We start from the raw sequence: 124,098 nt of genomic DNA on the forward strand, positions 1-124,098 counted from the left end.
TCAGATAGGGAGGAACAGATATTCCAGCTTGCAGCTATTCAGGAGCTTGGAAAAGCCTCTTTGACTCTTTGTACCAGAGAATAAAAGTATTTTTCTATATTCTGGAAGCACAGACAGACCATTTGTCTCTTTGTCCTAACAGCTATTTAACAGGGTCAACAGTTTGAAACAGCTAACAGATTCCATTTTATAGGCTACTTGCTAACGGTCCCTGCAGCCACTTCTGAGACTGATTTTTCTCAACAGGTATTATAGCAAAAATTTTAAATGGCTGGAGTAACTCTTTAATTTTCATGAAGGCTGTTAGTATCAGACTAACAGTGATGGAATGGAATGGTGTATAAAGCTTATACTGTATTATGTACTGTATTCAGTTCCAAGAATAGTCTTAGGCCGGACAATAGTTCCCATATTTAGGGATGTCAGGAAAAAATTCATTAACACTGTATGAACTGTATGAACACTGAGACTGATTTTTCTCGACAGGTATTAAAGCAAAAATTTAAAATGGCTGGAGTAACTCTTTAATTTTAATGAAGGCTGTTAGTATCAGGTTATAATACAGTCAGGGGCTGTTGTCTCCAAACCAAGTCTTTAAATCTCATATGCTCTATTAATAATGTCATTCTATAAGTGAATGCAAATTTGTCTGTGTGAATTTTTGAGTTCTAGTGACTCACGTTAAAAGCGTACATTAGAAACATAGAAATTATAATCAGTGTTTGAGGCTACATTATATACAGCACTAGTGACTTTCATTATCCCTGTCTAGTGAACATGAAACTTCATTTCCTAAACCTCACGTGACAGCAACTGTGCAGAGTTTGAAGACTTCCTTTTGCTTTTAGTTACCAACTTCACAGAGCTGCACTTCTCTCCTTACAATCAAGTAGCTGCTGACACTGTGCCATGGCTGGAACGACACTGATCGTGAGCTTTATACTTCTCTCAGGTGAGTTTCGCTCCATATCATAACTAACTTATACTATATCTTCTGTGCTAATATTTATTTGGGGACAAATATTGTCACAATCCGTAGCTTCAGTGTCTACAATGCAAATAATTTGTACTGCAAATCTTACAGAGAAGTCCATAACTGAAAACGAATCTCTTTGCATTTATGAAAACCCTATTTGCATATCCAGAGGGAGGTGGTTAAAGTAATACTGGTCATTGGCTATATAGACATATAAACAGGATCGCCGCTCACCACCCTTCTGTACAAATTACATTAGCAGATCACCAACATATTTAGTGCAATAGACAAAAGCCTTGGCTTCACAGCTAACAGCAAAACATTAAGGTGGATCTGGCACTTCTAGTAATAACAGAATCTTTTTTATTGAGAACCTATAGAATTATGCAGTACATAAATAATAATAATATAAAAATATAATCAGCCACCGGCCGTGCACCACTACATGTAGCGATGTGCAGCGGGCCGCTGATGATTTTTAAGCAAGTTTAAATTACAACAATCTTCCGATGATCAGCTCTTCAGCTGATATTTGTCTTTACTACACAAAGCAATAATCTACTGGATCAATAGATTTCAATTTTTTCATCTAAACAGCATATGAAGGTTTGTTTTTTCTGTGGGACTTTTTTGCGCAGGGGTTAATCTTCTCCGTATCATTCCAATTTTAGTATGTGTTGCCGAAGCAAGCACCTGTGGGACTTTTTTTACTGGCACTATTCTTGGTATATATAATGGGGTGAATTTTTAAAACTGTCTGTCTGAGACAAAAAACATCTTATTTGCACAGAGCAACCAACCAGTGCAATGTGGGAAATTAATAATTAGCTGTGATTGGTTGCAATGAGCAAATAAGTTTTGACATATTTCATAGCTCCTCACTTGTTTATATTGGGTATAATTGATATGTTAGTGATATTCTGCAGGTCAGTGTTATAATAGTACTCCTATTAGTGAAATCCTCCTGGCCTACCATGATGCTACTCCTATTACATTCTGCCAGAGTCAGGTTGTAATAGGAGGTTAGTAAAATAACAGTATGCTGCAATACATTAGTGTACAAGCATTTGAAAAACTGGTCGAAACGTAAGAAAAAAAAAGTTTATATGCATTTAAAACTTCAAAACAACCCTCTTTATTACAGAAAAAAAATCCAAACTTAATATATTTTTTAAGGTTATTTTTAAAGCAGTAAGCCACAGCAAAAGCAACATAAATCATACCATCATAACTGTATGTGAATTAAACAAAAAAAGGCAAGACTAAAAATACAAAAACAAAAAAACTGTCAGCATCCTGAGGCTATGATAATATAACGTTCAAAAGACGACTGTTGTTTTAAATGAAAAATTACATTGATGTCTATCGACAACAGTTGGAAATAATTGACAAGAACATTATTTCGCTGCCGTAGCCAAACAACGGGGGTTGATTGCAAATCATTGCATTATGAAAAGAGTGGACGTTGTTTTAACTGAAAACAATGGCTGTTCTTTTCAGAAAAAGTATGTTAAGTGAACATAACATGCTGCGAGTTTGCAGTGAAATCCATTGTGGATCCCTTCACTGTCACTTTCACTGAGATTACTTACTCGCAGTGGAATTGTCATCCCGTTGCGAGTATGTAAAAATCAGCCCCCTTAACCCCCTGCGGCCCGGTACATACATTACTGGTATGCGCTCTGGCTTGCTTCGGGGGTTTACAGTGTCTGGACGTCCCACTGAGTCAATTAGTGGCAGTGGTGGGGCAGCACACTGATTGGCTGAGTGGGACATCCAGACGCCGGGAACCTCTAAGCAAGCCGGAACACGGACCTGGTAATGTATTTACCTGGCCATAGGGGGACTTTTACATACTTGCAGCAGGATATTCCACTGCAAGTATGTAATCTCATTACAAATGACAGTGAAGGGATCCGTAGAAGATTTGGCTGTGAAATCACAGCGTGAAATTCGCTGTGGCTATGTCATGTGTGGACCCACCCTTAAGGGGTTAAATATGTTTGGGGAGCTATTCATTGGATGCATTAGCAGCCTCTAGCTCTAATCAGAAATACCATAATGGATCCTCTTTCAAGAAAACTTTTCTAAGAAATATTCTTAGAAGTTTCTATTCAAAACCACATACATACGAAAAAGAGTAATGCTTGTTGCAACTCTGAGCTTTTACGGGGGATGTATTATGCTCCTTTAGTTTAGGATTAGACCATAAAGCGTAAATAGGAGATTTCCCTTTTAAGAGTCCCCCAATCCAATTGTTTCTAACGTTGCTGGTTTTACATTCAATGGTGGAGATTTACTAAACTGTCTAACTCTTAGGGGTAAATTTATTAAGTTTATCTTTTTTTGTGCCAGGCTTAAATGTCCCCGCAGCGCCAACAGTTCGCAAATTTAAGTTGAGGCGCACTGCCTCTACATAAATCCTTTGCACCCCAGTGTGTGCACGGAGGGAAACCTACGCCAGCTCAGAGCTGGCGCAGGTTTCCTTATCATTTTGCAGAGCGGAAAATTTTGAATTCAGCACACCCAGAGTTTGCGCTCCCCTTCCCACCCCCCTTGCATAACAAGTGTAAAATGGTCAGATGCGAACATTTATTGCCAAAACAGGAATATGCTAATTAATTTATTCGCATCTGACCATTTTACAACACAAAAAAAAACTTTTTAAGTTGATAAATCCCACCCTTATAGCCTATACTTAGATAAGACAGTCTATGAATGCCTTTATCACAGTTTGTGTCTAATAATGCACCACATTTATCCATGTTTGATAAATATGGTGCATTATTAGACACTGTGTACACCACCTAATTGTTGGCTTACTTTTGAGCTAATTGTTTAGGGCACAATGGCTCAGATTTACTAATGTGCCTCCACCGGCATTTTAGACACTTTTCCGTCTGGTATGAAAAAGGGCCGTGAGTTATGATGGCCTCTGGTTCAGTAACACATCACACCCTCCTCTACTCTGAGGTTTTACTGGGTAAAACTTTGATGTAATGTCCTTAAAACAAGTCAAAATGAGGCTCAGCATTGTGTGTGGCCTCCACGTGCCTGTATGACCTCCCTACAACGCCTGGGCATGCTCCTGATGAGGTGGCGGATGGCCTCCTGAGGTATTTCCTCCCAGACCTTGACTATAGCATCCTGGACAGTCTGTGGTGACGTTGGTGGATGGAGTGAGACATGATATCCCAGATGAGCTCAATCAGATTCAGGTCTGGGGAATGGGCGGGCCAGTGCATTGCTTCCATGCCTTCATCTTGCACTAACTGCTGACACACACTAGCCACAAGAGGTCTAGCATTGTCCTGCATTAGGAGAAATCCAGGGCCAACCACACCAGCATATGTTCTCACAAAGGGTCTGAGGATCTCATCTGGGTACCTAATGGCAGTCAGGCTACCTCTGGTGAGCACATGGAGGGCTGTGCGGCTCTTCTAAGAAATGCCACTCCGACTGCCAAACCGGTCATACTGAAAGATGTTGCAGGCAGCAGATCGCTCTACACGGCGTCTCCAGACTCTGTCACGTCTTTTGGTTTCTAACCATTTGTGCAGACACATGCATATTTGTGGCCTGCTGGAGGTCAATTTGCAGGGCCCTGGCAATGCTTCTCCTGTTCCTCCTTGCACAAAGGTGGAGGTAGCGGCCTGCTGCCTCCTCCACATCTCTTCGTGTACTTGCATGTTTCCTGGTAGCGCCTCCAGCCTCTGGACACTAAGCTGACAAAAACAGCAAACCTTCTTCCCACAGCTCGCAAGGGGTTATCCAGAGCTACAAAAACATAGCCACTTTTCCCCCTGCTGTTGTCTCCAGTTCAGGTGCGGTTTGCAATTAACCTCCATTTACTTCAATGGAACTGGAGACAACAGTAGGGGGAAAGTAGCCATGTTTTTGTAGTGCTGGATATCCCCTTTAATGTGCCATCCTGGGTGAGCTGCACTGCCTGAGCCACTTGTATGGGTTGTAGCATCCGTCAAATGCTACCACGAGTGTTAAAGTACCACCAACATTCAAAAGTGACCAAAACATCAGCCCAAAGCATAGGTTCTGAGAAGTGGTCTGCGGTCCCCACCTGCAGAACCACTTCTTTTTTGAGCGTGTCTTGCTAATTGCCAATAATTTACACCTTTCCACCATTTGCACAACAGCGTATGAAGTTGATTGTCAATCAGTGTTGATTCCCTAGGGTCCATTTACACAGAAAGATTATCTGACAGATTATCTGCCAAAGATTAGAAGCCAAAGCCAGGAACAGACTAAGAACAGAGATCAGGTCATTAAGGAAAGCCTGAGATTTCTCCTCTTTTCAAATCCATTCCTGGCTTTGGCTTCAAATCTTTGGCAGATAATCTGTCAGACAATCTTTCTGTGTAAATGGAACCTTAGTGGACAGTTTGATTTCACAGAAGTTTGATTTATTATTTTTTTAGCAGTGTATATCGGGACACCATTACAGAAGTATGAACACCACAGCATACCTGTAGTGTGGCCATTGACTGTAATAGAACAAACATAGCCTACTAGTCACTACGCTAGGTCTATTTCCAGAGAAAAATGATTTTTTTCTTTTTTATAGAACTAAAAACATAGGGGCAGATTTATGAAACTGGTGTAATGTAAAATTGGCTTAGTTGCCCCTAGCAACCAATCAGATTCCACTTTTCATTCCTCACAGATTCTTTGAAAAGTCAAAGATGAAATCTGATTGGTTTTAATCAACGATCAGCCAACATTGTGCAAGGCAGCTCATTGTTGATTTAAAACAAGGCCTATTACATGTTCGGCTGATAATCGCTTCATGTGATAGTACTGAGACATTGTAGCAATGTTTTCAATATACTGTATATTGTACATAGAAACAGAATGTACTGTATAAACACCAGAGAAGACGGTAACTGAATGCTCCTCTTTTTCTCTACCCTGTAATTACAATGGCTGACTATATCACATGTTCAGCAAAATCACATTCTGTCATGCTAGATGAAGAAGATTGTCCTGCCTGTTAAAAGCATTGCACTATATAATGGGCACACTTTCTTATATTTTCACTGAGTTGCTGTAACAGTTTAATAAAACATTCTTGAAGTAGACAATGTAAGAATTTGCTTCCTCATTTCTGTATTTCCTTATTTCGCTTTCATTCTTTATAAATGCGGGGTAACTTGTGACACATTTGCATTTTTTTCACATATGGCCTGAAAAGGAAGTGTAAAAGAGTGTGATCACACACAGAAGACTTTGGGGCCTAGTAGTGAATAATGTGACTTAGAATCTCATACTTAAAAATAAGAGAGAGAAGTGGTAAAGTACTGCATCATTTCCCATCACATTTTCGATTTATTATGCAACATCTGCATTACTTGTAATGTGATCATAATCATATGATTTCCATTTAAAGGGAAACTATCAACAGGTTAGAAGGATCTAATCTGCTGATATGTCCCAATAGCGTTTGGGGTGGTAATGATAAGGGTAGTTTTCTTATCTTCATTCTCTGTGTCGTTATGCTAATAAAGTGCTTTGGAGCACTGGGGATGAGACTACCACCCTCAGTGCATAGATTCGCATTGGCCGACCTGGCCCCTTCTAATGAAAATGTATCCAGTGCTCTGCAGTGATGAGTGCTGGAGTTATGTCACTGCAGAGCAGATTGGTGCACTAAGAGTGGTACACCTGCCCCTAGGGCACCAAACCACCTCATTAGCATATAAATTAAGCTACCAAGTTTCCAATAATGGTGCTGAGGAGATGGGTAGATTGACATCATGCAGTATAGGGTTTGTAAAATATACATGTTTTTAAAGGGGAACTATCAGCAGGTTAGACGAATATAACCTGCTGATACCCCCCTATTGCGCACAGGGCACCGAGAAGGGAGGTATGTCTTTTCTCTTCCTCCTCTGCACCATTCCCTGTTAGGAGCACTGACTCACCCCAAGAGTGCTGATACTTGCCACTCCTAATTATAATCAATGGCAGACGGGCCAGCTTGGCACTATGTGGCTGGGGCACTGCTCCTAACGGCACTCCGGACCAAGAATTACACTGCAAAAAGCACAGGAATGGCATAGGAAGATGGTAAGAGACATAACTTCCTTCTTTGTTTCCCATGCGCAATAGCCGCCTATCAGCAGGATAGATTTGTCTAAATGGCTGATAGTTCCCCTTTAACATAGACATTAGTAACTCTATAAGGATACCATGGAGGAGCAAGTGACATACACTCTACTCTGCCATCTCCATAGCATTACACTGGTGCAGTGATACTGTATGTATGGTTGTAAAGAACAAGCCCACGCTATAAAGCATTATTCTAGTCTTACAAAAAAGTGGCCAACTCCTTTAACTGCAAAGGATTTGCATTCAACTAATAAAATAGATCCCTAAACAAATAATAATGTTATATTTGTAATGATTATAATAGTTTGTTTCAAAGGCACACTGGTGGTGTGTAGAGAGAAAAGATGGAAATTGTCTGAATACTTCTTGACCGAAGCGTAACTACACTACTTCAAATTCCTAAGGCCACGTTCCCTCATTTGTGATTCCCAAATCCACACTCTCCTTTCCTTTCCAGGAGCTGCGGGATGTTGCTGATAAACCTGTAAGCATGGCACAGCTTTTGGTTAAAGAATGGGGGTGTAGTTTTGTTCCTGTTTAGAAATCACATATAGGGGAATGTGGACGATAGAAGTTGCTTGGAGTTGCAGGACCCGGTCTTTACTTGGTTTTCACTTAATTTTTCAGCACAGTACAAAACAAAAGTTGCTAAAGGGGAACTGTCACCAAGCAGACTAGCTGCTAGTAGCATCCAGTCTTCACCCTCTATAAAGCCCCCGGACCTTCTGGCGTACCAGTCCATAATGGGTCCTTAAGGGGTTAACGGGAAATCCTGTTAAGAAAAACTTAACTCTGTTAAAATCCCCACCCATAATCTAAGCTTGTTTGTAATAGGTTTATATTGCATGAATCAGTTAGTTTGCCTGCAGCACAGTCTAAAGCTGCTGAAAATCCTCTCCACTCCTCTGTCCTCCCCCTCCCCTCTGAGACAGAGGTGACACAATCTCTGTCTCAGGCAAGCTATAACACCTCATCTGTAACCCCACCCAACACTGACATCACACAGTGATCACCTGGCGAAGGGCGAGGAAACAATAGCCTCTCCTTAGTAGTATAGGGTAAAAGAGAAACTGTTGTTTTATTTCTCTCTTATCTATTTATGTAAATGTATAGATAGATGATCGGTGGTGGGCGGATAGCACTAGACACTGGTGGGTACCCAGCAGTTGACTCTCAGGTGCAAAGCCTGCTGGGAGATGTACGGTAGTTTTCCAGCTGGGTGCCATGATGTAAAATTGGAATAATTTGTAAAAGTTTGAATCTACTAGGAGCAGCATAGACAATTGGGAAAGATGTCAAATAGGGATGGTCCGAACCTGCCAAGGTTCGGGTTCGTACAAACCTGAACTCTCTGCAATGATTCCCGCTGTCTGCCCGCTCCGTGGAGAGGGTGGATACAGCCGGAGGACCGCCTGGAAAACTGGGATACAGCCATAGCCATAGGCTGTATCCCAGTTTTCCAGGCGGTCCTCGGGCTGTATATACCCTCTCCACAGAGCGGGCAGACAGCGGGAATCATTGCCGAGAGTTCAGGTTCGTACGAACCCGAACCTCGGAGGGTCTGGACCATCCCTAGTGTCAAACAATCAGCGGGGGAACAGTAAGTGCACCTATATAACCTGGAACAAACTTCCAGCAGAGGTGGTTGGTAAATCTACAATAACAGAATTTAAACACGCCTGGGATAGACATATATCTATCCTAAGATAATAAGGAAGAAAATACTAAAAGGGCGGACTAGATGGACCCAGTGGTCTTTTTCTGCCGACAATCTTCTATGTTTCTATGTTTCTATATGCTTTTGTGCATTTTTTATGGGATCACTGCAGTTTCCCTTTAAACCTGCTATAATGCTGGGGCTGAAAATAAAATAAAAATCATTGTATTCCTCACCAGGCCCCCTCCTCTCCGGGTCCTCCTGTCAGATCTTTTTGTCCCCCTGCTGAACACTCCTGCCACCACTTCGAGACAGACTCATCTCAGCAGTAACAGTCTGCTTAGCCAATCACTGATCAAAGTGGGAATGCTCAGCAGGGGACCCAAATCTTTATTTGGCTGGAATACCACTTTAATAGAACCATTGTCTTTTCATGAACCATTACTTGCTTATAGTTACATTTGGTCTGCAGCGTTAGATTTGGCACTTTTTTATTTTTTATGCAACATTTTCATACATTTATGGGTGTGTGACAGGAATGGTTCGCTGTGGTAAAGTAGCTTAGGAAAATGCTTCAAATCATTTATGCTGCTAGATTCATAGAAAATCAAATGACTAGTGATGGACTGTTCAATATTGAACAGACCATAAACAATGTACACAGCCAAGGCAGATATTATCTGTACTATATTTTCATGAGAATTATAACTGCAGCTTGGATTACGCACAAGTTTTCTTTTCAGTCTGTAACCACTCCAACACTTAGGTCTGTATAGGAGCTGTATATACAAAACGGTAGAATATTTTGGATCCAGACAAATTATTATTTTTTTTTAATTCTAGATGCTTTAGAACAATAAAAATAGGTTGCAAGAAAGCACACAGCCTGTAACTCTTTTACTATATGGAATACATTGTGACTTTATGCTTGCGGTATTGTAGTATTAAAGGTGGAATACAATTAACGGTTGACCCTTTCCTATATCATTAGGATATAAAGGCAGAAAAATAATGTCTGTTTCAGTGGTGTAGGGTGTGGGCTTTGTATACAGCACTATACAGCAGTATACAGCACTTCAGCAGTCAATGGCAACAGCAACAGTTCAGTCACACGAACCCATTTTCTTTCTTTCTTTCTTTCTTTCTTTCTTTTTTTTTTTTAAGTACAGACACTTTCTAAACAGTTTTGTTCATAATAATATGGACATATAACATGTGTTTTAATGTAGCTATTTTATCTTTTAGGCACATTCTTGGTTAATACGTCTGCCCAGACACCATCTACTATTATGCAAAATATGTTGTATGACACTTCGACGTCTGCAAAACCAAGCAACACAACAAAGGCTCCATCCAGCTCTACCACCCATACACCATCCAACACAACCAGCCATGCACCATCCAACACCACCACCCACGCACCATCCAACACCACCACCCACGCACCATCCAACACCACCACCCACGCACCATCCAACACCACCACCCACGCACCATCCAACACCACCACCCACGCACCTTCTAACACCACTACACATGCTCCATTTAACACCACTACTCCAACAATCCATACTACTACAACCTTACCACCAAGGCCCTCACCACCAGAAATTGGCAACTACACAGTTAAGAATGGCAAAGGAGTCTGTATAATTGCAGATATGGGCCTAGAGATTCAAATACAAAATTCATCAAAGGGAAAACCAGTAAGTATATGGAAATTTATTTGCATATTGTACTGTGCACAAGCAAATATCTGCAAAAAAATAGACAGCTAAACCAGAAAACATGGAGTTCATTACAAAAATACCCAAATTAACTTGTAGCATGCTCAAGAGGTATTTATGTTTTCTTATTCTACTAATCTGCATTGCCATTGCCTGGGCCCCTGGGAACAGAGACACAGGACAAGTGGGCCCTATAGCTAACACCCCCCACGCTGTCCCTACCTACTTGCCACAATCCGCCCTAAGATGGTGGCGAGCAACTGGGCGGCGATCCCTGCACTGAAATAGGTGCAAAACACAGACAAGTCGCAGTACAGGAACAAGGTACACTAACAGTAGACAAAGCAAAGTCACACAGAAGGACAGGACCAATAAGGCAGCAAGGAACAGGGGACCAAACCAATGGAGGACAAAAGCCAGAGATGCAACAAGGTAACAGTGGAGCCAAAGCCAGAGATGCAACAAGGTAATGTAGAGCCAAAGCCAGAGATGCAACAAGGTAACGGTGGAGCCACAGCCAGAGATACAACAAGGTAACAGTGGAGCCAAAGCCAGAGATACAACAAAGTAACAGTGGAGCCAAAGCCAGAGAGTGTAGCAAGATGAACTGGGCACAGCGCAAGGAACACTGAGGACAAGTGAGGCACACTGAGGACTAAACAACACACAGAACCAAAAGACAAAGAATGGCAAGAAACAGGCAAAGGGATCAGGAAACCAAGAACACAGGCAGTATAGCAAAGGCTGGATCTAGCAGTACAAACTAGCTGGACAAAGCTATCAAGAGGCCAGACTGAAGTGAGGGAGAAGCTTATAAGGGAGCAGAAAGCCCGAACTCAAAGCAGATCATTATGTTCAAGCACATAAATTCCTTGCAGTCTCAATTTCCGAGAAACAAAAACTGATGCAGATAGTGTATACATTTCTTTACGCATAGAACTACATTTATTTGCTTTACCAATACCTGTCCGGGCAGACTTTTTACACCACTTATAGTACTCTTACACCAGTATACCATAGGCTGAATTCTGCTATTACTATTCTGTATTTATTTGTTACATCATATATTAAGCTCAATTAACATTCACTGTATAAAAAACAAATCTACTATAAAAAATTTGTATTGGGTGAAATTAAAGCGTAACTGTCATTTCAGGGTCATTTTTCTGAAAACAATAAATATCTATAGTACAAGCAATTTTAAGAAACTCTGTCTTTTATTTACCAAAATAGTTTCCTTCTGTACTGAAAAAGCTGATTTCCTAGCTGCCCCCTCACTTCAGAAGAAGCAGGATTTCTGTGTCCATTATGTGGCTATGGAAAGGAAAGGGGTTAAGAGGAGTGAGTGAGCACTGAGGAGAGAATTAGCAGTCCTGCACAGCACAACACCCTTCAATATTCTCTCAGCAAGTTCCTAGATAAGCACTGACCTTTCTGACCTCTGAATCCAGCGTTTTAGGTGCCCAGACAGTCTACAAACACCTGACCTTCATGTCTCCTCATCCAGCTTACTTATCTCCCTCGGCCCCTCCCTCCTCCATAGGATATAATGGACACAGCAGAACCAGTCTTCATTGGCTTCTCTGTAATGAAGAAGGATTTGCATGATAATGAACAGATAACAAGTGAGGGGGGAGGCTGGGAAACTGCTCCTTGAGTACAGAAAGAGGCTTTTTTGCCTAATAAAGAATTTCTTAAAATCGCTTATACTTCTGATTTCTGCAACAAAAAAAAAATGACAGTTACACTTTAAGCACCTACATTATACATAGCTATGATCAAGGGAAGCTAACATCTGAAGAAGAAAAAAGTTATAGCCATGTCGTCACTGGCCCACATAGTTCAGCATTTTGATCACATATATTGTAAAAATCTATATGTTGCTTTTTGCAGGACAAAATATATTTCAACATTGAGCCAAAACAGACAAAAGCAAATGGAGAATGTGGTGATTCCAAATCAAATCTTCTTTTGCAATTTCCAGAAGGTTCTATTAATTTTGTGTTTGTTAAGGTAAGTAAAAAGTGATCTCCTATCAGCAAGATACTATATAGTAAAAAAATTTTTACAGACCACTATCCAGAGTTTTCTAAAATCTGACCCTTCATATCTAGTGATATATCTTTTAATTAGTGTATATTGTTCCTTATATCTGTGGAAGCCGGAGGCATACTGTATGCACAGCCATCCCCTGTTGTCCCTGTTGGTACACTCTAGTGCACTATTTTATTATAAAGGCATATATCCATAAATTTAACATCAGGTGGAGAAAAGATGTGGATGAAGGGTGTGGGTAGTTTTACAACTTAGGCCTAAATTTATCGTACCTTTGCGACCTTTGTATGATGTAGTGGTATTTATGATTGATTGATTATTCGGCAGATAAATATGTTTTGTCTTTGATTTTTTTTTTATTATTCACGTAACTGAATGTTGAGCAATTTATTTTAGACTGTGCAGTTGTATCAGCCCAATTTATTGTTGCTTAAAATTTTAAAATTGGACAAAATTTGCACAACTACTGTCAGCGATTGCCTGAGAGGGTTATCTTTTGTTTTATTTTTCATGCCCCCCTATTAAAATATACATTTTTTAGTACCTTGATAACCCCTTCATCATCATCACTCTACAAGTCTGTGCAGCCCACTCCAGTTATTGGTGCAGCTGAACCCCCTCAGTGATGTTAGGATGGTCGATAGATTACACCAGAAATATTGTTTTCAGTGTCTATCCCCCTATGTAATTTAAAGGACAAGTGCCATGAAAAACCTTTTCCCAGTAATTGAAGCACATTACAAAGTTATATAACTCTGTAATGTGCTTCAATCACCTATCTGCCTCCCTTCCCTGTCTTTCCCCCCCACCAGGAAGTGTCCTGACTCACACAGACCTGATTACTGTCGTCACCGTCACCAAGCTCTTCTCTCAGCTCCTTCTCCTGTTACACTAGCTTCCCCCCTCCCCTGCCTTGTCAGGTGACAGGCTTACTCAGCTTCCATTGGCTGAACAACTGCAAGCCATCACTTGGACTGGGGAGGGGGGGCTGGTGTAACAGGACCTAGAGCAGCCCTCCTGCTGATGACTCATCCTCACAAGAAGGAGCTGCCTGGTGATGGTGACGACAGTAATCAGGTCTGTGTGAGTCAGGACACTTCCTGGTGGGGGGTGGAGGGGGGGAAAGACAGGGAAGGGAGGCAGATAGGTGATTGAAGCATATTACAGAGTTAGGCCCCGTTCCCACTGAGCAAAGCTAGCGGAATTCCGCGACGGAATTGTCCGCCGCGGAATGCCGTTAGCCTCCCGCTCATAATGGGAGTCTATGGGAGGCGCGCGCTCCTGCCCTGTCCGCGCTGAAGAATGAACATGTTCATTCTTCAGCGCGTATAGAGCAGCAGCGCGCGCCTCCCATAGAGTCCCATTATGAGCGGGAGGCTAACGGCATTCCGCGGCGGACAATTCCGTCGCGGAATTCCGCTAGCTTTGCTCAGTGGGAACGGGGCCTTATATAACTTTGTAATGTGCTTCAATTACTGGGAAAAAGTTTTTCATGGCACTTGTCCTTTAACTCTGAAGATAAAAACATCCTTACAAATGTAACTCACTATTGTCTCTTTCACACTAACATTCATGGCAAAAAGGGTTAACAAAATATTGTACTCTGTTATCAAGGATTGGGGAGGGGCTATTTATTTATAACTTATGTGTATAATATGGGGCCTGTGTAGTTACGATTAAAGATGAGCGGAACTTACGGACTTTTGGTCCGAAAGCCGCTCACTCCAGTGCGATGCCTGCGATCTTGGATGCATAGTTGCGCTCCCTGGAATCTGTATCTTGAATTCCCTGGAAGATCCTGCCCGCAGATTCCCGGGAACGCAACTATGCACCCGGGATCGCAGGCATCGCAGGCATTGTAATTGAGTGCTCTGGTTAGAGAAGCAAAACACTTTCTTATAACCTGAATTGCAATACCAGATACCAGAGTGGAAATTGTGTTGAACTACTATGCTTGGATCATAGCAGTTGTACTGTCTCTTATATTGCAGCTGGTAAACCAAGTATAAATTAGGATATGTAGTAGAACTGTGTTGAAGGTGAAATGGAGTTTGCTGGAAACTTTTTGCTTATAAGAAGACAAAAAACGAGTTTTCAGATCGTGAATGAATCATGAGCCACTTACTGAGCTGGATTTGGTATAAGAGGCATTAAGATCACTTGAGAAGCGTACACACTTTACTTCTTTCTGCAAAAATTGAGCAATGAGCTGGCATTTTAGTTGACTATTTCTCAAGTTTCTTGTTTTGAAATGACTCCATGAGAACTGTGGTAATCATTAATCTGCTGTTTGGGTAAGGGCTCTTATTTCTTCTATTAGGTTACTACTTCACAAGTCACAAGTTCGGGTGCTGTGCTTGTATTTTGAACAGCAGAAATAGTGGTATACAGAGTTACTATTAAGGATTATGTATGAAGGAGACAGATGTATAAAGTGGTGAATTAAAGATAACAGTGAAATAATGTTTGAATCTATGTAAAAAATGTATAGAAATAATAACCATATCTTTATAAATGTGTTAAGAAACACTGACATTTCCAAACCGAACACATCTTGATAAAGAATACAAATGTTTTTGATGTTCAGCAATTTTCTTTTTGTTATTCTGTGAATACTTAAGATATGTTTCATGTATGAATCTTTATACAAGTACAGATGTAAAGAGGCCTCTGTATGTTCATAGTAATATAAGCAGAATAGGAAATGGCCTCTAAACCAGGGGTAGGGAACCTTGGCTCTCCAGCTGTTGCAAAACTACAACTCCCATCATGCCCGTCCAGGCAAGGTTCACTACCCCTGCTCTAAACCATCACAAGGACTGACAATGTTTGCAAACAGAAATAAGTATCCCATTACGATAGAGTTGAAAATGCTTCAGGTGTTTTCTGTCTGTGTAAATTTAAGTATCACAGGATTGCTTGGTGGTTTCTGATATTTGAATTTTATTATTCCTTATTTAGACTTTCTTTAGGCTTGCATCACTCTAGCATCAGGATTTTGCCTAAAATGCAGGCCAGAATGCTGTGCCATGTCTGCCATTGTTGCCATCAAAAGTAATAAAATCCTCAAAGGAACCCTCCATGCAGACTTGTACAGCAAGTGTGAACAAAGACTTACTCTGCAAGCACACTATAAATTGTTACAAAAACATATAGGGGTTCAGGTGTTCCTTTTTTTCAATAAATTGTACTCTTTTCTTTCATTTTCAGGAAGGCAAGATTTATTACATCGAAGAGGTGTCTGTGCAATTTAAACTGGCGTCAGGTAAGACTTGTGTACGATATAAAGAAGCTTATGAATCCCCATTTTCATATCTTCTAAGGCACAATTAGCCTTAAAGGGTTGTCCAGGAGGCAGTGGGTGTTTTGTAGGCTGCTCCTCTGCCATTCCCTGAGCACCGAGTCTCTAGGAAGTGCCAGCTCAGAATAGGCCACATGCTGATCAGGCACATTATCCAACACAGTGAAAAAGAGGATTGTGTCAGAGACTGGCCACCTGGGAAAGCAGCAGTGCTAGGGGATTGGGCCAGGTAAGTATACAGCTTTTTTACTTTCACTTTTACTCTGCTTCAGAATGTTATTAAGAAAATTATAGAAGTCATTTTAATTGTAGAAGCAATTTAAGGGGTTTTAGGAAAACAGCAAACGCCTAATGGCAGTATTAAATCATGGGTTATGGAGCAACACTGTCAGCTGGAGTCTAAATGTAATATAGATGACGCCTCCATGTTCATGTATAAGGGCACAATGAAGCCTGGGGCCTAGATACAAGAGATGGACATCATTGTTTTACTTACAGCTTATCAGTTTTTTTTTGCCTTGCTTTCAGACCGATGGAATAGTACTTCTGGTAAACTGAAGCTGTTGTCTACAGATGTTGGGTACTTTGTGACATGTAAAAGGACACCAACAGTACAGCTAGGAGATAACATGCAGCTTATATTGGCAGAGGTCAAACTCCAGGCTTTTGACATACAGGATGGAAAATTTGGCAAAGGTAAGTAGACATGTGTAATATTAAAACAGTAATCCTAGCCTGCAGACAAGCACAAATATAGCATGATTAAGCACTAAGAATTACAAGACATACTGTATAATAAGAAGACTGTGGGATATAAATCAGTAATACCCAAGTTGTGATATCTACTATGTCAAAGACCTCACTGACTATTGTGCATATGCTGCTTCTTGTTTACCAAGGTGTTATGGTTATGAGAATATCATTATCTAAAGAGGCCAAAATAATACTTCACTCTAAAAAAAACCTGCTTATGCACGATTGCATAATAATGGATTGCTTCACATCCAGCTGCCTTCATTGTGCTGAACATCACACACCTAGTTCTGTCTTTTAGGTCGCTTCCTCATCTAATGATTACCTTACCCACAGAAGCATGTGATTACAATTTCTCTAACTTCCTCTAAAGCTCATTCACTAACAATACATGTGTATGTACAAAATTACAGAAAGCAAAGGTAGCACACGTGGTATCATAACTAATAGACAGATGACAGGCTATTCCATATGTGCAGCCAGCATGATCTCGTGCACGGCTATAAAACTACCCTAGACGTGACGTTTCATCTGCAAATTTCTGCTGTGGCTTTAATTGCAGAAAAAGTCTGTTTTCCAGACAGAAACAATCTGTTAATTCCAGTGGGTGTGGCCTTGGCGATTGTGGGGCTGATCATTATAATCCTACTCGTGTTCCTGCTTACAAGAAGAAGGCGGATTTCTGGATATGAACGAATCTGAATCTCACCCTGACTTCCTCACTGTCATTTTAATACCTTGCACTGTGTCCCTCTGCTTAAATCAGGAAAAGATGCTTTTCCCCATGCTTTTATTTTTTTGTTTTGCAGTATTTATAATCATCATGGACATTTTTTTGTAGTTTTATGGCACTTAGTAATATTTTACAAGGCAAATCAATACAATACTAATTTATATAATTTGAAAGGGAAGGTTACTACCAGGCCATGAACAGCATTGTTTTGTCCCCATCCCAAAGCTGTATCTGATACTGCAGCTCAACCCCTATATATACAGTATGGAATAAAACTGCAATACCAGATACAGCCTGCAGAACAGTGTGGCACTTAAAAAAGATACTACAACTAAACTATCAAAAATAATAACAACACTGTTTTTTGGGTTTTTTTTTTTATCTCAGACAACCCCAATAGTTAAAATAATTTATGGCTATGTGCTGCTTCCAGATTTTGCACTGCATCCTGTAAACCTACAGTCAATGCCCCAGCTGTCTTGTGAAATGCATTTCAGGCTTTTTTCTATAGTTTGTCATAGTGGTAATTCTTATCAGATACTTATCACCTACACTATGGATAGGTAGTACACTTTAGTTTTGTGATAATTTATTTAAGGGAACATGTAATTAGAAAATAACCTATTTAAACTTGTTTAAATCAATTTTTTTTCCTAAGAGTTTTTGGTGATTTTTTACTATCTATATTTTAAAATAATCCTGGAATCTTGCAGTTTTCTTTCTGGCCACTAGGTACAGTAAAAGATTAAGCCAACAGAAAAGACAACAGGAGATTATGACAGCTCAGCCTCCCTGTAAACTGACCTTAGAAAAGGTCACCAAGCATTCCCAGAGACCTTTCCCATTCATGTCAGTGGGACAGCTCCTCTCTATTGTTGCCTATATCCATGGGACTTGCTTTAAAGCAGCTCTCTACATGTTGTTAAATGAAACCAATCAGAATGATTTTACTAATAAAGCTCCTAGCTGTGCTAGATAGATATCCTATTCAGTTTTACTAGCAAATATGCTTTTTCTTCCTCTGTAGCTTCACATCCAGGGAAAATAGCTCTTAATCCAGTCTGCGGGGGTAGGCAGAGTGCCATGAACTAGGCATTGGTCAGAGTCATGGTTCTCTGCCTGCCAGAGCACTCTGCAGGGGTGATTGACAGGCAGACAGACTTGTGTCCATCATTCTGAAGGAGGCAGGGTGGGTGGGGTGGCAGCTGACAGTGTCACAGGCCCACCTCTCACTGTCAGTCTGGGATAAAGCAACATGCCGAAACACTCAGCAGCGCTCAAGGTATGTATGCACTGCTTGTGTGATTGACAATGGAAAACTGGCAGCACGCACATATGCATATCTGCACATGTACCCTTTAAAGAAATTTGTCTCAGGTTACTGCATAAAATACTATTGCCCTTTGTGTGTTATAGGAGGAATGTAATTACTTTGCCATTGTATATGAGATATACAATCTTCCCGTATGTCTGTAGAAAGCAGTGTGACAGTGTGATGACCCAGCTAGATTGCTGCAACACATACTTCCTCTTTAACCTTCACAGCTGGTGATAGTCACAGTGCCACAGTAGCATTTTGTAACAAAGCACACATCATGTGAATACAAGGTGTCACATGTTCTCCTTTCAGTTGTAACAAGGCAGAAATAGTGACACAATGATTTAAATGTACTAGGTAAAATATCACTCTCATTTTAACTGGATCATTAAAGTCTACCAAACACAAGATAAAATTGTATTCACCATTCAAAGTGTTTACTGGAATCTATTACTAAATGTCAAAAGGCTGATAATAGAGGAACTATATGCACTTGGCTGTGGTGTAGGTGTTACTTCAATAAATATATTGTCATATATTAGTGTAGCCCTTTGATGTCTTGTGGAGCTTTATACAGAATATACTAACATTAGTCATGTAGGGGAAAAAATGAATGCAGGGGGACCTTACAGACGTAAATACATCTAGATTCCACTTTCCAAAAGTACAAGCTTCAAAACTTAAAGCGACTCTGTACCCACAGTCTGACCGCCCCCCCCCCCCCCAAACCACTTGTACCTTCGGATGGCTGCTTTTAATCCAAGATCTGTCCTGGGGTCCGTTTGGCAGGTGATGCCGTTATTGTCCTAAAAAACAACTTTTAAACTTGCAGCCCGTGCCAAACGGAAGTATATGTGCTCTAACTTTGCACCCCTCCGTCCCTCCTCCCCGCCCTCTTCATCATTAGGAATGCCACTGGAATATTTTCTCCTTGCTGAACACTGCACAGGTGCTTAACGATCCAGCCCATGTGCCGGGCTGGCACAAGTGGACAATAGGAGACAATCTGCCTGGAGCATTCCTAATGTTAAGAAGAGTGGAGAGGAGGGATGGAGGGGTGGTGCAAAGTTAGGGCACAGATACTCCTGTTTTGCACAGGGCTGAAAGTTTAAAAGTTGTTTTTTAGGACAATAACTGCATCACCTGCCGAACGGACCGCAGGACAGATCTTGGATTAAAAGCAGCTATCCGAAGGTACAAGTGGTTTGGGGGGTCAGATTGTGGGTACAGGGTCGCTTTAAAGGGAATCTGTCAGCACTTGGACTCAGTGTTGAGTAGTTGACGGCACTCTAGTAAATATGGTATGTCTGGTTTAGCTGTTCATGAAGCAGACTCCTCCCTCTTCTATTTGAATAATAATTCCAGCTTGGACACCAGCACATGCCATTTTAAGAACTTGTGCATGCACTGCTGATGTAAAGAGCCATGCATGTGTTGCATCCTAAACACATGCAGATGGTGCAGATGGGGAGAGTGGCACTCATGCACTGAGGGGCTGAAACCAATTTCCTAAGCTGGGAAACTCAATAGGGGAGATTTATCAAACTGGTGTAAAGTAGAATTGTCTCAGTCTTAGGGCCCTATTCCACGGGACGATTATCGTTTGGATAATCGTTAACGATTAACGATCTCAAACGACCGCTATTGCGAAAGACCTGAAAACGTTCACTCATTTCCATGGAACGATAATCGTTACTTATGATCGTAATTGCGATCGTTTCTCTTCGCTATTTATTCGCTATTGCGTTCGTATCTATTGAGAACGACCGAACGATGTCTTATTCAATGTGAACGATTTGCGAACGAGCAACGATAAAAATAGGTCCAGGTCTTATTAAACGATCAACGATTTCTCGTTCGGTCGTTAATCGTTAACTGCATTTCAACCGAACGATTATCGTTCAGATTCGAACGATTTAACGATAATCTGAACGATAATCGTCCCGTGGAATAGGGCCCTTACTTTACACCAGTTTGATGAATCTCCCCCAATGTGTCACTCTTTACAGAGTATAAAAGCATTTCTCTACATTCTGGTAGCCCAGCTGGATATATGAAAGATACCATGTGTCTCCTGGACCTGACAGCTATCTAACAGTGTCAGCAGTTTGGAACATGAATTGCATACTTTTTTCTCTTTTACACATACTTTCCTCTGTAAAAATGTTATGAATTTTAAGTGTTCTTCATTGCAATCGTCAAAAGTCAACATCTCATGCAAAGAAGAAAGTATTCTACCACACAAGTTCATATGTTAAAATAATGACAAACTTCTAGAATGTTTCAAGCAATTTTTGCATACCAATTAAAATGGGGATTATACATGTATATCATTTTTCATCCTTTCATTATACACTAACACTAACCTAAAATGTCATTAATAGACAGATTGGTACAGCATCTGTTTACTCCACATAAATGGCCTGATGGTCCATTGCAAATGGGCACCAACAGATCCCATTGACTCTAATGGGGTACATTGGGTGCTCTCCTGCCCCGTCCAGTACAGAGAGTCACGGCTCAATGTATCTAATTAAATCCAACTAGTATTGAAACAGCACAGGTTAGGCACGAAATAGTCAAAAAATAGGAGGGTGCACGTCTCACCAAACGGGATCCCAACCGTCCGGACAAAATCAAATGAAAGCGTGGAGACAGCACTCAGGTGAAAAAATGTGTGGTTTATTCACATCCCACTTCCCGCTGTATGTATCTGTCAATCAAATGACTGCCTTCTCTGTGAGCGCAGATGACCTGGCAAACACTGGACTTCCTGTGTTTAGACCCCTTGAAAAAAAAAGCGTCAGGACACAGGAATTGCCGTGTTTCCCATGATAATTAGAAAAAAAAAATGAATGTGAATTGCAAACTTGCCTTATTTCACATCTACTGTTGATTTAGATTTTGAAAGTTGAAACGAAAGGTACACTTTAAATCTACTTTATATATTCAAAATAGCTATTGTACCAACCTAATAATTACCTAAATATTTTGTGTATTTACTAAACATTGGAACCAAGTGTCATTTTGTGATCCATATACAGTCCTGTATTTAGGATGTATTTTTATACACCTCACTTTGTTTTATCTTTACAGAGGAGACGTGTTCGTATGATCGCAACACTGTTGCTGTGGCAATTGCTATAGTGGTAGTTGTTATCATAGTTGTAGCAATAGTTCTCTACTTCATTTGGCACAGGAGAAGATCAACTGGATATGAACGACTCTGAGCAGGATGGGATATTACACCGAAGGCTACAAAAGGGTCAACTTCAAAGTATTAGGAAAGACAAACCAGGAAATTCTAGTTCCATGTAAAAATGTTAATTTACAGCTGACAGAAAGCCAAATTCACACACAACTGTTCTATTACAGTCTTACTACAGTGATCAGATAACTTTTTTACTGCTTTGATTTTCTTTTAAATTTGCTTTGGAAATAGAGACTGTATGGTACGTTCATAGAATATATGGAGATGGTACTTAAACAGTGCTAGCCTCAGGGGCGGACACAGACTGCATAGGGCACCTGTGCAAAAAATTTGCCTGGTGCCCCCCATAAGCAAACGATGCCACCACATATCTGGCTGCCCCCCATCCTCACAGACTACCCATCCTGGCTGACCCCCCACCCCATACACAATACCCCACCTGACCCCCAGTGGTCCTCCATGTCATCAGGATCACCAATGTATGACTGCCAGGTGACGTCCTGAAGCAGGAGCATGGCGCCGCTGCGGCTGGCCTTGGCTCACATATCAATAGATAAGTGCGGTAAGCAAGGCGGGCTGCAGCTGCTGGCATCTCGGCACTGGCAGGCCACGGGTGGTTGGACACCTGATCAGGTGCCTGGTACATGGGTGGATGGACAATACATATCACCTATGCGGTGGGGCTCGGGGAAGTGGATGGGCCCGCTAGGCTGAGGCTCAGAGTTCGAGCCTGAAGGGCCCCTCTCTTGGCCTAGGCCCCTGTGCAGCTGAACCGGCTGCACAAGTGATATGTCCGCCACTGGTCTAGTATGATTCTAAAGAGCTATCCTCCTGCCATATACCAAAGTGTATGCTCAGATATTCCATCTAACAGACCATATAATCAGCTATAAATGACAGTATATTTATGGAATATCAGGCAGGAAATAGTGGAGTTCACCAATACGTTCATCAGTCTGTAGCCTGCACTTGATAGCAAACTGTAAACCTAAACCATTGGTAGAGTCTCAACAGGTACTAGGAGCAATTATACTAAATTTTAGTTTCCCTTTGCACTTGAAATGATTTTGATATCAGTATATTAAGGATATTTCAAATGTTTATTTAAAGGGGTATTCTCATCTCAACTAACATAGTTAAACTTGTAAATAATTGTATTTGCAAAAATAATTAACTGGATGTGTCCTACAGATTTAAGTGTATTAGTTGAGAAGGGAATGCTCCTTTAATTTATGGGCATGTTTATCTCCAAATAATATATGCCATTCCAATTATATATATGTTCCCCTAAACAGACATATTAAAACAAGAACTGGGAAGCACAGTGGCCCACTAGAGACTGGGATTGACATAAATGATGTACAATACCACCTAGCGGCCTTCTTTGGTTTTACAGTCAGTGCTAGGAACCTAAAAAAAACGTCACTGGTCACCTGACACTGAAGAACACCTCTGGTGCTGAATCTGGAACACACTACTGTCTCATAAAGAGGGTAATGTGAAAAAAGCTGTGCTTCTACAGATCTTACCTTCATCCACAGCTGGGCACGCTGTGGATGAAGGTAAGAAAATGATCTTCAATCGCAGTGCTGTTTAGAGAAATCTTGAAAATTGCTCTTGCACCTATGCAGGTTAGAAACTTCTAGTTTCCATTTAAGGAATACATAACCATGTAGTACAGGGGTGTCACGCTTGCAGCCCTCCAACTGTTGCCAAAGTAGGGCTGCAAGTCTGCCACCTGTGGTGTAGTACATAAGTGATATAAAGAATACAGATGTTACACTGTTATACATTTTCTAGCTTTTATTTAGGATCATTGTCTAGGTTATTTTTTTTGGTGCTTTACTGTGTTCAGTTTCTTAGGATAAATATTGGCTGTTCATCTCAATAAAACATTTTCCTTTCTTTGTTGTTGTAGTACATGATTTACTTACACAATATCTTAAACATATGTTTTCATCATTTTTTCATGCTGCTGTACCTCCAATAGAAACAAACAAACAAGCAAACAAAAGAATGGATAATTTTGTCTGGTTTGTCCTAAGAAATGTTTCTCTTCTGTCCCTTAATTTGCATAAAATTTGGAACAAAGCAAGAAAACCAACTAGCGGCTGGGTTCACACTGCTTTTTTTCCCCAAACTTTCCACCTTACCCTCATCTGTGCTTATAGCTCAATGATGCGTTAACTTATTCTAGCAATTCTGAGATTATTCTCTATTTACCTTGGGAGATATGGGAATTATATGTATATTTCACTTTATTCATATATATATATATATATATATATATATATATATATATATATATTACTTTATCTTACTGTCTCACCATGGGGTGTTCACTATTTGATTGTCTGATGACAGGCATGTATGGTTGGACCCCCCCCCCCGTTGTCATCTCTTACTTGTCCTCTATCCTGTAAATAGGGGACAAGTTTGTTTCGGGTTAGAATACCCCTTTAGGTGAGGATGCTAATACAGTATAAATATAGTATAAAGTTATAAAATAGTAATCCTTTATTGGGATAAAGAAAAAAAATGTAAGCTTACATCTGGAGCAACGGATTAAAATAAGAGATTTCTCCTGATTCAGGGTAGGAAGCCTTATTGTACAATGTTTATCAGCAAAAAGCTGCTTGGCTCCCACAGGGCATGGCACACCAGACTCTTTCCCTGATTGTGAGCCTTTTATGTGAGAATTGGCTTTAAACTGTCACTGTCATTATAACTTTCAAAATCTAAATCAACAAGTTTGCAATTTACATTCATTATTATTTTTTCTTTTTAGTTCTTATGCTATAAAACAAAGCTATACTTTACAGAAATCCAGTTCCAGTCTCCTAATGGCAGCTTTTTAGTTTTGTGCTGGTTAAAAAAAAAAAGAGACTAAATATGTGGGGGCTGCTTTATCAAAGGGTGTAAAATTATAGATTGGTATAAATTGCCCATGGCAACAACAGCTCCTCGCTGAACGCTGAGCTGATTGGTTGCTGTGGGCAGTTTGCACCAGTCTATAGTTTACACTCATTGATAAATCTAGGCCTTGAAGCCCAATCCAGTAAAGCTCAATGAATCTGTCAATTACATGGCTGCCTTCTCTGTGAGCGTAGATGACCTGGGAAACCAGGGAATTCCTGTGTTTAGACTCTATGGAAAGAAAAAATAATAAATGTAAATTGCAAACTTGCTTTATATCACTGTTGATTTAGGTTCTAAAAGTTGTAACAACAGTGACTCTTTAACCCCTTAAGGACCAGGCTAATTTTCCTTTTAGCATTTTTTCCTCCTTGTGTATATAAGGCCATAGCAGTTGCATTCTTACATATACGGACCCACATCAGCCCTTATTTTTTGCGTGACTAATTGTACTTCGCAATGACAGGCTGAATTTTTGCATAAAATATGCTGCGAAACCAGAAAAAAATTATATGCACGGTGAAATTGAAAATAAAAACTCAATTTTTTTTCTTTGGGAGGGCTTCGTTTTTACGCCGTGTGTCCTATGGAAAAACTGACATGTTATATATGTTCCTCAAGTTGGTACGATTAAAACGATATACAACTTGTATAACCTTTATATTAATTGATGGCTCGTAAAAAATTAAAATAAACTTTCCTTAAAATCACTCTATTCCCATGCTTATAGCGCTTTTATCCTTTGGTCTATGGGGCAGTGTGAGGTGTCACTTTTTGCGCCATGATGTGTTCTTTCTATCGGTACCTTGATTGCGCATATACGACTTTTTGATAAACTTTTTATTACAATTTTTCTGGATTTGATGCGACAAAAAATGCGCAATTTTGCACTTTGGATTTTTTTGCACTTACGCCGTTTATCGTGAGGGATCAGGAATTAAATAAATTAATATTTCGGGCAATTACGCACGCAACAATAACAAACATGTTTATTTATTTATATTTATAAAATGGGAAAACGGGGGTGATTTGGACTTTTACTAGGGGAGGGGGTTATTTATTAATAAAAACACTTTATTCTTTTTTTACATACAGTAATTAGAAGCCCCCTGGGGGACTCCTATATACACAGCACTGATCTCCCATTGAGATCAATGCTGTGTATATAACAGAGCACTGATCCATCAGATCGGTGCTCTATTATAATGGTCTGCTGCAGACCATCTACATAGATTGCCGAGATACATTCCAATGCTGAGCCCCGGCCGGCTCATTTGAACGGATCTCCCCTCCGTGATCACATTGGGGGGGGGGGGGGGGGGGGGAGATCCCTCACTAGATACCAGGGACAGGGGGCCACATACAGTATTCAAATGTAGCTGTCAGCTTTGACAGCTGCATTTGAATAGTTAATAAGCCGGCAGTGGCGGCTAATACCCGCGGTCCCTGGTTGCACATAGCAATCGGGGATCACGGGACGCAGAGAGGGCTCACCCTTAACGGCCACATGACGGGTATACCCGTCATGCGTCGTTAAGGGGTTAAGTGGCTCTCACTGGTGTCTTCTATTGGGTCCAATTCCCTCAGGATATAAGTGCAGTAGATAAAGTGGAGGCTCATCCCTCTCTCCACCCACTCAAAAAACTAGGAACAGGTTTGTACCTAACCCAACTAAAGCTTGGTTTACTTGGCGTCAGAGGCTCTGATAAGGGTCTCTATCGCACATTTGATTTAAAACTACATACATGCTGAATTTTACTGTCCCATTACGCTCCTACAAAATGTCAGATAGAAGTGGAAAACATCAATTGAGTCTGTTGGGGTCCACATAAGTCCGCTGGTGTGTTTGTCTTTGTTTGCCATGAGGGCTGCCTCACCTAATGAGGGCTGCGGGGCCGGTCTGTGCTGTGCAGCCACTGAAGCCCCTAAGCCTATGAGGCTTATAGTTAAAAGCAAACTGCTCTGACAGTGTTTAAACTGCAGGCAGTGTTCTTCCTCTGGCCACAAGCCGCTCTCTCCTCCCAGCTGTCTCTCCTGCTTCTGGCTAGAGGGGCCTGAAGACAGAGAAGATGGTGTTCTGCATGGAGGCAGGTAATAACTGTACAGAGGAGACCTACACAAGAGTACATAGAGGATACATGTATATATACACAGGAGGAGACCTACACAGGAGTACATAAAGGATACATATATTCAGGAGGAGACCTACACAGGAGTACATAAAGGATACAGTACATATCTACAGGAGGTCTATATACAGGAGTACATAGAAGGTACATATATACACAGGAGGAGGCATACACAGGAGTACACAAAGGATACATATACAGTATACAGGAGGAGATCTATATATAGGAGTACATAGAAGGTACAGTACATATATACAGGAGGAGATCTATATAAAGGAGTACATAGAAGGTACATATATACAGGAGGAGGCATACACAGGAGACATATATCCAGGAGTACATAGAGGATACATATAAGTATGTGTGTTTGTTGTTTTATTATTATTATTTTCTTACTAATGAGGGGTGCGCACATGAGGGGAGTGTTCTAAAAGGATGAACCATGGGTGAAGGATTGATAAAAACTACGATAAAATATAGAAACTTATGTTTCCAAGCATCTTGTATTGTAGTATGACGGAAGTCAAAAGCTTTCCCAGCATCTTACACTTACAATTGTGCTAATTGGTTCCCTATAAAGCACCACTCCAGCCCTTACCCTCCCCACATTAGTGCAGAGAAGGTAGATGGCAACCTGAACCTGTACTTCTTTCCAGCGGTACTGTTCTGACAGTTCAGATAACATCTCCAGCCCTTCTGGTCATTTGTGACCAGGTAATTCCTGCTGCTCTGTGTGAAGGGGCCAGAAGTTATTTTGTCAATGTAAGTCTATGGGACAGTTCTATGTCAGTGCTAAGCTGTTCCATATACTTATACAGGAAAGTGACTTCTGACTCCTTTACAGGATGCAGTAGGATTTCCCTGGTTACAATGACTGGAGGGGCTGAATGTGTTATCTGAACTGCCAGAACATTGCCGCTGGAGGAAGTACAGGTCCGGGTTGCCATCTACCTTCCTTGCACTGATGTGGGGAGCGTAATAATAGGTAAAAGCCAGAGTGGTCCATAAGGAATGGGGCCGCTATCCTGCTACTCATGGGCCAGTGCTGGGTGCTTGCCCTCCAGACAAAAATTTGTCAGCAAGCCCCTGCTGGTTCCTAATACCTGTCAATGCCATAAGAACTGTTTTGCTCAGCCAATCATTGACCACAGTCATGTCCCACCTTAGTGATTAGTAAAAATTGATCTTCTATCATCTGCAGATCGTGCTAAGTAGGCAGAGCTTCACGGCAACTGTGCCTCTTAGCCCCACCCACAATGCCACCACAGGTCCTGAGCCTCTGGCATCATCGGCACATAGGCCCTGCCCCCTTGACAGCCATTGCTATGGGCCGACCTAGAGGGGGTGGGACCTAGACCTTTAGGCCAGCCTGTTCCAATGGCCAGCGCGGGGGCAGGGCCTATGTTGCAATGATGTCACGGAGGGGTAATATTCGGGGAGGAGTTAGCGTTAGTCATTTTTTTACCAATTAACACTAAGCCCTGACTAATAATGGATCCATCTGTCAGATGGCTTACACTACTAAGCCTGTAAAGTAAATAAGCTGACAAGACACAATTGAAAAAAAAATGTTTTATTTAAAAAAAAAAAAAACACTGCCACACCCCTCGACCATTTTACATAAAAAAAAAAATACAAACAGCTGTCATCAATATAGTCCAACGAATCTGACAATCTTCTGGATACTGATATCTGAAAAACAAAAGGGGAGACAGACACACACAAAAAAGGTTGAGGCAGAAGACCCATCATTTTGACAGTTGTTCTGCTCCATACAGTATGCAGCATCTTGTCGAATGCTGCTTAAAGTCTGGCACACAAGGGGTTAAGTGAGGATGCATTGCATATACACTTAACCCTTTGGGTGGCAGACCAGACAATGTGGCCCCCAGAGGGTTAAGTGAGGATGTATTGCATCCACACTTAACCCCCTGGGGACCAGACTGATCTCACACTGTACCCATACAGCTGGGATGGGTGCAGTGCGGGGAAGGGGAAACATCAATACTCACCTCTGAAGTCTTCTGGCTCAGTAGAGACTTGTGCAATGTCATAAGACCAGTCGAAACGATAAAGGGGTTATCCAGCTCTTCAAAAACATAACCACTTTTCCCCCTTTCTTGTCTCCAGATTGGGTGGGGTTTCAAACTCAGTTCCATTGAAGTAAATGGAGCTTAACTGCAAACCACACCTCAACTGGAGACAAGAGTAGGGGGAAAAGTGGCCATGTTTTTGTAGCGCTGGATAACCCCTTTAAGTTTTTACTGCCAACAGCACATCAGGAAAGCGACCAGACTCCCACACAGAGTAATACATGCCAGTGCAGCGCACGCCAGACTGCAGCTGAAAGCAAACCCTGGAAGCAAACAGTGATCCCTGCAGCGGTCAGTGATGATTGCTGAGGCCCGACATACCCAACACCCCCCCCCCCCCCAGTGTGTGTGTGTGTGTGTGGGGGGGGGGGGGGGGGGGTCTGTATACAGGGGGAGAGGACTGGTGTGTGGGGTCTGTATACAGGGGGAGAGGACTGGTGTGTGGTCTGTATACAGGGCAGAGGACTGGCGTGTGGGGTGTCTGTATACAGGGGGAGAGGACTTGTGTGTGTGTGGGGTGTCTGTATACAGGGGAGAGGACTGGTGTGTGTGGGGTGTCTGTATACAGGGGGAGAGGACTGGTGTGGGGGGGGGTCTGTATACAGGGGGAGAGGGGACCAGTGTGTGTGTGTGTGTGGGGGGGGGGGGTCTGTATACAGGGGGAGAGGGGACCAGTGTGTGTGGGGGGGGTCTGTATACAAGGGGAGAGGGGATCAGTGTGTGGGGGGGGGTCTGTATACAAGGGGAGAGGGGACCAGTGTGTGTGGGGGGGTCTGTATACAAGGGGAGAGGGGATCAGTGTGTGTGGGGGGGTCTGTATACAAGGGGAGAGGGGATCAGTGGGGGGGGGGGTCTGTATACAAGGGGAGAGGGGACCAGTGTGTGTGTGTGGGGGGGGGGGGTCTGTATACAGGGGGAGAGGGGACCAGTGTATGTGTGTGTGTGTGTGTGGGGGGGGGGGTCTGTATACAGGGGGAGAGGGGACCAGTGTGTGTGGGGGGGTCTGTATACAAGGGGAGAGGGGACCAGTGTGTGTGGGGGGGTCTGTATACAAGGGGAGAGGGGACCAGTGTGTGTGTGTGGGAGTCTGTATACAAGGGGAGAGGGGACCAGTGTGTGTGTGTGTGTGTGGGGGGTCTGTATACAGGGGGAGAGGGGACCAGTGTGTGTGTGTGTGGGGGGGGGGGGGTCTGTATACAGGTGGAGAGGGGACCAGTGGGGGGGGGGTCTGTATACAGGGGGAGAGGGGACCAGTGTGGGGGGGGTCTGTATACAGGGGTCCTCTCCCCCTGTATACAGACCCCACACACCAGTCCTCTCCCCCTGTATACAGACCCCACACACCAGTCCTCTCCCCCTGTATACAGACCCCACACACACCAGTCCTCTCCCCCTGTATACAGACCCCACACACACCAGTTCTCTCCCCTATATACAGACCACACACACACCAGTCCTCTCCCCTGTATACAGACTCCACACACACCAGTCCTCTCCCCTGTATACAGACTCCACACACACCAGTCCTCTCCCCCTGTATACAGACCCCACACACCAGTCCTCTCCCCCTGTATACAGACCCCACACACCAGTCCTCTCCCCCAGTATACAGACCCCACACACCAGTCCTCTCCCCCAGTATACAGACCCCACACACCAGTCCTCTCCCCCAGTATACAGACCCCACACACCAGTCCTCTCCCCGTGTATACAGACCCCACACACACACACCAGTCCTCTCCCCGTGTATACAGACCCCACACACACACACCAGTCCTCTCCCCGTGTATACAGACCCCACACACACCAGTCCTCTCCCCCTGTATACAGACCCCACACACACACCAGTCCTCTCCCCTGTATACAGACCCTACACACCAGTCCTCTCCCCTGTATACAGACCCTACACACCAGTCCTCTCCCCTGTATACAGACCCTACACACCAGTCCTCTCCCCTGTATACAGACCCTACACACCAGTCATCTCCCCCTGTATACAGACCACACACACCAGTCCTCTCCCCCTGTATACAGACCCCCCACACACCATTCCTCTCCCCCTGTATACAGACCACACACACACCAGTCCTCTCCCCCTGTATACAGACCCCACACACACACCAGTTCTCTCCCCTGTATACAGACCACACACACCAGTCCTCTCCCCTGTATACAGACTCCACACACACCAGTCCTCTCCCCCTGTATACAGACCCCACACACCAGTCCTCTCCCCTGTATACAGACCCCCCCCACACACCAGTCCTCTCCCCCTGTATACAGACCCCACACACCAGTCCTCTCCCCCTGTATACAGACCCCACACACACCAGTTCTCTCCCCTGTATACAGACCACACACACCAGTCCTCTCCCCCTGTATACAGACCCCACACACACCAGTCCTCTCCCCCTGTATACAGACCACACACACCAGTCCTCTCCCCTGTATACAGACCCCCCACACACCAGTTCTCTCCCCTGTATACAGACCACACACACCAGTCCTCTCCCCTGTATACAGACCCCCCCACACACCAGTCCTCTCCCCCTGTATACAGACCCCCCCCACACCAGTCCTCTCCCCTGTATACAGACCCCCCCCACACACCAGTCCTCTCCCCCTGTATACAGACCCCCCCACACCAGTCCTCTCCCCCTGTATACAGACCCCACACACACCAGTCCTCTCCCCTGTATACAGACTCCACACACACCAGTCCTCTCCCCTGTATACAGACTCCACACACACCAGTCCTCTCCCCCTGTATACAGACCCCACACACCAGTCCTCTCACCTGTATACAGACCCTACACACACCAGTCCTCTCCCCCTGTATACAGACCCCACACACCAGTCCTCTCCCCCAGTATACAGACCCCACACACCAGTCCTCTCCCCCAGTATACAGACCCCACACACCAGTCCTCTCCCCCAGTATACAGACCCCACACACCAGTCCTCTCCCCGTGTATACAGACCCCACACACACACACCAGTCCTCTCCCCGTGTATACAGACCCCACACACACACACCAGTCCTCTCCCCGTGTATACAGACCCCACACACACCAGTCCTCTCCCCCTGTATACAGACCCCACACACACACCAGTCCTCTCCCCTGTATACAGACCCTACACACCAGTCCTCTCCCCTGTATACAGACCCTACACACCAGTCCTCTCCCCTGTATACAGACCCTACACACCAGTCCTCTCCCCTGTATACAGACCCTACACACCAGTCATCTCCCCCTGTATACAGACCACACACACCAGTCCTCTCCCCCTGTATACAGACCCCCCACACACCATTCCTCTCCCCCTGTATACAGACCACACACACACCAGTCCTCTCCCCCTGTATACAGACCCCACACACACACCAGTTCTCTCCCCTGTATACAGACCACACACACCAGTCCTCTCCCCTGTATACAGACTCCACACACACCAGTCCTCTCCCCCTGTATACAGACCCCACACACCAGTCCTCTCCCCTGTATACAGACCCCCCCACACACCAGTCCTCTCCCCTGTATACAGACCCCCCCCACACACCAGTCCTCTCCCCCTGTATACAGACCCCACACACCAGTCCTCTCCCCCTGTATACAGACTCCACACACCAGTCCTCTCCCCCTGTATACAGACCCCACACACCAGTCCTCTCCCCCTGTATACAGACCCCACACACACCAGTTCTCTCCCCTGTATACAGACCACACACACCAGTCCTCTCCCCCTGTATACAGACCCCACACACACCAGTCCTCTCCCCCTGTATACAGACCACACACACCAGTCCTCTCCCCTGTATACAGACCCCCCACACACCAGTTCTCTCCCCTGTATACAGACCACACACACCAGTCCTCTCCCCTGTATACAGACCCCCCCACACACCAGTCCTCTCCCCCTGTATACAGACCCCCCCACACCAGTCCTCTCCCCTGTATACAGACCCCCCCCACACACCAGTCCTCTCCCCCTGTATACAGACCCCCCCCACACCAGTCCTCTCCCCCTGTATACAGACCCCACACACACCAGTCCTCTCCCCTGTATACAGACCCCCCCACACACCAGTCCTCTCCCCCTGTATACAGACCCCCCCCACACCAGTCCTCTCCCCTGTATACAGACCCCCCCCACACACCAGTCCTCTCCCCCTGTATACAGACCCCCCCCACACCAGTCCTCTCCCCCTGTATACAGACCCCACACACACCAGTCCTCTCCCCCTGTATTCCCTCCATGTTACTGTGGATATTGCAGCTTTCCTCCCTCTGTTTCTGCACAGTGAATGGTGCAGCAGCTCACTGCTTCCTACTTCCGGTCGAGGCCCCGCCCCTCCAGGTGACATCACACCTCAAAGGAGAGGATACACTCTAGCATCTACCATAAAGTTTGGGTTGTGAAAAATACATAAAGCCGCTGTTAGTACAGCTGATCACTCCGGCGTCCCGTCTGCCACAAAAACCTCCTTTGTTATCGCGTCAGGTGTCCGCACGGGGCGTGTCAGACGCGTCACTGGGCTGTCAGTCAGACACCAACATGGCGGCCACCTTGGTGTTTCTCAGCAGAAGACGCTGTCCGGTCCTTCCAGCCGTACTACATTCCCGGTGGGTTATTCACTGCTGCGGCGCAACTTCGGTTCCTTACAGCTGTAATCTGATGCACCGCATAGTTATTGCTCGGCTTATGTCTGTATAGACGTACATACACGTCTGCTGTACACTGCCCTCATAGGTGACACCACATCACTGAACCTAATGGACAGAGAACCTGTCATTAGCAGCGGGCCAGGTTACTGACTGACTTCACAATCCTTAGAGAGATGACTGCTGGCACCTGATTGGTTGTCAGGGACGACGCCTTCCCTTCCCCTTTGTATGGTTCCCTCCTGTCAGTGTACAGTCTCGTGTGTTGCCCCCCTAGTTATGATGCGAATATGAAGACTACAGAAAAGACGCCCCATGTGAATACACCCTTATGTGTCCTTCCTTTATGCTCAGTCACTGCAATACACACGCAATCTTCGGTCAGAAAAGCAATAATACATTTATTCAGTTCATCCTCTTAAGGTTTTTTTAAATAGATTTATTGTTGACTAGGCGTTCTCCACACTTGCCTAGTTAGCAGTTTTCACCCCCTTTTTTTAACCCCTTAAAGGAATCCCTGGTTTAGCACCACCTTCCTTGTGCCAAAACAGAGACAAGCTCTGTAAGGGTACAAACACACACACCGTATACGCAGCAAATACGCAGCAGGTTAGATATAAATAACTGAACACAGCATCAAATCTGCTGCGTATTTGCTACGTATCTGCTGCGTATACGGTGTGTGTGTGTTTGTACCCTTAGGGTACAAACCCACTTGCTGGATCCGCAGTGAGTCCCCTTGCTGCGTATTTGCAGCGAGACTCGCTGCGGATCCGGCCCCTATTCTTTCAATGGAAGACAAAATCGCAGCATGGATGTACATCCCTGCTGCGATTTTGTCTGCAGCCCGCCCCATTAACCCCCTGGCCGCCAGACATCAGGGCTCCCGGTGTCTTCACTGCCCGCCCGGCCAATCAGTGCGCTGCGGCGGGTAGCGCACTGATTGGCCGGGTGGGACGTGCCGGGAGCCACCGAAGCAAGCAGGAGCCGGGATCAGGTAATGTATATCCTGCCCGCCCCGATCGCCCACAGCCCCCGGCCGCAAGATCGCCCCCCGGCCCCACGATCGCCCCGCAGGCCCCAGCCGCACGATCGGGCGGTCGGGGGCTGCAGGGGGGCGGGCAGGATATACATTACCTGATCCCAGCTCCTGCTTGCTTCGGCGGCTCCCGGCACGTCCCGCCCGGCCAATCAGTGCGTTGCCCCGCCGCAGCGCACTGATTGGGCGGGCCGTGAAGACACCGGGAGCCCCGAAACAAGCAGGAACGGGGACCTGGTAATGTATAATGTTTGGCGGCCGGGGGGTTAATGGGGCAGGCTGCAGACAAAATCGCAGCAGGAATGTACATCCCTGCTGCGATTTTGTCTTCCATTGAAAGAATAGGGTCCGGATCCGCAGCGAGTCTCGCTGCAAATACGCAGCAAGGGGACTCGCTGCGGATCCGGCAAGTGTGTTTGTAGCCTTAAGGTACAAACACACACACACCGTATACGCAGCAGATCTGCAGCAGATTTGATGCTGTGTTCAGTTATTTAGATCTAATCTGCTGCGTATCGCAGCAGTAAATACGCTGCGTATACGGTGTGTGTTTGTACCCTGAGGGTACAAACACACACGGCATATACGCTGCGTATTTACGCAGATACGCAGCAGATTAGATCTAAATAACTGAACACAGCATCAAATCTGCACCACCAAATCTGCTGCGTATCTGCTGTGTGTGTTTGCACCCTTAGGCTATGTTTACACTATGTATATTTAAGGCTGTATTTGGTCCTCATCTCAGGTCCTCATAGCAACCAAAACCAGGAGTGGATTGAAAACACAGAAAGGCTCTGTCCACACAATGTTGAAATTGAGTGGATGGCGGCCATATAACAGTAAATAACTTCCATTATTTTAATATAACAGCCGTTGTTTTAAAATAACAGCACATATTTGCCATTAAATGACGGCCATCCACTCAATTACAACATTATGTGAACGGAGCCTTTCTGTGTTTTCAATCCACTCCTTGTTTTGGTTGCTATACAGCCTCAAACATACAGCCTCAAATATACGTAGTGTGAACATAGCCTTAGGGTATAAACACACACACCGTATACGCAGCATATTTACTGCTGCGATACGCAACAAATACGCAGCAGATTAGATCTAAATAACTGAACACAGCATCAAATCTGCACCACCAAATCTGCTACAGATCTGCTGCGTATCTGCTGCATATACGGTGTGTGTATTTGTACCCTTAGGGTACAAACACACACCGTATACGCAGCGTATTTACTGCTGCGATACGCAGCAGATTAGATCTAAATAACTGAACACACCATCAAGTCTTCACCATCAAATCTGCTGCAGATCTGCTGCGTATCTGCTGCATATACGGTGTGTGTGTTTGTACCCTTAGGGTACAAACTCACACAGCGTATACACAGCAGATACGCAACAAATACGCAGCAGATTTGTTGGTACAGATTTGATGCTGTGTTCAGTCATTTAGATCTAATCTGCTGCGTATTTGCTGCGTATTTGTTGCGTATTTGCTGCGTATCGCAGCAGTAAATACGCTGCATATACGGTGTGTGTGTTTGTACCCTTAGGGTATAAACACACACACCGTATACGCAGCATATTTACTGCTTGCGATACGCAGCAAATAAGCAACAAATACGCAGCAGATTAGATCTAAATAACTGAACACAGCATCAAATCTGCCCCGTCAAATCTGCCCCATCAAATCTGCTGCGTATTTGCTGCGTATCTGCTGCGTATACGGTGTGTGGGTTTGTACCCTAAGAGTGGACTAGAGGTGGTCCGTGTATTAAGGCCAGTTCACATAGAGGAAAAATTGGCGCAAATCCATCAATTGATGTCAATTCTTTGAGTGGAGAGTGGGAGAAGCAGAGGCCCCGTAGCCGTCCCATTGAAACAGACGGCAGTCGGGATTCCTCGCAGGAGACCTCTGCTGCGGAATTTTGCTGATTTTACTCTGTGTGAACTGGCCCTTAGAAGTAGGGATGAGGGAATTTACAGTAATAATGAAGCAAAATGCTCATTATCTCTGCAATCCGCTCATCAGCCTTTTAACTGACTGCCGCTGCATGCCGCTCCTCCCTGGGTGCTGGGAAAAGCTGCATCCAGTCCTGGGAACCTTCCTTCATATTAGGGCCTGGTCGCACTGAGTAATTCTAGTGGAATTTCAAGTGGAGCTTGCGCCACAGACTCCACTTAAATTCTGCCTGTCCTATTCATCGAATAAGATGCCTCGTCAATTCTTTGAGCGGAGAGCAGAGGCACACAAAATATGACATTGAGACAGTAAGGCAGGCAGAATTTCAAGTGGGTTCCGCACAGAATTTTTACTTATTTTGCTCAGTGTGAATGGGGCCCTTAGTGAGCAATGCACGTGCCGATTCTAGACAGAAGGGCAGATTGGCTTTGGAAGAAAGACGATTTGGCCAGGAGCCTTTGTGGGTCAACCACATTTTTGTATATGCTAAAAAAAAAAGTGGATATATTTCAGTACTTTTTTTTTTTTTTTAATAATGTAAGTCAATAGGATTCTGCAGTATGGCATGCAATAATATTTGTTCTTGCCCTTCTTTTAATTTTATATTTACATATTCACAGATGTAAAGCTGGGTTCACACTGTATTTTTGTTTCCACATAACATGTACGTTATGGTTAAAAAAGGATGACGCTGTATGCTATACTGCTGAATCTGTCTCCCATTGACTTAGTTTGTTTTTTTTTAAGTACACAAAAATACGATTGTCTATTATTTTTTTGTATGTGAAAATTAAACGTACTGAAATGGTGAAACTGCCACAAATGCCCAAATTACCAGTACAACACATTCCGAATGGGGCAATATTCCATCTTATAGACTGACTTGGCTTGTCGTTCAGCTCAGTATCCTGGGCTGCCCCTTTGATAATGCCTTTTTTATTTTTCACAATAAATATATATTTATATACTGACCCTTTAGTACGTGATCTTACTGACTTGTATCTGTTTTCACCTTTTCTAGGACTCGGAAATGTAGCTCTATTTCCCTAAGATATGCATCTGTAGGTACGCTATGCTTCGGTCTTTGATCACTATTTGTAGATGTAAGCATTATTGTATAAACTGATGGTTAGAGATGAGCGAATTAACAGTAAGTGAAGCACTTTGTTATCTCTGCAATCCGCTCATCAGCCTGCTGCCATTTAACTCACTGCTGCTCCTTCTACGTTGCTGGAAAAAAGCTGGATCCAGTCCTGGGAAACTGGGAGAAGTTTCCCAGGACTGGAGCTAGCTTTTTCCAGGGGAGGAGCAGCAGTCAGTTAAATGGATGCAGGCTGGAGAGTGAATTGTAGAGATAACAAAGCATTTGACTTCGTTATTACTGTAAATTCGCTCATCTCTACTGATGGTAGGAGTCAGTAGTCATATAAACATTATATACCTTCAAAATTCACATTCTAATAACAGAGTTGACTTACTATAGTTATAATATTCCAGTACAGAAAAATTACTTTTTAGCATGTTAATTAAGATTTTTTTTTACTCAAAGTGAAGCTAACAGGAGGTCAGAAGTCTCTAACCTGCGGTTATGTTCCCATAGCTCACAGCGCCCTGAGAATAATAGAAGGGAAATCTTGAGTTTTGAGTTTCATATTCAAATGAGGTGGTTTGGTGTACTGGGGGTGGGCCTACCACCTTCAGTGGATTATTCCACCCCTCCTAATAAATATTGAAGTCGCACTCTACAGTGACGTCACTCTGGCATTCATCACTGCAGAGCACCAGATGCATTTTCATTAGGAGGGGTGGGCCCACCAGGACGGATCAGTGCATTGAGAGTGGTAGTCCCACACAGAATGCACCAAACTGCCTAGTTTGCATCTGGGGGAAAAAAAAACCCTCAAGATTTCCTAAAAATGGCACTGAGGATCAAGGTCAGAAAAAGACCTTCATTCCTAGCACCATGTTTACTATGGGAACAGCACGTCGGGTTTGAGACTTTAACCTGCTGTTAGTTTCCTTTTAATTCTATTTTATGAACCGTTACAAAGAAATACTGACGCTCAGCTTAAAGTGAATCATCATCAGGTACATCACTTTTTCAATTTATTTTTTTATTTACCTCAGCCACTCGGCGCCAACACGGGGAACCCAGTGATACGGCCCTTTTTTGAAACGCCACCTGGTTCCTGCACCCCCCCACAGTGTGATTGTATCCTCTCCCCTCTGTGATGTGGCTCCATTGATTCCAATGGAGCATTATCACAAAGGGGAGGAAGTTTTGTCACACTGGGGGGGTGGCAGGCCTGCCCACAGTACTCCAAGCCGAGCTAGTGCTCTGGAAAAGACAGACGTCAAGAGCAGGGACAGTGTGGCATTTAAAAAAAAGAAAAAAAAAAAGGATTGGGCCATTGCTATCCCTGCGTCGGGGCTGAGCAGCTAAGGTAAAAAAAAACCACAAAGTACCTGATGGTTTGCTTTAAGTAGAATTCTCACTGGTCTTGTGATACACTGCAGAGTATTTCACTGCTGATAAAACTGTAACAAATGGGGGTAATTTACCAAGGTTTGGGCCTTTTTTTATGCCAGTTTTCTGGTGTAAGCCTTTACAATTCCCCCACACTTCAGATTACATAACATCTTGCACAGGGGAAACATGTATAGATCATGATATCTGCCAAGCTAAACTCTACCGCTTCATTTACAGCTAGGCAGCCTATCACTATTCACTGTGTTTTGTTTATTAGGAAGAAGTAAGATTGAGAAGGTGCTGATCGCAAACAGAGGAGAGATTGCCTGCAGAGTGATGCGGACGGCTAAGAAGATGGGCGTACAATCTGTAGCTGTTTATAGTGAGGCAGACAGGGATTCCATGCATGTATCATTGGTAATGTATTTTAATGTTAAATGAACACTAGCATTATTCCATCTATCCTGCACTGTTCTTTAGTTAAGATATAGTCTAGTTATTTATCAGCACTGCTATGCTTAGACACACAACATGGGGTCCCAAGCCACTGGTTGCATATATTTAGAGTATATAGACATCTTTAGGCATAGTCATAGATGTCCATGAATATGACACAGTTTCTGCTTTTCCACCTATTTCTTTCTATAAGACTTTGGAGTGTCAGACAGCGTAAAAAATATCAAAAGTAGCACATTTTTGTATGCTATAAAACTGGCATATAGTGATTGTAAATTCTTGCCATAGTTTGTATGGCTTCCTACTACTAAGAAGCACAGATTCTAGATGCTGATACAAAGCTCCATAGGTACACATTTATTTTAGCATTACTTCTTCTTAATGCTAAATTCACACTGGACGTATATGCAGCGGATAACCTCTCCTGTCAGTGTCAATGTGATAACATACTTGCAGAGGGATTGTCATCCCGATGCAAGTATGTACGTCCCGCCTCCATTAACCCCCTGTCGCCGGGAAGATACTTTACCTGCTCCACGATCTGGCCGCATTCGCAGCAGGATGGCAATCCCACTGCGAGTATGTAATCACATTGAGAGGAGAGGTACCCGCAGCTGATTTTGCTGTGAACTTGCAGTGTGAAATTCGCTGCTGATACGTCCAGTGTGAATCTAGCCTATTTCAAGTCTGAGTATAACAGTGTTTTCACCTGTTGCATTTGTATAGCTTCATGAAGCCTGGAATGCCTGGATTTGTCTGCTGTTAGGACCACAAGGAGCTTACAGCAGAATAAACCAAAGGCACATTTCTATGGCGTATACTTCTCTAGAATATCTAACTGAATTATTGATTTCTTTTATGATTTACTTTTTCAGGCGGATGAAGCATATCTTATTGGACCAGCTGCTTCTCAACAAAGTTACCTTGCTATGGACAAAATAATACAAGTAGCTAAAAGTTCGGGTGCTCAGGTAATGCAATGTAAGAGTATACTGTAAGGATGGCTTGCCATGGGCCAGTAGGCACCAGTAACAACAGTATGCCGAAACCACATGCATTTTACAGTTTATTACTTATTTTTTCATGAGATTTTTTTTTGTCCTCAAAGTAATTGGAGGTGAAAAACTTTTTTTTTACACGTATTATCTGTAATACTGTGTGGGCAAAAAGGACACCAACAATGGAGTAATTTGCTGTAAAATGGTGTGTTTGATGTGCAGTTGTGGGAGGGCCACCGATACATACATCTTATTAGAATACACCCTTTTGATTAACATGTAATACTGTACCCAGGTAACCTTATTGTCACTTACTTTATATTACCTTAACTCATTGATTATTACAGCTGTTGGGAAACTACAACAGCCAGCATACCTAGTCTTTGGCTATCAGGGCCTGCTAGGAGTTCGGCTACATTCTTACCTCAAATACACACTACGTATAATTCAGTCAGTATTGTGGTCCTTATATTGCAACCAAAACCAGGAGTAGATTGAAAACACAGAAAGGCTCTGTTCACACAATGTTGAAATTGAGTGGATGGCCGCCATTTAATGGCAAATATTTGCTGTTATTTTAAAACAACGGCTATTATATTGAAATAATGGCAGTTATTTACTGTTATATGGCGGCCATCCACTCAATTTCAACATTGTGTGAACAGAGCTTTTCTGTGTTTTCAATCCACTCCTGGTTTTGGTTGCAAAATGAGGACCACAATACTGACTTAAATATACGTAGTGTGAACCCAGCCTGAGGCTGCATTTCCACGTTCCGTGATCCTAACGGATCACGGACGTGGAATGCATGTACCGGAGTCCCCCCGCGCCCGGACAGCATCTGTAATTAGATGCTGGGAGCGGGGGAGACTGTATTCAACAGCGCGGCACTTATGAATACAGTCTCCCCCGCTCCCAGCATCTAATTACAGATGCTGTCAGGGTGCGGGGGGACTCCGGTACATGCATTCCACGTCCGTGATCCTAACGGATCACGGAACGTGGGAATGCAGCCTTAGGCCAGTTTCACACAGAACGGAATTGCAGCGGATTTCACACTTGCAAGCTCGCAGCTAAATCTGCTGCAATTCCCAACACTGTCAGTTTCAATAGTGTACATACTCGCAGCAGAATTTTGATCCCGCTGCAAGTATGTGAACACCGCCCCGCTTAACCCGCTGCAGCCTGGTGAATACATTACTGGTCCGCGCTCCGTCTTGCTTCTAGGACTCCTGGCATCCTGACGTCCCGCTTAGCCAATCAGTGCGCTGTCCCGCTGCAACCACTGATTGGCTGAGCGGGATGTGGGTGCCATAGAAGCAAGCCGGAGCGTGGACCTGTAATGAATTCAATGGGCTGTTAAGGGGGCGGCGTTTACATACTCTCAGGGAGATGAAAATTCTGCTGCGATTACAAAACTGACAGTTATGGGAATTGCAGCAGATTTCGCTGCAAACTTGCAAGTGTGAAACCCGCTGCAATTCCGTTCTAAGTGAAAAATGACCTTACATTCCGTGCAGGGGCGTAGCTAATGTCTCCTAGGCCCTGGTGCAAGAGGTCAACTTAGCCCCCCCCCTTCCTCGACCAAGCAATGCTATTTGTGTATATACTCAAGACTGATATTACCAATAATACCAGTATATAGGAAATATTGTAATATTGTCACCATACATATTACCGCCATACTGTCACTAACCAAACCCTGAATACTGAGACCAATATTGCCAATAATACCAGTACACAAGGGGGAAATATAACCATTACACCACAACTACTACCATCACCTCCATATTGTTACTGGCCAAATCCAGTATACTAAATCCAATAAAACACAGTACCAGATTACAAGTAACAAATAATACCACCACATACTGACTAACCACCACTGCTACTGAATGATCCAATGTACACAGTTCACTATCAACTCATCCAGTCATATAGAGGTGGATGCAGCTACACACAGGTTCTCTACTCCATATGCATCACAGTGCAGATATATTTAGTGACTCACAGGGGACGTCTTCTCTGATCGGAGTTCTTCCCTTTTCATCTTCATCTGTCCTGGGCCGTCATGAAAACTTCTCCGAGCCAAGAATCCACAGAATCTGCCAGACAGACATATTAGACTCCTCACTCCGGCACCATCCTTATCTCTATACACACTGCACATCTGTATTGGCCCCTTTACACCCTCATTTAGTGGGTAGGCTGACTCTATGTCAGTATATGCCCCCTCTGTGTGGTCCACTATAGTACATGCCCTATTACATACACCCCCGTGTAGTCCCCCTTATAGATGCCCCCCTGTGTTGTCACCCAGATAGATGGCCCACCATGTTATCCCCCTTATAGATGGCCCCCATGTTATCACCCTTATAGATGCCCCCCCCATGTTATCCCCCTTATAGATGTTCCCCATGTATCCCCTTTATAGATAAGTCCCCCTTATAGATGCCCCACCCTGTATCCACCTTATAAATGGTCCCCCCCCTGTATCCCCTTATAGATGGTCCCCCATGTATCCCCCTTATAGATGGTCCCCCCCTGTATCCCCCTTATAGATGGTCTCCCCTTATAGATGGTCCCCCCATGTATCCCCCTTATAGATGTTCCCCTTCCTGTATCCCCCTTATAGATGGTCTCTCCCCCCTGTATCCCCCTTATAGATGCCCCCCCCATGTATCCACCTTATAGATGATGCCCCCCCCACACACTCACCTGACAACACAACACAACTCACCTGACAACTCGCTCCCCCGCTGTGTCTCTCTCTTCCTGTCCTCCGGTCTGGCTGTCATCTGACGCGGCTCTGTCCGCTCTTGTCCCCGGCAGCACATACATCAGTGATCTCTGTGCGCGCCGGGGATGTTACTTCCGGCACGGGGGCGCTTATTATCGACACACCCTGCGCTGGAAGTACTTCCCTCGCGTGCACAGAGATCACTGTATGTGCTGCCGGGGACGGGAGCGGGCAGAGACTGGAGCCGTGCGTCAGCCGGGGGCCCGTCCCAGCCTCCCTCTTGTGATCACAAGCAAAACTGCTTGCGGTCACAAGGGGGAATGGGAGGGGGGGTAGCGGCCCGGTTGCGGCGGCGACTGGGGTCACTACGCCACTGATTCCGTGTATGGTCTGTATATATGGACAGTGTGCTACGGAACGGACTTCATAATTCATTATGATGCCATGAGCTCTGATGCTGTTTAAATCTCCATGCTACTGTACTGATCTAGCTGTGTTAGTACAATAGCGCAGATTTAATTCTTTTGCAGCTCACATCATCACTATGAACAGGGCCGGCCTTAGGGGTGTGCGAGCAGTGCAGCCGCACAGGGCGCTGTGCACTCCCGGCAGGAAGGGGGCGCCACCTGCATCCCCCTGAGGCCATATATCCGTCCCCTGCCTCTGCACAGCAGCCGAGGAAGCTCTTCTCCCCGGACATGTGACTGCAGCCTGGCCCCCATCCCCCGCCCCCCACAGCGTCTCCCAGCTCACAGAGGCCCATAACCCCGCCCCCTCCCCCGACGGAGACACCAGCAGTGTGATCCTCGGCTCTACCTGCTTCTCCTCATGGGCAGAGACATCCTCCACTACTGCAGTGTGACTGTGAGTATATCTATCTCTGTCTGTGTGTGTTAGTGGAGTTTGTGTGTGCTCTGTGTGTGTTAGTGCTCTGTGTGGTAGGACAACATCTCCCAGCATGCCCCTGTGTGGTAGGACAACATCTCCCAGCATGCCCCTGTGTGGTAGGACAACAACTCCCAGCATACTCCTATGTGGCTCTCTGTGGTGAGACAACAACTCCCAGCATACTCCTATGTGGCTCTGTGTGGTAGGACAACAACTCCCAGCATACTCCTGTGTGGCTCTGTGTGGTAGGACAACTCCCAGCATACTCCTATGTGGCTCTGTGTGGTAGGACAACAACTCCCAGTATACTCCTGTGTGGCTCTGTGTGGTAGGACAACAACTCCCAGCATACTCCTATGTGGCTCTGTGTGGTAGGAGAACAACTCCCAGCATACTCCTGTGTGGCTCTGTGTGGTGGGACAACAACTCCCAGCATACTCCTGTGTGGCTCTGTGTGGTGGGACAACAACTCCCAGCATACTCCTGTGTGGCTCTGTGTGGTAGGACAACAACTCCCAGCATACTCTTATGTGGCTCTGTGTGGTAGGACAACAACTCCCAGCATACTCCTATGTGGCTCTGTGTGGTAGGACAACAACTCCCAGCATACTCCTGTGTGGCTCTGTGTGGTAGGACAACAACTCCCAGCATACTCCTATGTGGCTCTGTGTGGTAGGACAACAACTCCCAGCATACTCCTGTGTGGCTCTGAGTGGTAGGACATCTCCCAGCATGCCCCTGTGTGGTAGGACAACAACTCCCAGCATACTCCTATGTGGCTCTGTGTGGTGGGACAACAACTCCCAGCATACTCCTGTGTGGCTCTGTGTGGTGGGACAACAACTCCCAGCATACTCCTATGTGGCTCTGTGGTGGGACAACAACTCCCAGCATACTCCTATGTGGCTCTCTGTGGTGGGACAACAACTCCCAGCATGCCCCTGTGTGGTAGGACAACAACTCCCAGCATGCTCCTGTGTGGCTCTGTGTGGTAGGACAACAACTCCCAGCATGCTCCTGTGTGGCTCTGTGTGGTAGGAGAACAACAACTCCCAGTGGTGGGTATGTGTGGTGTGTATGTGTATATGTGACTGTATGTGTGTCTGTGTTTGCAGGATATATATACTGTGTGTCTGTGTAAGCAGTATATACACTGTGGGAGAGGTTCATCAAACATGGTGTAAAGTGAAACTGGCTCAGTTGTCCCTAGCAACCAAAGAGTCTGTGAGGAATGAGAGGAGGAATCTGATTGGTTGCTAGGGGCAACTGAGCCAGTTTCACTTTACACCATGTCTGCTGAATCTCCCCCGTGTGTCTGTATGTGTATATGTGACTGTATCTGTCTGTGTAAGCAGTATATACAGTGTGTGTCTCCAAGAGATAGGCTTGGGATGGGCTACAATCAGCCAGGGGGGGGGGGGGGGGGCGCCAAAAGAGTATTCTGCACAGGGCGCCATCTACCCTAAGGCCGGCCCTGACTATGAATGATGATGCCAGGAGTTATGAAGTCCATATTCCACCTGAGAATAAGGGCCTCGTTGTAGTTTTACAAAGGCAGATATTTTGCTTTAGTAATGTTTTTTTTTTTATCTCATGTTTAATGATAGGCTGTACATCCAGGTTATGGTTTCCTGTCAGAAAATACAGAATTTGCTGAACTATGTAAGAAAGAGAATATAATATTTATAGGACCTCCATCTTCTGCTATCCGAGATATGGGGATTAAGAGGTAATATTCTGGCTCTGCAAATACTTCTAATAGAAGAGGAACATGAAAAACATCTTTTACATCATCTTTTTCTTTCAGCACATCAAAGTCAATCATGTCAGCTGCTGGTGTACCTATCATAGAAGGCTATCATGGGGAAGACCAGTCTGACCAGCACCTTAAAGAACAAGCTGGAAGGATAGGTTATCCTGTAATGATTAAAGCTGTCCGTGGAGGCGGTGGTAAGGTGAGTTGCTATTTTAGTAGTTTTTCCTATTCCTATTAACAGAATTAAAGGTGGTACTCCGGAGATTTTTGTCTTTTAATACATTGCTTTTAAAAAGTGATATTACTTTGTAATAAAACTTCATTAAAGTGTATCATTTTCTTTATTTATATGTCACTTTACATTAAGTGGCAGCAGTAAGGGGTCATACACATTTTTGTGGCATAATAAGAAATTGCTACACTTCTCTGTCTGTTGTAATCGATGTAAAGCTGTTGAATAATGGAAGAAAATGTCTGTATAAACAATCTAGCAATTGTTCCCTGTGTGCAGTTCTTTGCACCATCTACAAGCGTAGACGCTGCACATTTGATATATACCTGTATAAAACTTGTCTGTGTCTTCTTTCTGCTCTAAAATTAATTAATTTCATTGGTGGCCAGTGTCACCTAGGCAGGGCTTCACAGCAGTTGGGCACTCTACCCAGCTGAGAGATGGGGCCTAACTGCAGCAAAGCCCTGCCTGGGTGACATTGTTAATCGATAAAATGAAGCAGTACCAAGGGGGTGATGGTATCAATTTAAACCCTTCTGCACCAGAGTACACGTGCTGCGGGTGTGGGGGGGGGGGGGGCGCGACCCTGCTCTGAACTGCAGCGCTCCCAGCTGCTGTTAGTAGCCGGGGACCGTGGCTATTAGCAGGCATGGTCTGATCGCTGCACCTGCTAGTTAGCCATTGAAATACAGCTGTCAAAACAGACAGCTGCATATAAATGGCTCTAAATAGCCTTCCCTGTTCTCTAGTGGGGGGATCACCCCCGAAACGCAATCGTGAAGGGGCGATTCCTTTCTCTTACACAGCCGGGCCCCAGCTCGGTAATCTATAGATCTGGGCTGCAACAGCCCAGGGTAATACAGCATTGATCTAATCGATCAGTGCTGTATTAAGTATACTGCACTGATCTGTATGAGAGGTCAGTGCAGTAATAGTAAGTCCCCCAGGGGGACTAAAAGTTGAAGTATAATAAGAAAAAAAAAATGTATTAATAAAAAATCCCCTACCCTAATAAAATTTAAATCACCCCCTTTTCCCATTTTATAAATAGAAATAAAACATATTTGGTATTGCCGTGTGCGTAATCACCCAAACTATTAACCCCTTTAAGACTAAGCCTATTTGGGCCTTAATGACCAGGCTCATTTTTCAAAATCTGACCTGTCTCACTTTATGCGCTCATAGCTCAGTGATGCTTTAACGTATGCTAGCGATTCTGAGATTGTTTTTTCGTCACATATGGCACTTTATATTAGTGGCAAAATTTGGTCACTACTTTGTGTGTTTTTTGTGAAAAACATCAAAATATCATGAAAAATTTTAAAAATTAGCATTTTATGAACTTTGAAATTCTCTGCTTCTAAAAAAAGAAAGTCGTAGCACATAAATTAGTTACTAAGTCACATTACCAATATGTCCTCTTTATTCTGGCTTCATTTCATGAACATATTTTACTTTTTTAGGGTGTTACGGGGCTTAGAAATTTATCAGCAAATTACCACATTTTCGTGAAAGTTTCCAAAACTGATTTTTTTTAGGGACCAGTTCTTTTTTTTAAGTTGATTTAGGAGGCTTGTATACTGGAAACCCCCATAAGTGACCCCATTTTGGAAACTACACACCTTAAAGAATTAATCTAGGGGTATAATGAGCATTTTAACCCTACAGGGGCTGGAGCAAAGTATTCACCATTAGGCCATAAAAAAATGGAAAATTAAAATTTTCCAATAATATATACATTTAGATTAAAGTTTCTCATTTTAAAAAGGAACATGATAGAAAAAGCACCCCAAAATTTGTAACGCAGGTTCTCATGAGTACAACTGTACCCCATATGTGGGCATAAACTACTGCATGGGCACACAGCGGGGCTCAGAAGGAAGGGAGCGCCAATTAGCTTTTTCAATGCAGATTTTGCTGTAGAAGTTTCTGAGCGCCAGGTGCGTTTGCAGAGCCCCTGCAGTGCCAGCGGAGTAAAATCTCCCCATAAGTCACCCCATTTTGGAAAGTGCACCCCTCAGAGAATTTATCTTGGGGTGTAATGACCATTTTGACCCCATAGGTATTAGAGGAAAGTATTCAAAAGTAGACAGTAAAAATAAAAAACACGAATTTTTCCAATAATATGTTCATTTAGTTTGAAATTTCTCAATTTCACGAGAAACGAGAAAAAAATTACCCCAAAATTTATAACGCAGGTTCTCCTGAGTAGAACGGTACATCATATGTGGGTATAAACCACTGTATGGGCACACAGCAGGGCTCAGAAGAGAAGGAGCGCCAATTAGCTTTTTCAATGCAGATTTTGAAGAGGTTTCTGAGAGCCAGGTGCGTTTGCAGAGCCCCTGTAGTGCCAGCGGAGTGAACACCCCCCCCCCATAAGACACCCCATTTTGGAAAGTGCACCCCTCAAAGAATTCATCTTGGGGTAGGATGAGCATTTTTACCCCACAGGTATTGGAGGAAAGTATTCAAAATTGGCCAGTAAAAATGAAAAACTTGAATTTTTCCAATAATATGTTCATTTAGTTTGAAATTTTTAAATTTCACAAGGAACAGGAGAAAAAATGTACCCCGAAATCTGTAACGCAGGTTCTCCTGAGTACAACGGTACCCCATATGTGGGCATAAACCACTGTATGGGCACACAGCGGGGCTCAGAAGGGAAGGAGCGCCAATTTGCTGGAGCAAAACCGCAGCTAGTAATAGTTATTAGAATAGCGCAGTTACTAAAATACAATAAAGAAAATGAGATTACAGGTAAGGTGGGGTGGTTACGGACAGTCTGGGGTGGTTCCGGGTAATCTGGAGGTGGTTACGGGCAACCTGGGGTGGTTCCGGGTAATCTGGAGGTGGTTACGGGCAACCTGGGGTGGTAACGGGTAATCTGGGGTGGATACGGACAACCTGGGGTGGATACGGTGAACATGGGGTGGTTACGGGTAATCTGGGGTGGATACGGACAACCTGGGGTGGTTACGGTGAACATGGGGTGGTCACAGGCAACCTGGGGTGGTTACGGGCAACGTGGCGTGCATACGGACAACCTGCTGTGGTTACAGACAACCTGCTGTGGTTACAGACAATCTGGGGTGGATATGGTCAACATGGGGTGGTCACAGGCAACCTGGGGTGGTTACGGGCAACGTGGGGTGGATACGGACAACCTGCTGTGGTTACAGGCAACCTGGGGTGGTTACAGGCAACCTGACGTGGATACAGGCAACCTGGGGTGGTTACAGGCAACCTGGGGTGGTTACAGGCAACGTGGCGTGGATACGGACAACCTGCTGTGGTTACAGGCAACCTGGGGTGGTTACAGGCAACCTGACGTGGATACAGACAACCTGGGGTGGATACGGACAACCTGGGGTGGTTACAGGCAACCTGACAAGGATACGGACAACCGGCTGTGGTTACAGACAACCTGCTGTGGTTACAGGCAATCTAGGGTGGTTACGGGCAACCTGCTGTGGTTACGGTAAACATAAGGTGGTTACGGGCAACGTGGGGTGGTTACGGACAATCTGGGGTGGTTACGGGCAATCTGGGGTGGTTACGGATAAACTGAAATGCTCATAGGTAATCTGAGGTGGGTATCTGTAATCTGGCGTGGTTACGGGCAATCTGGAGGGGGTCATTGGCAATTTGGGTTGGTCAGAGGCAAGGTGCGGTGGTCAGAGGCAAGGTGCGGTGGTCAGAGGCGACCTGCGGTGGTTGCGTGCAATCTGGGGGGGTTACATGTAATCTGGCATGATTACGACAACCTGCGGTGGTTAGGGCAACCTGGGGGGGGGTTACTGACAATCTAGATTTGTTACGGATAAATTGAAGTGCTTATAGGTAATCTGGGGTGGGTACATGTAATTTGGGGTGATTACGGACAATCTGGAGGGGGTCACGGGCAACGTGCGGTGGTTACGTGTAATCTGGGGGGTTACGTGCAATCTGACGTGATTACGGACAACCTGGGGGGGTTATGGGCAACCTGCGGTAGATACGGGTAATCTGGGGGGGTTAGGGGTAATTTAGGAGTAAACTGCAATTATTACTATAATAAAAAGTGTGTGTTTTTTTTGTATGTTTGTCACTTTTTGTACTTTACACATTCATTTTCACTGTATTACTATGATTACTGTGATTTCTATCACAGTAATCATAATTCAGTGACAGAGACCAAATTGGTCTCTGTCACTTTAAATTTTCAGAGCTGGCTGGTTGTGAAGCGCATGCGCACTTCATAACCAGCCAGGACGTCGAGGAGGAAGGAGCTCCAGGATCAGGTAACGTATAAGGGGTAGGGGGGTGACTGGGGGACAGGGGGGTGACTGGGGGGGTGGGGGGCGACTTGGGGGACGGACCCTGACACTTTTTATCCCCTGTCACCAATCATTGATGGTGACAGGGGATAAAAAGTGCATCCCTGCACTGTGAACAGGCGATCGGCTGTATATAGTAGTATATACCGCCGATCGCCTTTTCCGGGACCCCACAGGGGGGTCCCCGATCACTGCCCCATGCTCTCCGCTACCTCCGGTGGCGGAGAGCATGGGGTTTTAATTCATTTTTACATTTCCATCGCTGTGAACAGATATACTCATGTTCACAGCGATGGCGGCGGCCATCTTGGATCCGATGGCCGCCGGGGGAGGGGGGTTAGTGACTGGCTACTAGGAGGGGGGGGGCTGATCTGGGGTCTGATTCACTTATTTCATCTCCCCCCACCGTGGATTCACGGTGGGGGGAGATGAAAAGCACTGCAGCGCCGGCCCATTAGTGACCGCCGTATCGGCAGTCACTAAGGGGTTAACTGCCGGGATCCGGGCTCTGCGCGGATCTCGGCAGTTGCAGCGGGTGCCCAGCTATCACTGACGGCCGGGCCCCGCCGGGGATGACAGGAGTGCAGCTCCTGCGCCCCTGTCATCCCGTGGACGTACCGGCACGTCCATCTGCAGGAACTGTATGCAGATTTGGACGTGCCGGTACGTCCATAGGCGGCAAGGGGTTAAAGGGGTAGTGCGGCGCTAAAAAGTTATTCACAAAATAACACAAATTGCAAAGTTATACAACTTTGTAATGTATGTTATGTCTGTGAATCGCCCCCTTCCCGTGTCCCACCACCCCCGCCCGTGTACCTGGAAGTGTTGGTGCATTATACATTACCTGATCCGTGTCGCGCATGTCCTCTATCTTATGCCAAACGTCATCTTCGGCCGGCCGAATCACTGCCGCCGTCCCCCCTCTGCCGCGTCATAACTGTGCTCAGCCGCGATTGGCTGAGCACAGTTATGCTCAGCCAATCGCGGCTGAGCAGCTGCTGACGCGGCCGCAGTGGTGCAAACTTGTGCACTAGAAGCGGTACTCAACATCAGTAAATATGTAAAGCACTGTGGTACAAGGTATCAATAAAAGGAGAACAGGCCTCGTTAGTGGAGGTATATAGAAAATCCTGACAAATATGTCATGGATGAAAGGATTGGAAGTAAAGGATATCCCCTGCTCTTAAGAGAAAAAGAACAATAATAATAGTAATACACCAGTTACTAGCACAACGAAATTCTTTCCGCTATTATTGGTAATGTTATATTCAGAGATACAGGAATTCTGTTGCACATTTCTTTACTTAACAACCTAATGACTAAAGTGTTAACTGTGTTATTAAATTCTAGGGTATGAGGATCGCGATGTCCGAGGCAGAGTTCATGGATCAGCTAGAGTCAGCTCGAAGAGAGGCAAGGAAGTCATTTAATGATGATGTCATGTTGATTGAGAAATTTGTGGACAATCCAAGGTAAAGGCATAGTTTCAATAAAAGAATTCCTCCCTTTGTCACTCTTGCAGTTTTCCATGATGAATGTATATGGTCATGATTTCTCATTCCAACGGAGTGTGGATTTGGAAACACATTGATAATTACCCAAGCTTGTCCCCATCTTGCAAAGGATGGTAACATGTGAACAGGTGTCTTACTGACATGTTCAGCCATACAATAAATGCAGTAACTATTACACCCGATGTATTGATGCAGATATTGCTTCTTTTACATGATTATTTAGAAGCATATGCACCAACACTAAGGGTGAAAAGTGTAGCAGACAAGCAGCACACAGATGAACATGAAGAAGGACTATAGTTTTTTTCCAGACTTTTGTTATCATGTATATGATTTCGCTTACTATACCCAAAAAAATATTTTTATTAGAATTAGTTTTATTTTTTTGTATCAGACATGTAGAAGTCCAAGTGTTTGGTGACCAACATGGAAATGCAGTCTATTTATTTGAGCGGGACTGCAGTGTACAAAGAAGACACCAAAAAATCATCGAGGAGGCGCCTGGGGTAAGCCTGCTACTCATCTATTACTGGAGCACTGTATAATTGAGTCATAGATGACGAGTACCATGAACAAATGTCATGCCTTGTTGAAATGAAACCTATTTATGTAAGGTACTTGTGGCACTATAACAAGTTGAAGAACTAATGATCTACAGAGATTTTTGTTCAATAAGCTTTCCAGTGGCATCATGGATTCTACAGTTACAGAATCCATGACATATATGGCAAACTTAGGTTCTGGAATAAAGACAGCACAAGATGCACCAAAGGTCATTAGTGGGTGCGTCTCTTAATAAATTTTATGCATTTTACTACAGTCTACTTAGGTTAAAATGTGCCTCATTGTTCTATCAGGGGACATGAAAACCTGATATAACAGAACCATAACAGCAGTGTAAACTGGATCTCAGAATACTTCCTGCTTTATGCATCGCCAAACACTGGCAGATGAGGAGTTATTGTGCATGGGCATGTAGTATCTGCACAATCCCTGCCATTGACTACAAATCATTAGTATAAATTTACATTTTTCTAGCCTGGAATTAGTCCTGAGGTGAGGAGAAAACTTGGAGAAGCTGCTGTGAGAGCTGCGAAAGCCGTTAACTATGTGGGTGCAGGTATGTGTTTAAGTCTAATGACACTAACATATGTATATTTGATAAAGGAGTTCTGTAATTGTCAACACTAAAGGGAATCTGTGGGTTCTATTTCCTGGCAAAAGCTCCAGACACCATTGGATAGCTGTCAAGGTATAAAAGCAAACTTTTTTATGGTGGTTGTGAAACTTATAATATTGTCTTTTAATTTCTCAGCTAAGTGTCAAGGAGGCAGAGCCAAGCTGCTCAAATGTCACCTACTGGTACACCGCCTCTCTTACCTTCACCACAGTATTACAACAGGGCTTCTTATAACTCATACTTCAGTCCATCACTCCAGGAGACTAATTGTACATTGCCTTAACTTTGCTCAGCAAAAAGCTGATGACAGGTCCACTTTCAAGCCTAAACACACATTGAAGAATATTTTTAGTTCGGGTCAGATGTCCATGCAGTTATAGCAAGATACAGTTCTGTTACATTTTCGTTCACTGTATAGTGCAAAAAAACAAGCTAAATGTACCTTTTATTAATTCTGTTAAAAATAACAGCCGTAATATAGCATATACTCTATCCCACCACCAAAAACACAGGCGCACCCAGGACATTAAGGGGGTGAACAGTATGCCTTCTGTATGCAGCTATCGGATAAGCGTGCTTGACAAAGACCTACAAAGGTCGAAACGTTGCCACTGTGTACCCTGTTATGTGAATATACGCACTCTATTCTTCAATACAGATGCTGGTGGACTTCCCTTCTTACTGCTATTTTGCGCTTGGTCACAATCTTGTACTCCTGTGGACCTGTTGCTTATGTGCATGTAACCCATACCACTATCCATACTGATGTAGCTTTTCCACTAGTGAGCCGGTTCCTTAATATACAGCCACCTGATGAGCCACCCTGTAGTTACAAGCAGGGGGAAACACGTTGAGGCAGTTTTTCTTTGCTTTGACACCACCCCTGTAGGAAAATAATCGGTCCTTCAGTGTTGCTGTGTGTGACTGAGGCATTTTTATGCTGTATATATTTTTTCTTCTAAGTAGTATTTGATCCCCTGGCTATTAAAGTCTTTCATTATCTGTATACAACAATCTGTTTGCTGTAGCCTGGAGATTGATGTCTAGTCAGGAGTATTTTTAGATGAAACTGAACAAGAATCTGGCCTATCTGGTGAGTTGGTTAGGTAGTTAGGGAAGGCCCTAGTGGACCTGGCTAGTTAGTGCTTACCTCTGGTTAGGGTGCATTAGGGCATATCAGACCTCGGCTCAGGAGCGGGGCCACTGCTTTTAGGGTGACCACCCTGCCTAGAATTAGAGTGGCTATCTAAGGTACAACAGGGTTGAGAGTAGGCACCTAGGCCCCCCCATAACTAACTGCCACCCCTTTCCTAGGGTATCCCTTGCCAGGATCCCTGTTTTTTTGTGGTGGGATATGGTAAGAAAGTTTATTTGATATATTATGGCTGTTATTTTTTTTTTTTAACAATTGTAATTTTTATTATTTTTCCAAAAAAGAAAGACATAAAATTGTACAAACTGGGTGAAGCATATGTAAAGGCAGCAGAACATTGTCATAATGCATAACATAAATGTTAATGGGATAACTTAGCCCCTAAGCAGGAGCAGGTAGGAAGTCCAAAATGATAAACCGTAATAGAACAGCAGCTACCAGGTCCCGGTCAGGGTTCAGAAAAAAACAATGTCTGCGTGGGTAGGGTCCGTAGACCGTACTGAGCCAGTAACAAAAACAACACAGAACAATACACAGACGTAGGACGAGAAGGGAGCAGGGAATAATGGGGGGGGGGGGGGAAGGGGGAGGGGGGGAAGACAAGGACAGGGGAAAACGAAGACGGGAACAGACGGACAAGGACGGGAATCTAGGATGAACCAGAGGCAGGTGCCGCTGGGGCGGAATACAAGTCCCAAGGAGCCCAAATAGATTCAAAGGCCTCCAGCCGGTTGTTCAGGGATGCCGTAAGGCGCTCGAGGGAGCGTAGCTCCCTGACTCGAGCCTTAAAATGCGAAATGGAAGGTGAGGACAATTGCTTCCAGCATTTGGCGATTAGGGACTTGGCCGCGGTCAAGAGGACCAAAAGCAATTTAGCTTGTTTTTTCTTGATAGTTTTAGGGAAAAGGTTGAGGAGGCAAAGGCCTGGATCCCTATGTATGTTAACACTGAGGATAGCTGATGATATCTCGCACACCTCCCTCCAGAAGGGTCGGATAAGCTCACATTCCCAGAAGATATGGAACTGGGAGCCTAATACTCTAGCATATCTCCAACATAGTGGGGATATAGAGGCATTGAACTTATGCAGTACCTCCGGCGTGCGGTACCAGAACATCAGGACTTTATAATGGGATTCCTTGTAGGTAGTGCATATGGAGGAGGTGGCAGCTCTGTCCCATATAGTGGCCCAGCACTCTGGAGGCAGAGTCCTCCCTAATAGCGTTTCCCATTTAGTCATATAGGCGTGCTGCACCTGGGTTCCCTCCGCTGGGGAGCCAAGGATGCGATAAATGTCAGAGATAAGGCCCGAGGTTGAGGTCCCCATTCTGACTAGTTGCTCGAAAGCCGAAGGTTTAGAAACTGTGAGGGCTCCCAGACGCGCCATCATAAAATGTCGGAGCTGGAGGTACATAAAGTGCGCCGAGGGAGGGAGAGCATATTTGTCAGTCAATTTATCATATGGAAGGAGTGCACGAGATATGGGATCAACGATGTCGGCAAACTGAAAGAGTGTCTTCGATCCCCAGAGTTTGACAGTATGGGACTGAAGACCAGGAGGGAAATTTGGAAAGAGCAAGAAAGAGTTCAGGGGGGAGGCAGAGGAGGTGAGCCCAAACCTGGCAGAACATGAGGACCATATGTGGAGGGTAAAACGGATAGGTCCCAGGAGCGAGAGATGTGAGAAACTAGGCGGTGAAGAGTGCCACAGGAAAGAGTTAGGATGAAAGGGAGCTAGCCATATTTTCTCAATTTCCGCCCATTTCTTGTATGCCAAATATTTGGACCATGCCGTGATTTGGCGTAGGTGTGCCGCCCAATAATAGTGGAGAAAGTTAGGGACCCCCAGCCCTCCTCGAGATCTGCTACTCATCATAACCGAGTTGGGGATTCGGTGCCCCTTGGACACCCAGATAAACTTGAACACTGCTCTTTGGACACTACGCAGCTCTGAAAGGGGGATACGGACCGGGAGCGTCTCAAAGTAGTATAGAAGTTTAGGTAAAATGGTCATTTTTACAGCCGCCACACGGCCTAGGAGCGAAATATAGTGGGGGGACCATTTAGTCAGGAGGTTCCGTATATCTCGGAAGAGGGCTGGGTAGTTAGCTGAGTATAGGGACGGATAGGAGGGAGTAAGGCGGATACCTAAATATTTAATGGAGGTAGAGGTCCATTTAAATTTGAAATTTGAGCTAAGCTGGGCAATCAAGGGGGCCGTCAGATTTAGGGGCATAGCTTCCGATTTAGAGGTATTGACTTTGTACCCCGATAGACGACCATACGTACCCAAGAGGGAATGTAGGTTCGGAAGGGAAATGAGCGGGTCTGACAGGGTGAGGAGGACATCGTCTGCGAATAACATGATTTTAAACTCCTTACCTCTGACCGACACACCTCTGATGTCCGGGCAGTTTCGAATCGCCGCCGCCAGGGGTTCAATGCAAAGAACAAAAAGTAGGGGTGACAGAGGGCAACCCTGGCGGGTGCCATTCGAAAGGGAAAAGGTCTCAGACAACATATGAGGAAATTTAAGTGCCGCTGTGGGATTGGAGTACAAGGCCCTGACCGCCGTTAGGAAAGGCCCAGAGAAGCCATAGCATTGCAATGCCTCAAACATAAAAGGCCACCCAAGACGGTCAAAGGCCTTTTCAGCATCCAAGCTCAACACAAGGGCACTCTCTTCTTGTTGATTAACAACATCAATGAGGTCGATAGCCCTCCTCGTGTTGTCCCCACCCTGTCTCCCCGGCACAAACCCCACCTGGTCTGCATTAACTAGGGAAGGGAGCCAATACCCCAATCGAGTAGCCAGCAATTTAGTGAATATTTTAAAGTCTGAGTTTAGGAGGGCAATCGGCCGATAATTGGAGCAATCCAGGGGGTCCTTGCCAGGTTTGGGGATAAGAGTGATGAAAAAGTGAGACATGGAAGTAGGGATAGGAGATCCCTGGAGAAAGGAGTTATAGAGAGAAAGTAGTTTAGGGGACAGTTCAGAAGAAAAGGTTTTGTAGTAGAGGTAGGAAAAGCCATCCGGCCCAGGCGCCCGCCCCGATGGAAGGGCCTTAAGAACCTCTGCAAGTTCCTCCACGGTAATCGGTGCATTCAATTCCTCGAGCGCACTAGCGGTCAAAGAAGGCAGATTACACTCGCTAAGGAAATCAGAAAGGCATCGGGTTCGGGCCTCCGGGTCCGATGGTAAGGTTGAGGGGAGGGAGTAAAGTTTAGAATAGAATTGGTGGAGAATAGAGGAGATGTCCTTAGGGTGATAGTGTAGGGTCCCCGTTGCATCCCTGAGAGCCTGCGGAGACTGTGCGGCAGCCCGGTCGTTGAGCATCCTTGCCAGGAGGGTATGAGCCTTATTGCCCTTTTCATAGAAGCGTTGCTTAGAGTAGAGAAGAAGCTTCTCCACCTTTTGCAGCGAAAGGTCTTTGAGTTTTTCACGAGCCGCCACAAGCCTCCGCAGGACACCCAGGGAGGGGCGACGGGCCAGACGCTGTTCTAGGGAAGCTATGGCAGATTTAGCATTCTGAATGGCTATCATGGAGTCTTTTTTCTGGCGGGATCCTAATGCTATGCAATGACCCCGGACAACTGCTTTGTGGGCCTCCCATAGAACCCCTTCAGAGGCAACAGACCCCTCGTTTTCCGAGAAGTAATTAGAGATACCAGTCTTGATAGAGTCTCTGGTAATCTGATTTTTCAAAAGGGTGTCATTCATACGCCAGTGACAGTGTCGCGTAGGGGAGAGAATGGCCTTGAGGTGAACTATCACGGGGCCATGATCAGACCAGGAAATGGGGTCAATGGTCGCACTCTGAAGCAGTCGAACGGTAGGAATGTTGCCAAAGAGGTAGTCTATGCGAGAGTGGAGTTTGTGGGGATGGGAGAAGAAGGTATACCCCCGCTCCGTAGGGTGGTCAAGCCGCCAGAGGTCATAAAGCTTATGAGCACGTATGAGCTTGCGGAATTCTGCTGATAGTCTAGCCTGTTCCGTAGAGGAAGGCCGGCCGTCCACTGAGTGCCTATCCATTATCTCAGAGAACGGCATATTGAAATCCCCTCCAAGGATCCGTGGAGCCGGAGGGTATTTCGCCAATCTATTGAGGACCCTACGGAGGAAGGGTATCTGGGAGCGGTTAGGGGCATAAACGTTGCAGAAAATAAATTGGCGGCCTTGTAGGGTGCCGTCTACAATAACATATCTCCCCCCTGGGTCAGAATATGAGGAGGAAATCTGTATGGGGCACCTGTGAGAGAATAGGATAGCTACTCCCGCCGTCTTATTGCCTCTAGAGGCCGAAGCAACAGTGGGATAAGAATGGCGGGCGAACCTAAAAGATGCCTCCTGATCGAAGTGCGTCTCCTGAAGGAAGGCAACATCTGCATGCAGGTTGCGAAGTTCCCTCAGGAGAAGGCGTCTTTTGGTGTTAGAATTTAGGCCCTTGACATTGAGAGATATGCACTTAGCCATTGGGAAGGGATAAGAGGGCACTAACGAGGATGAGGGTACTCACTCCGTCCCAATGGGTGGAAGGGATCAGTCTCCAGAGCAGCATCGGCCAACGTGGACTCCTAGAGGGTAAAGGAGAAAAAAGGGGGGGGGGGAAACAAGAGGGAGAACACATGGACACACAAACACAACAAAAAACAGAAAAAAGGAACCAGGAAAAGGAAGGGCACATGGCCCAAAAAACAAGCCTAAGTGGCCTGCAACGAGGCAGGAAAAAATGCCAAAACAGCACCATGGCTGTCAACTGGCAGCCCCACGGGGGAAGAGGGCGCCACCTGAGGGGAACAAAGAACATGGGAACACTCCGGAGAGGAGGGCCTAAGAAGACCACACAGCTACATATAGCAAATGAGTAACGGAAAGAAGGGACCCAGAATATCAGCAACAATGTAGATCACTATAACATATCTTGGAGGGGGGGGGGGGGGGAGGGGGCCCCTCCCTCAGCCAGTAGGACCAGGGGGGGAGCGGGAACTCTCAGATCTGGGACGTCGCCTCTTCTGGCTAGCCGAGTGCCAGATGGATGGTGGGGGAGGGGGTGGGGGAGCCACCGTCCAGTCAGAGATTTTGGGGACTGGAAGATCCAAGGCGTCACAAAATGCAGGCAAATCAGCCAGACTTCGGAGAACAGCAGAGCGTCCATCCCGTCTTGCAGTAAGGCCAAACGGAAAATTCCATCTGTAGGAAGCATCATGGTCCTTGAGGGTAGTCAGCAGAGGCCGCAGGAGCCGTCGCTTTTGGAGGGTAATCCAGGAGAGATCCGGGAAAAGCTGTATTTGGGCACCGTAGAAGTCCAGTTCTCGAAGGGAACGGGCCTTGGCCATGATGCTTTCCTTCAAGGTATAGTCATGCAAGCAGCAGATGACATCTCTGGGTGGGCCGGAAGAGTTCCTGGGTCGAAGGGCCCGGTGAGCTCTATCAAATTTAATTTTGTGGGTAGATGGCTCGCCCAGAAGCATATTGAAGAGGCCTTCCAGGGTAGATTCTAGGTCATTGTCCTGTGTCGCCTCTGGGAGACCCCTGACCCTGATGTTATTGCGCCTGCCTCTGTTGTCGAGATCCTCAATGTGGCGCTGCATATCATCCAAGGCAGAAGCTTGTGAGGAAGCAGTGGAGTGCAGGCTAGAAATGTATGCCCGAGTAGAGTCATGATCATCCTCCAAGGTTTCAACCCTTAGTGCAATATGTTGGATGTCCTTCCGGACTGCAGCGATTTCAACCCTGAACGCATCTTTCACTTCAGTGATAAGGGTTAGGAGGTCACTCTTTGTAGGCAATTGTGAAAGCATATCCCGAACGCCCTGGGGGGATGCAGGCCCCAGTAGGGAAGCTTCAGAGTCTGAGTCAGAGTGCCGTCCCCCAGGATTACGTGGGACCTCAGATCGGGCAACAGATTGAGAGGTTCTGGGCAGGGTGGCATCTTGGTTGTTACTGCCAGCCTTAGTTTTGTCCTTTTTTGGCGGTTTTGAGGTCGCCATCATGTATGCTGAAATGCGCTGCTGGCCCTTTAAGAGCCCGTGAGATTTGGCTGTCGGGTCACTGAGAGGTGATGGAGGATGATGGGGGTCTAGGGCACTGGAATGGAGAGCGTTAGAGGTGGGATGAGGTAGGGACAACGTCTGGCTGCTGGCAGGCCGCAGGGAAGGGGTTAACTCACCCACGAGGCCGGAGGCGCGCTCCAGAAAACAAGATGGCGCCGCGGCCTCCTCAGGCTGCACAGAGGGATCTGCAGGGAAGCTCGGTTCCAGGGTCCGGACAGACTGTGCCCGCGGCTGCGATTCAGCGGAGAGGCCGGCGGGCGGGAGCGGATCTACAGGCCCCCGGCACACAGGTGATTCTCGGGCCTCCGGAGCGGCGGGAAAAGATGGCCGCGGTCGCGGCGTGGTAGCAGCGGCGCCCCGTGTGAGGTACGGGGACGCCGACGGAGCCCCGGAATCCGGTCCCGCTGGAGGCGGCCGTTGTCTGGGGGTCCCCCTCTTGCCCCTCCACATATGCTGGGGGTGCTGGGTCGGGTAAGGCAGGTCTGTGTCCCTGTAATGCAGCTGTGTGGCTGAGGAGCTCCCTCACTCCGCGTCCATTCTCCTCAGCGGCTCGCCACGCCCCCTATGGCTGTTATTTTTAACAAAATTAATAAAAGGTATATTATAGCGAGTTTTTTGCACTATACTATTCAGTTGACAGTTTACGGGTACAAACCCACACACCGTATACACAGCAGATACGCAACAAATACGCAGCAAATACGCAGCAGATTTGTTGGTACAGATTTGATGCTGTGTTCAGTTATTTAGATATAATCTGCTGCGTTTTTGCTGCGTGTTTGCTGCGTATTTGCTGCGTATCGTAGCAGTAAATACGCTGCTTATACGGTGTGTGGGTTTATACCCTACAACTGTTTGCTGTGATCCATTTTTATGTTCACTGTGTGCTCATATATGTTTGTCTGTCGCAAGGATATCTTATAGTGCACCACCTTTATGAGAGTCAATCCTGGAGGCCATAAGGAGCTCTTCAACAGGTTCCTTGCTGGAACCAAACCTAGATTTCCAAAAGGATGTTTGGGTGGTCATCTGCCAATCTATGCTAAAATTGCCTTAAATTAAAATTTTTAGGAACAGTGGAATTTATTATGGATGCAGAACACAATTTCTACTTCATGGAGATGAACACACGTCTGCAAGTGGAACACCCAGTCACAGAGATGATCACTGGTACTGACCTTGTAGAGTGGCAACTGCAGGTGAGACCCAAATATTTGGGGAAGAAATACAGTATATTTGTTTATGTATTGTATTGTTCCTTATAGGACTTATTATCTGCTTACAACTGCCCCAGATTAATAGCAAGGTCAAAGATGAGGTTGTGAGCAAGATTAGGCAGAGCTGGCGGACTTCTTCAGCCTTCCTTATGTGGCATTGTGTACTGTGTAAGCTATTGATTTCTAATATCTCTACCAAATATCTGCCAAGCAAGCACTTTGATATCTCCAGCTAGACTGCAAGAATAAACTATATGTAAATGAAAACCAAAAGGTGTATGTGAAAAAAGATCAAGAAAAATGCTTTCTTGCTTGGACAATCCTTTTGCTTTACCCGCTCTGTATTCCTTCACTAATTATTATTTCTGGATGCTTTTTCCTATTCTCAGTTACTTCATATGTAATTGGTTTACACCTTCATGGTAAAAAATGAATTGATTGCACTAATTCATCTACACTATATGGCCTTGTAGCTTACGGGTTAGAATCCTGGAACTCAAACTGGAAGCTATAGAAGTGGTAGGTCACACATTACTGTATTAGATGACTCTAATACTGCTTATTTACCAAGTGGCTTTAACCATAAGGGGGCCATATATTTTCAATGAACATTGGCCAAAAGTTCAGCTGTTATCTCTCCCGGCTTCCCTATTCAGCTGAACCTACTGTGCGGCTGAATGTTAATGTGTTCCGTATGGGTAGGAGTGGAAACATCTGCAGCCAGACAGCCCTGATACAGGCTAATCCCTCCAACAAAACCAAAAATCCAGCACCCTCAACACTTCTCTCCACCATCATTCGCCAGACACCTCAAACTGTCCGCTGAACCTGAAGTCTGCATGTCTTGAGTACATGTGCTACACTCTGCCCTGTGAGAAATAATGAGGTGAGTTTATCATTTGCCTCTTTTGTACAGCAATTCACATTGGTTGTAAGCAACTAAGTAATCAGTCACATACTTTTTAGTGAATTGGTTGTGGTTGTAAGTATATACTTAGCTGGGCAGAGCAACTGCAAGAGCATACATTTGACTGTAAGTGTGTTCCCAGTCGAAGTCACATTGCACAATAATTTGCCACTCTTTAATTATCTTCACTGGGCAAAGAATACGTGTGTGGGGGGCAGTCACTTTATCATTCATTGGGATTTGTAAAGAAACAAAACAAATTTTGAGCAATGAATTGTTTGTGCAAAATGTGTAACAATTTGACAGACATAGCCATTTGTATATGTTCAGTAATTTACCCTAGTGTGTAAGCAATGTATTGGTTACTCCAAAGAAACCTTTTCTAGTGTGTAGTAAGAGGGCAATAATGACAATATATTCACACCTCTTTGGCAGGTTGCTGCTGGAGAAAGGATCCCTGTGACTCAGGATGAAATCACGCTAAATGGTCATGCATTTGAAGCTAGAATATATGCTGAAGATCCTAATAATAACTTCATGCCAGGGGCCGGCCCACTTCTCTATCTCTCTACTCCACCAGCAGCTATTTCTACACGTATTGAGACTGGAGTTAGACAAGGTGATTCAACATTTGAATAGTTTATGGGTATTTTTAAAACATAGAAGTGTACTGTAACACACGTACAAGAGCATCACTGTGTCAGGTATTCTTATTTCTATTGATTGGTGTTCTGAGCCCAAAAGGTAGATATGCAAAAGACGGCCATCATTTTTATATACTGGAACATATTACAGGTTTTAGTAAACCGATACAATGATTTTACTTTACTGCATTAAAAAATGAAATAATATGCATGGCAGGCAACAGTGAAAATTCTGCTGATTGTACAGTTTATGCTCCAAGCCTTTTATCCATTATATTAAACAGCATTGTCCTTTCTTCATAAATGAAAGGTGATGAAGTCTCTGTACACTATGATCCTATGATCGCCAAGTTAGTCGTGTGGGCAAAAGATCGTCAGGCAGCTCTGACAAAGTTAAAGTTTTGCTTGCAGCAGTACAATGTAAGTAACACTTTTTTGCATATTGTAAAGTTTTCAGTGTTTTGTCAGTGTATTGGACTAGCTGACACAGCAACCATATATAACATACACTTACCCTCCTTGTTGTCCCCACTGTTACGGAGCATTGCAGCCCTCCTGGGATTGGGGTCAGCATGTGCAGTTGCCTGCTTAAGCCATCCAGTGGGTTCAGTGTTGTCCCGATTCTGCAACTGATCAGCTGAGCACATGACTGCAGGTGCCAACCATGATCCTGGAAGTGCTGCACAGCGGGATCGGGAGCTCCATGACAGCAGTGGGGAAATAAGGTTAAAGAGTAACTGTCATGTTTTTTTTTATTGCAGAAATCAGTAGTATAAGCTATTTTAAGAAACTCTGTAATAGGTTTCATCAGCCAAAAAGCCTCCTTCTGTACTCAAGAAGCAATCTCCCAGCCTCCCCCCTGACTTCTTATCTGTGCATTATCAGGCAAACACGTCTTCATTACAGAGAAGCCAGTGAAGACGGGCTCTGCTCTCTCCATTGTAAGCCTATGAAGGGGGGAGGGGCCGAGGGAGATGAGGGTGCAGGAAGAGGTGACATGATGGTCAGCTGTTTGTAGACTGTCTGGGCACCTAAACCGCACGATTCAGGTGTCAGAAAGGTCAGTGCTTATCTATGAACTTACTGAGAGAAGATTGCAGGGTGTTGTGCTGTGCAGAAATCCTCCGTGCTCAGTCACTCCTAACAGCCCCTCCCCTCTCCATAGCCACATAAGGGAGACAGAAATCCTGCTTCATTTGATGTGAGGGGGGAGGCTGGGAGATTGCTTTTTCAGTACAGAAGGAAACTCTTTTAGTACATAAAACATATTACAGAGTTTCTTAAAATCGCTTGTACTGTTGATATTTAATGTTTTCAGAAAAATGACCCTGAAATGACAGTTACGCTTTAAGTATATGTTATGTTATTTTTCTATTTTCCACTTGCATGGACATAGTTCCTAACCCCTTTCTGAAAATTCAAGTGCATGTACATTAGTATTTGCTGATGTGTGCAACCCTATGTACATGAGCGTGAAGGAGTTAAATTGTGGCAGAGAGTTTAATGCTGAGTGACGTCATCGAGTGATGACAGGTCATTAAAAAGAATGTATTGAATTTTATTCAGCAACTGAACCATATAACTGTTTTATCCTTGTCTGTGAGTCATTTGTTTTCCTAATTTGTTTACTTTCTTAACAATTACTGCTTGCCTTTGCTTTCTTTTAGATTGTTGGCCTAAGCACCAATATCGATTTTCTTCTCAGTCTGTCTGGACATCCGGCATTCGAAGCAGGGGATGTGCATACTAATTTTATCCCCCAGCATTATAAAGAGCTCTTTCCTCCTAAGAAAGCAACCTCCAATGAGATGCTGTGCCAAGCTGCACTAGGTCTTATACTGAAGGAGCAGCTCTTAACCAACGAGTTTAATCTGCACTGGCAAGGTTTGTATTTTTCTTTCCTTTTAGTGATTTTATATTTCACCCCCCATAAAGATAGGAAACACAGTGTTCAGTAGAATGTCGTACATTACAAACGTACATAAAGTATACCCCCTTCTGGGTTAATACCATTTGGTTGTGACTACTGGATCTGACTTTGGCTCACACAACTGCCATCCTTTAGGAGATATCACTAGATATCTAGATTTCACTAGTCAGATTGTACAGAATATTTAATCACAATATTCTCTTATAGCTGGTTATAGCAATTGTAGGAACGTATGATGGCTCAAGGATGGCGAGTTCTGAATTTTTCATTGAATGATAATTAATAATTTTTTTTTCTTTTGTAGATAGATTCTCTCCCTTTGCATCCAGCAGTGGTAGGAGAATAAATGTTCTTTATACCAGGAACCTTTCCTTGCTAGATGGAGAAAATAGTAAGTGGCATGTATGTACGTTTGCGAATATGTACAGGGTAATCTCTGTAATCCAGCGTAAAGTAAACCAAAAACATTGGTAATCCAGCCAATTTTTATCACAGAAAGTAGTAGTATGTGGAAATCCACAAAACCAGATGCAAAGGAGTTACATAGTTATAGTCAATACGGTTGAAAAAAGACACGTCCATCAAGTTCAACCAAGGAGGGGATGGATACAGGGAAGGGGGAGGGATGATAGGTTCTATACATATGCATTTATATTATTTTGGTCTAAGAACTTGTCTAGGCCGGTTTTGAAGCCCTCTACTGTTGTTGCTGTGACCAGATTCTGTGGTAGACTATTCCACAGATTCACAGTTCTCATTGTAAAGAAGGCTTGTCGCCTCCAAAGGTTGAACCTTTTTTTCTCCAGGCGGAGGCAGTGCCCCCTTGTCCTTTGAGGGGGTTTTACCTGGAACATCTTTTCCCCATATTTTTTGTAGGGGCCATATATATATTTAAATAAGTTAATCATATCTCCACTTCGTCTCTTCTCCAGACTAAACAAATGTAATTCTTTTAATCTCTCCTCATAACTAAGATGCTCCATTCCCCTTATTAGTTTAGTTGCCCGTCTTTGTACCCTCTCCAGCTCTAGAACGTCCTTTTTATGAATCGGGTTCCAAAACTGGACAGCATACTCCAGATGAGGCTGCACCAAGGCTTTATAAAGCGGTAATATTATATCCCTGTCCCGTGAGTCCATGCCTGTTTTAATGCATGACATTATCCTGCTGTCCTTAGAAGCAGCTGACTGACATTGTGTGCTGTTCTGTAGTCTATTATCTACAAGTACACCCAGATCCTTCTCCATCAGCAACTCTCCCAGAGTAACTCACCCCAGGACATATGATGCATGTGGGTTATTAGTACCCAGGTGCATAACTTTACATTTATCCACATTGAACCTCATTTGCCAAGTGGACGCCTAAACACTCAGTGTGTCTAAGTCATCCTGTAACATCTGCACATCTTCCATAGACTGTACTGTACTACAAAGCTTGGTGTCATCTGCAAAGATAGAAACATAGAAAGTTAAAGTAGCACTTCCGAATTTATTCATTTTCCATCCAATATATATAATGCAGCTAGTATTGATTAATTGTTCTTTTCTATTTGAAATCTCCTGGTCTCCTTTCCTTCAAGCTGGCTCATCCTAATGTCACCATCTCGGCAATCAGCGTTACTGTATGATACTGCATGGACTGTTCCACATAAGCTCTCCACTAGGTGAAGACAGAAACTCCTATTAGAGTTACTGATAACAGATAGACAGCTCCTGTCGCACTGTAATATTGCATTTGATAAACATATATATATTAAAGGGAGTCTCTGCGCTGAGACATAGATAAAAACATTTTGGAAGGCAAGTCTCCCTAAACAGCATGGCTTGACTGCTATGTCTCTACATATCCACACATAGGCAGCATGGTGGCTCAGAGGTTAGCACTTGGGTTCACATCCCACCAAGGTCAACACCTGCAAGGAAATTGCATGTTCTCCCCATGTATGAGTGAGTTTCCTCTGAGGACCCCAGTTTCCTCCCACCCTCCAAAAATATACTGTGTGCTCTCCCTGCCCTCCCTGTGGGGGGAGGGAGAGATTTGAGCAGTAGCAAGCTATGTAAAAAGCTGGAGAGTAAGTTGGCAGGGAAACAGAGAAAAACTATTTATAAATTCCTAGAAGTTTTGCATTAAGTTTGAGGCAAAACCTCATCAAGGGTAAGTATAAGATCAAAAAAGTTTGCCAGGAAAAAAAAGTTTTGATAGCCTATCTTTCCTGGAAGATCTCTTCAAGGGAGCAGTTATTGGTTTTCCTTTACATTTTTTTTTTTTTTTAATTTTGGGTATTCATGGTGTTCTTTGGTGGAGTAATGGAGTGAAAGCAGGTCTGAAGCACTGCTGTTCATGTTGACCACCAGAGAGTTCTGGCAGGGGGGGAAACCTTTTTTAGTTCTTCATAGTAAGTGACCCGCGCTGGATAATTGTTAAACAGTTAAAGCGACTCTGTACCCACAATCTGTCCCCCCCCAAACCACTTGTACCTTCAGATAGCTGCTTTTAATCCAAGACCTGTCCTGGGGTCCGTTCGGCAGGTGATGCAGTTATTCTCCTAAAAACAACTTTTAATCCTACAGCGCTGTGTCTAACGGCCAGGGCTTACATTTGTATATGCATTAGGCTGCCACAACCTCTCTTTCCTTCCTCCCCACCCTCCTCAGCATTAGGAATGATCCAGGAACATTTACTGCTGTTTGAGCTTTGCACAGGTTTCTTAATGATCCAGCCCATGTTCATTATGCACACAGAAGGGGAATAGGAAGCAATCTGCCTTGAGCATTCCTAATGATGAGGAGGGTGGGGAGGAAGGACATAGAGGTGGTGCTAGCCTAATGCATATACAAATGTAAGCCCCGGCTGTTAGACACAGCGCTGCAGGATTAAAAGTAAATTTTTTGCACAAAAACTGCATCACCTGCCGAACGGACCTGAGGACAGATCTTGGATTAAAAGCAGCTATCCAAAGGTACAAGTGGTTTGTGGGGGGGTCAGATTGTGGGTACAGAGTCGCTTTAAACCTCAGCATTATTCTCTGTGGTATATTGTCAGCAGATCATGAGTGATTTATTTATTTATATATTATCTTTTACAGAGGTGGACATGAAAATCACTTATAATCATGATGGCTCATATGATATACAGGTAACTGTATAACCTCTTTTTTTAGGTTATTTCTTTCTTACTTTCTGTACGGCTCTTTTTACGCCACCTTATTGGTGTCCGTTTACGGTATGCATCAGGATCAAAAAGTTGCATATATGCAATCAAGGTACCGATAGAAAGTACAGATCATGGCGCAAAAAATGACACCTTACACAGCCCCATAGACCAAACAATAAAAGTATTATAAGCATGGGCAAAGAGCAATTTTAAGGAACGTTTATTTTCTGTAAAAGGTTTTATTTTTTAAAAAAGCCAGCAAATATAAAAGTTATACAACTCACATATTGTTTTAATGGTACCGACTTGAACATGTATAACCTGTCAGTTTTTTCCTAGGACGAACGGTGTAAAAACTAAGCCCTGCCCCCCCCCCCCCCCCCCCCCCCCCCCCCCCCCCAAAATAAAAAAAATATTGTGTTTTTTTTTTTTTTTCTAATATTTCACTCCGTGTATAATTTTTTTTCTGGTTTTGCAGCATATTTTATGCAAAAATTAAGTCTGCCAATGCAAGGTAAAATTAGTGGCGCAAAAAATAAGGGTTCATGTGGGTCTGTAGAGGAAAAAATACAAGTTCTATGGCCTTTTAAACACAAGGAGGAAAAAATGAAAATTGGCTCCGTCATTAAGGGGTTAAGAAATAATATGGAAACAGATAGTAAAAATACTTATCTCTTGATAGAACTTTTTAGATAATATCATAATTTACCATTTTTGTTCTGTTTTGTGTTACAGATTCATGACAAAGTCTTAAAAGTATCTGGAGAACTCATAAATGAGGGAGATGTCACCTATCTGAAATGCTCAGTTGATGGAATATTTTGCAAGTCCAAGCTTTTTATTATTGATAACAACATACATATTTTCTCAATGGTAAAACAGCTACTTTGTAGTCTGCAACAATAATAATATTGTGTTAGAAGTAGAATACCTTTATCTAAAGCAGCTCTCCGGTCATCTGGACTAAAGAATCAATGTGCCCCAATGTCTTCCCCCTCCCAAAGAGCAATTGAAAGGACTTAACTAAAGTATATCTGTGGTATTCACTGTTCAGTTAATGAATTCTCTATTCTTAAAACCAGGTGAACCATATCGATTGGTTCTGTATTTACTATGGTAAAAAAAAATGAAAATGTATTCCTCTAACCAATTTAATAGTTGTCAAATCAGAATAGGTAAAATCAGTTACAAGAATCTATTGTCATTATTCAAATTTCTTTAGTTATCTTCATGGTTTTGTTTTGTGTGCAGAAAATTGACCAAATATTGATGATTGGATATACAGTGGTACCTCAGCTGTTAATCTTAATTGGTTACGGAATGCAGTTTGAGAACCGACCAGTGTCTTCCCATAGGAAACAATGTAATAATTGGTTCCAGCACCCACCAACAATTACCGACAGTACCCACATATTACATTGAAAAGTGCCCAGTTTAATCACTTCAGTACAGGACATTACAGAACAGCACTATATACTGTACAGTACATTTTAAACAAGAAACATTTAACAAAACCAGCAATTATAGTACAGTAGTCACGAGCTCCTCACTCATCCTTTACTGTATAGTGCCCCCCACCCCAGAACTGTAATGGATGGGAGATGGTGGTGACCTGACTATACTACTACTACTACTGTACTCTACAGTATATGCACTCCAGCAGTCTTATACAGTACTGTACCGTATGTGAAGCTTTACCAGTGCTAAACTTGCCATGTATAGCCCACGATCCATGCCCCAAAAATGTTCAGATACAGAGCAAAGTTTGAATTCTAAACGTTACTTCTAGGTAAATTTTTGTTTGAATACCGCGGTATTACTGTACTTCAAAACTGGGTGCCCGAAAAGTGTTTGACAGCCAAAGCAAACTTTCCTTAAAAATACAGTCTGAGTGTCAAGCAGTTTAAGAACCGAGATACTACTGTATACGAAATACATTTTTTTCATCCTGCAGGACGGTAGCGTGCAGCTCGGTATACCTGTTCCAAAATTTCTATCAGAAGTGAGCACGTCAGGTAGCCAAGGAGGGGCTGTTGCTCCAATGACTGGAACTATAGAAAAGGTAACATTCCTTCAACAGAATAGATGGAATCCTACTCAGAGGTGCTTTTTCCAATTTCATGTTGAAAACATAGTAGCACTGGCTACTTGGAGTAAGATTGTAAGAGTGTATTATACAGTCCAGCTAAAAGGAGTGTGAAAAAATAAAAGGAGACAGGGGCGCCTTCTGGTGCAGTATTATTAAAGTGTCACTGTCGTTAAAAGTAATTTTTAACGACAGTGACACTTTAATAATGCTGCACCAGAAGGCGCCCCTGTCTCCTTTTATTTTTTCACACTCCTTTTAGCTGGACTGTATAATACACTCTTACAATCTTACTCCAAGGCTGATAAATAATATTGTGTAAAATAAAGTTCAGGCTTTTGCTGATTCACTGCCCACTGGGATCCATTGGTGAATTAATTCACAGGCTTGTGTTTCCATTTTGACGTAAATATATTGAAAAACTATATGAAGAATATATGAATTAGTTTTCCTATTGTATTCCATGGACCAGTGAATCCTGGCCAGATCTGAGCACAGGGCTTCACTCTGCCATTCAGATGCCATATAAGAATTAGCTGCCCTCTCACGGATAGAGAAAAAGACAGTCACAAGATTTTGATCTTTTTCTGCTAGAATAAAAGTGTGTTATGTGTTAGATTAAATTATAAGATTTTTCTTAAATACACATGTCATTTACGTTTTTTTTAGAGGCGTATTGTGGCTGGTACACGTTTTCACAATGCCAGAGGGAAAGGATAGGTGAAAACCATTACATCCACTTACCTCCCTGGCTCCAGCCCACCCGCATTCTGCTACTTTGGTTCCTTAGTGTGCAACTGCTGCTTTAAGACGTGGTGTTCCAAGCCCGCTTAGCCATTCAGCAGCTATAGCAGTGTCCCACCTCTGCCACTGAATGGCTGAGTGGGCGTGCGTTGCCACAACCAGGAAGCAGCCACACACTTGGGACCAGAGCAGCAGAATGCGAGTAGCAGGGCTGGAGCCAGGGAGGTTAGTGGATATAAATGTTCCCCCCCCTCCCTTCCTAATCATAGCTAGGATACCCCTGTAGTGTACGTTCACATGTACCGAGTTTGCAGTGGATTTAACACTGCAAGTTCGCAACGATACTCTGTTTGCTGCAATACTCTGTACTGTCATTGCCTATGGGTCTGCACTCTCGCAGCGGATTTTTATTCTGCTGCAAAAATGTAGTCCCTCTGCCGAGCAGCTGCTGGGCTTTACAAACCTTATACATTACTTGCCCACACCCCTGCCTGCCATTCCAGCTCCTGGGTGACCAATCAGTGGCTGCGGTGGGACAGTGCACTAATTGGCTGAGCGGGACATTAATGACCTGGGAGCCAGAGAGACAGGCAGGAGCGTGGCCCGGTAGTGTAAAAGCTTGTGTAAAGCCCAGCAACTACTGGATTAATAAGGCTTTGGCTACATTCTCGCATCAGAATGAAAATCCAATGCGAACTTGCCCCTTTGATGGTGCAAGACTTAATCGTCTAATATTTAGCATACTGTTACACTTATTTATGGACCACTAGGTGACAGAGTTGTTGGCATCAAGTAGAGATATTTCCTTTGATGTGTGTGTCTTCCTTGCTGAATGTAGTGTATCTTTTTCCTTCTTGTTCTATTTGAAAAACTGCTAAAATCTTTCTTCAATAAAAATTTATTGAAACAGAAAATCCGCTGCGATGTGCAGACCCATAGGCAATGATGGTACAGAGTATGAAAGTAGATTTTGCTGCAAACTTGCAGCGTGAAATCCGCTGCGAACATGGTACATGTGAACGTACCCCAAATAGTATTTGTTTATATGTGGGTGCAGCAAAGAAATGATGGATGTGTTATATACAGCGGCCTTGGTGCTAATTTTAACAGAACCCAAAACACAGTATTGATATGGAAACTACAGTATGTTGCTTGTTTAGCTCTTTTTTTTTTATGCCATCTACTTATTTGTTTGCAGGTGTTTGTAAAAGCTGGGAATAAAGTAGAAGCTGGAGATCCTCTGATGGTCATGATTGCTATGAAAATGGAGGTAAATTAAGTCTGCCACTTATTGTATTGTGCCGAGGGGGTAGTACTTCAGTAAGTAAAGAAAAAATTCACATGGATCAGAAGTGATGCAAAATCTACCTGAAGATTTGCAGCCACAGCCGCTTACTATGTTGTGGATTTATGATTGATTTCACATCTTTCTGTGTATACATAGTAAATCTGCAACAAAGTCTGTATAAAACTGTGTATTAGTGACAGATCTGCATGAAAAAATGCTCACTCTTGTGGAATCGCCCTAGTAGGGTGTATTCACTCTGATTTCACTCTGAGGGCCTAGGGCAGCACCAGCTGTAAATATGGCCTTAGGGTCCTATTACATGGGCTGATAGTGGCCCGATCAATTCTGTAAACAAGCACCAATCTGCTAGATAGGTGCCCATTTACTACACTGACATGCCCTTGCCTTTAGCGTATAATAATAACAGGCGAGTGATTCGCTAAGCGGCTGGCGGCCTGTCGGTGCAAAGTCTGGAACTGAACGCAAAGCTGCAGACATCTGGGAAGGCCTCCGAGGACACCGGGGAACGTGGTATGGTGAGTTAATAATTTACTGTTCTACACTACAGCCATCAGCCGCACATGGCTTTTACACATAGCGATGCGCGCTTGATGATCTTAGGTCAGATCGTTTCATCAGCTGATCTTTCTATTACACCGAGTGATAATCAGCCGAATATTGCTCCACCGCATTAATGTGACCTGAGAGCACTTCACCTCCCTAAATTTCCTCCCTCGTCTCTGTCTACCATCCTACCTGTGCTTTATGCTCCACTATGGATTTAAGGTGGGTTCACACTGAGGAATCCACACAGAGAAGTTCCCGCGGATTACGTCACTTGCCCGCACACATTTCCACCCCTCCCATAGACTCCGTTTTATGGTCAGGCGAATTCCGCTGTCCGCCGAAATTATTGACTTGTGGATTCTTTCGGTGGACAGCGGAATTCACCTGTGCATAGAATGGAGTCTGTGGCACAGGCGGAGGTGCGAGTGGGGGCAAGTGACTGAATCTGTGGGAACTTTCTCAGTGTGGACCCACCCTAAGGGTATGTGCACACTGAGCAATTCTCGAGGAATTGAAGCAGAAAGTTTTCAGGCAGAATTTAAGCCCCCCATTGACTTCTATAGGATTCCTCTAGCAGATCTACAGCAGAAAATTCTGCTCAGAAATTCTGCAGTGTGAACAACAGAGCAGAAAACCCATTGAACACAATGGGACTTTGCTCTGTACATATTTTACGGGAGGAATTTCAAGCTGAATTTCAAGCTGAATTTCAAGCTAAATTCCTCGCCTTTTCCTCAGTGTGCACATACCCTAACACCTAACATCCTTCATCTGCACCTCTTGCCCAGTTGCAACAGATCTCTCGAATGCATGGTTACCAGAGAATGGGAGCTTCATCAACTTATTTGTTGTGGGTGTACAAAGTGGAGTAACATACTGTATAAGGGTATGTGCATACTGAGGAATAGGTGAGGAATTTGAAGCAGAATCTGCTTTTAATTACCCGTGTGTTCTGCTTGAAATTCTGCCCATAAAATATAAACAGAGCAATGTCCCATTGTGTTCAATATGATTTCCGCTCACATTTGTTCACACAGCTGAATTTTTCCGCTGAATTTTCTAATGCAGATCCACTTTGACATAGTAACATAGTAACATAGTAACATAGTAAATAAGGTTGAAAGAAGACAAGAGTCCATCAGGTTCAACCTAGGAAAATCCTACTGTGTTGATCCAGGAAGGCGAAAAACCCCTATGGGGCAGAAGACAAACGCCCCACCACAGGGAGAAACTCCCCCCCCCCCCCCCCCCTCCCCCGACTGCAATGGCAACCAGAACAATCCCCGGATCAACGTATCACCAGAAATCTAATGCCCATAACTTGTAATATTATATTTTTCAAGAAAAGCATCCAGGCCTCCCTTGAACTTATTTACTGAATCAGCCATGACAACATCATGTGGCAGAGAGTTCCACAGTCTTACCGCTCGTACAGTAAAGAACCCGCGTCGATGCTGATGATGAAATCTTCTTTCCTCTAGACGTAGAGGATGCCCCCTTGTCATTGTTACAGACCTAGGAGTAAAAAGACCACTACAAAAATCTCTGTACTGTCCATTCATATATTTGTACATTGTGATCAGATCGCCCCTAAGACGTCTTTTTTCTAGCGTAAATAACCCCAAGCGTGATAACCTGTCCTGGTACTGTAACCCACCCATTCCCTTAATGACCTTTGTTGCCCTCCTCTGCACCCGCTCTAGGTCAGCTGTGTCCTTCTTATATACCGGTGCCCAAAACTGTACACAGTATTCCAAGTGTGGTCGGACCAGTGATTTATAAAGAGGCAAAACTATGTTCTCATCTTTAGCATCTATACCTCTTTTGATGCATCCCATTATTTTATTAGCCTTGGCAGCTGCTGCCTGGCACTGATCACTAAAGTTGAGTTTACTGTCCACCAATACCCCCAGGTCCTTTTCGGAAGTAGTTTTACCCAGTGTTTTATTATTTAGCACATAACTGTACTTATTATTTCTATGGCCCAAATGCATAACCTTACATTTATCCACATTAAACTTCATTTGCCATTTCTCCGCCCAAGCCTCTAGCTTCTCCAAATCCCTCTGTAATATGATATTATCCTCCTCTGTACTGATTACTTTACCCAGTTTAGTATCATCTGCAAAAATGGAGATTCTGCTCTGTAGCCCCTCTACAAGATCATTAATAAAAATATTAAAAAGAAGTGGACCCAACACTGACCCCTGTGGTACCCCACTAGTAACTAAAACCCAATCTGAATATGTTCCATCAATGACCACCCTCTGTTTTCTATCACACAACCAGTTACTTACCCATTTGCATACGTTTTCCCCGAGTCCCAGCATCCTCATTTTGTAGACCAACCTTTCATGCGGCACAGTATCAAATGCCTTTGAAAAGTCCAGATACACAACATCCACAGCCTCCCCCAGGTCCAGTCTATAACTTACCTCTTCATAGAAGCCGATCAGATTAGTCTGACAGGACCGATCCCTCATAAATCCATGCTGGTGCTGAGTCATAAGATTATTTTCATTAAGATACTCCAGTATAGCATCTCTTACAATCCCCTCAAATACTTTACCTACTATAGATGTTAGACTTACGGGCCTGTAGTTTCCAGGATCACTCCTTGACCCCTTCTTGAATATTGGTACCACATTAGCTATGCGCCAGTCCTGTGGAAGAATCCCTGTCGTAATAGAATCTTTAAATTAATAGGAATAACGGTCTGTCTAACACAGTATTTAATTCTTGCAAAACTCTAGGATGGATACCTTCTGGGCCCGGTGACTTATGGATTTTAATATTTTTAAGGCGTTTCCCCACTTCTTGTTGTGTTAGGCAGGTGAGATTTATGGGAGGATTAACATTATCCCTAGTCATATCGTCTGTTATGGGATTCTCCTCTGTGAATACAGTAGAGAAGAATGTATTTAGTAGATTGGCCTTTTCCTCTTCCCCCTCCACCATTACACCCAGATTATTTTTGAGGGGACCAACATTTTCGGTTTTAAGTCTTTTGTTATTTATATAGGTGAAGAACATTTTGGGATTTGTTTTACTTTCTTTGGCTATCCTTCTTTCTGTTGCTATTTTTGCTTCTTTTATTTGCGTTTTACACATTCTATTCTTCTGTCTATAGTTGCTCAATGCTTCCCCACTACCTTCTTGTTTTAGTTGTCTGAATGCTTGTTTCTTATCATTTATTGCACCCCTTACAGCTGTAGTTAACCACATTGGATTTCTCTTATTTCTACTACGTTTATTCCCATATGGTATGTGTCGTTCACACGATTTACACAGGATGCTCTTAAATATGTCCCATTTCTCTTGTGTACTTTTATTTCTGAAGGCATTGTCCCAGTCTATGTTCCCAAGGTCCTCTCTTAGTTTTTGGAAATTAGCCTTCCTGAAATTTAATGTTTTTGTAGCCCCTCTGCTAATCATTTTATTGAAGAATAATTGAAAACTTACTATGTTATGGTCACTATTACCTAGGTGACCCCCCACCTCTATTTTTGATATTCTGTCGGGCCTATTGGTTAAGATCAGGTCCAGAAGGGCCCCCCCTCTTGTTGGTTCCTCTACTAGTTGGGAAAGGTAATTATCTTTTACTATTTCCAAAAACACGCTTCCCTTCCTGGAGCTGCAGGTTTCTGCTTTCCAGTTGATATTTGGGTAGTTAAAGTCCCCCATAATAATGTCAGTTCTTTTAATGGAGGTGCACGAGAAATCCTATTAAAGCAATGGGACAGGAAGAATTTCAAGCGACGTCTGCCGGTTGGACTCCACTCGAAATTTCCGCCTCTTTTGCTCTGTGTGCACAGGTCTTAAGTCAGCATAATGGCTTATACTGGTACCTGAATCTAGCTATTTCCTATGACGTTAGGGCTGAAAGTAACAGTAAAGGCCTTTTCATTGTGAGAAGTTTAGCTAATATGGTATTAACTCCTTATGACATAAACGTCAAATATGCATCTGGTAACTATGAGTATATTGGAATCCTAGGCGTAAATCTGCTCAAGGGAAAATCAGAGATTAATTTGTACGACTCTCAGATACACATTTTATCTTAACCATTTCTGCTTGTTTCTTGCAGCATACAATAAGAGCACCCAAAGCTGGCACCATCAAAAAGGTTTACTTCAAAGAAGGTGTCCAAGCCAGCAGGCACGCTCCACTTGTTGAGTATGAAGAAGAAGCAGATTCAGATTAATTCCTCTTGTGTTATTACAAGACTTATTGGTTCTATGTGGCAGTTACACTATATATATATATATATATATATATATATATATATATATATATATATATATATATATATATATTTATAGTGTGTATATATGCAAAAATAAATTAACTATTGATTTGTAACACTACATAGTCCTTTGATTTTAAGATTAAAGGAGCACTTCAGAAAATACAGATATACTCTTATACCTACAAAAAAAAAAATTGGTCAGCTCTCCTAGAACACCAGTCACACTAGGCAGGAGCACATTGCTATGGCTAAAAAGGCAATCACACAGATTTTTTTTTGTGTGTCTTTGCAATTTTAGCCATAGCAATGTGCTCCTGCCTAGTGTAAATGGTGTTCTAGGAGAGCTGACCAAATTTGTCCTTTTTTTTCTGTGTTCCACATGGGGAAAGTGGCTGCCCCTACTTGGTTGTGCACTCCACCTATCCCACTCAGATGTTTATTATGTTGCCAGTATTAGCCATCTAATACTGGCAACATAATAAACACCTGGGTGGGATAGGTGGAGTGCACAACATCCTGCATGCCCTGCTTATTACATGCCATAGAGAGGCTAAGGCTGCATCAGCTTTACTGCCCCGAACTGCAGGAACGTCAGTGTCTAGGATAGAGTGTACTGTAAAGGTGGATCCAGACTAGAAGTATGTATAGGTGAATGATCAGTAAACCATCCCACCAACAATGAGGTGGCCTCATGCTCGGGATGGGCCTACACTGTACTTTAGGCTGCATTCCCACGTTCCTTGATCCTGACGGATCACGGACGTGGAATGCATGTACTGGAGCCCCCCCGCGCCTGGACAGCATCTGTAATTAGATGCTGGGAGCGGGGGAGACTGTATTCATAAGCGCCGCGCTGTAATGAATCAGCCGCACGGTGCTGTTACTACAGCGCGGCGCTTATGAATACAGTCTCCCCTGCTCCCAGCATCTAATTACAGATGCTGTCCGGGCGCGGGGGGACTCCGGTACATGCATTCCACATCCGTGATCCGTCAGGATCAAGGAACGTGGGAATGCAGCCTAAAGTACAGTGTAGGCCCATCCCGAGCATGAGGCCACCTCATTGTTGGTGGGATGGTTTACTGATCATTCACCTATACATACTTCTAGTCTGGATCCACCTTTACAGTACACTCTATCCTAGACACTGACGTTCCTGCAGTTCGGGGCAGTAAAGCTGATGCATGCAGTGCTATATGCATTGTTGCTCACCTTGCAGACACCAGCCTTCCGTGCTTCAAAGAGGCACTGTGAACTGTTTTTAACTCTGTGTTGGATTGTCACGGCCCTGTTGGGGTGTGCTACATGCATACAATGTGAGAGCAACAAAAATCTAAGAAAATTCTGTTACCTTCTTGAATAATAACATTTCTAAGAAAAGCTCACCAAGCAGATGTTACAGTAGGATTAAACATAATCTTGACTGACAAAGACTAAAGACAAGCCAGCAAAGGGACAAAACATGAAAGGGGGGGGGGGGTAGATACAATAGCAGTTTAAATACTAAAATAAAATGGTCATTGCCTAAAGGCCCTATTACACTAAACGATTATCAGCCTTTACTAGGCCGATCACCTGCCCTTCAGGACAATAATTGCTTTGTGTAATAGGACATGTTAAAAGGCCACAATTAGCCGATATCGTGCCAGGTAATGCGACCTATAAGAAGGACTTAAAGGGAATGTGTCAGCATTTACACCTCTTGTGTAAATCACGTTTTTACGTTGATTTTTTTTCTAATTTTCTGGTGATTTTTTTTTTTTTTTTTTTTTTTCAAACAAAAGTTGTTTTCTAGAAGGAAGTCTATACAATACAGTTCTTTTATGAAAAGGTTTATAGAAGGGACCAAAAGCTGCACTGGGGTGTTACATGTGACACTTTTGGAATATCTTCCCACTAAAATGGCCAATAACTACCCACAATTGTACATTTTACTGACAGATAGAGCCAGTAGAGGGATGTTCTTTCTCAGCTCTGTACCACATGACAGAGAGAGTTCCATAATGCAAGTCAATGTAGCTCAGTCCCATAAACAGATAATGAGGACTTCAAGTGATGTTTGTTAATATAATGGTGCGTTTACACAGACAGATTTATCTGACAGATTTTTGAAGCCAAAACCAGGAACAGACTATAAACAAAGAACAGGTCATAAAGAAAACACTGAGAGTTCTCCTCTTTTCTAATCCATTCCTGGCTTTGGCTTCAAAAATCTGGTAGATAAATCTGTCTCTGTAAATGCACAATAATGCTTTGCTGTTCTTCCTGATGTATAACATGTCAGGTGGGCAAGTATGAAGCATGCTCAGGAGCCGATTCTGTCTACAGCCAGCTTCAGAGATTACGCTGATATCAGTTGTTTAACTTCTTGGCATTAGCAGCTACGGCAACTAGGCCACATACCGATCAAAATGAAATTACGCAGGCTGTTATAGCAGTGTTTATAAAACAGTACAATGCAATACAATAGTATTGTGTAAAAGGGAATTAAAAAAAAAATATATATAACCCCCTAAATAAAAATATATCTAAAAAATATATATATTTGGTTACTACTTAAATGTTATTCAATCTACACAAGGTAAATGAAGAAAAAAAATTACCTAATTCCAGAACTTTCTGGTCACATTAAATAACATCCTAGAAAACATGAAATAAAAACAATGTTAAAAAAAAGTCCCATCAAGCTGATATGAAAACAGTAAATTTCACAGATCACTGAAGGAAAACTGAGCCCTGAGGGTGGTTTGTAGGTAATAAAAAAAAGTTATAGGGGTTAGAATATGGTGCTGCAAGGCAAATTTTTGAAAGAGTACACGTCACTGCGGTCGCTGTCGGATCAGCTGAGAATGCGACTCTGCACCAGGATGTTTGGGTATCCATATCTTTGAACACACCATGTGGGATCACACACGTTTACAGGCATGTTTGTAGATAAGGACGGGGCTGAAGCATTATTAAACCATGGCAGGCTGAGAAGGCTTTGTTATGCCAGTTATCATCTCACCAGCACTCCATTACTGACCAGTGATTGTGTTGTAGGGCACCAATGGGGAGATAGTGTTAGCTAGCTCCTTCTGTCTAACCACCTAAATGCTATGGTCACTATTGACAACAGCATTTAAAGGGAATGTACCATCAGGCCTGGGCTGAAGCACTGGAGGTGGGCCGACCCACCCCCAATAGGAGGAAACGCCCGCCCCTCTATGACAATGCTTCATTAGAATCAATAGAGCCGTATCCTAACAGGGCAGGGGTTTTCTCCCACTGGGGGTGGGTCAGCCCGCCTCCAGTGCTTCAGCCCAGGCCTCTTGGTACATTCACTTTAAGTAGTAACAGCCAGGTTCGGAGAAATATTGACTGTAGCTCCTGAACTTTTTGCCAGTGGACTGTGCTTCCTGTGCAGTGGAAAAAATAATACTCTGGAATATATATATCTTTTTTCCTTTTAAATGGAATCTGTCAGCTGTAATTCACATTCCAAACTGCTGACACTTAGATCACTGTTATGGGAAGAAGACACATGGTACCTTTCAAATATCCAATCTGTGCTTCCAGGATTTAGAAAAATACTTTTCTTCTCCAGTGAAAAGTGTCAGAAAAGCTTTCCTGAGCTCCAGATCTTCTGAGGGCTGTAAGACCTCCTCCCCTCCTATCCCTGACCAGGCTTGATGGACAGTACAACTGAGCTCTAAGCATGGAAAGGGGTGGAGGGGAGATGTTACATCCCGCAGGAGCTCGGGAAAGCCTGACAATTTTCACAAGGGGAAAAAACATTTTTCTATGTCCTAGAAGCACAGGTGTATATATGAAAGGTACCATGTGTCTCCTTCACCTAACATCTATCTGATGGTGTAAGCAGTTTGGAACCTGAATTACAGCTGACAGATTCACTTCAATGTAGAGATGAGCGAACCTCGAGTCGATCCGAACCCGAACTTTTGGCATTTGATTAGCGGGGGCTGCTGAAGTTGGATAAAGACCTAAGGCTATGTAGAAAACATGGATATAGTCATTGGCTGTATCCATGTTTTCCAGACAACCTTAGAGCTTTATCCAAGTTCAGCAGCCCCAGCTAATCAAATACCGAACGTTCGGGTTTGGATCGTCTCGAACTTGGTTCGCTCATCTCTACTTTAATGGGAACTATAAGCAGGATTCCCCTGCTGCTGTGTACCTGATGTTAGCAGTGACGGTCTTCTTTTTGCATTCGGTCCCTCCATTTTTGAGCAATATGGTTAAGATCAAATATGCTTATCAGCTTCTTAGGAGCCATGGGGGCATTCCTCAATGCCAAGGGGGACACCACTGTCATTCCTTACCAGCTCAGGGTCACCTCCCCTAGCATGCCTGCCCGGTGGGACTTTCTCGGGTGCCCCTGATGAATATGTATAGCAGGTGTCGCACAAACCTGCTGGTAGTTCCCCTTTAACACTGCAGTCATATACACTCACCGGACACTTTATTAGGTACACCATGCTAGTAAGGGGTTGGACCCCCTTTTGCCTTCAGTACTACCTCAATTCTTCGTGGCATAGATTCAACAAGGTGCTGGAAGCATTCCTCAGAGATTTTGGTCCATATTGACATGATGTCTTCACACAGTTGCCGCAGATTTGTCGGCTGCACATCCATGATGCGAATCTCCCGTTTCACCACATCCCAAAGATGCTCTATTGGATTGAGATCTGGTGACTGTGGAGGCCATTTGAGTACAGTGAACTCATTGTTCTGTTCAAGAAACCAGTCTGAGATGATTCTAGCTTTATGACATGGCGCATTATTCTGCTGAAAGTAGCCATCAGATGTTGGGTACATTGTGGTCATAAAGGGATAGACATGGTCAGCAACAATACTCAGGTAGGCTGTGGCGTTGCAACTATGCTCAATTAGTACCAAGGTGCCCAAAGAGTGCCAAGAAAATATTGCCCACACCATGACACCACCACCACCAGCCTGAACCGTTGATACAAGGCAGGATGGATCCATGCTTTCATGTTGTTGACGCCAAATTCTGACCCTACCATCCGAATGTCGCAGCAGAAATCGAGACTCATCAGACCAGGCAATGTTTTTCCAATCTTCTACTGTCCAATTTCGATGAGCTTGTGCAAATTGTAGCCTCAGTTTCCTGTTCTTAGCTGAAAGGAGTGGCACCCGGTGTGGTCTTCTGCTGCTGTAGCCCATCTGCCTCAAAGTTGGACGTACTGTGCGTTCAGAGATGCTCTTCTGCCTACCTTGGTTGTAACGGTTGGCTATTTGAGTCACTGTTGCCTTTCTATCAGCTCGAACCAGTCTGCCCATTCTCCTCTGACCTCTGGCATCAACAAGGCATTTCCGCCCACAGAACTGCCGCTCACTGGATGTTTTTTCTTTTTCGGACCATTCTCTGTAAACCCTAGAGATGGTTGTGCGTGAAAATCCCAGTAGAGCAGCAGTTTCTGAAATACTCAGACCAGCCCTTCTGGCACCAACAACCATGCCACATTCAAAGTCACTCAAATCACCTTTCTTCCCCATACTGATGCTCGGTTTGAACTGCAGGAGATTGTCGTGACCATGTCTACATGCCTAAATGCACTGAGTTGCCGCCATGTGATTGGCTGATTAGAAATTAAGTGGTAACGTGCAGTTGGAAAGGTGTACCTAATAAAGTGGCCGGTGAGTGTATGTCAGAGCCATATGAGTCTGGGAATACACAACATATAACTGGTTTTAACTGTTAAGTGATGCAATCCACAAGATTGTATACTGCTCAAAGGAAAGTCTGGTCAAAACCTATTTTTAATTATGTTATAGCCCAACAAAACTTATACAACGTCTCAATATACAGTCATTATGAGAAATGCAGATATAGTGCTCCCCCCCCCCCCCCCCCCCCCATTTACTAAAGCACGCATTCTTCTTTTCCTAACAAAAATGGTGACATTTATACCCACTGTCTAACATACAGAGGTGCGGGCTGGGCTCAGCTGCCAAGTGTCCTCTGTGTCCTGCTTTCTATCTGCTCTGGCAGTGTACCTGGCTCCACATGGCGCTTCTCCGCAGGGGCTCGCTGCTAATGCTGGTGACTCCCGGGGAGCTGAGGGGGCAGAAGTACCCGGTGTCCACTCACCAGTGTCCTGCACAATGTGGCCGGCTCAGTGCTGCCCCTTATATCCCCTTACCAGATGATGACTGCTCCGGTGCAGGGAGGGGAGACAGACCACTGGGATGGTGATTCACATGTCACATCATCCTGGTGGTCTCTCTCCCATCCCACACTGGAGCTTAGGGCTTATTACACAAACAGATTTATATGACAAGTTTTTTTGAGCCAAAGCCAGGAACAGACTATAAACAGAGAACAGGTCATAAAAGAAAGACTGAGATTTCTCTTCCCAGAGAACCTGCTGATATGTAGCTGATAGTAGCTGTGTCCCTCAGTAGTATATTGCCATTACTATCACCCCTCTCCTCCCCCGCATTTGTGAACTCGCTAAATGCTCTAATGCCAATTACTTGCTTAAGAGCATTTAGGGCGCTGCTCGGGGTCGGAGAGCATCGCCGCGTCCCGCCCACTATGCATATTCATAACTGCATAGTGGGCTTTATACACTGCGGCTGCCCAGGGAATCAGGCTGCTTCCTGCGCATTTGTGAATCCCCTGGGCCACCGCCGATCCTCACCGAGGTTCCTCAAGACGTAAGTATAAAGTATATTTTATACTTACGTCATGAGGAACCTCCATGAGGATAGGTGGTGGCCCAGGGGAATTCACGCATGCGCATGAAGCAGCCTGCTTCCCTGGGCAGCCGCAGTGTATAGAGCCCACTATGCAGTTATTAATATGCATAGTGGGCGGGACGCAGTGATGCTCTCCAGCCCCGAGCAGCGCCCTAAATGCTCTTAAGCAAGTAATTGGCATAAGAGCATTTAGCGATTTTACAAACAATGCGGGGGAGGAGAGGAGTGATAGTAATGGCCATATACTACTGAGGGACACAGCTACTGCGGCATATCAGCAGCTTCTCTGGGAAGAACCTGCTGATAGTGCCTCTTTAAAAAAAATCTGTCAGATAATCTGTTTGTGTAATAGGGCCCATACCCTGCTTCCCGCTCCCGACCCTGCTGTAGTGCAGCCCAGCCCACACCTCTTTGTTAGACAGCAGGGTGTGACATCACCAGTAGGAAATAAAGACTGAGTGTAGTGAAGCACTTCGATTACACTGTAAATTCACTCATCTTAACAGCAGCTGATAAGTATTGCAGGACATACAACAGCTGATAAGTACTGTAGGACATACAGCAGCTGATAGGTACTGCAGGACATATAGCAGCTGATAAGTATTGCAGGACATACAACAGCTGATAAGTATTGCAGGACATACAACAGCTGATAGCTACTGTAGGACATACAGAAGCTAATAATTATTGCGGGACATACAGCTGCTGATGAGTACTGAAGGACTTGCGTTTTTTTAATAGAAGTAAATTACAAGTCTATAACTTTGTAAAGCAGTCCATCAGAAAGAAATCCATGAGTGCTGGAGTGCCCCTATAATGGGGGATATGTCAATGTGACAGCCCCGTACATGGCCGCGCTCCGTGTCCGGCATAGAGAGCTTCTCCGCGTATAATATTATGAGGGAGCTGCAGCCTACAGTCCACAGGCGCAAACACAGAAAATAAAGCGACTACAAGGCGACCCCATTCACCTGAGTGAGACTCCATGACACGAAGCAGAAACCGCTGTATAGCCCTGGTCTTTTTAGGGTATGTTCACACAGGACTGAAAATGCTACAGAATTGACTTTAGTGAAATGGGGAAAACCCGCGACAAAACCGCAGCATTTTAGTCCCGTGTGAACATAACCTTATGGTGGCCGTGCCTCAGTGGGCAGCCTGTTTCCCACCGGTGTATGGGTAGACTGGCATTGTGGGAAATCCTTCTCCTTGTGCCCCAATCCCCTGTCGTGCTGGGATTTCCTCAGCCCTATAACAGTGTGGATGATTGCGGGCACCAGGACTGTCTCTGCCTCGTCCCTGCTCTCTCTTCCCCCCGTGCCTCAGTCTCTCCGCCCCCTGTATCGCAGCGGCCTCCCCGGCTGAGTGTCCCCGGTGCACAGTGCCTGCCGTGCCGGCCTCATCTCTCCGTACGTGCCGCAGGCCGCAGCATCATTGCGCATGAGCGAGATCGCCGAGAGCCCGTGAGAGCGGAGAGCACCACTCACACTCACCGGGAGGCCGAGCACCAACATGGTGAGTGAGAGCGCTGGGCCTGTCGCCGCCGCCGGTGTGGCGTACAGGGGCCTGCGGCCGGCCAGGCCTCCGGTGTGAGGCGGCATGACAGGGCTCCTGGCCGGGGGGGGAGGGCTCTGAGACGGGCACCAGTGATACTGGAGTGCTGGTGGCCGGGCCTACTCCATGGGGAGAGGGCTGTGTGCCCGGTGTGACTGCCCCCAGTCCTGTGCCCCTCCTGTATGTCTCCCCACTTGTCACCTGCCCCAGCTGTCACCAGCTTCCCTGTCATCCTGCTGATATGTGACAGCAGGGCAGGCTCTGGATGTAACTTCTGCATGGGATATACTGTACACCTCTGTATGTATCTACTGCTGGGGGAGCACACATGGGATATACTGTACACCTCTGTATGTATCTACTGCTGGGGGAGCACACATGGGATATACTGTACACCTCTGTATGTATCTACTGCTGGGGGAGCACACATGGCATATACTGTACACCTCTGTATGTATCTACTGCTGGGGGAGCACACATGGGATATACTGTACACCTCTGTATGTATCTACTGCTGGGGGAGCACACATGGGATATACACCTGTGTGTATCTACTGCTGGGGGAGCACACATGGGATATACTGTACACCTCTGTATGTATCTACTGCTGGGGGAGCACACATGGGATATACACCTGTGTGTATCTACTGCTGGGGGAGCACACATGGCATATACTGTACACCTCTGTATGTATCTACTGCTGGGGGAGCACACATGGGATATACTGTACACCTCTGTATGTATCTACTGCTGGGGGAGCACACATGGGATATACACCTGTGTGTATCTACTGCTGGGGGAGCACACATGGGATATACTGTACACCTCTGTATGTATCTACTGCTGGGGGAGCACACATGGGATATACTGTACACCTCTGTATGTATCTACTGCTGGGGGAGCACACATGGGATATACTGTACACCTCTGTATGTATCTACTGCTGGGGGAGCACACATGGGATATACTGTACACCTCTGTATGTATCTACTGCTGGGGGAGCACACATGGGATATACTGTACACCTCTATGTATCTACTGCTGGGGGAGCACACATGGGATATACTGTACACCTCTGTATGTATCTACTGCTGGGGGAGCACACATGGGATATACTGTACACCTCTGTATGTATCTACTGCTGGGGGAGCACACATGGGATATACTGTACACCTCTGCATGTATCTACTGCTGGGGGAGCAGACATGGCATATACTGTACACCTCTGCATGTATCTACTGCTGGGGAAGCAGACATGGGATATACTGTACACCTCTATGTATCTACTGCTGGGGGAGCACACATGGGATATGCTGTACACCTCTGTATGTATCTACTGCTGGGAGGGGGAGCAGACATGGGATATATACCTCTGTATCTACTGGTGGAGGAGAGCAGACATGGAATATACACCTCTGTATGAACTGTTGGATAGGCATGGGATATACACCTCTGTATAGACTGGTGGAGGAGAGGAGACATGACATGGGATATATACAGTACCTCTTTATGGACTAGCGGGGTGAGCAGACATGACATGGGATATACACCTATATACCTCTGTATGGCGTAACATCGGTATCGCTGCCCCCCTGCGATGCGATAGTGGAGGAGAGATCCCTTGTACTGAGCCGGCCGGGGCTCGGTGTCGGAATGTCGCTGATCCCGGCTCGGCAATCAGTGCATCTGGTCTGCTGCAGACCAGAATAATAAAACACTGATCTGATGGATCAGTGCTCTATTATATGCACAGCATTGACCTCAATGGGAGATCAGTGCTGTTTATATAGAAGTCTCCCACGGGACTTCTAATTACTCTATGTGGAAAAAAAAAATGTTAATAAAAAAAATCCCCTCCTCTAATAAAAGTTTTAAGTCACACCCCTTTCCCCGCATGTGTAATCGCCTGAACTATTACATTCACATTCCTGATCTTGCATGGTAAGCGGCGCAAAAACCCGCCAGAGTGCAAAAGTGCACCTTTTTTTTTATTTCACTGCACAAATCATTTTTGTCTGGTTTTGCAGCATATTTTATGGAAAAATGAAGCCTGTAATTGTGGGTCTGTAGGGGAAAATATGTAAGCACTATGGCCTTTTAAACACGAGGAGGGAAAAACAAAAGCGTAACGATGAAAACTAGCTCTGTCATTAAAGGGTTAAGATGAGTTTAAAACAATACTGAGCATGCTCTGTGACCTTTGAGGAGGTCATACCACAGGGAGCTGATATTGTCTCCTCTATCTACTGGTGTCACATGTCCCTGTAATGCTGTACAGATCACTTTACAGAAGCCTCCTCTTATCACCACAGACAGAGCAGAAAGTCTAAGCCTAAGCCCCTATTGCACGGGCCGATGTGGAGAGCAAGCGAGCACGGACTTGTCAGGTTAGCGCTCGCTTGCTCCTTGTTTCCTCCCCCCCCCCCCCTGATGCCGATGCTATTACACGCACCAACAGCAAGGGAGGAGGAGCAGGTTAGAGCCAGGGGGGCTACCCAGGCGATCATTAGTGCATCCGGGCAGCACATAGGAGACAGCGGAGCGATGGCAGCAGATCATTAACAGGCTGATTGTTAGTATTTCTGCCTGTTGAAAGACAATGATCAGCCGACATCATGCATGTCAGCTGATCGTTGTCTTCCATTACACAAAGTGGTTATCGGCCGTAACGGTGAGGGACACATGGTGTAATACAGCCCTTAGTCTTACATTTGAAAGGTTTACATTTGGAGATCAGTTCTTAGGTATTGCATGGCCTGTGTTTTAAGGAGGTGTGTGTGTATTTTTTTTTATTTTTATTTTGAGGGTCCATTAAATAGAAGCCAAAGTAAACATATGCTTCAAAGACTAATGATGAGCAAACCTGGAGCATGCTCGAGTACATCGGAACCCAATCGTTCGGCATTTGATTAGCGGTGGTTGCTGAAGTTGGATAAAGCCCTAAGGCTATGTGGAAATCATAGATATAGTCATTGGCTGTATCCATATTTTCCAGACAACCTTAGAGCTTTATCCAACTGCAGCAGCCCCCGCTAATCAAATGCTGAACGTTCGGGTTCAGATGGACTCGAGCATGCTCAAGGTTCGCTCATCTCTACATAAGGGGGAGGGGGGCTCTATTGTGACAGCAAATGGCAAAGGAGAGAAGGATTGGGCCGTTGCATTTCAACATGCCCAATCTTCTTGCTTCTAATAGGAAAACATGCTTAGGTGAGATAAAATAACAGCCATCATATTATAATGTCCAGTATTTTGTCATAAAATGACAACCATCCCAAAAGATGGCCATCAAAGGTAAAAAAAAAATGACAGTGTGTGAACATAGCCTTATAGTCATTTTTACAAGCTTCCCATGTGTGCTGTGCTGGCTTCCTGAGTGGTAGCCAGTGTAATGCAAGAAGCATAAAGCCAGCCTAAGGCTACGTTCACACAGAGCAAAAGGAGCGGATTACGCAAGGAAATATTTCCGCCTGAAATCAACTGACACTGAATTCCGAGCAGAATATAAGCAGAATGCAAGCAGAATCCCTGCGTATTCTGCTAGGAAAGTGTTCAGCTCGTAATCAGCTCTTGACAAATTCAGCGCGGAATACTCGAGGAATCCGCGCTGAATCCGCATGCATTCAGCGCTGAAATTCAGCGAGTATTTGGTGAGTAAACTAGACTATACCAGAACATATACTAGAATCCTCCTCCCCCCCCTTTTCCCCATTTCCGCGCTGATTCAGCGAGTAATTTCCGCTTGTATTCCGCTTGTATTCCGCGCTGAATCCGCGCTGAATCCGCGCTGAAACAGAAAATCAGAGCCCCATTGATTTGTATAGGCTTCCGCTAGCGGAAGAATGAACATGTTCATTCTTCTGGCGGAAAGCGGATTAGTTCAGTGCGGAAATTCCACTGTGTGAACTGCAGAGCAGAATTTCCATTCAACACAATGGAAATTAGCTCTGCACCTATTTTAACGGCTGAAATTTCAGCGCTGATTCAGCGCAGAAATTCAGCTGCTTTTGCTCAGTGGGAACGAGCCCTAAGGGCTCGTTCCCACTGAGCAAAAGCAGCTGAATTTCTGCGCTGAATCAGCGCTGAAATTTCAGCCGTTAAAATAGGTGCAGAGCTAATTTCCATTGTGTTGAATGGAAATTCTGCTCTGCAGTTCACACAGTGGAATTTCCGCACTGAACTAATCCGCTTTCCGCCAGAAGAATGAACATGTTCATTCTTCCGCTAGCGGAAGCCTATACAAATCAATGGGGCTCTGATTTTCTGTTTCAGCGCGGATTCAGCGCGGATTCAGCGCGGATTCAGCGCGGAATACAAGCGTAATACAAGCGGAAATTACTCGCTGAATCAGCGCGGAAATGGGGAAAAGGGGGGGAGGAGGATTCTAGTATATGTTCTGGTATAGTCTAGTTTACTCACCAAATACTCGCTGAATTTCAGCGCTGAATGCATGCGGATTCAGCGCGGATTCCTCGAGTATTCCGCGCTGAATTTGTCAAGAGCTGATTACGAGCTGAACACTTTCCTAGCAGAATAAGCAGGGATTCTGCTTGCATTCTGCTTATATTCTGCTCGGAATTCAGCGTCAGTTGATTTCAGGCGGAAATATTTCCTTGCGTAATCCGCTCCTTTTGCTCTGTGTGAACGTAGCCTTATATGTCTGCTAGATTCTGGGCAACAGCTACCTCTCTGTCCCCAAATGCTGCTGCCAGACACCTCTGAGATCAATTTACTAAAGGATCCAGCAGGTTGAAATCGAACTGTGGCCGAGCTGAATGAGTGTCTACTCCTGCGGTAAAACCCCCGGGGAGTCCATGGGTGACCAGATACTAAAATAAGGCATTGTTCACATGACACAACATACACCACTGGTGGATTATGGTAACTATATTCAGGTATTCTAGAAATGTTCTGCTATTAAGTAGCCTCCTGTCCTAGTTTAATGTCAGGACCTGTCTGACAGGTTAGGATTGTGCGGATATTGGTGAACAGCTCTGAATAACCTGGTGCACGGCATCACGTGTATGTAATAGATATTATACACTGATGTCTGTGATGTGGCTTCAGTTCACACGCAGAATGGATCCTGTATGGGGTTCCTATAGGGGGCAGCTTTTACCTCATTTACACCTCTATGTCCCATGACAAGGATATCTAGATAGATATCTATGCACTTGAGGGGATAAACAGACGGCCCACATCCTGGCATCTGGGCTTGCGTCCAAACTGAAACAGTCTGTGAAGAGTCTAGAGAATCTTGTGCTTTTGACAAATATCTATAGCTCTTGTGCTAAAGTCCTATCAAATCTCTGAGCACTTGGCTCACCCAGTAGTGTTGGATGAGTTTGTCAGACACGAGGTCATGGCTGATTCTGTCCGCTTGCTTTGTGCAGTAGAAAAGCCTCAAATATATCCATAGTGCTTCTTTCACCCCACAGAGACCTAAAAGAGTGTCATTTTGGCCTTTGTTATGTTGGTGTATGTTGGTATACTCATTTTCAATAGAATAGCACAGTGTGCTGCAGTATTCCATACAAAAGCATCCTGTATTAAGAAAGAAGTAATAATTTGAATCGGACCTCCTGCATATAGCTATATTGGTCTTGTGGACTCCATTGGCGCAGATGGCCCATGGAGTGTGATCAGAGGGCTGCCTTGTACGGGGTATGTACGGGGCCTTAGAGGCCATATGGGTAAACATGCACAGGGGGATAAGAAGTGCTGTGGATTTTGCCTATAGAAGCAGCAGATTACAGTACCAGCCATTGGGATAAAAGCTGAAGAAGTCTCAGCCACATTCTACAGAAAATCACACGTGGTGTAACCAAATCTCTACCAAAGACAGTGAATGGGATTATGTTGTGTTGCTGTAACTTGTGGGTCACACCGTAACCACATTTTCTGTTAGTAGTTGTAATGTAGCAGTTTAACATTGCAATCTTATGTCAGACAGATACAGGTTACTGTATAGCTTTAGCCCATGGTAAGAAAGTTTTGGCTGTCCAGTCATGATAGAGGAATGTAGTTTTGCAAAAGCTGAAGGGTCGCAAGCTGTGCACACGCTTGCCTAAGGCTTGGTTCACACTACGTTTTTGCAATCCGTTTTTTACAAAAACGGATGAAAAAAAAAAGTTGCATTTGTTTGCATCCGTTTTCATCTGTTTTCATTATAAAAAAAAGGATAAAAATGGATCCGTTTTTTTAACGTACACAATAAATGAGGTAGGGTGCCTTCACACGTAACGGATCCGCAGCGGATTTCACGCTGCGAATTCACAGCGAAATCCGCTGCGGATCCAGTGCCATTAATCCCTTTGAGAACACATACTCGCAGCGGGATTGAGTATGTGAGTTAACCCGCTGCTGAGAGCATACATTACCTGCTCGTCGCCACGGATGCATGTGAGGCTCCCGGCTCTAGTCCCGCTCAGCACTTGCACTGATTGGCTGAGCGGGACCGGAACTGGGAGCCTCACATGCAACCGCAGTGCCGAGCAGGTAATGTATACTCCCGCCGGGATGTGTTCTCATAGGGATGAATGGCACTGGATCCGTTACTTGTGAAGGCACCCATAAGCTAAGTTTTTGTGTACGTAAAAAAAAACCCAAACATCTGTTTTGATCCATTTTTTTTTTATGGAAGTCAATGGAAAAACGGATTAAAACGGATGCACACAAATGTATGTTTTTTTTTTAAATCTGTTTTTTTTTTTAAACTGTTTTTGAAAAAAACGGATTGCAAAAGGATCCGCCCGCTGCACAGAGCGGGCAGACAGCGGGAATCATTACCGAGAGTTCGGGTTCGTACGAACCCGAACCGAACTCTGTTTGGACCATCCCTAGCAAAAACGTAGTGTGAACCTAGCCTAAGCCTATACTACAAGATTATTTGGGAGCCTTTTATTATTTAGGGTGGAAGGGGGCAGGAGCGCCCCCTAGAAATGCAAGTGTGGCTAATAATCGCCCTGTGTAAAAGTGATAGCTATCAGCTGAGGATGGGGCAAATACCCGATTATCGGCTGGTCGTCTGATTGGAACCTGCTTTAAAGTTTATCTTTATCGGCCGTACATATTCCTGTGTAAACTCAGGATAAACGTTCAAGAGGGTGCTGTCTGGTAAGAAGTGTAAGGTGATGTTCACATGGTATATTTTTGCACATGTATTTCGCATATATACCCTTGTTCTCTCATGGTGAATTGCAGTGCAAATACATTTTTCACCACAGATTTGAAATCTGTGTCACAGTGAATAAATAGGTGACCATAGTCATACTGAAGCACATTCCTGGCAGGAAATGTATGCGGTAGCCAGGATGTGGTCCCACTGAATGGGGCTAATCTATGGCAATAGAGCATGAAATATGCTGCAGAAATCCAGGTATAGCTCAGATATGTTCAGTGCTGTCATTTTCTGATGGTAAAATGCGCCATGGGAATGCGGCCTTTAGGCTGTGTTCACACACAGCAGTTTTTCAGAGATTGAAACCTGCTGTAATTTTAAAAAATGGGCATGCAGACAATTGTGAAAATCAGCAGCAGGTCCTAAAATCCGGGTTGATTTTCTCCTCTAGATGGAAACCACATTCATTTGTATTGCACTGTAACTGCAGAATCCGTGTTTGTCTGAACATGGCCCAAAAGGGGCCTGTATTGGACTGAGCAGGCATTACAATTAGGCTATGTTCCCATAATGTAAAAATAAGGGCAAAAAACGGCCTTTGTTGCAAAACAACGGCCGTTATGAATGATCTTGATAATTAATAATGGCCGTTATTTGCCTTTATTATTTTGTGGGAACATAGCCTAAGGGAGCCTTCACAAGTACAGGATTGTTCCACAGTGAAATCCGCTGCGATCCTGGGCCTTTTTTGTATGGGCTGATATTTCATTCCGCTGTGAGTATGTAAAGCCCCTCCCCCTAACCCCACCGCTGCCCAGCCGATACCTTACCTGGCTGTACTCCTGCCTGCTTCTCAGGTGCCTGGCTCCCTGCATCCTGCTCAGCCAATCGGTGCGCTGCCCTACCACAGACACTGATTGGTTGAGCGGGACGCCAGGAGCAGAAGAGGCAAGCTGGAGCATGGCCAGGTAACGTATAAGCTGGGAAGCGGTGGAGTTAGGGGGGAGGGGCTTTACATACTTGCAGTGGAATTAAATATCTGCTGCGAGGACATAGAAAATGACAGGACACAGGATCGCAGTGGATTTTGTAGCATGAAATTTACTTTGGATCCTGTACGTGAGAAGGCACCTATACTCTGCATTCTATACTTCGACTTACCATACATATCTATGTGTCAATGTCTTGTCCTCCACAGAACAAGTTGAAATCCTCGCAGAAAGATAAAGTTCGTCAGTTTATGATCTTCACACAATCCAGTGAAAAGACTGCAGTTAGTTGCCTGTCACAGAATGACTGGAAGTTAGATGTCGCCACAGACAACTTTTTTCAGAACCCTGAACTCTATATCCGCGAGAGTGTAAAAGGAGCATTGGACAGAAAGAAATTAGAGCAGCTTTATAACAGATACAAAGGTAAGCACTGCAGAGTCTGCTCATCCACCATAGTCTCCTTGGATCGGATGCTTTAACCCTGTAAAGCAAAGAGTAATTCCCCCTCCCCCCCTCCTATACAGATGCGCTGATCCTTCTCTTACATGGTGGCTTTATTTCCCCAATAGGGTCCTGTTCAAGTCCCATTGCTAGACTACGTGCCTGTCTGAATCCCATAGCAGTGGCTGTGGACCACTAGTTAGTTTCGCTATGCATCCCTATGAGGCTCACATCACATTAAGTATCTCAAACGGAGGCATTTTTGGTGCGGATTTTGCAGCAACGTTTTCTAAAAGGCTATGTTCACATAGGACAAATGTTGCAGTGAACAATCTTACACACTTCTGCACCACTCTGTGTAGACTTGTACTTTGCTTTATTCTGGAGGGCAGTGTGTTAGTGCTGTCATTTATTTTGGTACCCTTTTTGACCACATAGGATCGGCACTCGCTTATTTGGCAAATTGGGCCGTTTAACACTACCTTAACAGTCCCATGATTCTCCTGTACCCACCGAGCGGCTTGTAGGAAAAATGTGTGATCAGATAAACTAGTCCCAATCATCTGTTATCATAAGGTGCTGTAGAGAAAAATTAAAGGGGTTATCCAGCACTACAAAAACATGGCCACTTTTCCCCCTACTGTTGTCTCCAGTTCAGGTGTGGTTTGCAATTAGGGGACAAACACACTTGCCGGATCCGCAGCGAGACCTCTCGCTGCGTATTTGCAGCGAGACTTGCTGCGGATCCCGGCCCTATCGTTTCAATGTTAGACAAAATCATCCCTGTACATCCCTGCTGCGAGTTTGTCCCCAGCCCGCCCCGTTAACCCCCTGGCCTCCAGAGCAGATACTTTACCTGATCCCGGCTCTGGCTTGCTTCGGCGGTTCCTGGAGTCTTCAGCAAGCCGGAGCCGGGATCAGGTACAGTATACGCTCGCTCCAATGCCCGCCCGCAGTCCCAGCCGTCTGAATCCCCCCCCACAGCCCTGATCGCTCCCCGCAGCCCCGGCAGTCTTATCGCAGCCCCGATTTCCCTCCGCAGCCCCGGCAGTCTGATCACCCCCCGCAGCCCCGATCGCCCCCCGCAGGGGTTAACGGGGCGGGCTGGGCACAAACTCGCAGCAGGGATGTACATCCCTGCTGAGATTTTGTCTAACATTGAAACAATAGGGCCGGGATCCGCAGCGAGTCTCGCTGCAAATACGCAGCGATAGGTATCGCTGCGGGTCCGGCAGGTGTGTTTGTCCCCTTAAGCTCCATTTACTTCAATGGAACTGAATTTCAAAACTCCCACCCAAACTGGAGACAACAGTAGGGGAAAATGGCCATATTTTTGTAGCGAAGAATACATTGTAAATTGGTGGGTGATTGTGATGTTAATTGCCTTACTACATATTAAAAGACTTGGCACATTGGCTATGTACATTACCATTACATATTGTTCCTTTTTGCTGTGCAGACCCTCAGGATGAAAATAAAATTGGAATAGATGGCATCCAGCAGTTTTGTGATGATCTGGCACTAGATCCTGCCAGTGTCAGTGTATTAATCATTGCCTGGAAGTTCAGAGCAGCCACACAATGCGAGTTTTCAAAGCAAGAGTTCATGGATGGCATGATCGAATTAGGGTAAGTAGAGGATGCGCGAAATGTTCTAGTTACCTTGCATGCACTTTAAGACAAAGGAAATAGCTAGTTTTGTGCGAGCCATGTCCATATACAGTGATACATAAGCCTCCTTCAGCCCCCACAATCCCCATATAGTGTTATCTGGCTGATCAGTGGGGGGTCTACCCCATGTGTTTTTCACTGATCATGAGTAGCATTGCCCATGCTTGATCACCTCTCCATGCATTCTGTCTGAGATTTATAACTAGCACAGTGCCTGACCATCTCCACAGTCAATGAAGTGGAAGCCTAAGATACAGGCTTCCCCTCCATTCACCTGGGGGATAAGGGACCTTGTGAACAGATCACAGTAAATGGACTTCAACCAATGAGCTTGCAATCTGTTTTCTGGTGGATGGGGTGTAATTTTAAAAAGTCACTGTCGTAAATTTTTTATTTTTTTTGCAGAAATCAATAGACCAGGCGATTTTAAGAAACTTTGTACATTATCTGCATGTAAAAAGCCTTTTCCCAGGTCCCCCCTCCTCCTCTCCTTTCTGTCATCCACTCTTTAAAATCAGGAAAACTCGACTGTTTTTTCATCAGTCGGATCTGTCTGGTCTATGAAGGGGGAGGGGGAAGGGGAAGGAGCAAGACTAGCGGGTAGCTGAGAGCCGAGAACAAAAGGATTGTTCAGCGGGGGAGCTATTCAGAGCCCTAATTAGAGGTCAGAGAGGTCCCTGGTGACTGTCAGAGGAGATAGCCCGCGATGTGAATGTAAATTAACTCTTTGTTCTGTTTTGCTGCTTTTACCTTCTCTCTCCATAGGAAAACCATGAAGACAGGGGGGAGAGCTTCAAACTGCTTTTTCATGATAAAAATCCATTTTTCGGCTAATAAACCCAATTACAAAGTTTCTTAAAATTGCCTGGACTATTGATTTCTGCAATAAAAACGACAGTGACACTTTAAGGCCTTATTAACCTCTTATGGACATATAACGTACCCGTACGTCATATGTCCTCATTAGCGCTTCAAAGCAGGCCCGCGCGGCGACACCGCTTTGAAGCGCCGCGGTCCCAGGTGCCACGTGTAGCCCGGGACCGCCGCTATTAGCGGGCACGGTCTGATCGCTGTGCCCGCTAATTAGCTAATCGGAGGCAGCTGTCAAAATTGACAGCTGCCTCCGATTACCGGAGGCAACCTTTCCCTGGGGCCTAGTGGGGGAGATCGCTCCTCCGGGACGTTGTCCCGGAGGAGCGATCTCCCTGTCTGATGCCGGCCGGGGACTCATCCAAGATGCCGCCCGTCCCCGGCTCGGCACTCGTTTGTTTCCGGCTGCAGCAGCCGAAAGCAAACGAGTGCCTATCTCATTGATCTTTGCTGTATATCTATACAGCAAAGATCTCAATGAGAGATCAAAATATATATTCTATAAGTCCCCTAGGGGGGCTTCTAGTATATGTGTAAAAAAAAAAAAAAAAAGTGTTTATAGTAAAAAGCCCCCTCCCCTAATAAAAGTCTGAATCACCCCCCTTTTCCCAGGTTTTAAATAAAAGTAAATAAATAAACATGTTTGGTATCGCCGCGTGCGTAATTGCCCGAACTATTAATTAATCACATTCCTGATCTTGCACGGTAAACGGCGTCAGCGCAAAAAAATCCCAAAGTGCAAAATTGTGCATTTTTGGTCGCATCAAATCCAGAAAAAATTTAATAAAAAGCGATCAAAAAGTCGTATATGCGCAATCAAGGTACCGATAGAACACATCATGGCGCAAAAAATGACGCCTGACACAGCCCCATAGACCCAAGAATAAAAGCGTTATAAGCCTGGGAATGGAGCGATTTTAAGGAACATATATTTGTTAACAATGGTTTGAATTTTTTATAGGCCATCAGATACAATATAAGTTATACATGTTATATATCGTTTTAATCGTAACAACTTGAGGAACATGCATAACAAGTCAGTTTATGGATCCGCAAATACTGAGTACTTTGTAACCCATTAATTCCTATGGTGCAATTTACACCTTCTATTTTTGTGGATCCTCAATCTGCAACATAAAAAAATAGTGCTGGTTGTAATACAGTCTCCAATTGCAGTACAGACACTCCAATAGAAGTCTATGGGGACCTCTGCATTTTGCAGAGAACACCTAAGCACTTTGCAAAACCATCCGCAATTGTGTTCCGCAGTTCTGTGACCTCGCCATTTTAAGCTCCTCCTGGCTGGTTTGGACGGCTAAGGATATCATTTTATGCCATCCCCATTTTTTTCCAGATCTGCAAAATATGGAGCACAATACGGATGATATTTGCAGATTTTGGAGAAAAAAAATGCTAATCAAAAATTTCATCCTTGAAAATATACTGACTGTAAAGGTGAAAAGGGAGAATCCAGCACTGTGAAGGTCCATAACTTATTCTTTATTAAAGCATACCAAAAACAATAAAACCTGACAATAGCTGACACGTTTCGATCTATGCCAATCTTAATCCTAGCATGAGTGTATACAATGTTCCGATATACTGTATATAGGTCAGTCATGTCAAACTCTGGCCTGCGTGCCAAATCTGGCCCGTGGTGCCATTATTTTTAGCCCACACGGCAATTTAGAGTTTGAATTACATCTAGCCCGCTATCGCATTAGATTATAGTAGGGCCTAGGAATATGTGAGCGATGTCCCGACCCCAGCAGCGCAGTGACATAATCACACACGTCCTGCGCTGGGCGGCTTCCACAGCCCAGCATCCATTTGCTGTAACCACGTTCAGTTAGTCTATCTAAGACCTGTTTTTTCTGTTGTAACCATTCATGTGGGTTGGAACAATTACATTTTGCCCTAGTAAGTTCTACTGGTACTGCCTTTATGGTATGCAATGGTTGGCATACGATTAGTCTTAGTATCGACCCTTTGCTCAGTGGTGTTACTTGTTAAAGTGAAATCCAAAAAGGAAATGCTAGAGCTATTCCACTGTGAGGTGAATTTTAAATTTAGGGGATTAGCATTCAAGTAGTCTAAAAAGGCAGGTATGGCCGCTACATATTCAGACCAAATGAAAATTATGTCATCAATGTATTAGCCATACCATACCATACCACAGAATCAAGGAGAGGAAGATTAGAGTTGTTAAGTTATAGATTGTCCCACCATGCCATAGAAATATTTGCATATGAAGGGGAGAATTTCGCCCCCATACTGGCGCCTGATGTCTGTAAATAATAAGTACCATTAAATAAAAAGAAATTACTGTATGTGTTAGTAAGTATTTCACCACCAATAAAATGGATTCTTGTAAGGTTACTGAATAAGAACTATATTCTCTCAAAAACCAGTGTAGCACTCTTAGACCCAAATCATGTGTTATACATGCATATAATGAAGACACATCACATGCGGCCCAAAAATATCTGGGCTGCCATTTGATGTCATTCACAACATTTAGTATGTGTTTTGAATATTTTATGTAACCAGGAATGTTGGTTGCAACAAGGAATCAACCCAGGAGCCCAGATTCTTATTCAGAGAGCCTATGCGGGCCAAGATTGGTCGTATAGGAGGAGGGAATGTTCCCTTGTGAATTCTAGGAAAATAATGAAAAAACGGGGCCCTGGGATGATCTGGTATCATGTGGGTCATTTGATTCTCAGTAAACACACCCAAATTACTACCATGTAAAGTTAACCTTGATAAAATTATACATGTAGTGGCAGTAGGGTTAGAGGTGAGTAGACAGTATGTGGTAGTGTCAGATAGCATATCCATTTTTAGCCTCTGATATAAACTTACATCTAGAACAACAATGGCAGCTCCCTTATCCGCAGGTCTTATAACCATATAGTGGTCTTGTTCCAAATCACGGACGGTCCGCTGCTGTTCAGGAGAAGGAATAAAAAATCTGAGGATTGTTAACCCTCTGTAGATCAGTAAGATCTCGTTCCATACTTTCCTGGAACACATCGAGAGAAGGTACTGTAGACTGTAACAGGTAGAAATTGGGGCTTGCAGGTGTGGTGAGTTGGATTGTCTCTCACTTTGACATGTGAATGTAGCCTTAATGCCAAGATGAACTCAATAAAGGACTTTCTGACTGCTATACAAAGTCTAAAATATTCACAACTGAACAATTAATCAAAAGCTTTTCGGGATGTTTTTAAGTGACTCTGTACCCACAATCTGCCCACCCCAAACCGCTTGTACCTTCAGATAGCTGCTTTTAATCCAAGATCTGTCCTGGGGTCCGTTCGGCAGGTGATGCAGTTATTGTCCTAAAAAACAACTTTTAAACTTGCAGCCCTGTGTCAAACTGGCGTTGCCTAGAGTGTTTGTGGGTTAAGTTGGCACAACCTCTCTGTCCCTCCTCCCCACCCTCTTCATTAGGAATGCTACTGGCAGATTTTCTACTATTTATCAGCTGTGTGAATACTGCACATGGGCTGGATCGTTAAGGCACCTGTGCAGTGTTCGGACAAGTGAGGAATAGCAGAATACCTGGCTGGAGCATTCCTAATGATGAAGAGGGTGGGGAGGAGGGACAGAGAGGTTGTGCCAGCCTAATGCACAGACACTCTGGGCCACACCAGTTTGACACAGGGCTGCAAGTTTAAAAGTTGTTTTTCAGGACAATAACTGCATCACCTGCCGAACGGACCCCAGGACAGATCATGGATTAAAAGCCACTATAGGAAGGTACAAGCGGTTTGGGGGTGGGGGACAGATTGTGGGTACAGAGTCGCTTTAAAGGGTTTCTCAGACAGGTTATATTTAGATATGGTAGATTTAGTCTGTGTGTGTGGTGTGTTTTTTTTTTTTTTTTTTTTTTTTTTTTTTTTTTTATATTTTGTGGACTGTGCCTTCACTTAAAAATAGAGCTTGTTGTTCTTATAAAATCTGAAATGTGTTTCTCAATACAGGTGTGACAGCATAGAAAAGTTAAAAGCACAGCTACCGAAAATGGAACAAGAACTAAAAGATCCGGGGCGATTTAAGGACTTTTATCAGTTTACATTCAACTTTGCAAAAAATCCAGGGCAAAAGGGTCTAGGTACGTCTAGATTGTGCTGAGCTAGAATGAGATTTGTCTGTTACATCCACATCAGGCACTCAACATAATGTTATCACTTTTCAGACTTAGAAATGGCCATTGCCTATTGGAATTTAGTTCTAAATGGAAGATTTAAATTCCTAGACTTATGGAACAAGTTTTTATTGGTAAGTGTATTTTTTCTTTTTATTTAGAGCAGCTTTCCAGCTCTTTAGGCCTCATTCACACATCCATATATTCTGTCCACAATTGATCAGCAGATTATGGACCCATAGATTTCTGTAGTTAAGGATTAATGATGGGGCCGTGATCCGTGCCACAAATCAATACTGCCGGGCCCTAGAAGTTGTGACACAGATCACCCATTTGACGTCCACAATTGCAGAAAGTATTACAGATGTATGAACATAGCCTTTGTATAGTCTAATAAAGACCTCCTGGTAGAGTATATTCCTGTCTGTGAGCATGAACTGTCCAGAGCAGGAGAGATTTTCCATTGGGATTTGCTACTGCTCTGGACAAGTCCTGTCAAAGACAGAGGTGGCAGCAGGGAGCACTGTGTCTGTCTGGAAAGAATACACCACTTCCTGCAGGACATACAGCAAGTGATAAATACTGGAATACTTGAGTAATGATATAAAAGTAATTTACAAATCTGTATAACCTTATGGCACCAGTTGTTTTAAAAACCTTTTTTTTCTCTCCATAAACATGGCCATAACAAAATAGTGACTGAAATAAATATGATATAGTATGCCATATTTAATTTAATGTATAATTTGTTTAAGCTTACACTCAGCTGTGCAAATATTCATAAATTTTTAGCATGTTTTCCCTGCTTCAGGAAAAAATTATAGAGCATGGCAACAGTCTCCCAGGCTTTGGCCTGTTAATAAACCTAGGGAATCTAATGCCAGCAGGAGTTCACCTAAAACTGGCATGCCAAACACCAGTCTTGGTAAATTGAGTGTGTATTGAAATAAAGGTTTATGGCCTTTTTACAAGAGCGTTTTCAGCTTTAGGGCTCACACCGATATATTATGCATCTTTACAATGTCTTCAGATCTGTAATGCTGCACCCAAAGTTGTAAATTGTGCCATGCTGTTCTACATACACAGGCATACAGAGAGACAACATGCAGCAAAATGCAGCATGCTCAGTTGGATGCTGTGAAGTATTCTCATCATTTCTTCTATAGAAGTATCTCAGTAATGCATGGCTGATATGAGGCAGCACTTTAGGGCTCAATGTACAGGCTCTGTGCACCCAACATTAGGTGCATTTGTGTACAGAGATTTTAATAGCACTTGTATGTAGTTTGTGGAGAGTGTCATCACGTGTCTGTGTAGTCTGTCTGTGAGGTGTATTACTTGGGTGCTATTTGTCTGATTTCTTCATGTGTAGGTCCACTCTGAATACTGGTGTGAACTACATAAAGGTACTTTTATTGCGTATAGACTTTATTTCTGTGACCCTTGTACTTGAAAACCTCTTTCCTCTTGTACCAAGGAACATCATAAAAGGTCAATACCTAAGGATACGTGGAACCTATTACTAGATTTCAGCACAATGATAGCAGATGATATGTCTAACTATGACGAGGAGGGTAAGTACAGAAATAATTTAGTATTAATATACAGTTTCTGACCAGTAGAGATCTGCTATATTGAACAGGAGGGGGACCCAGGACCGCTATTCTGATGATCAATGGGGAGTTACAGTGGTCAGGCTACTGTGGTTCAGACATTTTTTATTTATCCTGGGGATAGGGCATAAGGTTTGATTATGAAAAACTTTTTTTAAAATTTTTAAGATCCCAGTAATAATGTAAGGAACTTAAGACCATTTTTGTTTACTTGGTGGGGTGAAGCCCCATTAATCAAACAATGTTGACCTATCCTAAGCATAGGACCCCAGTGCTGGAGAACCTCTTTTAGCCTTTGCCTATTTGCAGTATTTTTAGAAGTATTTTGTTGAAATTGCTTAATTCCATATTATTCCTCTTCACAGGAGCATGGCCAGTTCTCATTGATGACTTTGTGGAGTTTGCACGTCCTCAGATTGCAGGGACAAAAAGTACAACAGTGTAGCACTAAGGAACCTTGTAGAATGTACATAGTCTGTACAAAGTAATACAACAGTAAATTGCACAGTCAGATTTCTTCTGGCTGGACTAAAGTGAAGATCAACCCTTTCATCACTTTCAGAGGGTTGAAACAGACATTTGGAGACATCTTAAGACCATATCCTATTTCATTTTTTTGGGGGGTGGTTTGGGCCTCTCTACTAGTCCTGGAGCGCAATTTCAACTTCATGTTCCTATACTGTGGATTTCATCACATTTCTGAGGAATATCCTAGTTTGCTAACTGATAATTTTAGATGGATTCTATGGCTTTCCCATTCACATAAAGCACAATGGCGCCTTCATCTGCTAACATCATCATGGCCTTGGTGAAAGTTTTGTTTGCTAGTTTTAAAGCCCATGCAGGTAGTACCCATCAGATCAAGTGCTGTTCTTTAATGGGACACAGAAATGTGCTGTTCTTCATCATCGTCCGTTTTGGATTTCGGCAACAGAGCTAAAACCCCTGCTTGTAAATACCAAAGTATTTGGTGGAATTGGAGAGGACTTCAAATCAACACCATAATTTTTCCATTCATCCATATGTTGCTAAATTGTTAATACCATGTTAGATTTTGAATCATTTTCTGAAAATATTCTGCATTTTTTTTTTTTTTTAAATACAGAACTGCACTTATTTCTTACTCTAGGTGAAAAGGAAGTCAAGGTTTGTATTAGAGTCTGTGGTAGTGGTTGGTGTCAGTACAGTTCTATGATGTTGGTATATAAGGAGATGAACGTTCATTTTCAGTTGAGGAAAGATATACTTGGGTCATCAGAGCACCCTTAAATCCGTCTCTTGTCTTATCAGACACTTCTGTGCTGCTCTTTGTACTATATGCCCGCACTGGGTTTCCACAGAAGAGGAAAGGTAAATGTGTATTCTCATTCTCAGCAAAACCTACAGTACATATCTGCAAAAGAGATGTGGACAATAACAAAACCAGTTACAGGTCACTCTTTGTGGGGGCTGGTGTGTCTTGGGTTACTTTACGAAACCTAGCTCCCTTGTTGTTTTCTTTACTTTTAAAACCTGGAAGTCTCCATAAAATATTTAAAGGATGTGGTTTTGGTGTCGCATTTATTAATACTTTCCTTAATCCAGTTAGCCTTCTGTTTTTGTAATTAACAGATAGAGATGAGCGAATTTACAGTAATAGTAAAGTGCTTTGTTATCGCTGCAATCCGCTCATTAGCTGGCTGCCTTAAAACTCACTGCCGCTCTGTGCTGCTCCTCCCTGGGTGCTGAGAAAAGCTGGATCCAGTCCTGGGAAACTTCTCCCAGTTTCCCGGGACTGGATCCAGCTTTTCCCAGCACTCGGGGAGGAGCCTCAGTGAGTTAAAAGACAGCAAGCTGATGAGCGGATTGCAGCGGTACCAAACGCTGTGCTTTTTTATTACTGTTACATTTGCTCATCTCTACTCCCAACTAATGTGCAAACAAAATATAGAGAAAAAGCCTGTGTTACTAAGGGCACTACAGATAATTTCTAGTTTGTTCAGACTCTGCCTACACGTTGTGGATGTGTTGCATAACTTTCACAGCCGTGTGGAAAATAGTGGCAGAGCCACAACGGTACAGTAGCACATCTGCAATATGTGACCAGTCTGTGTAGTCTTCCTCTCAAGTGGGAATGGACATAATTAATAAAAGCATCCGTTTTCACAAAGTTTGGAGCCTGTGTTGCAGCAGCTGGATGGGAGCAATACCATGCCTCCAATGCAGTTTTACCAGCACAATTATGGGGGCATTGACCACTGCATGTAGGCCTGGTTTTGTCCACATGCTGCTAAATTATATGGTGTTACCAGATCTTTGTGTGGGTTCATATTAAGCAGCTGTCAGCACTCCACGTGCGACCACATTGTAATTCTCTACGGCATTAGGGTGATTATGTACTTTCTAAGCAAGGTTATTAGCAGAAACTTTCACCATAACACAGCATCCAAAGAAGGATGCCACAGTATTTTTCCCATTCTGTCAGGTTCCCTATGAAACTATGAGCGATTCCTCTTTATCACTCCATATAAGAGCAGAACTAATATATATATATATATATATATATATATATATATATATATATATATATATTATAATTATGTATGCGTGTGGTATTGCTTTGCACAACTAAGAGTTTGTTAGTGACTAAAATACTAAGTTTACTTAAGTCTATTTTTGGTAGGAAAAATGTATTAATGAAGGAATTAACTTTTAGTAGCGATTTATGGGCACCTGCACCCTAAGGGTCCATTTACACAGAAAGATTATCTGACCGATTATCTGCCAAAGATTTGAATATGACCTGATCTCTGTTTATAGTCTGTACCTGGCTTTGGCTTCAGATATTTGGCAGATAATCTTTCTGTGTAAATGGGACCCTTATTCTCATTGGTTATTGTTTCATTAGCAAGCTCATTTTTTGTAATGGACCAGGTGTAGTCTATTATCTTTACATATACGCTTATTTTGCAAGACTCAAAAGTGTTGTGTCCTGCAACTGGGCCAAATATAATCTCTAGTTGACTGTTTGGTCCATTACACTTAGTGGGCCCACTGCTAGTAGGTCACACTATACTTCAGCATACGTTTTTGAGAGGATAAGTGTTCTGGTACTGATTAAATGCTCTGTGAATTCAGCCTTTTTTTACAGTATTTTTTTTTTCTCAGTTTTAAAATAACAGCAATTAATTGCCATTAAACGGCGGCCATACACTAAATTTCAACAGTGTGTGAACATAGCCTTTCTGTGTTTTTTTAATCCACTCCTTGTTTTTGTTGAAAACTACTGTGTGGGAACATAACCTTAAAGGGGTTGTCCGGCAATAAAAAATTATTCACAGAATAACACACATTACAAAGTTATACAACTTTGTAATGTATGTTATGTCTGTGAATGGCCCCCTTCCCCGTGTTCCACCACCCCCACCCGTGTACCCGGAAGTGTGGTGCGCTATACATTACCTGTCACGTGCCGACCACGGTCTCCGATCGTCAGCAGTGACGTCTTCTTCGGGAGGCCAGCGGATCTTCCCGAGTGCCGGCCGCCCTCTGCAGCGTCATCCGAAGCTCAGCCGCGATTGGCTGAGCATAACTGTGCTCAGCCAATCGCGGCTGAGCAGCTGATGACGTGGCCGCGTCATCAGCCGCTCAGCCGCGATTGGCTGAGCACAGTTCTGCTCATCCAATCACGGCTGAGCTTCGGATGACGCTGCAGAGGGTGGCCGGCACTCGGGAAGATCCGCCAAGCTCCCGAAGAAGACGTCACTGCTGACGATCGGAGACCGTGGACGACACGAGATGCGGTGAGTATAATGCACCACACTTCCGGGTCTAGCGTGGGTGGGGGGATACACGGAGAAGGGGGCCATTCACAGACATAACATACATTACAAAGTTGTATAACTTTGTAATGTGTGTTATTCTGTGAATAATTTTTTATCGCCGGACAACCCCTTTAAACCTTGAATCATTTCCTTTCCTTCATTGTTGTGTCTCCACCACTAGAGCCTACTTGCATTTACTTTTGGGGGTACCATGGTAGGACTGACAGACTTCTGTACCAAGCCTTTCTGTCTTCTAACCACTTCTCATGAGTAGGCTCTGTTCACGTTTGTGTTGTATTCTTTCTAGTCTGTCATGATGCTCTGTCTGTGACAGGAACTGTCCAAAGCAGGGGAGGCTGCTCTAGACAGTTCTTGACATGGACAGAGGTGGCAGCAGAGAGCACTGTGTCAGACTGGAAAGAATACACCACTTCCTGCAGGATATACAGCAGCTGATAAGTACTGGAAGATTTTTAAAAGAAAACATTATACAGCTTTGTAAATTTCTTCAGTTTTTTCCCCCTCAGGAGTACCATTATTAAGCCTATTTTATTTAGTTGGATGCAGCAGTCTGTGAACATGAGAAAAATAATACAAGGTCTGTATTAATGAACTTCATTATTTTTTATTCAGCCACCCAGTAAAGCCAAATACATTTAAATGGAATCTGTCCGGTCTTTTCTGCTGCTTTATCGGGTGGGGGGTACTGTTGGGGGAAATGCTGTGCTTGGGGATATGTAGTTTTCTATTGTTTAAATCAGTACCTTATATAAAAAGCTGTGGAACTGCTGCCAGGACTGTTGCAAAAGGCCTGCGAGTCTTGCCTCACCCACCCACAGGGATTGACACTTTTATTATTTTGGATACATGGACAGCTGTCAGCGTGTGGGTGGGGAGAGCAGGACTCTCAGGCTTTCTCCAAGAGTCCTTACAGCATTTCCACAACTTTTTACATAAAAATACTAATTGAAATAATAGAAAGTGATACATCTCTGAGCTCTCCTCTTGTTTGTATACTCCAATCAGAAAGCATCTGTGGGTGTGGGGGGAATTTATCAATGCTTTCACCAGAAACTGGTGTTAAAAAAAAAAGGCAAACTGATGTGCAAAACAGGAAAAGTAACAAAAATCTTTGTACAGAGAAGTGATTGCTCAAAGGCATCCATTTTTAATACCAAAATCAACACAAAAAACAATGATAAATTCCCCCATAATGTAAGTAATGCAGGTGTCTATGTTTTACAAAGAAAATAGCAGGCATATGTATTTGATGTTTATTTAGTAGCAATATTCTGAAAGAGGCAAATAGTTCCAGTGGAAAACTTTTAACTGTCTATACTCATAATGCCCAAGGAAAATGTTTGTAGGAGACCTGAACAAAGTGACAACTAGAGAAGAGCGAATTCATAGGAATAACGATGCAAAGCACTTTGGGGGAGATTTATCAAAGGGTGTAAAATTTAGACTGGTGCAAACTGGCCCCTGCAACCAATCACAGCTCACCTTCCTGCTCTGGTTAAAGGAAAGAGGAGCTGTGATTGGTTGCTGGGAGAAGTTTGCACCAGTCTAAATTCTACACCCTTTGATAAATCTCCCCCTTTATCTCTGCAATCCTCTCACCATACTGCTGCCTTTTAAAGTGTCACTGTCGTAAAAAATTTTCTTTTCAGAAATTAATAGTCCTGGCGATTTTAAGAAACTTTGTATTGTATTGTTTAATCATCCATCATCATCATCATGTTGTGGGCTTGGATACAAGGCTGTGCTTGTGGTCCTTTCTCACATCTATTCATTTTTTGCTGTACATGAAACTAGATCACGTTCTACTCCAGTTTGTGGCTAGCTCTGTGTGACATCGCTAGCATTAGTAGATTTAGGGTGCTTTCATATGGGATGCATAATGTCTGTTTTTAACACTTCTTTTCTATTTACATAACCCACATTCAAAATCTGACCTGTGCAGATCTGCATGATTCAGTGTGGATTGCCTTTAGAGAAGATGCTCCTTTTCTGCTGCAGAAAATTCATAGCATTTCCTCCACAAAGCACCTAAGCACTGCTGTCCCTGTATTCTAGCCATCAGTGCGAGTCTCAGACCTGGAGCCCTACCAATTCAAACCTCTGACATGCTTAATGCTGCTGTGCTACACCTATGATATGGGACTGAAGTGTCATGTTTGCTTATAGTAGAAGAAAAGTAATTGATAACTTGTGCAAAGGAAACTTTGGACTTTGTTTCACAAATTTTACTTTATTATGTTTAAAAGGAATTTGTCATCCCTTTCTTCCTGCTTGAACCACAGGCCATCAGAGCAGTCAGTGAGGAGTGCCAGAATGACGTCACTGCATATCACCACTTCAGTATTCAGTGGAGGGTGGTAGTCTCGTCCCCAGTGCACCAAACTGCCGCCTTTACATATCTAATAAACTGCTAAGTTCCCAAAAACATTGCTGATAATCAGTGCTTGCCTCCTCTCAATCCATGTCGTGTTGACACTTTGCAGCTATTGGACATCACTTGCAGGTGTAGGTTCTGGACTTAGGGTCAATTTACACAGAAAAATTATCTGCCAAAGATTTGAAGCCAAAGCCAGGAATGGATTTGAAAAGAGGAGAAATCTCAGGCTTCCCTTATGACCTGATCTCTGTGTATAGTCTGTTTCTGGCTTTGGCTTCAAATCTTTGGCAGATAATCTTTCTGTGTAAATGGACCCTTAGACTTTCCCCCACGTCTCAGAAGTGGGTGGGTGGGCTGGAAAAGTTTCAGCAATGGGGAGCAGAAGACTTCAGCCATCTTCTGCTCACCATACAACTCCTCTACCAGTTGTGTGCATGTCAGTTCTGTCAGTTCCAGACTCTAGTGAAACGCCTCTAGGACAATGAGAAAAATAACACCCAGTTGCTAATTTCTCCATATATATTCAGGAGGAATAGAAAAATGCAGAGTTGTAATAATTCTGCTGCATCTCTTATTACAAGTTTAAACTAAAACAGGCAAGGCAGTAGAGCAAATGGATACTCTTGATGCATTGTTTAATGCACAGACAATGCTTAATCTATAGTCAGACTTTATATTTCATTAATTCCAGTGGAAGGCAAGATAGATTAGTATTTTGAAGATCTAGTCTGTGATGTATTCTGCATATAACATGTATATTTACCTCAGATTGCATTAGATCAGTGCAGGTAAACCATACCAGTAGGGTGTTTTTTCCCACTGTGTTGTCATCATGGTTTTAGCAGTAAATACACAGCTCCCACATCCAGCTGTAACAATCAGCTTGACTCAATTAATTAGAGTTTTACTGACTTTTTAATAAGCAGTTTTCAATGGCTCCTTCAGTATGTAGTACACATAGAGCTTGTGTCTTCAGTGTGGACACACTAGCAGGTTACAGTCTTTATTCACAGCAGTTTCTGAAGGCTTCTTTACATTATTATACAGGGAACGAGGTCATCAAAAAGTGACACTGCTGCCGGCTCATGCAGTAAGCATTGATTTAAGCCAATAATTTACTAATCTCACTGAATCTTCACCAGCTATACCAACCAGTTTAGCACCTCTCTGCTCTATGTGCTGCCAGCAGCCGGAGCAGTGAGCAGTGTGTTGGTCACATCCAGTGCTTACATGGAAGTGTTATTTTATTTTGTTTCTTTTTCCTTGTGTTAGGCTGGGTTTACACTGAAGAATAAGTGAGAAACTGAAGAGAATCCGCTTATTTCAGCTTGAAATTACTCCCAAAAATAAAAAAAGAAAAGGTAGTGGAGCTCTCTATACAGTATTGTATCTGAGGTCAATGGTCAACCCTGTACCTAAGAGTAAAAAACTTATAAAATGAAAAAAATATAGATCTGACCAATCCTCAAAGGTGCATTACAATAAGATGGATATGTATTTTATTTATAATGGATTAGAGGATTAAAATGTATGGAGACGCAAATATATAAAGAATAAAGTATCTGATTGCGTTAAATGAATACTCTAAAATTTGCAAGTATTAAATAGACGATCTAAAAAGATTCTTATAGTGCATATAATGCAATGCAACATATAAGTCTCGTTTGTTAGTAAATAACATGTCCCAAAGAGCTGGTTAGATAGTTGTAACAATGAGGTATAGTAAAGATTGTTGGTGTATGACACCGCTCATCGGTTTGAAGTCTCAGCAATATCAAGCAGACATGTCGTGCAGCCGATCGAGTGGATAATCTGCCACCTGTGGTGCGCCATAAGCCACTCTGTTTCACTGGATTGTGATCTGTAGCTCTTGTTGCACGTAGCGGGCAGAGATGTGTCAAGCCGTGCCGTCGACAGGATAATAGCCGCTGAATGGATGAACCGGGTGAGGCCGCGCTCTAAGCAGAGTTGTTCTTGCTGCTAGCAGCTGTAGGATCGGACTGCACTGAGTTCAGAATGAGGCAATGTTGGACTGGGCTGGCAGGAAGCTTCCGTTCAATCACCGTGCCACAGTGTATGATCTTTACCAGAGTGGCTCTTGGCACACCACAGGTTACAGATTACCCACTCTATCGGCTGCACGACATATCTGCTTGATATTGCTGTGACTTCAGACCGGTGAGCGGTGTCATACACCAGCGATCTTTACTTTACCTCATTGTTAGACTTAATGGAAGGGGATTGTTACAACTATCTAACCAGCTCTTTGGGACATGTTATTTACTAACAAACGAGACTTATATGTTGCGTTGCAATATCTGCATCTTTTTAGATTGTCTATTTAATACTTTTATTAAGTAATATTTATTACGTCTTATACTTAATTTTTTAGAGTGTTCATTTATTTAAAGCAATCAGATACACCATCTGGGCCCAGTGGTTATCATACCATATGTCTTTTTAGCCTTTGAAATTCATCCCGTAAAAAATGTACAGAGCAATGTTCCATTGTGTTCAATGGGATTTCTGCTCTGTTGTTCACGCTGCAGAATTTCCAAGCAGAATTTTCTGCCGCTGATCTCCTTTCTGCCCAAAGAATTGACATATCAATTCTTTAGGTGGATTCTGCTAGAGGAATCCTATAGAAGTCAATGGGGGCTTGAATTCAGCTTGAATTCCGCTTGCATTCTGCTCAAATTCAGCTCCTATTCTGCCAGAGCTGAATAGACAAGGAATCTCAAGCAGAAAACTCGAGAATTTCTCAGTGTGAACCCAGACTTTGGCTGCTATGTGCACACTGAGCAAGGGTATGTGCACACTGAGCAATTCTCGAGGAATTGTAGCTGAAAGTTTTCAGGCAGAATTCAAGCAGAATTTAAGCCCCCCATTGACTTCTATAGGATTCCTCTAGCAGATCTACAGCAGAAAATTCTGCTCGGAAATTCTGCAGTGTGAACAACAGAGCAGAAAACCCATTAAACACAATGGGACTTTGCTCTGTACATTTTTTACGGGAGGACTTTCAAGCTGAATTCCTCGCCTTTTCCTCAGTGTGCACATACCCTCTCAGTGCACACTGAGGAAAAGGCAAGAAATTAGGTGAGGAATTGCTTGAAATTCCTCCCGTAAAATATGTACAGAGCAATGTCCCATTGTGTTCAAAGGGTTTTCTGCTCTTTTGTTCACATTGCAGAATTTTCTGCTGTAGATCTGCTAGAGGAATCCTATAGAAGTCAATGGGGGGCTTAAATTCTGCTTGAATTCTGCCTGAAAACTTTCTGCTTCAATTCCTCGAGATTTGCTCAGTGTGCATATACCCTTCAGGGCTCATGCACACTGAGCAAGGGTATGTGCACACTGAGCAATTCTCGAGGAATTGAAGCAGAAAGTTTTCAGGCAGAATTCAAGCAGAATTTAAGCCCCCCATTGACTTCTATAGGATTCCTCTAGCAGATCTACAGCAGAAAATTCTGCAGTGTGAACAAAAGAGCAGAAAACCCTTTGAACACAATGGGACATTGCTCTGTACATATTTTATGGGAGGAATTTCAAGCTGAATTCCTCGCCTTTTCCTCAGTGTGCACATACCCCAGGGGCCCTTGCACACTGAGCAATTCTCGAGGAATTGTAGCTGAAAGTTTTCAGGCAGAATTCAAGCCCCCCATTGACTTCTATAGGATTCCTCTAGCAGATCTACAGCAGGAAATTCTGCTCGGAAATTCTGCAGTGTGAACAGCAGAGCAGAAAGCCCATTGAACACAATGGGACTTTGCTCTGTACATATTTTACAGGAGGAATTTGAAGCTGAATTCCTCGCCTTTTCCTCAGTGTGCACATACCCCAAAAGGCGAGGAATTGAAGAGGAATCCGCTCTTAAATTCTGTTAGAAATTCCTCCCGTAAAAGAATGAATAGGGCAATGTCTCATTGTGTTCAATGGGATTTCCGCTCTGTTGTTCACACTGCAGAATTTCCAAGCAGAATTTTCTGCTGCAGATCTGCTTTTGGCCTTAGGGTGCGTGCACACTATGGAATTCCGGGGCATTCCGTCGCTCTTCCCCGCACGCGGCAGCGCGCATTTCCGCCCGTGCCATAGACACTATACTGTGCATGGGCGGATTCCGTGTTCCGTCGAAGAATTGACATGTCACTTCTTTCGACGGAATGCGGAATCCGCCCGTGCACAGAATAGTGTCTATGGCACGGGCGGAAATGCGGGCCGCCGCGTGCGGGGACGAGCAACTGAATACGCCGCGGGTTATACGCGGAAATTCCGTAGTGTGCATGCACCCTCAGGGTATGTGCACACTGAGCGATTCTCGAGGAATTGAAGCAGAAAGTTTTCAGGCAGAATTTAAGCCCCCCATTGACTTCTATAGGATTCCTCTAGCAGATCTACAGCAGAAAATTCTGCTCGGAAATTCTGCAGTGTGAACAACAGAACAGAAAACCCATTGAACACAATGGGACTTTGCTCTGTACATATTTTACGGGAGGAATTTCAAGCTGAAATTCCTCTTCAATCCCTTACCTAATTCCTCGCCTTTTCCTCAGTATGCACTTACCCCAACAAAGAAGTAACATCACTTCCTTTGGCAGAATCTGCTTGAGGAATCCTTTAGAAGTCAATGGAGCTTGAATTCTGCTTAAAATTCTGCTTGCATTCCACTTGAGTTCCACTCGAATTCAGCTCCTAGGGTGGGTTCACACTAGGATGGTGTCTATGGAGCCGGCGGAAAGGCGCGTGTCTGTGAGCGCGTACAGCCGGCGGAATTCCGCGGAGTTTATCCGCGAGAATTCCTCAGTGTGAACCTACCCTTATTTTGCTCAGAACAGAAGGAGAAGTTGCAAATTGCAAACAATCAGATTCCACTTATCAGTTTTCAAAGGCATCAGATTGGTTGTAAGGGGTAGGTGCTCAACTTTTCCTTTGCATTAGTTTTGGCATCATTCCCATGTTCTTTTTGTCCTTTAGCATACAGCCACATAATGACTTTATTATTCCTTTTGTGGTTACTACTTAAATGTAAGTACATGGGACTTTCAGAAATTCCATATACTGCTTGCTTTAGTAGCATGGAGTATGGAGCTGATAGGATCCCGCCACCTATCCCAAATAGGATACCATTTAAAATGTGTATGGACCTATGTAGAGAAATTACTGTAGGAAATAAGTGAAGCACTTCATTCCTATCTGCAGGCTTTGAAGTCTGCTTTGCTCTGTGCTGGGAAAAGATGGATCCTGTCCTGGGAAACTGAGGAAGGTTTACCACCACTGGATCCAGCTTTTCTCAGCACCCGGGGAGAAGTGACAAGGAGCGGAGCAGACTTTTAAAGCCCGCAGATAGGAATGAAGCACTTCGCTTTGTTCCTACTGTAAATTTACTCATCTGTAGACTTGTAAAGCCTTACTAGCCATATAAATCAGGAGTCTGTGTGATTTGCCTTTCATTTCATTTTTGAAAATATATTGGCCTAAACTTATCAATCTGCCTTAAACCAACTCTAGTTTTGCCCTTAACCAGTCAGAGCTCTACTTTCATTTTTTCAGCGCTTGTTAAGATAAGAAAGCTAAGCAGTGACTGGTTGCTTTGGGCAAAACCAGCCAGTTTTGGCATCAGGCAGATCAATAAACCTGGGCCAAAGAGGAGTTTATGGAAACAGATTAGGATTTTACCTTGAGGCTCCCCTTCCCATTGTTCACTTGTACAGTACAGCATAATACACATTACAATTACTGTGTAATTACAATAATCCATTATGTGACGTGTGTAGCTAAGAAACCTGTGCTGAAATTATAAACCGGCAAGAACTTGAAACGCAACATTTGAAATACATTTTAAACAATGTTTTCAGTAAATGTTTTGAATTGATAAATGCTTGTTGTTGTTTTTTTTTAACTCGAAGCTCATGTGTGCTGTTTTTTCATTGTTCTATTCATCAAATAATCCCCCCCCCCCCCAAACTAAAGAGAAAGGTACTTTTTTTTTTGCCAAATATCAATAAACATGTAAAAATTGAAAGAAAAAAAAAAAACCTTGTGTCTTAATGGGAATGGAGAAATACAGATGGAATTTTACTTTATTCTATACATTCTTGCTATTAAGGCCAAGATTTAGAGTAAACTGAACATCAAGGCTAAAATAAGACAGGGAAGTATGAAACACCAAAAAACAGTTGTGTTAGTATATTTGTAGTGAAAGAGCTGTAATGCCATACACATTCTGAGGTCAGGTCTGGTGCTATTTGTGAAACAAGGCAGCCATAATTTTCTAATTCTTGGTAGTTTTTCTTTTTGAATGATAGTCGTTAGTTGTGATCATTAATACGATTGTTACCAAGATAGTTTACTCCTTCTGATGCCAGCAAAAGAAGGAACGATGTGTACATACACGAATGATTAGTCAACAAATAACAGTGATTTTATGGTCAACTTAAAAGATTTGATCAATAACATACAAAATGTGTTTCAATCGAAGGATATAACGATTTTTTGCAGGATAATCATCCTGTGTTACAGGTCCCTTAGCTTTGGCTCAAAGACTGCAGGGGAAGTATGACGACTAGAGATGGGTGAATTTTGAGCACAATCTGATTCATCCGAGACCAAGCATGCAGCATTTGATTACTGGTGCCTGCAGAAGTTGGATGCAGCCCTAGGGAGTCTTGGAAAACATAGATTTATCCTAAGGCTATGTTCACACAATGTAGGTTCAGTAGTAATCACGTCCGTTGTTGCAGTTTTATTTTTGTGCTGGAGCCGAGCGAATCCCGGCCGGAGGGTATACACATAGTATACACTTCGGCCGGGATCGCTAGCGGCGCCGCAAAAAACTGATGTGTTAGTTTCCTGCGTCTGCTATTCATTGAATAGTGGCCGCAGAGAACCTGTCAGTTCACACAATATAGCGGTGTGCAGTGGCGAATTGGGAGGCCAATTAATCAAAAGTGAAGATCATCTGGCCGGTACTGCAGTACCAGCCGAAAGATCTTCTCTGACACCAGCCAGCTTCTGCCTTGTGGAGCTCCCTGGTGGTATAAGTCGTCTTCTGAGGAGCAGCCAGAAGCCTGCTGGGGGTCTCAGAGCTGGCCTTGATGTCCTGGCTGTTCCCATGCTGCCCTCAGGTCCTGGCAGGTCAAAGCAGAGCCGTGCAGACAGCAGTAAGGACAGTGGCTTCCATGTGCACCCTGCCTGGGTTCTTCTGGGTATCTGCCTCGGGCGTGAGTGTGGCAGTGACATCTGGCGCAAGACAAGTCACTACTTCCGACCGGGTTGCATCACTTCCAATGCAGAGACCTTGGAAAACCTATTTGAAGTGCAGGGATTCTGGTAGCCAGTGTTTGCAGCTTGAGGGTATGTGCACACGGAGCAATTCTCGCGGAATTCCGCCCGAATTCCGCCATAAAAAGCGGGCGGAATCCGCGTGGAATTCCGCCCGTGTAAATGCAACATTGCTCTTTCCATAGAGAACAATGGGATTTCCGACTGCCCGTGCACACAGAGTAAATTTCCGTCCGGAATTCCACGCGGATTCCGCGCAGAATCCGCATTCCGCCCGAAGAATGTACATGTCAATTCTTTGGGCGGATTCCGCTAGAGGAATCTTATAGAAGTCAATGGGGTTTGAATTCTGCTGGTAATTCCGCTTGCATTCCGCTTGATTTCCGCTCGCATTCCGCTCGAATTCCGCTCGCATTCCGCTCGGATTCCGCTCGAATTCCGCTCGAATTCCGCCAGAGCAGAATAGGCGAGGAATTTCAAGCAGAAATTTTTCAGCTACAATTCCTCGAGAATTGCTCCGTGTGCAAGGGCCCTTAAAGAGTCCATAATTATGAATCACACCAGACAATCTCCTTTAGAGGACACATTATATGAGGGTCTAGCTCCTACAGGTCCTTTCATCCTGCCCAAGACAATAAAAAAATTCAGGGTTCCAGGGAACGATAGAGGATTCCTGTTTAACTTGTTATTGACTGCTGATACTTTTCACAGCAGCCTGGTGGAGCATTACATACAGTGCTATATGCAGTGTGTGTCAGCTGACAATTACTGGGAGCAGACGGCAGAATTTCTTCTAATCATCAGCTGTCAAAATACGTGCGTTAAAGGGAAACTCCAGGTAGAGGTTAAAAAAAAAAAAAAAAAAAAAAAAAACTTCTGCAGAAGTATATAGCATTACTTACTTATCTATCCTAGTTTTGAAACTACCAAAAATCCATTTGTTTTGGGGGTTTTCGTCCTGTATTGTGTTTCTGTATTTCCTGTTTGAGCAGTTTACTACAGTTGTTATAGGTTCCAGAGTGCATTGCTTTCCCTCAGCTGCTCATCACAGTCCCCCACCCTGCCCATTCCCCGCCCAAATATGTTAGAGAACATCTAGGCTGTGTTAAAACATTGCAGTTTCATTGTGTTACTGAATTATTTGCATTACTTCATCATTTCATTGTGTTTCCACACACACAGTGCACTGTTACAACCTGTAAGTAACACACTGGAATAAAGTAAAGAACTTTTTAAATTTAATTTTACTTTTTTTTTTTCAACTCCATGCACATATGATCAACCATCTTTTATCTTTGAGGTTGAGCCTCCACAATAAGGACTTTATCCAATATTATCTTACATGGGATATACGGTTTATGCCTCGTTTTTTCTTTTCTTTTGTCCAGGTGGGATTGTCAGTGCTGGCTCTGATCCTTTCTGCCGTTTAACATAATTTAATTGTGTTACTGCATAATTTTTGTAAATACGTTGCAGTACTGCAATGAAACTCCAACGTGTGAACTAGTGTTGCATGATGCACCGAAATATCAATATTACTATCGATAATCCGGGCAAAAAAAAAACGATTCGGTAGCAGGTTTTCCTGGTATCGATACTTTATGTTAAGCTGCCTAATAGCGCAGCTAAATATAAAGTACAGTGCAGAGAACATAGCCGGCGGCTAGCTGAGCACCGGTCATGTTCTCTGTGTGCCGCTCCCTCCTCAGCCCGTGCACCCTCTGCTCACAGCAGCGCGAACTTCAAATAGCCGACACACAGCAGTGGCTAGTGCCAACTATTTTACGGAGTACATGCTGCTGTCACAACTGACAGCGGCTTTTGACCTCTCCAGAGCAGCTCTAGGGGTAAAGAAAGAGTGAGAATCGTGTGGAGAGTGTTAACTGGGACCAAGGAGGTACAGACAGACGGTGGGAGAGACAGCAGCTGCATGGGGGAGGGCAGACACACAGGAAGCGCTGCAGGAGACACGGTCCTCCTGGGAACAACGGCAAGTGATAGATGTGGTGCCGCTGGTACAGGACACTTAATCACCAGCACTGAGGCAAGGAGAAGTGCTGTCATCCTGGGAATTCTCTGTGTTATTGACAGACTGAGACACCCCTGGTGGGCATACACCTTCCTCATAGCCCTGCCCCCTCGCATCATAAAAATGACAAGGCCCTATTGGACCCCTCTACACACTATAGGCTGCCCTGGTGATCTATCAGGAACCCCCAACACACTGAGGGGCTGCCATAGTGTAGAATCAGCATCCCCCTATACACAGGAGGTGTCAGCAGCCCTCTATACACTTGGGACTGCCATGGTGCAGCGGTCCTTGATCTATCCCCCTCCCCTCCAGGAGCCATTGCAGTGGCCCTTTATGTCCCCCTGGGGGCTCACCAATACAGTGGCAGTAGATCCGGTTCAGGACTTGGGGGGAAGGGGTTAGTCTGCTGCACAACTGCAACTCCCAGCAATACCTCCTTGTGCACAACTCCCAGCAGGTATGTATGCACAAGGAGGTATGCTGGGAGTTGTTGTGCACATGGAAGTATGTATCCCAGCATCATATCCACAGTTTGGGTGGGGGTCATTACATTTGTATTTTTTAGCAATTTTTTTCCAAACGTTATTAAGTATCGAACTGGTATCGAGTATCAAAATAAAAAAAGCTGGTATCGGTATCGAACTAAAAATTCTGGTATTGTGACATCCCTAGTGTGAACATAGCCCTAATTTCACTGCAGAGTTTTAAACAATCAGTGAAGCTGCAGCACCTGTTTCTGGATGGTCAGAGATGGTGAATCACTCAGGGGATTGGGGAATCCAGCCAAGCCTCCTTTGATATCAGCCTGTGCTCAGCAAACACACACAATGTGTGACAGAGGCATACCATCTTTTCTCCTAGGGGTGGGTTCACACTGAGGAATAGGTGTGAAATTAGATGAGGAATTGGATAGGAATCCCCTCTTAGGTTATGTGCACACTGAGGAAAAGGCGAGGAATTCAGCTTGAAATTCAGCTTGAAATTCAGCTTGAAATTCCTCCCGTAAAAAATGTACAGAGCAAAGTCCCATTGTGTTCAATGGGTTTTCTGCTCTGTTGTTCACACTGCAGAATTTCCGAGCAGAATTTTCTGCTGAAGATCTGCTAGAGGAATCCTATAGAAGTCAATGGGGGGCTTAAATTCTGCTTGAATTCTGCCTGAAAACTTTCAGCTACAATTCCTCGAGAATTGCTCAGTGTGCAAGGGCCCTTAGTTCAGCTTGAAATTTCTCCCATAAAATATGTACAGAGCAATGTTCCATTGTGTTCAATGGGAATTCTGCTCTGTTGTTCACACTGCAGAATTTCCAAGCAGAATTTTCTGCCACTGATCCGCTTTCTGCCCAGAGAATTGACATGTCAATTCTTTGGGCAGATTATGCTAGAGAAATCCTATAGGAGTCAATGGGGACTAAAATTCTGCTTGAATTCCACTTGCATTCTGCTCAATATATTCAAATTCTACTCCTGTTCTGCCAGAGCTGAGCAGGCGAGGAATTTCAAGCAGAAAACTTTCCTCTAAAATTCCTGGTGAATTCCTCAGTGTAAACCTACCCTAAGGTAGAGCAGTGGGAGCATGAGACAATGCATGAGACAATGTGGATTGGCACAGAGGTCATTTCTCTTCACTTCCTGGGTTTTAACCAGCTACCAGTGTGGCAGAACCACACAGATATGGTAATACATTATGTACTTTTAATAGAAAAAAAATAAAAGCTTCCCTTATGTGGAGTTCCCCTTTAAGGCACATGTGCAGTGTTCAGACAAATGATGAAAAGCAGAGATCCTGCCTGGGGTATTCCTAATGGTGAAGACGGCAGGGAGGAGGGACAGAGAGGTGTTACAGGCCTAGGCCAAAGACACTCTAGGCCAGTGTTTCTCAACCTGTGGAACGCATACCACAGGGAGTACGCGCCGCAGGTTGAGGGGGTACGCCGGAGGGGAAAAAAAAATTCATAAACTTTGGGTGTTGGGACACTGCTATAATTGAGAAATGTCCCAGCACTGATCACCGCCGCTGCTCTCCTTCTTTCCCCAAGCAGCAGCTCACCAGCGTTCTGTGGGGGACAGGGCTTGGAGATGCTGCAGGGGAAAGATGGAGAGCGCCAGTGGGAGCAGGGCACGCTGTCCTCCCTGCGGCTGCCGGATCCGGGAGTGGCAGCATCATATCCCGGTCGGCAGAAAGATAGTGAGGGGGTGGATTTAGAATTGGGGGTACAATCGGGGCAGGAGGGTCCTCCTATTCTGACCTGAGAGGGGTCCGGCCAGCTGCCACAGAACTGGGTCGGCGATGAGTTGTGGGATACCCTGCCCTGGGCTGTGACAGGAGTGGGATGTGGACCGGAAGATGGGGCAGCCCCGCTTCTACCTGGTGGCATTTAACGCTGGGGCTGCCCTATCTCCCGGTCCACATCCCACTCCTGTCACAGCCTGGGGCGGAGAAGCCCCACGCACCACGACTCATCGCCGGCCCGGTTCTCTGGAAGCTGGCCAGACCCCTGTCAGGTCGGAATAGGAGGAACCTCCTGCCACGATTGTACCCCCGATGCTAAATCCACCCCCATCAACTCATCTATCTTCCTTTCCCCCTTCACCTCCTCTATCCTTCTTTTCCCCTTAGACCTTACTCTCCCCTTGATCTCCTTGTGGCTCAGAGCCTGGATTACGCGAGTATGATTTTTTTTTTGTGTGTGTGTGTGTGTTGGAGCAGGAGGGGAAGGGAGTAGAATGGTGGACATTACTATGGGGGCAGGGGACATTATTACTATATAAGGGGGTCATAGAAAGGGATATTATTTTTAAATGGGGGATCCTAAATACGGGGGGACAACCCACACACCTGCTCACTTTACAGTGCATGACACCAAACAACGGAATTATTACTGTATGGGAGCCTATAGGTAGAAAAAAGGGAGGAAAGTTAAAGAAAAACTTTGGTGCCTAAGATGTTTGACTGGTTCTCTGGCAAGAGATAAATTGTAGCTGCAAGAAATCATCATGGAGGTCTGGGCCAGATGTGGAATAAAAGGAAAAGTGATATCTGGCTATATGGGCAGGTATCTGGCTATAGAAGGAGGTATCTTAACTACATGGGGAGATGTCTGGCTTCAAGGGGGTAGGTATCTGACTACAGGGGGAGATATCTTGCTATATATAATGAGGTATGGGGAGGAGGTATCTGACTACATAGAAGAAGGCCTCTTGACTACATGGGGAGGAGGCATCTGGCTGCAGAAGGACATATCCAGCTCTGTGGGATTTATCCCACCCGCTTCTCTGGAACCCGGTTTACTGGCGGCCTGCTCAGCAAATCAGTGCACTGTCCCACCGTAACCACTGATTGGATGAGCAGGCTGTCAGTGAGTCGGGAGCCAGAGAAGCAGGTAGGAGTGCGGGCAGGTAAGTATGATCTGTTAAGGGCCGGCAGCTAATTAGGTAAATAGGCAGTGGCCACATTTTCGCTGCAGAATGGAAATCCTCTGTGAGAATGCAGAGCCATAACAGTATCGCAGTGTATTTCGCTGCAAAACATACACGTGAATCTACCCTGAGGCAATGTTATTAATGGATAACATCCTTGGGGGTACTCGGCTGGAGCATCTTGCCGCATGGGGGTACTTGGCTTGAAAAGCTTGAGAAACACTGCTCTAGGCCATGCCAATTTGACACAGGGCTGCAAGTTTAAAAGTAGTTTTTTAGGACAATAAAGGCATCATCTGCCGAACAGACCCCAGGACAGATCTTGGATTAAAAGCAGCTTTCCGAAGGTACAAGCAGTTTTCGGGGGAGGGATTTTTACAATTTTGGTCCTTAAATATTTTTATTTTGTTTTGCAGTACTATAACATGAAGTATGTAATTAAAAAGGTCGATTTGTCCTGCTAAAAAATAAGCCCTTATCTGGCTCATTATATGAAAAAATATACGACTATATGAATGTGAGGGGTTACAAATTTGCAAAAAGCTTGTATGGGGAGAAAAAGGATAATGACAAAGCCGGCAAGCCCGAAAAATCCCAATAATGACATCACTCTGCTGAGAGGTCATCTGTCCATTTTTGCCCCAGGCCTGAAGGAAGATTTCCTCCAGTCCTTGGGTTCTAAGTACTATCACCTAGGGTCTGCGGTTGGAATTTCCACATACCGCCAGCGGACAGATACTTACCCACCAAACTGAAGTCAAACCGAGAAAAGCAGTCAGCTCTGGAAACAGAAGTCCTATCCCTTGTTAAAATCTGACAGATTTTTGAAACCAAAGCCAGGAACAGAGTATAAACAGAGAACAGGTCATAAAGGAAAGACTGAGATTTCTCCTCTTCTAAAATACATTCCTGGCTTTGACTTCCAAAATCTGTCAGATTAATCTGTGTGTGTAAAGTCTCAATTACTAACCTATAGGCATTAGGCGAGGCAATGTTCAGTTTAGAACCAGAGACCTCCAGACATCCTTTCTAAATGCGACAGAAGTCAGAAAACCTTAGCCCTCCCTTTCCCCCTCTCTTCCAAAGCCAGACTCTCTTGACTCAGGTGGCTCCAGACAGACAATCTATCCAGGGAGGTTCACTGGTAACCCCACCCAAAAGTAAGTGTCACAACAGAGGCCAGCCCTTGGGGGTGGGAGCTTACTCCGACAAATGGTTCTTTCAGTGACATTGGCCTTACTATGTACATCAGAACTCTTCAAACTACAAAGAGCTGCTGGCAGCTCATATTGTACACAAGAGAAACAGATTGCTGAACTCAGGGAGACCAGCCAAACGACAACACTGCCGGCTGCTAGTGAAAGCGCTCAATGCAGTGAAGTCCTAGGTGCGTTGCCCCCTGGGAAACATGAATATGCAAAAGTTGAGCCCGTGGAGCCTCATTGAAGAGTCTCAAAACAGGACTAGCCAGATATCCCTCCGGGAAGGACCCAGCCAAGGGGCAGCTCCTGTTAGGAAACCACCAAATCCACCATATTAAGTGGCCCTATAAGTCAATGTAATGACAAGGGATAAACCAAAGCTAGGTAACTATCCACATACAGCTGTTTCGGGGTGTTGCCCCTCATCAGTGTGGAGCAGGATTCTGGCTAGGTGGGAGCAATGCCTAGTAAATCCATAAGAGAAACAGATTGCTGAACTCAGGGAGACCAGCCAAACGACAACACTGCCGGCTGCTAGTGAAAGCGCTCAATGCAGTGAAGTCCTAGGTGCGTTGCCCCCTGGGAAACATGAATATGCAAAAGTTGAGCCCGTGGAGCCTCATTGAAGAGTCTCAAAACACAGGACTAGCAGCTTTCACTAGCAGCCGGCAGTGTTGTCGTTTTTCTGTGTTTTTTTTTTTTTTTTTGAGTGCATAGTTTAAAATGCTAGTGCGTGAACCATCTGACGTGTAAGCCAGGACAACTTAACTGCTGGCGGGTGACCCTCAATATTCCAGCCAGTTAGACAGTAGGTTTTCTGTTAAATGTGTTACCCTACTGGAGGAGAACATGAAGACCTGTGTACTACCTTGGCGTGTCTGAGTAGTGTCTTGGATACCTGGAAGAGAAAAGAACAAAATAATAAAAGCAAACATACATGGGGAGCTCCCTTTCATACCACTCGATCACACTCACAAGCACTCCACAGGCCAAACACACAAAAAGATATCCAAGGTGCGATATGTATGGACAAGTGTGAATGTTAGGTATGACCATGTGTGATAACTACTGTGTTGGGACAAGACAGAGGCGAACAAATACTGGAAACAAAAGGAAGGGAAATACAAAAGACAACAAATACTGCGAGGTCTTGAGGAGAACTGGCTCATATGAATCTGAATGAAAATCTGAGAGAAATCTGAATGAAAATCTGAGAAAAATCTGCAAACGAACTGGCTCAACTAAATCTTTCCAGCTATAGATATGATAATAATACACAATACTGAGACTGGATGAGAAAATACACCCCTACATAAACTGGACTTTCTCTGAGGTATATGTAAACTGACTTCTCTTACTCAGAGGAGGAGCTATCTGACTTAGACACTGGAAAAATATACTGTTTTACAAAAGAGGCACTCTACTCTGAGGCAATCTATGTAACCTTTTGCTTACTCAGAGGAGGAAATACAAAGACTTCGATAACACTGGAATGCAATAGTAAAAAAAAAAATGCAATAATGAAATAAGTGTAATAATACCCTGTGTGGAACACACAATCACAGGAAAGTGCATTAGGAAGGAATGGATTAAGTGTCTGTTAGGT

General features: G+C 44.2%; 3 protein-coding genes and 1 pseudogene across 4 annotated transcripts; 3 read left to right on the plus strand and 1 right to left on the minus strand.

The window, feature by feature from the left end:
• Window positions 1–740: 740 nt before the first annotated feature.
• On the plus strand, window positions 741–23,762 carry LAMP3 (lysosomal associated membrane protein 3). 2 transcript variants are annotated; one of them, XM_069975117.1, is made up of 6 exons: window positions 741–952; window positions 10,005–10,465; window positions 12,380–12,499; window positions 15,752–15,806; window positions 16,371–16,538; window positions 17,158–17,702. In XM_069975117.1, exons 1-6 carry the CDS (start codon window positions 910–912, stop codon window positions 17,295–17,297), a joined length of 987 nt encoding a protein of 328 aa, XP_069831218.1. In that variant the 5' UTR covers window positions 741–909; the 3' UTR covers window positions 17,298–17,702. The 2 variants fall into 2 exon arrangements, with proteins under 2 accessions (XP_069831218.1, XP_069831219.1); XM_069975118.1 differs by lacking the exon at window positions 17,158–17,702 and adding an exon at window positions 21,743–23,762 and having other exon boundaries at window positions 745–952.
• Window positions 1,569–1,666, minus strand: LOC138796117 (U6 spliceosomal RNA; annotated as a pseudogene).
• Window positions 23,763–33,368: 9,606 nt separating the features above from the next.
• On the plus strand, window positions 33,369–77,333 carry MCCC1 (methylcrotonyl-CoA carboxylase subunit 1). The gene is made up of 19 exons (XM_069975120.1): window positions 33,369–33,620; window positions 37,695–37,738; window positions 39,421–39,560; window positions 40,475–40,570; window positions 45,833–45,954; window positions 46,033–46,180; window positions 51,883–52,004; window positions 52,441–52,552; window positions 53,085–53,166; window positions 61,505–61,632; window positions 62,993–63,176; window positions 63,512–63,621; window positions 64,869–65,085; window positions 65,436–65,522; window positions 68,217–68,266; window positions 69,020–69,157; window positions 70,239–70,346; window positions 72,313–72,384; window positions 77,057–77,333. The coding sequence occupies exons 1-19, from the start codon at window positions 33,553–33,555 to the stop codon at window positions 77,171–77,173; spliced, it is 2,145 nt and encodes a 714-aa protein (XP_069831221.1). The 5' UTR covers window positions 33,369–33,552; the 3' UTR covers window positions 77,174–77,333.
• Window positions 77,334–85,162: 7,829 nt separating this feature from the next.
• Window positions 85,163–103,450, plus strand: DCUN1D1 (defective in cullin neddylation 1 domain containing 1). Its single transcript, XM_069973799.1, has 7 exons — window positions 85,163–85,459; window positions 93,817–94,033; window positions 95,511–95,679; window positions 100,581–100,711; window positions 100,796–100,878; window positions 102,222–102,318; window positions 102,723–103,450. The coding sequence occupies exons 1-7, from the start codon at window positions 85,457–85,459 to the stop codon at window positions 102,800–102,802; spliced, it is 780 nt and encodes a 259-aa protein (XP_069829900.1). The 5' UTR covers window positions 85,163–85,456; the 3' UTR covers window positions 102,803–103,450.
• Window positions 103,451–124,098: the final 20,648 nt, after the last annotated feature.

This window comes from Dendropsophus ebraccatus, chromosome 6 (assembly GCF_027789765.1).
Source record: "Dendropsophus ebraccatus isolate aDenEbr1 chromosome 6, aDenEbr1.pat, whole genome shotgun sequence".
NCBI lineage: Eukaryota > Metazoa > Chordata > Amphibia > Anura > Hylidae > Dendropsophus > Dendropsophus ebraccatus.

What these genes read in the sequence shown, in the direction of transcription:
- LAMP3 (XM_069975117.1), top strand. Translation starts at nt 910, where the DNA reads ATGGCTGGAACGACACTGATCGTGAGCTTTATACTTCTCTCAG. An exon ending in GAGCTTTATACTTCTCTCAG is followed by an intron (nt 953 to 10,004) that starts GTGAGTTTCGCT and finishes TTTATCTTTTAG; the next exon opens with GCACATTCTTGGTTAATACG. An exon ending in GGATGGAAAATTTGGCAAAG is followed by an intron (nt 16,539 to 17,157) that starts GTAAGTAGACAT and finishes CTTTAATTGCAG; the next exon opens with AAAAAGTCTGTTTTCCAGAC.
- MCCC1 (XM_069975120.1), top strand. Translation starts at nt 33,553, where the DNA reads ATGGCGGCCACCTTGGTGTTTCTCAGCAGAAGACGCTGTCCGGTCCTT. An exon ending in CCTAAGATATGCATCTGTAG is followed by an intron (nt 37,739 to 39,420) that starts GTACGCTATGCT and finishes TTTGTTTATTAG; the next exon opens with GAAGAAGTAAGATTGAGAAG. An exon ending in ATTCCATGCATGTATCATTG is followed by an intron (nt 39,561 to 40,474) that starts GTAATGTATTTT and finishes TTACTTTTTCAG; the next exon opens with GCGGATGAAGCATATCTTAT.
- DCUN1D1 (XM_069973799.1), top strand. An exon ending in GCTTTATAACAGATACAAAG is followed by an intron (nt 94,034 to 95,510) that starts GTAAGCACTGCA and finishes TTTGCTGTGCAG; the next exon opens with ACCCTCAGGATGAAAATAAA. An exon ending in TATGGAACAAGTTTTTATTG is followed by an intron (nt 100,879 to 102,221) that starts GTAAGTGTATTT and finishes TCTTGTACCAAG; the next exon opens with GAACATCATAAAAGGTCAAT.